Consider the following 144,179-nt stretch of genomic DNA (forward strand, 5'->3'; position numbering starts at 1 on the left):
AATTTCTAATTTGTTTATTTTCTGTTGTTTATTTGATAAGGATAATTACCTAAACATTTTCAAGGCACTGAAACACTTTATTTGCAATTGTCACCAATCTTTTGCTGATTACCTTAAAATTTAATTTTTTTTCAGAAAGTACCATGTGTGCTATTGTATGCAGGCTGTTGCTAAACAGTTGGAAATCACACTTTTGCTAACCTGTTCCAATCATGTGGTAAATTGCTGTTCTCTTTAACCTTGGTCTCAAAAATGAAGGTGAATGAATTACAGTGAGGGGGAAAATTATTTGATGCCCTGCTGATTTTGTACATTTGCCCACTGACAAAGAAATGATCAGTCTATAATTTTAATGGTAGATTTATTTTAAGTGAGAGACAGAGTAACAACAAAAAAAATCCAGACAAACGCATTTCAAAAAAGTTACAAATTGATTTGCATTTTAATGAATGATCCCCTATCAGTCAGCAAGATTTCTGCCTCCCAGGTGTCTTTTATACAGTTAACAAGATGCGATTAGGAGCACTCTCTTAAAGAGAGTGCTCCTAATCTCAGCTGGTTACTGTATAAAAGACACCTGTCCATAGAAGCAATCAACCAGATTCCAAACTCTTCACCATGGCCAAGACCAAAGAGCTGTCCAAGGATGTCAGGGACAAGATTGTAGACCTACACAAGGCTGGAATGGGTTACAAGACTATTGCCAAGCAGTGTGGTGAGAATGGTGTGATTATTCGCAAATGGAAGAAACACAAAATAACTGTCAATCTCCCTCAGTCCGAGGCTCCATGCAAGATATCACCTTGTGGAGTTTCAGTGATCATGAGAATGGTGAGGAATCGGCCCAGAATTACACAGGAGGATCTTGTCAATGATCTCAAGTCAGCTAGGACCATAGTCATCAAGAAAACAATTGGTAACACACTATGCCTTGAAGGACTAAAATCCTGCAGTGCCTGCAAGGTCCCCTTGCTCAAGAAAGCACATGTACACAGGCCCGTCTGAAATTTGCCAATGAACATCTGAATGATTCAGAGAACTGAATGAAAGTGTTGTGGTCATATGAGACCAAAATCAAGCCAAATGTCAGCCTTGAAACCTTAATGACTTGGAGAGGATCTGCAAAGACTAGTGGGACAAAATCCCTCCTGAGATGTGTGCAAACCTGGTGGCCAACTACAAGGGTTTTGCCAACAAGAGTTTTGCCACCAAGTACTGAGTCATGTTTTGCAAAGGGTCAAATACTTATTTCACTCAGTAAAATGCAAATCAATTTATAACTTTTGAAATGCGGTTTTCTGGATTTTTTTGTTCTTATTCCGTCTCTCATTGTTAAAATAAGCCTACCATTAAAATTATAGACTGATCATTTCTTTGTCAATGAGCAAACGTACAAAAACAGCAGATCAAATATTTTTTCTCTCACTATAGTTATATGTAAACATACTTGAGGTATGTAGGTGAAATAAATCTGGGTGTTATGGCTATGCAGAGATTAGCTTTGTGCTGAACGGCAATACACATGCACGCACACTTATTATACTATATTATTTTATATCATATTTTGAAAAATGTTTCTCTTAACTTATTAAATCACTTCTGTTTGGATCTTTAGGTGATTCTTCTCTAATCATGAATAAATTGAAGTGTCCACACTGTAACTATGTAGCCAAATATAGAAGAACACTAAAGAGACATTTGCTCATTCATACAGGAGTGAGATCTTTCAGCTGTGATATTTGTGGAAAACTGTTTACTCGTAGAGAACATGTAAAAAGACATTCCTTGGTATGTAACATCTATAGTTTGCTACAATAAAACTAAGATTTCTTATGTATTGAATTTAGTTTGGTATATCATGTTTCATATAGAATTAAGCTAACTGACATCACATTTGTGCAGTTTACAATTAAAGTGTTTAAATTAGTAACCTGCTTCAAACTATAGCATTCTCTGGGTAATGTTTGGAATTATATTGTCCTACTGGTCAAACAAACATCTATAATTGGATAATGGTGAAAAGTTCCTTGAGGATGGGCTGCAGCATGAGTCCGAAAGCTAGGAAGACTAAACCTCTGGTCCTGATGACCGACCCAGATTGGATCCTGTAAAATATGTTTAAACATTTAAATTAATAAATTGGATAATTAATAAAAATCTGCCCTAGTTTTTTTCTAAATACTAATATATACATTATTATTATAAAATAGCTAAGGTAATGATAGGAATTGGCAATTATTGGATGAATTCAATAACTAAACAAAATGGTTTTGCTGGTTTTTATGCTATATTTCAGAAACATAATGCAAAAATAGAAATAATTCCCTGGTTCATTATTCAGGAAGACTACTATTGTAGATAAACTAAATGTATGAATGTAGGTCTGATTTTGTTCTGGTTTAACCAGTAATCAGATTTAGATGAATATGTACAATCTTGGTCTGCTTTTGTTTCAGTAAGCATAAATACAAACCTGCTTCTCAGCTATTCCCTCATGCTCGGATTAGGTAATGAGAATACAGCGTGGGATTTTTGCACCTTACAATGTGTACTTGGTAATTAAAAAGCCAAGAAATTTGGTGTCAGAATTTATTGCCTTTTAATACCAAAAGCTGAAGGAAACTTAAGATTAGTGTTCCTTGTTAAAGGCTGGCTGAATATATGCTTTAAGAAGTAATATTATTGAGACATATCAGTAATATTTAATTTTGATACTGGGTTTTAAATTGCATTCTACAATAATTTATAATTCAACTTACTAAGGAACTAGAGCAGAAATAGGAGCTTAAAAATATAACAAGAACAAAGTAACAAGCTTATATATTTTCATTTTCAAGTGAAAATTTTGATATGGGTGCAGTAAATCCCATTTTTGGCTTTCAAGTATATTAAAATTTTAGTTTTGGATTAATTACAAAATGTAAATCAATTTTAATAAATCTCTATTAAACCTGTTGATGTAATAATTCTATCCTTTATGTAGGTTCACAAAAAGGATAAGAAGTACAAATGTATGGTGTGCAAGAAGATTTTCATGCTAGCAGCCAGCGTTGGAATAAGACATGGATCTCGGCGTTACGGTGTTTGTGTTGACTGTGCAGACAAATCTCAGCCAGGAGCGCAAGAGGGAGTAGACCAGGTACAAGACACCGATTTTCCTAGAGATGAAGAGTTTGAAGAAAATGAAGTAGGGGAAGCTGATGAAGAGCTACCTGATGATATAGAAGAACAGAATGACCAGACTCGGTGGGATGAATCTGGGGAAGTCTGTGTGCCTTTAGAAGACTGAGGGGATTTGATCTTATAGATGCTTTATTTTGACGTCATACAGACTGACCATGTTGAATTTTTGGACTGAAGGATTGGAAAAAATATGGTACAGGCTGGATGAAAGTTATGTTGCTGTGAAAATTATAGGGTTAAAGCCTTATAGCAAAAAAGAAAGGATTATTAATTTTTTAAAAGATATTTGCACAGGACTGTACAGCATGCAGTCATTTGGTTGAATTATATAGAGTCCTCACACAGTCAATTATCAAAGTAAAAGTGTATTTTTATTATTTATAGGATATTACTATTTGGGTCCTAATCTGGCATAGTACTAACTATGCCTGTGTTAATCATTCATGTGTCTTAACATGAATGAAATAAATTGCAATTTTTGGAGATGGCTCCCTTGATTCCAATCATAGTTTGTGAACAAAAGTGGCTAGTCTGGCATAGTGGCTCGCGTTTCCTAAAAGGAGGCTTTACCTCACCTCTCTTGCCATTGCCCTTCCCCTGATAAGTTTCAATATCCAACTTCTGGATGACATGAATCTGTGTCACTTAATTTTGTCAGGATATGGTAGCTGACAAGTCCTGGAAACCTAATCACTGATATTTAATTTCCTGACTTACTAGGTTTCAGTACTTTGAGTTTTCAAAATGCTACAGCTCTTTCACCAAATGTTAATAATGACTTAAAACTGCAAGGAAGATTGTGATTGGAGTGAAAGAAATGTTCTCCTTGTCACTTAAAGAACTTTATGTTAAGACACTTTTTGGCGTGGCTGCCCATATTTTAATTTATGTTTTTATTAGCACTATTCTATTGGCTATTACTTTTATTCACTACTGTATACCTCAATCCATCACAAAGCTTAGAGTCCTAGAATCTGAAAAGGCGTGTAATTGATATTTTTGATTTTAATAGTCCAGCCCAATTTGTCTGCTTTTGTCTAGTTTTTGTTATGTGAAAAATTAGACATAAGGCTGTCTCTTTTTTTGTGCCCCTTTGCTTTTCATTAAAGTAAACACAAACTGAATCTTTGCTTCTCTCCTATTTGGGGGGTTCTTTTATATACCAAACAAACTACGTTTAACTTGGCAGCTTAATTTGCTGGAACTTCTTTTTTAAAAAAAGAAAATTGTTAGTATAATTGCTGGAGCTATTTATCCCCAATGCTCTTTGCTTCTGTTTTTGGATGAGACATTGAAACTTGAATTTTTGTAGCCATAAATCTTTTCTAAACTTGTTATATTGTACCAATGATTTCAGGCCTTTTTTTTCTGAGGGAAGGGAGGGTATTGCACCTTTTTTATGCTTAGTATTCTCAGCTTCATCTAGCCTGAATGCACGTGAGCTACCTGAAGTTTAGACACTGCATTCAATATATTACTATGTCACAGTGAATAAATATGCACAGCATTTATCATAATACATAGCTAGGCCAGTGTGATAGTACTGTATTATAAATTGAGGGTCACCATATTTGAGTTTATTAACTTTAAAATGAGTATATTTTCCTATTTTATATCTGCAAACTAAATTATGGTAGTTGTGTGGTAAACTTAATTGCTTTGACGGATAGAATCTTAATGGTGCTCCATCTGTTCAAAGTTTATATATATATATATAAAAATATATAAAATATATTTAAAGAGACAGCTTTATTATCCCTTATTTCAATACAACAATGGATTAATGTTAGACACTGTTTCTGCTGGATGAAACAGACTGAATCATATGGGTATTGTATAATCTTTTCTATCCAAATACATCATTGGTAGATTCCACATCACTGTAAACCTGACAGATAAGTAGTTCTTGGGTTTTCTTTTAAGAACTGAATACATCTTATTCTCTTCTAGACTGAAATGAGTAATGTGTAATTCTGTTGGGGTCCAAAGTAGAAAATAGGGGGAAACATAATATGAATGGGAAGTATTTTAAACGTTAAGTAAATGTTCTGCTCTGTGAATATGTAAGTTATAGTATAAAGATTTCTTCCATCCCATTTATTCCCCATAAAATAGTTTACAATTGATCTACCTATCTTGTCCGAAAATCACCTAAATCTGCTTTATTATAACATACTATTCACTTAATGCTTAAACTGGACCTGGCTTTACATTCTTAATGTATTTTACTTATTCTCTTGAAACCGAATCTCCTTTTGCTACTTAAATCATTTGTGTATATCTGGTAAATTATGACCAAATCTGTTGTTAGATTAAATACAGTAAATTGAAATATACACTTGGTACACTACAGAATTGTTGTGATTTGTTCGAGTTACTTTTTTAAAAGAAAAAACTAGACATGTTCAGGATTTGTTGCTGGCTTTGGATAAATTATGTATTTTGCATCTAGTCAGGCCTTTGTTTTTGTTTTTAACTATTATCTTAAGTGTGGCATTTTGGCTATTCCTTTAACAAAACACAAGCATTATCAAGATTATTTTATCAAGGAAAACTGTTGACTTCAAACAACTGATACCCCATGGTAGTTGCCTCTAGACCGAACTTTTTATTGGTTATAACTAATTGGAAGAAAAATGTTGTTAATTTATATTTTGGGAAAAAGTTTTTTATAAACCAGAGATTAAGAATCGGTTGGGTTAGGACGGTGAGCTTGTCAGTCAGAAGGTCGGCAGTTTGGCAGGTCGAATCCCAAGTGTCAAATAACAGAGTGAGCGCCTGTTACTTGTCCCAGCTTCTGCCAACCTAGCAGTTCGAAAGCACGTAAAAAAATGCAAGTAGAAAAATAGGGACCACTACGGTGGGAAGGTAACAGCGTTCCGTGCGCCTTTGGCGTCTAGTCATGCCGGCCACATGACCACGGAGACGTCTTCGGCTTTGAAACGGAGATGAGCACCGGCCCCTAGAGTCGGAATCGACTAGCATGCATGTGCGGGGGAACCTTTACCTTTTCATTTCCATATCAGTCCTCAAACTGGCTTAGATTTCTCTGGGATACATTCTGCACTGCTATTAAAAACCTATCTAGTACCTTTGTTTAAGCTGGATTTGGACGGTTAGCTATACTACTATTAAGCAATTTTCCAAAATAGCTTCAGGAAAGAAGCATGTTTATTTAAGCAGGCTTTATTTCCTAAATACACTGTTAAGGTGTGAAAACGTACATAATTAAAGCAAAATATAGTAATTTAAAAAGTTACGTGTAAATATGTAAAGCATGATAAAAAGAATAAAGTCCATAGTTTAAAATGTATTTAAATATTTTAAGCTACTGCATACCACTTAAGAAACTGCAAGAAAAAATGTAGATGGGTATCTCTTCAGTCTCCCTCTCCTAAAGGGGTATGTGCCTTAGTTTAGCTCTGGACTTTGTTTATAGCTTTACAAGAATTATGGCGTTACAGTAATGTATTTGCTTTGTTTAGACTGGCTACTAGCCTTAAAATCACAAATTTGCTTACCTACCTATTTTTTCAGTCAAATTAATTTATATAAGCCCCTTTGAATTTCAGTTTCCCTTTATATATATGTCTGCAGGGTTTTATAACATTTTAAAATATATTTTAAAAATATACTTTTTGTTTTAACACCCAGTAGAGCATGGTACATGTGCTTCTATTTATGCAGAAGTGTATGACAGAAATCCACCAGCTCGATCTAACTGGATGTGCACGCTGCTAAGTTTTGTTAGATTGAACATGCTGAATCATCTTTTCTTGCAATAGTGTTTTGTCAGCCAGAAAACCTGGGAACTCTTAATATGCACCCCCACAGCAGTCTTAATTTCTTGACTCTTGACTAGATTTTGACATATTCATAATTCATATATGTTTTGTTCATTAGCAGATAGACCAAGTAGAACTGCTAAAAGGAGTAGTAGGGCTAGGAAATTAATTGGGGTTGGGGCAAGGAAAGATTCAATCATAGAAATTTACCAAGTAAACAGAAATGTAAAAAACCCAGTGATTCAATATAAACCTTTTCTGAGCTTGACAGTTCATGCATTTGTATACACAAAAGATCTGCTGAAACCGCCTGTGAAGAAAAACAGGAAATATGGGAAGATCTTTGAAGCAGTCAAACGGAATCTTCAGAACGATATCCTGGTTGTAAAGTGGGAATTGAAGTGCCCTTTCAAATTATTTGCATAGCTATACTAAGTAGTAGCCAGAGCAAATCTGAAAAGTGCCATAAAAGGTGCAAAGAAAGCCCATTGCCAGAAAATTCAGAACTTTTTTCAGGACCCAACAAACACCAGGCGAATCTGGCAAGCGATCCAGGCCATTTTGGATTACAAGGTGACTCCCATCGAGATGCAAGGACGAGACGGACTTCCTAAACAAACTGAATACATTTTTTGGTAGATTTGAGGCATCAAATAGCTCTCCTGCTAGGAAAGCTGTGCCCCATCCTGACGAGCAAGTGCTAAGCTTTGATGTCACCACTGTCCAGAAAACACTGCAGAAAGTTAACATTCGGAAAGCAGCAGGCCTGGATAACATCCCTGGACATGTCCTTAGGGAATGCGCAGATGAGCTGGTTTGTGTTCTCACAGATATTTTCAATCTCCCATTACAGCAAGCAATGGTCCCATCATGCTTTAAGACGGCCATCATCTTGCCAGTGCCAAAAAAGTCCACAATTACAGGCCTCAATGATTACCGCCCAGTTGCACTGACATCCACCATTATGAAATGCTTTGAGAAGCTGATAAAGGACATTATTGTATCCAGCCTCCCGCCGGCATTTGACCCGCTTCAGTTTGCCTACCAACCAAATCGCTCTATGGAGGATGCTATTTCTTCCGTTCTCCATCTCAGTTTGAAGCACTTAGAAGAAAGAAATACTCATGTGCGTTTGTTGTTTGTCGACTTAAGTTCGGGGTTTAACAATCATTCCCCAGCATCTAGTAGACAAACTGGGCCTTTTAAGCTTAAACACCCCTTTGTGCAACTGGATTCTGGATTTTCTTACCAACAGGCCCCAATATGTGCGAGTTGGAACAAATACCTCTAATACCATTTTCTTGAGCACAGGTTCTCCTTAGGGCTGCGTTCTAAGTCCGCTGCTGTTCACCCTGTTGACTCATGACTGTTGTGCTAGGTTTGCCACCAACCATATTTGTGAAGTTTGCAGATGATACAACAGTAGTGGGCCTTATTCATGATGACAAGGTGGAAGCTTACTGCAAGGAGGTTGAGGGGTTGGTGAACTGGTGTACAGAAAACAGCCTAGTTTTAAATACCAGAAAAACCAAAGAGATCATTGTCGATTTCAGAAAAGGCAGGCACAGCCACACTTCTCTGTGCATTAATGATTCACCTGTGGAGACGGTTACCAGCATCAAATTCCTGGGCGTGCAGCTAAGGAGTAGGCTGGCCTGGTCGCTCAACAGTGAGAAACTGGTGAGACGGGCATAGCAGCACCTGCACTTTCTGCGTCACATGAGAAAAGCTCATCTTCCTTCCCCTGTCCTGACCACCCTCTACAGGGGGACCAATTGAGAGCATCGTCATACAGCATCACAGTCTGGTTTGGAAGCATCACTGCTTCACACAGGAAGGTGGTGCAGAGAGTGGTGAGGATGACCAAAAAGTTCATTGGCAGCTCCCTCCCTCCCATCCAGGACATAGCACAGAAGCATTGCTTGAGCAGAGTCCGTAAGATTATCTGGAACACTACACATCCTCTTCACAACCTGTTTTCCTTGTTATCTTCTGGGAAAGTAACAAGTTTCATTACATACAGCATTATATTAACCTTGTGAACTCTCAAGCTTCCTCCTTCTGTTATATATTCAAGATGGACAGTATTTAATATTTATTTGTTATGTAATGTAGGGGTGTGGGTCTATACATATGTTGTATATAGTATGTTTAGGTGTGTGTCGTGTATGTGTTTCACTTTGAGAGCGGGCAACTAAATTTCATTTTTGGTGTGTGCCGTTGTGCCCACAGTAAAAAAATGACAATAAAGGTTATCTAGTAGATTCTCTACTGAATTGTTTCTGTAGAGAGAATTGTGTAGAACATGTACAACAGCAACCTGGCAATAAAATCTCTTGGTACTGCTGTAAGTTTGTACATTCTGTGTACAAAATGCTTAGATTTCCCCTCTTTGTTTTTCTAGAAAATAAATGGGGTAATTGGACTCAATGTCTGCAGAATGGGGTGGTTCAGGTGGCACTAACCATTAGACATATTGTGAAGAGTTAATGAATCTGATCCTTTATAGCAGACATGTCAAACACAAGGCCCGGGGGCCGGATGCGGTCCGCAAAGTGGTTTCATGTGGCCCGCGAAGCCATCCTGGAAACAGTGAGGGAACGGCCCCCACTGCCTTGGCCCTGGCCCAGAGACCCTCCTTCTGCCAGAGACCCTCAGATCTGTCCCACTCCTGCCCAGGCCCCCATAGGCACCCTTGATGCGAACGATGTAGAGCTGGCCACGCCCACCCAGTAGGCCATACGCACTCTAGCCACGCCCACCCAGTAGGCCACACCCACCCAGTAGGCCACACCCACCTGGCCCCTTGAGGGCAACCGCAATGCTGATGCGGCCCTCAATGAAATTGAGTTTGACACCCCTGCTTTATAGGAAGCAGAGTAGGGAAGGAATTCTGACTTTTAAAAAAGGTAATTTATTTTCTGTCATGAAAACATTGCAGTTTTGCTGTGTGCTAAATATAATCATGTCAATAAGAATACCATGCAAGTCCTATTTTTTCACTAGTACTGATTTGTGACAATTTCTTTTCAGATAGTGAATTCCTGATTTAAAGAAACTTCAAAGAATGATACTTATATAATGGAAAATTAACTACTTTTCATCTTAGTTCACTGAACTACAATTTGTTAATATATTGGAGATCATGTTCCCTTTTCCTTCTGAGGAATAGATGCCATATTGACTTCAGATTTCAAGTTGTTGAGATCACACGACAAGCTATAAACGTGGCTATGCAGAAAACTGATGTCCTGGTTTTCAGCAATCTGTGTAATAGGAAAAAAATGTTAATTCTGAATATTGCAATAATTGTACTAACATTAATCTTCATATTTAATTATACATATAATTATGAGATTTGACACGGTGATCTGGTTTCAGCAAAATACAAAATATTCAGTAATACCTGAAGAAATCAGCATTTTGAAGAAAATTTTAAAAGCAAATTTCTAGCTGCATAATTTTCTCATATCTAACGCTAAAGTCCATAGGTAGTGATAGAAACATGAAAAAGTTCTAGAAGATCATACATTGAACAGAAATTAATAGGTATGGCTGCTAAAAACAGGAAATGCTATTTTTCTGTGTGTAACAGCATAGAATTCAGATTCTGCTCTTGTTCCACTCTGCCTTGGTCAGGTCCATTTGGAATACTGCATCCAGTTCTGGATACCACATTCTGAACTGATAGGCAAATTCACAGGAGGGCTACCAAAATGTTGCATGGCTTGGAATTAAGTCTTAACAAGGAACAGCTAAAGAACCTGGATATGTTTAACTTGCAAAATAGAACACTGCAACAAGACAGAATAATCTTCACATATTAAAGAGTTGTTACATAGAGAAGGGGGTGGGCTTGTTCTCATCTACCAGATCCAATTACTTGGACACATTTAGATTAGACTTTATATATTAGCTTAAGATGCCACTTTACGAACTCTTTATGCTATGAGTTGTCAGCCAATGGTCTGAAGTACATTTCCTTCAGTGCAAGTCTTCAAACAGGCTGAATAGCCAATTTGAAATGGATCTAGTACAGAGCAAGGAGTTGGACTAGATTATTCCTGACCTCTTCTAAAGTTGGTTGGACCTTTAAACAATTTTTATGATACAGGCTTTTGGAGATTCTAGTACTATCAACTAAATTTTATGGACCAAAAAATTGTCACAATACTTAACTGCGGCAAAGGTTTTTGAAGCCAACTCCTAGAATTTGCTGCTATAGTTGTTAGAGGCTTAGAAAGTTGGAAAAAAGGAGATGAACTTTCCTATTGTGAAATGGAATCATGTATTCTTTCAAAACATTTAATAAAAGCATCTCTAAGAATACTGGGGGGAAAACCCTACGTAAGCATCATAGTTCATGTACCCTTCCTATATCAGGAAGGGTACATGAAAACTGATTTGGCAACTATTTTCCATTCCTCATTTGCCTAATCCTTAAACTATTTGTAAGCTTCTCAGCATAATCAGGAATCGGAAGCTTTAATTAATGAATGTAAAACAGTCATAATTGCAGTGATGATCATCTGTGGTGATTTTAATCTCACAGAGACCTTCATTGGTCAGTGGTTTGGGATTAACTCCAGGTCTGGCTTTCATGTTCTAAAGTCATACATACTATCCAGCAGTTTGAGAACTGGACAAAGGTAACAAGTTATTAAATATGCAGAAAGGGCTCTTTTGAGGGAATTTTTGTGGAACTGTTAAGTATGCATGGAAGACCATCTTTAATCTGGTTTATTGAACTGCTAGCCATGACTTAAACATTAAACATTTTTATATTTTACCATTTCTGTTATATGCTGCCATATTGCAATAAAAGCTCTACTTTTTAGCCATAATCATGATAGTTTTCTAGAAATGCCTGACAAATGGAAGCTTTTAAATTTTGTATCAAGGTAAGCTAAGTTCTGTGTTGTGTATGAAGAAGGGAAGAAAAGAAACATTTTCTTACTCTGCTAACCTTCGAAAAGGACAAAATTATGTCGAGTCACTAAAATGCATGTTTTTGATCACTGCAAATCCAATTCTTTGATTTTCTGAATGTTTTGCCTACTAATCACATTTTATTACAAAAGTAGATCATTGGATGATAGACATCTTTGGCATCATGCAGGACTATGTTTCATAAAATTAGGCAAAATCTTAAAATTGTTTTAATAATGAATAGGAGAAGTTAACATTTTTATAATTGATTTATTTCCCCTTCCCTTCAGCAGCTCAAAAGGACACACACACACACACAAGCTTCGAATTTAGTTTAGGCTGAGAATGACTGATCTAAAATGTCCCAGTGAGCTTCCATGACTGACTTTAATCCCTACGCTCGTGGGTCAAGCAAACAAACAACTCCTTCTACTGGTGCTAGGAAAAGCAGGTTTAATGATCTGCTTGTTATAGCAACAACGTAATCAGAATTTTAGTTAAGCTTCCATTAATAAAGAGATTAACAAAGACAGTGTATTGTGTCATGTCTTTATTGAATGTATTAAGCCAACATTCACTGACTGTTGGAAAAAGTATATAAGGCCCTGGGGCAAGCAGCTTTTCAACTGATAATTCCAATTAAATTGCAAATCAGAGCTGTGTTTGGAAGACTCCAACAAAAGATGGTACACATGTCTTGATCCAGAGATCTTTATAGACCTCAAAAAAGGATTGTTGATGCTCATACTAGAAAATCTTGATCATCTATCATCCTTGATCATGCAGTTAATGATAATTGCATCTTTATTGTATATATGCTGCTACTCTCTTCACAAATGGCTGTTCAATAAGTCACTTCAAGATCAAGAGGCTGCCTCTGGATGATAGGATTAGCTTTTAGACATAGAGTTCCATTACCTGCATATTATCAAATTCTACAAGAGACATCACTGTATCTGTGAGCCAGATCTAAGTCATGCAGCACAAAGATGATCCAAAACAAACAAATCTACAACAAAGACGGATGCAGAAGAATGTTTGCATTTTGGAATTGTTTTTCTAACCCAACTGAAATGTTGCAGTAGGACTTGAAGTGAGCAGTTCACACAGCTTCAAAACATCAATGAGCTGAAGTAGTTTTGTAAAAAAGGAGTGGGCCAAAATATCTCCCCACCCCCAAAGTGAGTTTATTAACAGTACTTGAATAAATTTCAGATCACGCTGTAGGTCAGGTACTATAGGATTATGTATGGTTCAAGAGTTGATAAATTTGTTATTGAAAGTTATATAACTAAAAGCCTCAGGTCATTTTGTAAAGCACTGATTTCAACTTGATATATACTGTAATCCAGCATCCTTTCCCCCAACTATATGCCTCTGAAGGAAATCCAGCAGAACACAAAAGACTTTGATCTTCCCTTATCCCAGCATCTCCTATTTAGTGGTATGTTATTCCTGAACATGAATATCCCAATAGCTGCCATGACTAATAATAATCACTGATGATCTTCCTTTAAAGCAGTTTAACCCTGATTAATGAATTTTCTAATCTTAATTCACTTAACTGTTTAAACTGCCAGCAAGAATCCATAAGTTGTTTTTAGTTCTTCACCTGAATGTTCACAGATTTGTACCTTGCTCTCTAACTGCAGTTTTCATAAATAGTTTGAGTCATAACCAGTCATTTGCTGTATTTTATACTAGACATAATTAAATATGGGGAACCAATTACAGAGATTATTTTTTCAAAATGTCAAAAGCATAGAACGTAAATAAAAAGGTATGTTGCTTAAGATACCTGTTTGTGCATTTGAGAAATATGTTCCACCCAATGATTTTTCTCTGTTCTTAGTTTAGAATTTTCCAGTTGCACTTTGGTGTGTTGATTTTCTAAATCAATTAGTTGTGCATGAAGATGTTGCCTTTTGTGATCCATAGATTTTCTTTCTTGTAGATGAAGTAACTATTTGCATGATTTTGAAATATATTAGTGTCTAAACTTCAATTTCATTTAAAAATGTGTAGTTAATTAACATGCTTGCGTGATAGGCTTCCTTGATTTTAATGGGATATGGAAGATTGTTCAGAAAGGATACATACATGTCACATTTACTGGCAATTCTTACAACAACATTGTTGTAAACAAGGATTCAAAGAACGTCTTAATTTTATCCTTAATTATGCTTGTAAAATTACATACAAACTTAAGCACACTTCATGTATGTGTGAATTGATATGCCAAATGAAAATAATCTTTTTCAGGTGAGGACAATTCTGTCAAATAGCATACTGGAAATCACTGCACAAAGTGAGATCAGGATAAAAACTAAACTTGTTTTAATTTAAACTTAATTTTGACTGTCTGCATAATCCAAGGTATATTACTAAAATTTCCTAGTACAGAAAAGGAATGTATATTGGCTCTTGTGTTTCAGTTTATTTGTCAACTTTATATAGCTGCCCATCTCACAACAAGTGACTAAGCAATGTACAACAAAGTTAAAAGAGGTAATTAATAAATACAAAAACAATATTATAAGTATTATTAAAAACAACTATAAAAGCTGAAAAGGAAATATGATAGTAATAATGTAGCCACCTTACTAATTCACCAGTCACCTGCAGGTCTCCAAGCCTGTTGGCAGAACCAGGTTTTAAGGGATCTTCAGAAAGTAAAAAGTGATAAAACCAGTCTCACTTTGGGGGAAAGAATATTCCATACAGTAGTTGCCACAGCAGAGATATCCTGTTGCCTAGGGTCTACCAAATAGGGCTCATAGCATGCCCTCTGTTGGATCTGGACAGATGTAATCAGTTCCAAGTCAACTCCATGAATTTGACTTGGAAACAAACTGGCAGCCAATGTAGCTCACAGAGCAGAGGTTTAACCTGTGTTCTACTAGAAACACACATAACTAACATTGTATTTCACACCAGTTGAAACTTTTAGCTACTCTTCAATGACAGCACCATGTAGACTGCATTAGACTAATCCACATAGTAAGTTGACTAGTGACTGTGAGGAGAGGCCCTCAATATAGGAACAGGTGCAACTGGCACACAACGTGATGTTGTGCAAAGGCCCTCCTAGCTACAACTGTTACCTGCTCTTCAAGCAGGAGTCATGATTCTAGGAGGACCTCCATATTGTCAAGCTGTCTGGGACAATATATCCCCATCCAGCACCAAAGATGTCACAGTTGTAGAGCCAGCAGGTCCTAAAAATCAGAACCACTCATTCTTAACCATAGTTCAGTTGAAGCCTAATTTTTCCCATCCAGATGCTCAGAGCCTTCAGACATTGAGATAGGCCATCAGCATAGCTTAATTCCCCAGGTACACCTATATTCTACCAATGGAATTTGATTTACATAAAATATGGTTACAACCTTTTCCTGGGCTTTAAGAACTTTCTGTCTTATGTTTTGTAACAGAGTCTTAAAGTGGGTGAGTTTCAGCTTAAATTGCCATGTTTTCTCTCTTCCTGATGCTAGCTCAGACACTCTTCTTGAATAGGAAGAAGTCTCCTCCGCTCTCAGCTGCCTTTCCTATAGCATATATATATATATATGAGTTAGTATATTAGTAAAGCAAATCATAGTATCTCTGATGTACTACTGGTAGTTCCGCTCTTCACTTCACGTAATTGTTATAACACATGCAAATAATTATATATCTACCATTTGTTTTTTAAAAATGAGCATGTTGTACATGCAGTCTCTAGTTCTAAGACTTAAGTAAAATGTATCAACTGTTTCTTGGCCACTTTGGGGCACTTGCCATAGAATGTATGTATTGATTTAACTTCCAGCTTGCACTAGTTGGAAATGGAAAAACAGATCATTTTCAAACATAGTACAGCTTTAGCACTGCAAACCACTCTTCCATTGTGGAGTGATTCCTATGCAGAGAGTAAAGACTATTTCTTAAGTCTCAAAAACTCAAAATGCTTTGAATGCATCTACCAATCTGGAATTACTTATGCTCTATTTTAGGGAATTATAGATTCTGCAATTGCACCATAGCTGATACTGATATTCTAATAAGAACACTGAATTCAAAGGAATGACCAAATGCAATGGCTTTGTACTTTGGCAGATTGAACCCGTTACATTTAATTGCTGCTTTAAAAAAACAATTTGATTTATGGCAATAACAGAAACATATTACCAAGTTTCAGCTTATTTACACACCTTGTCTTAAGAAAGGGGTGAACAACTAGGAATACAACTGATTTCATTTAGGCCAAAATTAATTTCAGTCTTCTCATGCAAGAGATCAACTCAGAATTTGATAAGAATTATTTCATTCACTGCTGCATGGAAGACAGAGTTGAGAGACAGAGGATATCAGAGTCCCCACTTTTGGCCTCACTGAATCCTGGGATTCCTTCCTCAGAAATGAAAATATGAAGAAATAATTTGAAAAATAGCAGTAATAGTATGCTGCTGATTTCAACTCATAAGCCATAAAATTCCTATTGCTATTTTTCCAGTCATAAGACATAATAGAATTCCCTTGAAGTTCCCCTGTTGTTTTGGCCTTTATGGCTATTATTATAGTAAAAATTTTCAATTTTATAATGTCTATTATGTATTTGTGCATGGATCTTTCAATGTTATGAAAATTCATAATTTACAAAGAACAACAAATCTTGGAATGAAATTTCTTTGTGGTTTCTTTTAATCTTTTCGAGGCTGGAATTTGAGGAACAAATGAGGCCTACCTGGTTTAGATGCTTGGTAACTTTCTGTATTTGAGCATGTAAAAAACTATTCTCCTTTGTCAGATGTCCACAATCTTCTGCCATCTTGTTGAGCAAATATTTATCTTCATCAGCTGAAAGCTCATTTTCCTTGAGGATCTGCCTTAATTTTTCAGCTTCCTCACTAAGTATAAATCATTTTAAATAGTAACTGCCATGGATCATTCAAAAATAAGGTTCTTTTTTATTTCTATGCTACTATTATCTCTCTTAATTTTATTATTGTACTACAGATGATTGTCCAGAAATGCTTAGCTATCCAGTATGAACAAGAGATACCAAATAGCTCTGAAAATATTAAAAGGTGGATAACAGAAATGTCTTTACCTAAGTTCCTTGACAATAGTCTCTTGTGGAGATTGGGAGCTTGTTGATAATTTCTCTTCTAAGCGGTAGAGCAATGCTTGTAGTTGTGTGCACTGCGATCTGAGTTCTGAAAGGTTTTTTTCCATGTCCTGGTACTGCCAAATCTTCTGCTGACACTAAATAAAACATACAGTAAAATGAATGCTAAACATTCCCTTCCCTCAGGCTTTGCTGCTATTGCTGTAAGTATCATTAAGGATTCTTCTAGTGAGAGTATAGGGTGATCCATTTCTATAGCATAAGGAATTTACACTTATTATCTGTTGCTTATATAGCGGTAAGGCACTCACCTTCCAGATTGCTCATGTTATGAGATATTGCTTTTGTCATAACTCTAGAATCTATGCATCTTGTTTCTTGTGTTTAAACCAAACTTCACCAGATTTTAATTCCAGTTTTACTAAAAAGGGGACTCACTGATGGAGGTGGCTGATGGATAAGAAAACCTCACCCCTGTCCATAATTCTGGAAGCAATATTCATTTTAATACTAGAGCTAGCTCTAAATAATATCAATTTTAATCAATTTTCATTAGAGCAGACATGAACATGAGTTTTAATGCTCAAAGCTTCCCATTAAAATTATGAAGGTTGTTGTTTCATAACAAGACTGAAGGCTTAATTGACGGAGATCACAGGCCATTTCATAGAACTAAAGTTCCAAAATCAATTTTCAGTAAGTAAAGAATAATAACATAAGTTTGATCTTCTTCAAATAATCCAAGTCATAAATTTTTACTTTAGGTATGAGTAGGTCTACATAATGACTAAAGTTTTCAGAACTATATATATTTTAAAGTTTGTATTTAAGTAAATTGAATTATATTCTTCTTCAGAAATATAATCTATTTGGATTAGCAAAAGCAGATCGAAGACACAGTTTAGATAAATTATAGTTTAGGTAATAAATATATATTATTTTCACTTTTAAGAAAGAAGTGTCTATTCATCACAAGTCTCTCATTTTAAATTAAAATTAATTCAGCCATCTATGCCTCTAACATAGCACAACTATCTCACAGATGCATTTTGGTAAATGTCTTAACTGCAATAGCTTACTTTTGATTTCAAAAGACAGACAGCATGTTCTTTTTCTTTCACTGAATTCACAGTCTCTTGCATTTCTCTCTGAATTTTTAGCAGTTCTGCTTCTTTGTGTGAAATAGCCTGGGTAGAGTGTTCAACCATTTTCTTCAGTTTTGTAACCTCCTCCATTAATAGCAGCTTTTCTTTAGCACTTGCATCTGCAGGAAATCATCAGGATCGCTCCACACATTTAAAATACGCATTATCTTCCTGTAAACATCTATTTCCTTTCTTGCGTGACTGCTTAGTTGAATTATGACACTAAGCCTCCAGATGTTTCTGAGGCTGGAATTCTAAAAGTACTTATTAGGGAAGATAACCTACTGAAACAAAGCAGGGCTTACGTCCAGATAAAACATGCTTACAGTATGCAAAGAATGGGAACAAACAAAATTTGAGTTGCTGCAGCACCTTATGTGCTACTTCTTCAAATTCACTTCTCGTGCAAATGCATAAACAATATGTACAGAGTTATGTGTTTGTATTTTAGTGTTCCTTAATCCAGGAAGATAGCTAGACAAGCTTTGCACTCAAAATCTTGGTGCGCTTTTTCCTTTTCCTTTTGCTGGGGTTACTTTTTCCAACAGCAATGCAGATTGGAATGCTGGCCCTAGCAATCAGAGTCTCAGCGCCCTCCATTATTGTGGTTTTAGTGGGGAGGGAAATAACAAATTGTGATAGTTTTTTTATAATAGAGGTTGAGGGACACTAGTAAATTCAGCCATGAATGGAGAATTCTAGAGCAGCAAGAGACTGTACTATGGAACTCTCCCCTCTCATGGAAGAAGTATTGTTTGAAAAGTTTTTAAAAAGAATCTTTGGTGCTTTAATCCTGTTAGCTACCTAGGAAAGTTGTACTAGAAGTGAATGGTTTCATATATTGTTTGAGCAATGATAATCTTAAGCAAGGCTTACAGACTGGCCCAATTGTAGTTTATAAACCATGATTTGGGATTATAATGCAATATGGATAGATAGCATCTGCTCCAACATGGGTATTCTAATAAATATCAAACAAATACTCATATTTCCGAATCTAGCAAACATTGGGAAAGACTTGATTTCCTACACCGCTTAGAGCAGGGGTCTTCAAACCTGGCCCTTTTATGACTTGTGGACTTCAACTCCCAGAATTCCTCAACCAGGCACACTGGCTGAGGAATTCTGGGAGACCACAAGTCATAAAAGGGCCAAGTTTGAAGACCCCTGGCTTAGAATAACATCCTTCTTTCTCCTTTTCTTCTAGACGTCCAAATATATTCATCTAAAAAAAAAAGACAGCTTTGCTTGGTATTACAAGTGTGATTGTAACACAAAGCTCGCATGTCTTGTAAAGCCAGATTTTCCCGATTTCTGATAATTCATTATCAGAATATAGAATATAGTCAAATATAGTCAAATATGACTACATTTTAGATAGACATTTAGAGATATAGAAATTCAACAGTGATCCAGTTCATATTCTTAAATTTAGCTTAATAGCAAGAATGACAGCCCATGAGAAGAAAAGTTTTTCATTACCAGACAGTATTTGAAGACGTTTGTGTATTGCTTGAGTTTCAGCTTCATAGAGCATGGTGCTATTTTCTTTCTTTGCTATATCTATTTCTGTTCTGTTTATGGTAGCTTCCAGTTCCTTTGAAAATATGCACTAGATTAATTTCATGCAAATGCATTTATTTTAATTAAAAGACTAGGATTAAAGGTGACTAGTAAATCAGTTAAAATACAGGTGAGATCCTCCTCAAATTATTGCCATCTAGAGAATTAAGATTTTATTTTCCACCATTCAGAATCAGCATAGCTAACAGTTGAAGTCAAGCGCCCCAAATGGCATCTCATTGTGGAAGCCTAGGCTATGATCCACACTGATTCTTAACAATGCCAAGAAACTCACATCCACATTACTTTCTGTACCCTTCTGTATTTCTATTTCTTTTCTCATCGATCTCCTGAATAAGTGCTATCCTTTTTGTATTGGGGCAAATATGTTACCTATAAAATAAATTATAACACGTGGAATATTGGAATGTTTAAGTTTGGAACAAGAAACATCAATAATCCACACTATGCTGATGGTGCTAAACTGATAGCTGAAAAAGCATTGACTTGCAAACTACAGTACTAACATAAGTCAAGGAGTGCAATGAAAAAATAAATGGAACAAAGATTAAATTAAAGATGGCCAAATTAATGACAACGGATACAACAACCAGACTAAACCTAACAGTGAAGATATTGAAATAGTGAGTAGCTTTGCCTTTCAGAATCAACAATAAAGTAAAAGAACCAGAAATAGTCAGCAGAGTAGCAATGAAGGTTTTGGAGAAATACTCAGCTGCTGGGAAGAAAAGTTGGACTTTCAACAGGATAGAATGAGTATTAATGTTTTTTGAATAATGGAGAACACTACTGAGAATACCACAGGCAGCCAAGAAAACAAATACCGTATATACTTGAGTATAAGCCGACTCGAGTATAAGCCGAGACCCCCAATTTCACCCCCAAAAACTGGAAAAAGTTGGTGACTTGAGTATAAGCCGATCCGCCGTTCTGCAAGCCTCCGCCGCCGGCTGCTTCGTTCCGCAGCGGAAAGAAGCAGGCAGGCTGCTTCGTTCCGCAGCGGAAAGAAGCAGGCAGGCTGCTTCTTTCCGCTGTGGAAAGAAGGCTGCTTCTTTCCGCAGTGGAAAGAAGCAGCCTGCTTCGTTCAGGCTGCTTCGTTCCGCAGCGGAAAGAAGCAGGCAGGCTGCTTCGTTCCGCAGCGGAAAGAAGCAGGCAGGCTGCTTCTTTCCGCTGCGGAAAGAAGGCTGCTTCTTTCCGCAGCGGAAAGAAGCAGCCTGCTTCGTTCAGGCTGCTTCGTTCCGCAGCGGAAAGAAGCAGGCAGGCTGCTTCGTTCCGCAGCGGAAAGAAGGCTGCTTCTTTCCGCAGTGGAAAGAAGCAGCCTGCTTCGTTCAGGCTGCTTCGTTCCGCAGCGGAAAGAAGCAGGCAGGCAAGGCACGGAGATCCGGAGACCTGCCGACGTTTGGGGAGGTTTGGGGAGGTGCGCGCGCACCTCCCCAAACCTCCCCAAACTTCGGCAGGTCTCTGGACGGCGGCTGCTTGGGAGAGGTGCGCGCAATCCCGGAAGCACCAAAGCCTCGGCCGCGCACAAGTCCTCGGTAAGTTTTTTTTGTTGACTGGAGTATAAGCCGAAGTGGAATTTTTCAGCCCAAAAAGTGGGCTGAAAAATTCGGCTTATACTCAAGTATATACGGTAGATTATCAAATGAATCCAGAGTTTTCATTTGAGACACAAATGAATGGGTTCAAATTATCATACTTTGGATTCATCATTGAAGACCTAGCTCCTAGAAAGATGGAATGAAACAGAAGAAAGGGAAGGAAGGAAAACCCAGTAGCAAAGTAGATGTTACTGCAATGATGAGTGCATTGCAAGAAGACTTGAAGGACCAGACTGGAACAGATCATCATGGAGAAAATTTACCTATGTGGTCACTAAGAATTGACACTTATTGATGCCACTGAATCCCCAAGCAGTTATAAAGCTCGGTGTCATATTAGATTAGCTTGTTTACATATACACTACTCAGTTTAACTGAACCACAGTTTACTAACTTGATTATCTCAATTTGCACAATAAGCAAAATTAACTAAACTGGCTGCACATCAATCCATAAACAAGTGAAGAAAAGGCATCAAATTAAGGAATAAATAAATACTATGGGATCATCTACTTAAGGATTGCTCTATAAGTAATTACAAGAATGGGTTATTTCTACAAGCAGGTAATTATGTGAAGTTATAGTATAATCAATATTTATAATTTAAATAAAATGGAAAGACTACACTATAAAGTCTCAGCGCAATCACACATAGAGTGGTCCTGTAGATGCAAAGATATCCTTGACAATTTTGCTTTCAAAATTTGCTTTCAAATGAACATCAGGCCAGCAACATGAAGGTGCTGTGGAAAGAGCATCTCGATATGGCCACAGAAGCCTGTATTGATCATTGAAAATACTGACATTGGAATGGCAATGCAAGAGAACCAAATAAGCCCTTAACAGAAGTTACCTTCATTGCCTGCAATAGCGTTTCGGCTTTTTTAGTAACTTTAGGTGGGATGTGTGTAGCATTCTTAGCCTTCTCTCTAGTTCATGGTGCATGATTAAGGAACAAGGTATATAATGTGTGAAAGATCAATTCCTTGTTTCAGAAATATGTTAACATCAGAAATACGATAATAATCTTGAGTAATCATATGAATTTTCTATTATCTTCATAAAAGTATGATCTCAAAAAAAAATTCAACCTCAAAAATGCTAAATTTCTGATAGCAGCATGAGTGATTTTGGCACTCCTTTGGAGTGCTAAATATACATGGTGTACACTTTTTCAGGTGGGACATAATGTACGTTTTCTTTAATTGTCCTAGAAATAATATATTACTTTTCAGAGTTTTTTTAAACAGTATAAAAGAAAAGTATCCATATACAATATAAAGGAGGATATAAAGGTACTATCTGGTCTCCAAGCTTGCATTGTTCTCTTATATTATTGAAAACAGTTCTTATGTATAGACAGGCATTGGTCATTTCATTTGAATATTAAGTACAATAAGGGAATTAAATGCTTTTTCTTCCCTCCCAAAGAACAATTTTGTATATAGCTGAGAAATGCAGTGGAGATGAAAGACAGGGTGTGTGTGTGTTTAATTTTAGATTTGTTCCATTGAAGTTCTCTGCGCCCTCTACCCACCACAGGAAAGATTTATTAGATTGGCGCATCATGGGTGCTAGATGGACTCTATTGGGATCCAGAGGAAACTTGGGGCTATTCCTAAGTGTCTAATGCATGGTTTGAGTGAGGTTGCAGTCATTGTCTGGAATAAGGGGGTGACAACAGCCTGTGATCAGATTGCACATGTGTGAACTCTCAGCTCATGATACTTCTCTACTCCTTCCTGAGATGAAGCAGCAGAAGAGATGCCCCAAATGCCACCTGAAGAAAATAAAGAGTGAATCCAATAAAGCACAGATTACAGCTGTGGTATTTTTGAGGGTTGAGAATAGGGGCAGAGTGTTGCAGCAACTCTCCTCCTTTCTTCAATAGATGTTCCAGGTGATGTTGATGGAGAAAAGAGATCTAGCCATAGACTGCAGGTTTGCAGGATTTCTCAAGGTTCTTCTTTCTCTGCTCCTATTTAATATACATGAAACCAGTAGGCAAATCCAGCCATCAATATGAGGTTAAGTACCGTCAGCTTTGGATCTCTTCCCCACCTGACTAAATAATAGCATCACATTTATTTTCCAATATCTGGATGTTATAGATATCTGGATGGAGAGAAACACATTTTGCTTAATCTAAACAAGACTAGCTCTGGGTTTTGGATCTGAATTTGGAGATTTTTCTCTGTTTAGTTCTTGATGGGATTGTATTCCCTCCAGACAGGTGTGCAATCTGGAGGTAATTTTGTGTTGTGGCTCCTGCTTAAAAGAAGAGGTGGCAGTAGTGGTCAAAAGGACCTTTCTACAACTACATATTGTATGCAATGGAATCTCTTCCATGATCAGGAGGCTTTGCTAATGGTTACCCATATCTTCATTACCTTCCACTTGGGCTATTGCAACACTCTGTACATGGGCTACCTTTGAATACCATCCAGAAGTTACAATTGGTCAAGAAGATACTGATATGTATAATTAAAAGTGCCAGCATCAAGTTCCCTTCGTCCAGTACGCTCCCACAGGGAGGGTCTTCTCAGGGTGCTGCCGGTAAAAGATTGCCGGCGGATAACACCCAGGGGGAGGGCCTTCTCTGTGGGTGCGCCTGCCCTCTGGAACCAGCTGCCTGCGGAGCTTAGGACTGCCCCCGACCTTTGCTCATTTCGCCGGGACCTGAAGACCTGGCTCTTTGAGCCTTCCGGCCCAGGCTGAGAATTTTAATTGGGGTTTTTATTTTTTAGGGATTTGATTTAATCTTTTAAAATTGTTTTTAACTTTTGTATCGATCTTTGTTTTAAATACCCTGTAAACCGCCCTGAGTCCTTCGGGAAAGGGCGGTATATAAATCCAATAAAATAAATAAAAATAAAATAAATAAATGTACATTACTATTGCACTAGCTTTCTACAGGCTCTGGGTGCAATTCAAGGTACATATTAACTACAAAACCCTTTATAGCACATGTTGTTCATGAGACCATCTACATCAAATTATGTCTGCCCATCGCATGAGGTCTGACAAACTGGGCATGCTTCAGGTCCCCTCCATGGCACAGTGGCATCTAATGGGACCCAGAAGACATTTATTTTTAATTTTTATTTTAATTCCATTTATATCCCGCCCTTCTCCGAAGACTCAGGGCGGCTTACAAGCTAAGCAGTAGCCTTCATTCTATGTATATGTCTGCTTATTAGGGCTTTCACACACACCCCAACCGGCATTATTACAAAGTCAGCTTAATTGCCCCCAACAATCTGGGTCCTCATTTTACCTACCTCGGAAGGATGGAAGGCTGAGTCAACCTTGAGCCTGGTGGGATGCGAACCTGCACTAATTGCAGGCAGCTGGTGTTACTTAAGGAGGTATTAGCCCACTGCTCCACCAAGATTTCTCTGTCATGGTGCCTGTCCTTTGGAACACGTACTCCTCAAGATTCAGATGGCCTAACGCTGCTGGCCTTCCACAAGGTGTTAAAAACTTTGTATTTCTTCTGGGAACTGAGTTAAGACATCTGGAAAACTAACTTGGTTTAGGATTTTGAAGATGTTTCATTTTTAATCTCTACCATTCATATTGTATTGTTATGGTTCTTTGATGGTTTTTTGTTAATCTTTTATTCCTTTTAATCCTATGTTAGCTGCCTTGTGTCACATTTTGTGAGTTACGTGGTCTTACAAATTTATAAATAAATACTGTAAGTGTCATTCCAATTTTAGTGTTGGAAACAGAGAAAGTACATGACATACTGTTAACAAAAGGTGTGACTTAATTTTGTCCTAAATAAAGAAACTGAATATTGGGGAAAGGAAAAAGAAACCTATCACATTGTGTTTTTAGAACAAATTAATCCAATAAATTGTAATCCTTCATAACAAATATGGATCCTTGGTATTCAAAATACAGAACATTTTAAAATTAAGAAATAAAGCTAATTTGAAACCTCCATAAATACTTGTAATAAAATCCCATTATTTTAAAAGGATATAGATAAGTTGTCTCATATTCTAGTAAGCAGATTTGTTTTTGCAAATTCTTTATGTACTCAGCTTCAAATGAATTGACAAAGTTCATCTCACTAAAAAAAGGAAGCGCAAACCATACATGAATGTGTTAGTAGCTACAGGGGGGGAGGGGGGGAGGGAAATGCCATTTTCATCTCTTTTGTATCAGGAATCTAATGAAGGTTTTTAAAAGCTTCCAAATGAATATTGTATTTCTTTCCTTATCTACATAACATTTTATGCATTTGTGCAACTTATAGACCACTTTTAATTATAAAAAGTAAAAATGAAAAGCTGTTTGGTTTAGTAGTTAAGACATCAGGCTAGAAAACAGGAGTTCTAGTTCTGCCTTAGGCACAAAGTTGCTGGGTAACCTTGAGCCAGTCACTCTCTCTCAGTCCGAGGAAGCAGGGAATGGCAATCCGCTTGTCAAGAAAAATGCAGAGACTTGTCTAGATACTCCCTGAAAATTGAACACGATTAAACAGAAGTGTGTGGGGGGGGGAGTAAAAACAGACAAATAACAAAAAGATCATGAGTGGCAGATAGATCAATAGATCAACAAATGTTTATGACAGACAGACAGACAGACAGACAGACAGACAAAGATATAAAGTAACCAACCCAATTTTTTCACATTCAATAGGGGTTCAACTTTTATCCTGTCCCTAGTCTGGGAGAATAAACAGGTCTTTAATAGCTTCAATCAACATCCTCAAGGTGGGAGTCATTCAGATCTCTGCAGTGAGGGAATATTATTCTGGAGGGAAGACACCTAACAGAGAAGGCATGCTTCCCTCCTCACTAGATTTACCTGCTTGATGGGGCCTAAGCAAGGCCACTCCTCTGAACAGATATGCAGAGGACTAAAGTGTATATGCTGCTTAAGTTTAAAATTGCATCTGCCCAAGGGTTTAATTATGAACAAACAGCTTGAACTGACATCTTTCCCATGATTTGTCTTAAACATTAAGTTTGTACAAGGTTGATGTTCTTTTGCTATTTTCATTTTGTATTTCATAGAATTTCATGATGTGTGTCTGCTACATTCATTAATATTTGGTTGATGACTAAGCCCTTGTTTGGAGAGGTACTGTATGTTTGGAGAAGATTATTGGTATTTTAAGGGTGTATACAGTTGCAGTTTTGAACTCAGTTGAATTTCTACCTGAATAAATCTGCCCAGACATATGGTTTCAAAATGTATAATATTGTTTGTGGGGTTCCACTGGTAGCATTTTACTTGCTCAGCAGTAGGAATCTATTGTTCTACTCTGCCTTTCATGCCTGAGACTCATGAATGCACCTGATTAGTTGTTATGCGACACTGAATACTGGATTAGATACACATGATCCTGCAGGGCCCCTCTTATAATCTTAAAAGGACTTCCAGCTGGTTTGAAGAGACATGGAATGGATCAGGCTGTCAATCATCTCTCCGGCAATCCAGTGTTAATGTTCTATACCTCAGTCATTCATTTTTGCCTCAGTGTTAGAAAATCAATTATTCAGTTACATAAAAAGCAATCACAGCAATGGCAGCTCATAAAGAATCCAAAACTAAAATTTGCTAAAAACTTTAATGGGACCAGATAAAATGACTGGGCAAGATTTCAAATTCTCCAGGATTTTTCTCAAACTATTACAAAAAGAGAGCAAGGGGAAGAAGGAAATCAGTCTAAGAAACAGATGTGCTGGCTCAGCTCCGGAGCAGCAGACTAGAGTCATTCTCAGAGTGGAGACTGGAGAGCCAATGGATGGGTAAGTACAGTAAGTGCATCTTGGTACAGCTATTAACAGAGGAGAAAGGACAGTGATATCCAGTTTGGAGCTTGATAAACCACCCACATTCCTACAGAGTCTACCCATTTTCCCTCCTGGTGCTTCCCACTCCTGAGCTTGTGTCCTGAACTGATTCAGGAGGACAAATGGGCTCCCCAGCCTTGCCGAGGTCGCAATGCTAGCATGAGGACAAGAATAATGGTCCTTCCTTTCTGGTTTTGGAAGCCCAAAGCCCAGTAATTCCTTCTCCGTTTGAGAAACTCAGGTAAATGACACTTCCTCATAGCTGGACTGCAATGTGAACCTCTCGATCACCGAGGTGTTTCAGCATCGCCGCCAGAAACACATCTTGTCTCCTGATGCCACTTCCTAACCCAGGGGTAGGCAACCTCGGCTCTTTTATGACTCGTGGACTTCAACTCCCAGAATTCCTGAGTCAGCTACGCTGACTCAGGAATTCTGGGAGTTGAAGTCCACGAGTCATAAAAGAGCCGAGGTTGCCTACCCCTGTCCTAACCTAAACGCTAAAGGGAAAAAAAAAACCGATGCTCGAAGGAACCTGAGCAGATCTTTTGAGGTTTGCTTTTCAGGCTGCCTCCTTTGAAAACGCCCGGCAGCCATCAACTCACCCACCTACATCACCGAAACCTCTTTCTGGAAGAGAACCTGCAGCTCCGACTCGGTAGGAAAAAAGAACGCCCGGGCTGGATCGGCTCCTGTTTGTTGGCTGGTGCCATAGAAACCCTTTCCTTCCCCCGCCCCTCATCATGCGCAGACTCCTAGGAAGATGCCGGAAGGGTGAGTGTTTTAAGCAGCGTTTCCCAACCTTAGGAACTTGAAGATGCGTGGACTTCAACTCCCAGAATTCCCCAGCCAGCATAGCTGGCTGGGGAATTCTGGGAGTTGAAGTCCACGCATCTTCAAGTTCCTAAGGTTGGGAAACGCTGTTTTAAAGAGTTCGCGGAGTGAGGCAGTAGGCTTCTGTGTTTAGCACGCGGCTCGTGGAAGATCCCGACTTTCATGGCAATCCTGCTGCTGTTAGTAGAGTTTTCCTCTGCTTGAGAATCGCCGAACAGTCCACCTGGGCTGGGAACCCAGAGAAGGGTGGTCAGCAGGCTGGTGAGGTTAAACTTTAAGCAACTTAGCAAGCCAAGCTTTCGCTTCCCCGGCGTTTTCTGAAAATATCTTATCGGGGTGGGTGGGTGGGGAAAGTAACGTTTCCATACGATCAGCAAGTGGGATAAATAGTAATACGATCAGCAAGCGGGATAAATAGTAATGCCTTTAAATGTTGCATTTCAACCCAAGCTTTAACGTGAAGGTTTTTTGTTGTCAAATCACGTTTTACACTAAACCTAATAACAACAGATGCCCCCTTGGGAATTTCTTTTTTTGGTTCTGTGCCTGGTCTTTTTAAATAAAACTCCAAAGTGTTGTGAAAAAAATACCCCATTACAGAATGTGTTTGGTTAAAAGTTGACTGAAAACGAGCCATTTATTGTATGAATGTATTTATGGTGATGACAATTCTACCACATTTTTTTTCTCTATCAAGCACTTGCTGGCTGCTAAACAGAAAGCATACTTAAGACATTTCTGTGTATTTCAGAGAGATTTCTTGCTTTGCTGTCCTTGGAGCCTGCTGATCTAACTCAACTGTTAAGTCACATCCACGAGGAATGTTGAAGCAAGACTTATAGTTTACAATGAGATGTGTGTGTGTGTGTGTGTGTGTGTGTGTAAAAAAGAGAGAGATGAGAGTGAAGGGTCAAGATTAGCCGGGAGATTAAAATGTGGCTGATTAATTGTGCTGCACATTTGTGAACCAGTCACATTAGTTCATGGTTCAAATCAGGTAAGAGGATTAAGAAACTTTATTTTAAAACAATGGGTCATCATTGAACTTGAGTAGTATTTATGAATGTAAGATTTTTCTTAGAGGCTAAAATTTCGTTAGAATGTATCATTGAGTATATAGTATGTGCTCTTTTTGAGTAAACACAGGGGAGCTTTATTTTCATGGCTGTAATTCTGTCTGCATAACATCTGGGTCAAGTAGCTAGATGAAAAAAATGTGCAACTGCATTTTTAGTAGTTGTCCTGATGTGGGAATTTGTCTAAGAAGTTGCAACCATTGAAATTCCCTCTTCACAACAGAATGTGATCTCAGAATTGAAATGAAATACGGATTGAGCAAGTATTGCTGATTATTTAAGGTATCAGAATTCTGCAGAAGGGATATCTTTAGTTTGTAGTGAGTTGCAGCACTATCAGAGAAAGACAATCACAACTCTACACACACTCACAGCATCTCAGCTAAACAGTACTCGGTGGTTGATCCATAATTGGGTGCATGTTTACATGAAAAGTAAAGTCTTCCCATTCACCATAAAAATAAATTATTTCCTATATACCAGTGCCCCCATCCCCGGGCATATCTTGGTGGCATATCTTCTGATACCAGGAGCCCGGTGGTGCTTGCAGGTTGGGAGGAACTATAGTGACAGCACGAGGCACTGTTGTAAAATTGTGACATTCCAGTAAAGTTGCAACAGGTACACCAGCTGAAGCTGGGCAACCCTCCCCCCCCAGCTAAAGCCTTCATCTGCCGTCTAGCAGGAGCCATGAGCCCAGGGTCATAAACCTGCTCTTTCAGTGGTAGTGTCAGTCCATCAAGAAACAATACTGGAGACATCAGAAACCCATAATGGACAGACAGTCTAGAACAGGGGTGTCAAACTCAATTTCATTGAGGGCCGCATCAGCATTGCGGTTGCCCTCAGGGGGCTGGGTGGGTATGGCCAGGGTGGCCATGGCCTACTGGGTGGGCATGGCTAGAATGCATATGGCCTACTGGGTGGGTGTGGCCAGCTCTACATCGTTCACATCAAGGGTACCTATGGGGGCCTGGGCAGGAGTGGGACAGATCTGAGGGTCTCTGGCAGAAGGAGGGTCTCTGGGCCAAGGCCAAGGCAGTGGGGGCCGTTCCCTCACTCTTTCCAGGATGGCTTTGTGGGCCACATGAAACCACTTTGTGGGCCGGATCCGGCCCCTGGGCCTTGTGTTTGACATGTCTGGTCTAGAAGGATACCATGTTCAGTGGTATTGAAGGCCACTAAGAGGTCAAGGACAGATATACTATGCCCATGCTGCTCTTGCCAGAGATGATCCAAGAATGTAGTCAATGCCGTCTGAGTCCCATCCCAGGGAGGGCCAGAATTTGACTAAAAGAAGTTCAGACAATTCACTTCTTTTAGAATTCTTTGAAGCCTCTGCACAGCCACATTTTCCACAGCGTTCTGCAAAAGGGGAAGGTTGAACACTGGACAAAATAATGGCCTCTTGAAGAGGGATAGACCATCACTGCCTTAAGAGATGGTGGAACCAATCTGTCTTAAAAAGTATTTAACTTCCATCAAAACACAACCATAAGTCACCTCTCGGGAGGCTTTAGCCAATCAGGTGGCTGAGCCAACAGCCTTCAGAGCCCTGCCCACTTCATCAGGTCCGACAGAATGAATTTCTTTCCAGATAACTGAATCAGGCCTCACCTCAGTCACATCTGCAAGACCTAATACAGACAAAATTCAACATGGCACCAGATCAAATTTATCTGTCAGATGCCTTGTGAATTCTTCAATGTGACCTTATGGGTCACATAAGGTCCACGAAGATTCAGAACCCCACAAATAAGGCATCAATGGATGCAATAATGGCAGCAAAAAATTGCTATCCTTTCCACCATAAGGTGGGCCGTAATAGCTCTAGCTCGTGTTTGGTTAAATTAGCGTCGCTTTTGTCCACCTGCTTTATTTCTTTCAACTATTTTGTAAACCAAAGAGGGTTCTAGATCTTGGGGTGGGGAGAGGCTTCTTCGGCACAATCTGATAAGATAATAAGATAACCTTTATTGTCATTTTTTACTGTGGACACATAGGCACACATTAAAAATGAAATTCTGTTGCCTGCTCTCCAAAGTGTACACATAGATAACACATGTATAAACATGCTATATACCTGTACAACATATGTATATACCTACACCCTTATATATAAATATTAATCACTGTCCACCTTGAAAACATAGCGGAAAGAGGAAGCTTGAGAGTTCACAAGGTTAATACTGTATGGAAGAAAACTGTGACTGAAACTCTATGTTCTGCTTCGGATACCAAGAAGCCTCCTCCCAGAAGGTAACAAGGAAAACAGGTTGTGAAGAGGATGTGTAGTGTCCCAGACAATCCTGCGGATCAAGAAGTCTCACCATCCTTTCATTGATCAGATTGTGCAGCAGCCTCTCAGGAACAACCCTAAAGTTTCCTTTAAGACAAACTGTGTCGGTCAGTTGCCTGAAGTTGACCAATCTAATAGGACAAGTTTCCCTGAGGTGGAGGGCAATGGAGCAGTGCCAGAGAACTGCAGAATGATCATTTAGAATGATCTAACCATGATGGGTGAAACAAACCTTTCCCAATTCCACATCATGCTGCCAGTTCTCCAACACAAACAACAGAACATGTGAATGACCACCATGATGCTAAAATGGTCTGAAAGTCCAACAAATTTGGAGGCTGAATATTTCTAAACACAGCAATAGCATTGATATTGCACACCATAATTTCTTATTTTGAAAATATTTTGGAATCCCCATATCCAGGTTTGCTAAGGCTTCAATTAGCAGAATTCTTAAATGTGTTTGGAATTCTGAAAATTGTAACATCAACAGATGGGAGGTGTCATAAGATTGAAGAAAGAACATGTTCAGGGATTAGCTTTAGCTTTCTATCTGCCACCCTTGTAAAATTTGAGCCACAATGAGATTGTGTCTTTGTTAATGCAAAATAGTTTTTCATTACATTTACAAAGTGCAAAATATAAATACACGCTTTATTTCAGATGCCTACACGTCTATGTTGTTTCTTTGCAATGATGCAGAAGTGGTTTGCCATTCTGCTTTTTCACAATATTTTTTATTAATGGGGGAAAGCCTTAGTTCAGCCCTCATTCCTGAGATTTTTCTGGTAGTCTCCTACACAAATATTAATGAGGTCTGACATCTGCTTAGTAAAGTCATCTACATGCCATTCTATAAGGCTTTGGTTGCTTAAATTAATCCAATCTTAGGGCGTCTCATGAACCATAAATTGACCACATGAATTGGGTTCATAAAATCTGGTTAGCTAGTCTAAAATTCAATGCATTCTATAGATGCAGGCTTAGCTTCAAACAAGAATTTTCAATAGATTTTTAAAAAGAAATGTAGAATTCCTATGTTTCAAATCAATCCTCTTTATCCAAAGTATTTGACTTTGCCTTTTGCAAGTCAATGTTTGTTAAATGAAATTAACCTGTGATCCTGTTTTCAAAGTATACATTTAATTATTATTTCTATATGTGTGTATCTCAGGTTGGTAACCAAACACCAGTAACTATTCATGCTTATTAAGATGAAAAGAAATCCAGACAATAGTAATGTAATATTTGGAAAGAATAGCAAGGCAAAATTCTCCAAAGTTACCACCTAAGGAGCTGTTCAAATAAGGCTGACAGAGTAAGGATCCAAAGATGACAGGAATTAACTTTCTGTCTCTAGGCTGCCTTCTAGTAATTGTCTGGAAGTTTGCAACCCAAAAGTGCAATGTATCCCAAGTTATGGACCTTGAATTGCAAAGATGTACAACAAAGACTTTGTATGGGACCTTATGTAGGGCCATCAAGCTATTTCCTGCTTATCACAATACAGTGTTAACTTTTATATTTTGACTCTTCTTGCTACGTTATCCTCTTTTATTTCACTCTGAACCAAGAGTTGCTGTTTCCATTTTCCATCTGCAAAAATGGTGATATTCACAACTGACTTGCTCCACAAAAGGGATACATCAAGAGAGGTTTTTTTGAGGACGCTATATAATTCTTATAGTATAGCTGTATACCATAAAGACCAAAAGAACAATGCAAAAAAAAAACTGTTTTCTTTTCCCTCCCATTAAGAAGTTAGGAATAAATAAAACTTACTCTGTCAAGCATTCATTAAGGTTGAAATGAACAAATGGTGCTGAGGTCCAACTTCCATCAATTTATGGCCAATGATAAGGAATGACAGCAGTTGTGGCTTAACAGTATCTAGAAGGCCACATGCTTGCCATTTTTGCTTTAGGTGGATTTTGTTGGCATCTAGAAAGCTTCCTTGTTCTGTCAGCTTAATTGTGTTTACTTTGATTGGCAAAGGTTATCCACGGATTCAGGCAGGACTGTTCAAGCCAGATTTCTAAATCCCAGGGATCGCATACATAATGCATCTGCTATAGCACTGAACACTGACCTTGTATTAATGTTTTACCCTCTTTTGGTTATATTGAAGGGACACATCATGGTAAACAAAGAAGTGGCTCCTGAAATCACTTTTAGCACATATATACACTAGAGCTCCTTCTGATCATGGTGCTAAATTTTGATTAAACAATTGCCATGACTTGATAAAGTGGGTTCCAGACCAGCTCATTATTAATGAGCCTCACTCAATATCTCTCATAACTCTCCCTTTGATGGCCCTTAACTCTTCCAAAGCATCAGTCGGCCTCCTCAGAGTTCCGTCGGTTAAGCAATACGGCTGGTGACCCCTAGGGGGAGAGCCTTCTCTGTGGGTGCGCCGACCCTCTGGAATGAGCTGCCTCCGGAGGACCTTTGGTCCTTTCGCCGTGACCTGAAGACATGGATGTTTCAACAATTGGGCCTGGACTGACTATGGTTTTAAATTTGGTTTTATGGGGTTAAATTACTATGTATTGAACATATCTACTTTTAATTCTTTTTAAAATTTTGTATTTTCATGTTCTTTTATAGTTTTTATTGTTTGTGAGCCGCCCTGAGCCCTTAGGGAGAAGGGCGGCATATAAATATAATCAATCAATCAATCAATCAATCAATCAATCAGTCACACACACACCCCGCACCAACCAAAATAATCTCTATTTTTGCATAAAGTTTTACTGTGCTTTGTTTGGCTTTGGTCAAGCATTGGGTTTAGTTGTCTAAAGGATCATCTATCTTCTGCAATTTCTACCCATCCCATATGATGCAACAAAGTTGGAATGCTCTGGGTCCCTTAATTAAACAGTGACATCTGTTGTGACTCATGAATCAAAACCTTGCTCTTCCCCCAGGTCTTGGGTGGAGTGAATGGTGGCCCCCTTAGAGAAGATGGGTTTATTAGTCTTGTGCTATGTTTACTGGATATTTGTTTTCTGTATTATTTTATACTTCATTGTTTTAAATTGTATTATACCTGCCTAGAGTTGTAATGGAGTTAGATGGCCTACAAATACAGTGAAGGTAGTTAAAATGTGATTAAACATATAGAGATATTGATTTGAGCAACTGGTAAAATTCCTTCTATGGAGAATAAATTGGAAAGTAATGTTGTGTATCCCTTCTATGCATATCTGGATTAACATGCCATGTAATGTACCCATTTGCTATCATCCCACTCCAGGTTAAAGAACTTGTGTATGTGAATGTTGTGTCTGTTCAAAGATTCCAGGCCTGCATGTGGCTCCAATAATTCAAGTTGTGGACCCAAAAAGTAGAAAAAAGTAGCATTTAATGTTATAGAAGAGAAAAATGATAAATATTTTTTTCTTCCATTCTGTCCAATCCAGGAACTTGGCCAGGCAGTTTCCGGGAATAAAAAGCATAGGTGGATAATTATATTAATTGTATTTGATATTGATTAAATCTTGATGAAAATAAAATCATACCACTTTTGTCCTGTTTTTAACTAATATTTTTGGGGAGAGCAGCTCCTGGTAAACCCATCAAGAGCCAAAAATAACCTTTGCAGTGGGAAAAGCACAATCAGAACCCAGCTCATCCACCATCAAACAGCCTGTGCAGGTTTATGACTTTTAAAAGACTGTGGCCATACTTGTCACCATAGGAGGGCACACTATGATAAACATTGCCCAACTTATTTAAATAATTGACTTTTAGAAAATCTTGCAATTTCAACCTGGAGCTGAAACAATTGAAATAATAATGATGCCTTCACTGACACGTGCAACTTGCTTTCTTATTTGGATTACTGAGAAATGCAATTCCAACTAGATATGGCACAATGCAAATGAATGGTAACATTGCAGTAATGTTGAAAGACTTCAGTGGTAGCACCAAGTTTTTGTCTTTAGCTATAAAAACATCTCTCTGTCTATATTAAAATATCTCATAATGAAAGGATCTTACCTCAAAATATGCTGGAATTTTAAACATTCTGATAAGTAATTATTTCCATTACTTCCAGTGTTGGATTACTTAATGCAGTACAGTAGACATAACTATTTTCTCTTCTTAAACACTGGTGCAGTTTAGTTTCACTACAATAAAAGCAAAAGCTAACATAAACAAGCCACACATGAAAACACTTACGCAAAGGCTTTTATTAAATGAAATAATTCAGCACACTCCATGGTAGCAAATCAATTGTAAGTGCATTTAAATTGCATTTATGGACATCATAACAGTCTGAATAAGGTCTTCCAACTAGGTTCAAGCAAATGCAACAAAAGAAATAACCATTAATAGTAAAACAGTTTTATGACAAGTAAAGAAAAGGCATATTTGTTACAGCCAAGAATTACAAAGCACAGCTCACTTACTGAGACTATCACTACAATGGATTTTAACAGATGGACTAATCTATTCCTAATGATAGATCTTATGTCCTATTACTTCAGTAGCTCATTGTTTTTTTTTCCATCCTCTCCACCCAAAAGATTAAAGATTTCAAGTTCTGCAACTTTTGTTAGGCAGGGAAGAAAACAGGACACACATACACAGAAATGTAAACGTGTTGTGGTCACTAGGTTGGAAAGCTCATTCAGAGAAAATAGACTGCATGCCATGAGAAAGTGCATTTTACCTGGTACTATTCAGAAGGACCAGCTTAAAACCTAAAATTCTGCTTTCAAAAACAATGGAGAGATTTACATCAGAGCAGAACTGCCCATTTCTGGGATAAAATAGCTGTAAAATATTTTAGTCGTCTCATAAAACCTTTTAAATCAGTTCATAAAGCAATACAAAACACTTTGTTTCCTTGAAGAACAGTGAAAAAACACTAAACATTTAACCATATGAATCTATTTATATTATTTATAATTTACATATATTATATACACACACAAAATGCACAATATACCAAAAGCTGGCAAAGCACTTCAAATGGTTGGTTCCCCCACCCCTAACTCAAGATTCTGAGACCTGAACTAGTTTTATTTTTGCACGTACAGCCTGATAGGAAACCAAGACGTAGTAATCAGAATATTTGTATTTGATTAAAAATTATATAAAAAGACAGAACATTTCTTTTCAAATAACCTTCTAAATATATATGAAAAGTATCCAGTATTTCCATTAGTGCCAAAGTTGGAAGCTCTTTCAAATATTTATAAAGTGAATTTTTTCATATTAAACAGATAAGAAAAGAAACACTCCTGAAAGATAACTCACTTTCCTTATATTCTTTGGATTCCAATGAAAGGGAAACCCCAGAGATATGATACAGCTTTGCAAGCTTTGAAACATACCACAATTTTGCAGCATTCATACCAAGGGTAGTTGCCATCTGTCCCCATGTCGTACTGGAGGTAGGCTGCTGTTATCCCAAGACAGATTTTTACTTAACACTACTTAATCACTTCCAGTCATTGCTTCGAGGTAGGCTTGAATCTAATCCGAGGCCAACCTAGAAATTACTCCCCTGGCACAGGGGTAAAATATATTATGAAAGAGCCCTCTAGTGATGGTGATGTCTGTATGCTATCTCAACATCCAGTCCTGCAACACCATATGTGCAATGAGATTCCTCTCAATTGTCAGAAAGAAATGAATTATGATGTGGAATTAGAGACATAGTAGAATGAGAGAGATGTTTCTTCCTGTGTTGGACTATTCCTAGGTTTCTTAAAGAGTATTTCTCAAAATATGGATAATTGTATATAAAATAAAGCAGCATGGTAGGATTGTTGCTTAATCAAAATAATTACATCAGGAAAATCATTATCTCCAGCTCCACTCTTCAAATGATTGCATTTCAACTCTCAAGCTTATCTAGATAGAAAGCATTGACTATACATAAATTGGCTTGAGGCATTTGAAAAGTTTAATTCGACTGAGTTTAAGGAGTAGCTCAGAGAGTTGAAGTTACGTAATCACTTTCAATTTGACAGCCATTGCAATTGGATGCACTTAAGCAGCTGACAATTCATTACAAATATTAGACAAAATCTAAACAAAATATAGAGTGCCTGGTGTTTAGAGGAATGATTTCAGCATATATGTAAAGAAGCCAATCCATGCCTCCTGTGAGGCAGGCTAAGCAGCTTAAAGAACACTAAATCTTTGCAAGATCTTCTCTTAGGGGGTCCTCTGGGATAGGCTGGAACAGGCTGCCTATCAAGATTTTTTCCTGGCAGTTCTTGACGAGGGGAGTCTAGGGAACATCAGGGGTAATGCAAATGGCTGTATATTTCTCCAACCAGAGTCTCAAGTACATCCACAAAAAATAGTCCAATACTTGTCTAGGAATTTGCAATTCTATTATAGTCAATGGGAGGAAGGAATAAAATATAGAACCATCTAGTATGTTAGCTGTGGTGAAACAGCAAGGATACATAGCAGTGGAAAAGTTTTGTCACATTCCTATCATAAACAGTGGGTCTTTTAAAGCAAAGTGCACGGAGATTTGTATGTATTTAATTATCCTCAGTTGTATCATCTAAAAACAAAATGTCAAACCTATGCCATTTCTGCTTGGAAGCTAATTTCGGGTAAGTATCTCCTTAAATAGATTCTTAGAAAAATGCAGAGTTGGTGCAAAACAAGTGTGTTAAAAATGAAAATATGTGATGTGCAGTTCCAGATACATTCATTCACAAAATCCAGCACTTACTATGTAACATATTTGTAGAACTGCATTTTGAAACCTCTGCAAAAAGAGTAACTGAATCATATTGTGATTTTAATTTTTTGCGGCTAGACTTAATTTAATTTTATTTTAATTTTATATTGTATTGTTTTTAAATTTTGCCTTGTAAACCGCCCTGAGTCCTTTGGGAGTAGGGCGGTATATAAACCGAATTAATAAATAATAATAAATATTGGCAACACTTAACTTCTTAGTATAACATGTGGAAATAACCTAAATGCTTCTATTTTCAGAATGTAATAATTAACATAAAATCATGGGGAAATTAAGTGCCGCCATGTGTTTGTTGGACCTGTGTCCCTCCTGGCTGGTCTATGCATCTCGGGAGGTTACACGAGGCTGGATCCTAGCAGTTATCAATGCCTCACTAAGTGAAGGGTACTTCCCTGCCGCCTTGAAAGAGGCGGTGGTAAGGCCCCTCCTTAAGAAACCTGCATTGGATCGAGCTATTTTAAATAACTTCCGTCCTGTCTCCAACCTTCGCTTTCTTGCGAAGGTCATTGAGAGCGTGGTGGCACGGCAGCTCCCTTTGGTTCTGGAGGAAACTGAGTATCTGGATCCGTACCAATCGGGTTTCAGGCCCGGGTATAGCACGGAGACGGCATTGGTCGCGCTAGTGAATGATCTCTGGCGGGCCCGAGATAGGGGTTATTCCTCTGTCCTGGTCCTATTAGATCTCTCAGCGGCTTTTGATACCATCGACCATGGTATCTTGCTGCGTCGTCTTGAGGAGTTGGGAGTGGGAGGCACCGTTCTGCGGTGGTTCTCCTCCTACCTCTCGGGCCGTTCGCAGATGGTGTTGGCAGGGGGGCAGAGGTCAACCCCTAGGCCCCTTGTGGGGTGCCTCAGGGGTCGGTACTCTCGCCCCTCCTGTTCAACATCTATATGAAGCCGCTGGGAGAGATCATCCGTGGCTTCGGGGTGAAGTATCATCAATATGCTGATGATACCCAGCTTTTCATCTCCACCCTGAACCAACCTAGTGATGCCCTCGATGTGATGTCCCATTGCCTGGAAGCGGTACAGATTTGGATGGGAAAGAACAGGCTCCGGCTCAACCCGGCCAAGACTGAGTGGCTTTATGTACCGACATCTCGTTTAGTCCAAGAGGTTCCATCTTTGATTATAGGAGGAGAGATGTTACCTCCCGTTGATAGAGCACGCAATCTAGGCGTCCTCCTGGATTCACGACTCAGTTTTGAAGATCATATTGGAGTCGTGGCTAGGGGGGCATTTGCCCAGATTCGCCTGGTACGCCAGTTGCGCCCCTTTCTGGAGCGAGATGCCCTACGCACAGTCACCCACGCACTCATTACCTCCCATATAGATTACTGCAATGCTCTCTACATGGGGCTGCCCTTAAAGACCACCCGGAGGCTTCAGCTGGTGCAGAGTGCGGCTGCACGGGGAGTGATGGGAGCACCCCGATACTCCCATATTACACCCCTCCTGCGTGAGCTGCATTGGTTACCGGTTGCCCTCCGGGTGAGATTTAAGGTGCTGGTACTTACCTTTAAAGCCCTATATGGTTTAGGCCCAGGATACTTGCAGGACCATCTGCTGCCAGGAACGAATTCCCATCGCCCAGTACGCTCACACAGAGAAGGCCTCCTCAGGGTACCGTCGGCTAGACAATGTCGGCTGACGACCCCCAGGGGGAGGGCCTTCTCTGTGGGAGCGCCAGCCCTGTGGAACCAGCTCCCCCCTGAGCTTCGGATGGCCCCAGATCTCCAGTCCTTTCGCCGCGGCCTCAAAACACTCCTTTTCCACCTGGCTGACCTGGACTGACAGGGATTTTAATTATGTTTTTAATTGTTTAACTCTAATTTTTAATTTATTTTAATTTTAATTTATTGTACAGAGGCCTTTAATTTTAATTTTATCTTAACTTCTGTATTTATTGTATGTTATTGTTGTTAGCCGCCCTGAGTCCTTCGGGAGATAGGGCGGCATATAAGTCCCAATAATAAATAAATAAATAAATAAAATCTCCAAACCAATTTATGTAGGATATTTGGTGAGTCTTTTAGGCATGACTCTGTGATGCTCCACCCTTTTCATGTCCGTCACATGTGTACCATAAAAAGGGGCAGCATTTTGCACTGTTGCCATTTTGCCTTTTTTTACCTCTCTGTACACGTTCACTATGCCTCTGTAATATTCATTAACACTGTGCCAATTTTAAATAAATAGCAGTTTCAGTAGGAAAGGTTTCACAAATATCAGATAGATCTGATTTGACAAAAACCTCTTCATTAGAATACACTTTTTCAACAGTAGGCCAAGAATAGTTTCTAACTTCATAAAATTATCAAAACCTTTGCAAAACAAGCCATGCATGAAATATAAAGAAGATACATGAATAGAATTAGTCTTCCGCGTATAGAATTATTTTTTCTATTCTACGTAACTCCACTATATGGTCCATTGATCTTATCTGAGGCCCAACCAGATGTGTGTGCAGAATCCAAAATTTTCAACAAATGGACAAAAGCAGCATCATACTCTTACAACATAAGCTCTGCCTCATTCAAATGTGCATTAAAGTCAAAATGTAAGTACAGAAGGAGCCAAGCTTAAATTTCAACAGTGCCATAAGGCTTTCATCATCTGTAAACCTTTGATCACTTTGCAGATACCTCTGGGTTCAACCTTGGTCCATGTTTATGAATCTGCCATGTCTTTCAAAAACAAAAAAGCAACTGAACTCAGGTCAGGTGTTCTGGATGTGAATTACTTTTATAAATAACTCAAGGCAATAAATATACCTAATACTGCTTCCTCCTCCTATAACTTCCCCACAGCAATAACCCTATGAGGTGGGTTTTAACACTAGCAAAGAATAATTACTAAAAAGTTCTCTATTTTGTATGTAATAAGGACCATTAATTTTAAATTAGTCAGGAATGAAGCCAATATGATCCAATAGTCCTTCCTGGCTTCAGAAACAAGCATGTACGAAGTGGGATGTAGCTTAGAGAAGTCCTCCAAAAGTAGGCTACATAGGAGAAATTATTAATTACATAAGGAATGATCATGTGAACTTTAAACTATTTAATAATTTGATCTACATTAAATGTAACTAAATTTCAATATAAATTAAAATCAGGGAGAATTTAATTTTCAGTTCGATCTGCTGACGTATTTGTTTTGGCTCTACCTTTTTTATTAGACTAGCGCCCCATTATGCCAACTGATCTTTGGCCTAGAAAAACGCATACCCTTATTGAAACTTAATGCAAAATATCATGATTTGTTATATGTATGTAATAAGAACTAATAATAATTCTTATTCATGCTAGCTCCAGACATGTATTCTAAAAATAAACATTAACAAAGATGACATATTAGTAATGGTTTTAGTGAAAAAATGTTGCCGATTAGATAAAAAGATGTTCTTCCCTTTCTAAATTCCATAGAAGCTGCTAATAACATGATCATCCATGTCTACTAAGTTCCACAAGATTGACTGGTGCTAATGTTGAAACTTGATCTGAGGAAACATTCTCTTTTAAACTGACAGAAATATCTCAGAGAAACTATTTCAAGAAATAACATTTTGATATTGTCCTTCATTACAATTATTCATCAATTTACTGTACTTAATTAAATCCTAGAATAATGTTTGGCTTAAAGGACAGTGAATAGAAGAAAGAAATGCAATGACTCAATACATTTTAGATTATAATAGTATACCAAACTATAGTACACTATACCCAACTATAACATAAAATAACATAAAAATACTTTTAATAGAAGACATAGGAGAGGGCAGGGGACTAGCTTGCCACTTTTTGCTATCATCTGCAAATTAACAGTGTGTGCAGTTATGCTTTGCTAGTTCATAAATAGAGACTTTTGAATCTCTTGCAGAAACACTAACTTTTGTGTTTTGTCACTGCCAGACTAGTAGTCTACTTAAAGTTCTGCCATCTTCATCACACCACAGAAAATTTTAATTTCACAGCTTACTCAAAGTTTATGAATATATACACTGAAAGTGCTTAAGGGCTACAAAGAAGCAGCATAATCAAAGCTTACAAAGGGAATCCAAAATGGAAGCCAAATAACTTAAGTGATTTGATAATTTTTTAAAAAATATCTATCATAGGTACAAGCAATTAATTGACCAAACTGGTTGGTGATGATGGAAGTTGTTCCAAAACATTTGAAGGGTATTTATTAGCCCCACACTAATAAATCTTGCTGCACCTAAACCAGTCCCAGGTTTATTCCCTTTTTAATTCTTTTACACTGATCTTCCTCCAAATTAATTCTAAGACAATAATCATGGTTAAAAGAAAATAAAAATCATAAAATCCTATAATCTTTAGTTAATTTATGGGTTTTGTAGACAAAACTTTTTTTGTTGTTTCTTTCTTCAGAAAAATCCAGATGTAAATTCCCAAATTCAGATTAATTCACAGTGCTGATTAAACTCTAACAATGATTTTCTAGGTATAAGATTCATTTTCTGATGTACATTTAGAAAAAAAATAAAGGAAAGTTTAAACAAATTTCACATTGCCTAAACAGCAGAACTGAACCAAAGCAATTTCTAAAAAATAGTATAAGAATATCTGCCTATTTTAAGAATAATAGAATTTCTAGCTAATGTCCCTTTGTGCCATATGCACATGCAAGAAAAATTTGCTGGGAATTAATTAAAATTTGAAAGTAAAGCTCTGTCTTGAAAAAAGATTTGCAAATTGCATTTATATTCAAAAGTTAGTCACGTGTTTTATATTTTGGAAAGCTTATTACACTGATTTAAAATCATTTGTTGAAGTATTCCTGTCTATACAGACTTTCTAATATACACTGAATTAATATTCTTCACAGTAGCTTAAATTCTATTTCAAAAAGTTAGCCCTTTTTAGAGTAAAAAGCAATATTGCACCATTCAATAAGGCAGTTGTCTCTTTTTCCTTTTGACTAAACTACTGCATATTAAAATCTTCAACAGCCACAAATTAAAGCAATTAAAATATCTAATCAATTAGACCTAAGTTTAAATATTTTATTTAAAAAGTCAACTCCAAGTACTATTCTTGGTTCGTCTAAATTACTTTTTTAATATTTTAACTGAGGGAGAAAAATAGTATTCTGTGTCTAGAGGGCATAGTCTGACATCTAAAACAACCCAGATTGTCATGCAATATAAATCCAGAAAGATTAGAAGTGCAACTTGTGCATTCTAATACTCTTATAGGGGAGTTGGTTGAACTCATTGTTAAGTAAGAAGACCCAATTAAAGATAAACACAAGGAAGTGTTGGTTGAATCAGAGCCTAGTAGATAAGAAGTTATTTCTTCCCTCATAAATTCATAATCCCTTAATTTGTCTGCCAATAAAATTTGGTTTTTGGAAAATATGTCTGCAATCTAACAATGCTGAAGCACTAGCTAAACATAGCTGGCAAGTTGCGCACAACATGGAAAGACGAACAAAAGCAAAAACTAATTCTGCCATTTCATCAGCTTGATGGTTATTATTGTTATGCACACCAGGACCTTAAAAAGACACTTTTGGAATACAGGACTTACAACCATTTGTTTAGTGACTGTTCAAAGTTACTACAGCACTGAATAAAGTGACTTACAACTGATCCTCACACTTACAGTTGTTGTAGCATCTCCATGGTCAGGTGATGAAAGTATAGGTGCTTGGCAACCAACATGCAATTACTATAGTTGCAGCATTCTGGGATCAGGTGATGGCTGCTTGCCACTTTCCTAGCCAGCTTCCAAGAAACAAACTCAGCGGGGAAAGTTGGATTCACTTAATAACCACATGATTCACTTAACAACTGCAGTGATTAGTTAACGGTGGCCAAAAAAAGTCATAAAAACAGGCACAACTCACATACATCCACTTTGCTTAACAATGGAATTCTGGTTCCAATTGTGGTCATAAGTTGAGGACTACATGACTGAGATTTATTTTAGCTAAATCTTATCAGTGGAAAGAAATTTTGAAATTCAGAAAAATAAATAAAAGCTAAAGGGAGCTGCACAAGCATGTTGTATATTGTATATTCCAGGGGTGTCAAACTGACAACCCGTGGGGCGAATGTGTCATGGCAAAACAGCGCCCACCCCATTGCCGGCAATGGAAAAAAAGTTCCGATACGTCACATCACGTGACATTGTGAGTTTGACACCCCTGGTATATTCCTTTGATTGGGAGGTCAATTAAAATAATGATGCAAACAGGTGATAATCTGACGACACTGGGCATAATCTAAACACATTTATATGAACACACAAACCTGAATAAAGGGAAAAAATGGCAGCTTTTCATGTTTGATTTTAACATGATAATTATTTATACATAAAGCTCAAGTAGTAACAGCTGTTCAAAATTATTCTGACTTACCAGAAAGTAGTCTTGGTTTGGGCATGGAAGATGTTTAACAACAGTATTCATACAAGATTTGGAAATGTCCAAATAGACACAGCAAGAGCTTTTCAAAGTAGCCCTGAGTTAAAGTTATTAACTCTTTTCTAACAAGCAATCAGAGACAATAATTTCTGCCCTCATTCTGAAGCTACTATGCAACATCATAGTTTAGTCAAATCTGATATAGCTTTAAAATATTTATGAATACATCTTAAGAAAAATATCAGGGAGAGTTGGGAAAACATTTTGGACTTCTCAACCCTCAGTGATATCCTATAAATCATTATGAAAGAATGTTTAAGTGAGCAGTAAAATAGTTTTTTTAAAAGTCCTATGAAATGCTAACAGCAACCCCTTTGCTTACCATGTCTCTAATTCTAAGCTACAGTTCTGATTAGCACCTATTTCCTGTGTTTTTGGTGTGTTTAAAGCCCTATTGAAATTCTCCAGCAATAAAAAGGATTTATTGTGTTGCAATCAATGTTATGAGGAACACTTACTACGTAGAACAAGGCAAATTCCAGCAGTTTCATTGCCAAATTATGTTTGTCTCTTTAGACAGCAGATCCAACAGAATTATCTGGCAGTAATTTCAATTAAAGTATAAGCAAGCAAATACTACCTTAGGTCTGTTGCCTTTAATCTACCTATGGGAAAAAGTTTTTCAAATATCGCTATAAAGATAAAAATGTTTTCACTGTCAAAGTTGAACATGCTCAGTGAAAATCTGCAGAACCAAAAACTGAGGATACTATAAACAATAGATGAACTTACAAAAGCTATATTGCACAGAGATTGGCAAATGGTTATTATCCTATGATTATTTTTCAATCTTTAAAAATTTCTAGCCCTCAAGAGTGCAGAGTTAATTAGAAAAATATGCAGTAAAAATACTGAACGACCAGGTTTAAAATTCCTGTGAATGTGGAGTCTGATTATAACATGCATGTACTTCTGCTTTGAACATTTGAGAACATAACATAAAGTAGGAATAATAAATTTACCAATATTATTTGGCATATATTATAATCTCTATCTCAATTTGAAAACATATGCAATAAATCACTTATTTCCAACAATGACAAACCCATACATCTTAGAATATTTTTCCCCCACTTTTGTCTTGGTATTTCCAAGGCATGTGATCACAATTTACACCAACAGCTGATTCAACTAAGTTATAATTTTTTAAAAACTGTATGCCATATCATCCTGTAAAAGGAAATACCTAACAGAACAAAATAGGATGATGCAAATAAAGTCCAATGTACAGAAAATCAATACACTGTTCTCTGAACTTTTATTAAGATCAATGCATAAATACTTTCAATGTATGTAAAATTTAGTAATTCATTATAGCACTCTTAGCTTTCCAGGTGATTTTGAGTTTGTTTTTTTCTATATCAAGAATGTTAACTTAATTTTATTAAGCTGTCTGGTTACCTCAAACCATTAGTCTACTAATTTTGACTACAGTGGAAGTTTATGCTTTCAAGCAGACCCCTGCCTATAGCTCTATCATTTAGAAACTTTTAAATGGGAATGCCAGAAAGTGGACCTGAAAATATAAACTCTATTACTTTTTTGTATGTGAAATTAGGAAAAAAAATACATAAAGCCATACTTGGTATTTCCTCCAGGATGTATAGTGGCCAAGAAACACCCAGTCAGAACAATTTATTAGTGAATTTTGGACAGACTGTGCATGCAGCCAGAGATATATTTCAACACAAATATAGGACTGCAATATAACACATTCAAGTTAGAATGCAGATGTGATTATTACATCATGTAGTTTTACACATTTAGTTGTCAGCTGCCTGGTTGGGTAAATATATGATCTGAAGAAATCCCTGACAAACACAATTTGCTGTTAAATAAATAGATAAGAACATAAAACCTCAGATTTTCCTAAATCTTACTTTTGCTAGACACAGGTAGTTAAGTGGGCCAGTTGAAGACCAAACCATAAAGGAAAAAAAATAATTTGTGTTGAATTCATCCCTTTTTCTTACTTTCCTACAAAATCTCAAGAAAGAAATTTTCTATTTCTAGTTATGAGTGGAATAACATGCTACAAAATTGCGCTTTTTGAAGACAATGAGAAAACTGGATGAATATCTGATGAAAATGCTTATTTCAAGAAGACTCTTATTGGTACAGTAGAAGTGTTTTCAGCCAGATAGCCTTATTTTGGAAGACAGTTCCAGGCCTACCTGAATTGTTTTAATATTATCATAGCATTAAAGCTAACTTAATCCTTCTGAAATTTACATAAGAGTCATCCCTACCTTAATATTCTGTTTTTTAATTAAAATTTGTGCTTCTTTATATTTATTATAGGCAGCTACTCTAGATAATAGTGATTTATAATATATTCCATCAGCGATTCCTCTACCCCCCTTCCCCGATAAAATTTATTTCTGACTTGTCATCATACAACAGCATCAAGGGCTCCCATTCTTGCTCTTGTTTTCCCAACTTGGGATACCTATCTCATCCCACTGGAGTTAATATCAAAGGACAAAATCCACCAGGAAGGTCTTGAGCACAAGCCGTATTTATATTAATATGCAATAGTGCTCTTATAGGAATTCCTTTCTTTCAATAGGCAATCCATAGACATTGTTTCAGTAACCGATGTCCAAACTTTCTACTGATTCTCAAGCATCAGTTCAATTTACACCACAGCTACAACAGTCTATCTCATGGGCCAAATGAAGATTAAATTACACTAAAGCACAAAAACCTATGAAAGTGCAAGCCAGCGTGAAGGCTTTTATTTCTGATATTGAAAGAACTTTATAATCAATGGAATTTTTTATATACAGACATCTGCTTTGCTGCACTCGTATTTTACATGTCGGGAAGTGGGAAACCAGTATGTCCTTCTAGTTTCTATCTCCTGACGTGATAATTTGCTGTTTGAACTAAAATGTTAACCTAGTAATGGCATAAAAAGCAGGGAAAAGCTGATGGGTTGATCACATCCCTGATTAATGTTGATGAAGTCCACTGGGCTGCCCATTAGTCTGAGCAGAGCCTTTAGCACTGTGAGATGTACATTTTCCAGTACTTGCTTCTAAGAAAATATCCTGGAACCCAAATTTTGTTGGTAAGTATGCTGACTTCAATCCAAGTTCATTTAAAATCAGACTCCTTTCCCATGTGTGGGTTTTTGTTTTTTGCTTAGGACTGCTGGTGATTGTACCCCAACTAGCCTTCTTTGGGACAGATACAAGAAGTGCTCAACCTTCAGGTCTGAGTTTGAGATTACTCTTAAATTTCTTGCCCCTTTTGCAAAGCATCTTTCCATTATCCTTAAAGGACAAGCACCAGACGCTGAATCAAGTCTGTTCACAATAGAATTATTTACCACTTCTGGGAGAGCTGCTCTTGAGAAAAACACAGCTTATTTCTAAAGTTTACTGTATCTGTGTATGTATGTGTATTTGTGTTTTATTTACTTCATTCTAAGAAAAGTAGCATCACTCAATCTTGGCTTTAAGTGATTCCAAAGGTGAAATACTGATCATGATGTAGTATTGAAAGACAAATGTCCTGACAGGCGAGTTGTTCAAGGTATTAAAAACAGATTTTGTTCCTGTTCTTTTAAAGAAAGATGCATATAGCTGCTCCTGATTCAAAACTTGGTAAAGATTTTGTTAGTTTTTCCTATATTGCTGCATATAGGTTTTTGAGAAGTCCTTCCCCTTGAAATAAATGTGTTTGCTTTAGAGTGCCAGTCTTCTATAGACGTTAGCGCTCAATGAGGTGGGAAGAGTCACACTGCACAGTTGCAGCAAGAGAACCCTATTATACACAACTCCGTATTTTTTTCTGGGATTCAATCAATAAACCTTTGGCAGGCCTTCTTCCAACGACAAGCTGTACACCACATATCTCTATTCTCCATCCCGTACACTTTGCGACATTTCTTGCCCTCTCCTCTAGGTTTTCTGCCAGAAAGTTGAAAGAAAAACTTATTAAGGTAAAATGATGAGGTTGAAGATTGTACACACATATACACACACATATATAAAAAGAGGTATAATAGCAACTCAAACAATATTTAATTTTAATAAAATTATCCATAACTAAAAAGGGCAAGCAGAAAAATAAGCTCTTTACTCCCGTTGTAACTGTGAATAGTGAAAGCAGATGAATGGTGTTTTGCAGGACTTCATACATGAAGATCAATATGACTTTCTGCTTAAAAGACAGTTGAGAGATAATACAAGAAATATTCTTAATGTACTGTACTAGAATATTTGAAACAACGTAATGAAAAATCAGCTACACTGACATTTCTTGATGCAGAGAAAGCAATTAACAATTTGAACCTTTTTTATTTAAAATGTTGGGAAAATGGATTTTGGAGGTTAATTGTATTAAATGGATAAAACTGATATTGTATATACATCATGAACAGTACAAACTGTGGTTAATGATGATTTCACTAATCCTTGTGAGATTCAAAAAGGGACAAGAGAAGATTGATGGTACCACTGCTGCTTACTTTGGCTTTGGAAGTTCTTAATAGAGACAGAAAACAAGATGAGAGAATAACCGGCATGGAGATGAAAAAAGTATATAAATTAAGGCCATCTGCAGATTATTTGCTTTTAATAGTTGAAAATTCCTTGGAAGGAGTAGAATATTAATGGAAAAGCTGAAGAAATTTGGCGCAGTAGCTGAATTTAAAATGAATAAAGACTAAAATGTTAACAAAAAATATGAGGAGGATGAAAAAGAACTGTTTGGAAAAACTCGTTTTCAGATTTGAGAAAAAGGCAAACATCCAGATATTATTGCAACTAATAAAATTCTACTGTATATTATTTCAGATTATGTTAAGATATGGAATGAAATTAAAAAACAATCTAGCAAAATGGGAAAAATTGCAACTTCCACTGTTTGGAAGATTTTCTTTGATAAAAATGACTATACCTACAATGATGTTTTATTTCTTGGTGGAGCAGTGGGCTAATGCCTCCTTAAGTAACACCAGCTGCCTGCAATTAGTGCAGGTTCGAGTCCCACCAGGCTCAAGGTTGACTCAGCCTTCCATCCTTCCGAGGTAGGTAAAATGAGGACCCAGATTTTGGGGGCAATTAAGCTGACTTTGTAATAATGCCGCTTGGGGGTGTGTGAAAGCCCTAATAAGCAGGCATATACATAGAATGAAGGCTACTGCTAAGCTTGTAAGCCGCCCTGAGTCTTCGGAGAAGGGCAGGATATAAATGGAATTAAAATAAATAAAATAAAATAAATTTCAAACAATGTCAGTTTTGAAAAATGATGTACCTTTTAAACAAAGGCAAAAATATATAATATACATTTGTATGGCAGGGTAAGAAACCAATGGTCAAATATAAAATTCTGCAGGATACAAAGACAGAGGAGGACTGGGATTATCTGGTTTTAAACTATAATTTTCAGGCTATTTGTTTTTTTGTAAAAGAATAAATCTTGTTAAGAAACCTGAGGTTTGATTGGCATAGGTTTTTATGTATAATAAAGTTAAAATTCCAATAGGAAAGAAAATACATAGTTCAGATTGAACTGTGAAGTTCCTGATGCTTTCTAAGCTTGGCCGTTTGCTTGCAAATGTTTCATTACCAGTCTAGGTTTCATTATCAATATGACTTGAGTGTAGAGATTGCTTCCTGTTTATATACAGTAGCAAGCACTTCCAGTGTTGGTGGGGATTTTGTTTTTCTTCTTGATAGTTCCTTGATTAGGGTATTGTTTTCTGCTTCATTGCTTGTCTGGTGTTAATTCCTGCTTATCTGGGTGTTGGTTGGTGGAGAGGATATTTGTTTTAGCTTTTTATTGTCTCTTCTGAAATATATATATATATATATATATATATATATATATATATATATATATATATATATATATATATATATATATATATATATATATATAATGTGTGTGTGTGTGTGTGCGTGTGTGTGTGTGTGTGTGTGTGTGTGTATAATGGTCAATTTACAGGAATTCCATAGCGTCCCAAAGGTACTTTTTCAAAAGGCAACGGGACTTTCATTTTTTCCTTGAAGACATTTCACTTCTCACCCAAGAAGCTTGGGAAAAGTATATTTATTTATTTATTTATTTATTTTATTGCATTTATATACCACCCTTTCCCTGAGGACTCAGGGCGGTTTACAGGGAGTTAAAAATCAACCATACAAAAGTTAAAACCCAATTTAAAAAATATTAAATCAACCCTGTACTATTAAAAACCCCAATTAAAATGAATGTCTCCTCAGCCTGGGCCCGAGAGCTCAAAGAGCCAGGTCTTCAGGCCACGGCGGAATGATCGGAGGTCGGGGGCAGTCCTCAGCTCCACCGGCAGCTGGTTCCAGAGGGCAGGCGCCCCCACTGAGAAGGCCCTATCCCTGGGTGTCACCCGCCGGCAATCTCTTACCGGCGGGACCCTGAGCAGACCCTCCCTGTGGGAGCGCACTGGGTGAAGGGCGTTTGATGCCGGCAGCAGGTGTTCCCTCAAATACCCTGGACCCAGGCCATGTAGGGCTTTATAGGTGATAACCAGCACCTTGAATTTCACCCGGAGGGCAACCGGAAGCCAATGGAGCTCGCGGAGTAGAGGTGTTACATGGGAGTATCGGGAGACCCCCGATTATTTGGGACAACCATGACTGAGGCCCTCCATAGAATTCTCTAGTGGTTTTGGATTTAGCTTGGTTTTAGGATACTCACAGTTTCCCACTTGTAACTATGGTTAAGTATGTGTTGTTAGATTAAGGAGTTTTCATCATGTTTTCTGACTGATGAGCTCTGCTAATTGTCTGGCTGTCTGTCCTACATAATTACAGCTTTTACACTGTTTTTTTCTCCTTCTTGGGCTCTTTTGCTTGTTTTACTTAAGATGTTTGGAGAGCTCTAGTTGGTTTGAGTGCTACAGTGATGTTATGTGGTTGTAATAATCTGTGGATAGTTTATAAGATGTTTTTAATATATGGCAGTGTTGTCCTGTTCATAACTTGATTTTGATTGTGCTATAGTGGGTTGAATGGTCAGACATATTTTGATAAAGTTGTGTGGGTACTTACTTTGTTGGAAGATGTTGTATAGGTGGTTTGTTTCCTTTTTCTAGTGTTCTGGGCGATACGGTTGTACTTGTCAGAATAACATTGTTACCAAACTCCTCCTCTTGGAAGTTTGGTCATTACTCTGGTTAGTGAAGTTGTTTTTTTTTTGATAAACACTGGCATTTTGCCATTGTTTCTTGTGCTGATGAGAATATCCAGGAAGGATAGTGTGTTGTTGTTTTCTTTATCCCTTGTGAATTTGATTACTTGGAAGAATTTGCAATAGTGGCAAATATCTGTAGCTTGGGTGTAGGATGAGAGTGAAGGTTCATTCTCTGAGCTTGTGGCTTGGTTTCTGAAAGTTTCGTTACAGGGTAAGTAACATCTTTAGTGGAGTTTAGGGGATGTTACCTAGCTTGGTAACAAAACATTCAGAAATCAACCCACAAGCTTGGAGAACAAACCTTCACCCCCAGATATTCTTGATTGTTTCATGTGACCTTTTCTAGTTGTTCCTTTTTTATTATGATGGTGTTGTTCACATACTGAATCCACACTCTTTTATTTGTTCATTTTCCCTTTTTAATTTGTCTTTTGTTCCATAAAAAAATCTTAATAAATATGAGTAAATGTTGATAGTGTAAGAATTAAGCACTACACCACAATGCATGGCTTCCATAACTGAGGTAGCAAAGGAGAAACCTTCTTTCATCTGACTGAAAATGAAACTAGGTGCATCTTTAACAGGCACCGATATTCTGCAGATTTTGGTATCTGGAAAAAAAATTATACTGAAATCTCTATTCAAAACTCTGGCCAAGCAAAATCATTGTAAGTGTCACTAGAAATCTAGGGATTATTCATGAGACCAAAGATCACAAGTACTCAATGAAAAATACATAGAAAGATATGCAAGAATACATAATGAAAACATGCTTCAAGGTATGAAGAGCCTTGGTGGAGCAGTGGGCTAATGCCTCCTTAAGTAACACTGGCTGCCTGCAATTAGTGCAGGTTCGAGTCCCACCAGGCTCAAGGTTGACTCAGCCTTCCATCCTTCCGAGGTAGGTAAAATGAGGACCCAGATTGTTGGGGGCAATAAGCTGACTTTGTAATAATGCCGCTTGGGTGTGTGTGTGTGAAAGCCCTAACAAGCAGGCATATACATAGAATGAAGGCTACTGCTAAGCTTGTAAGCCGCCCTGAGTCTTCGGAGAAGGGCGGGATATAAATGGAATTAAAAAATTTAAAAAAAAGAATGTTGGAGGGTACTGCCAAGGAAAATTCTAGTTTTCTGGTAGGTTGTAGTTAAAATATGTAATAAGAAGATGGAGTACGAGAAACCTGTTACATCTTTAGAATAATATTTCTTCAAAATTTACTGTTTTTACAAAGAAAACATTCTTTTCTGCAATATCTTCTGCAATGCTTTGACAAGAAAATGCCACACTTTCAATACGACAACATCCTTTCTATTCATTTTTTATCTACTCCTATAGCCTTCTCCAAATTTCACAAAACACTTATACTGTATATTTGTCTGATTTTTTTTAACTCTTCCTATCTGCATACTCTAGTTAGGCCTTCCTTACTAATTTTTCTTCTTTTTTAATTTTAAAAGAGGTTGAATGTGGCTTGTTTTGTGATGAACTGAAAAAAAGTAATTGCCACTTGAGGATAAATTGCATTGTTAAAAGTAATTCATCTGTATTTATGTTGAGAAGAAATTCAGATTAAAAACAGGTTGACCAGAGAAACCCTCCACTCATTAATTAATTCACTTTATTCTGAAGTAAAGACCCTCCTACCTGAGGCCCACTGATGCTCTAGGTGGTGATGAAAGAACAGCATGGACCTGGTTCTTTTGTTCTCCGATCCCCACATGCCGTGTGTGAGTTGGTGAAACCTAGCAAGAGAAACAAAGATGGAGTTCTGATTGCAGAATTAAAAGATACAGTATGGATAATAAAACTAAATTACCTTGTATTGAGCTTTAATCTGTGGATTCATCACCTTAATTTCAGAGGGACTGGCCGTCGAGTCGCCAGTCGGAAGATCCGACCAGGAGAGGTACCGCGGCCCCGGGACAGCACAGTGTGGGTTTCTGCTCTAGCCACAGAAGCATTTGTTGTACAGGGGCTCGCCGCCCGATTAGGCCCAAGTATAGACTTCAGGTGGAGCTGCAAGGGGTCCCCTGCAAGTTGGAGCTGGGCACAGGCTCCATTGTTTCTATTATTTCCCTTGAAACATTTAATTTCGTTTGTAGTCGCAGTAAGAGATGGGCCAAGCTGAAGCCTTCTGATATTGTACTAACTGATTTTCAGAACGCCAGAGTCGCAGTCAGAGGTGAAGCCACACTAACTGTTAAATTTAAGGAGTTTTCAGGGCACCTGGATATTGTCGTAGTAGGGGGCCAGAGAACGAGCCTAATTGGGATCAACTGGTTTGATGTGCTAGGCATCCAAGTAACTGGAATCAACCGGACACAAGTTGTGAGTCTAGCAACAGTATGCGAGGAATTTGCAGATGTATTTGATTCAGCTCTGGGAACATACGCAGGCCCACCAATAGCATTCAAACTAGACCCAAACGTAGTGCCAGTCAGGATGAAGCCTCGTAGGGTCTCATTTGCCCTCAAACACAAAATAGACACTGAATTAGATAAACTTGTTGAACAGGGCGTTTTGCAACCAGTAGATGGGGGTGAGTTAGAAACTCCAATTGTAACACCACTAAAAGTCAACGGGGAGGTCAGAATCTGTGCACATTATAAATGCACAATTAACCGGGCACTCAAACAACACGCATACCCAGTACCAGTAGTAAGCCACATCCTGGCATCCTTGCAGGGTGGCACCATTTTTGCAAAATTAAATTTGGCTCAGGCCTATCAGTAACTTCCTGTTGATAAGGCCACGGCCGCGGCTCAGACAATTGTAACCCACAGGGGGGCGTTTAAAGTAAAGCGCCTGCAATTTGGGGTCAGTGTAGCCCTGGGCATTTTTCAGGGCATCATGGAATGTACACTCAAGGGCATTCCGGGGGTTTGCCCCTATTTTGATGACGTGTTCATCGCAGGAAAATCTACTGAGGTGCTAGCAAGGAGGCTCAGAGCTATCCTGCAAAGTCTGCGAGAAGCAGGCCTCAAGCTTAAAAAGAATAAGTGCAGTATTGGAGTCCCTTCAACTGAATTCTTGGGGTTTCGCATTCATGCTGATGGCATCCACCCTGCTGAGTCTAAAGTAAAAGCCATTCAGATGGCACCTAGCCCCAAAACAAAAGGAGAGCTGCAGGCATTCCTGGGCCTCCTCAATTTTTACCATGCGTTCCTTCCTAACAAGGCCGCAGTGGCGGAGCCATTTCACAGGCTCTTAGATAAAAATGCTTCATAGAAGTGGACTAGTGTTCACGAAAAGAGTTTCCAGGAATTGAAAACACTTCTGTCAGTCAGTTCCACTATCACTCATTTCAAAGAGTCTAAACCAGACTGCACCCATACGGGGTGGGTGCAGTCTTAAGTCACTTAGAGAAAGATGGAACTCAAGTTCCAATTGTTTTTTATTCAAGGACATTGTCCTCTGCTGAGCGTAATTACGCTCAAATTGACCAAGAGGCATTGGCCATAGTAGCTGGAGTTAAAAAATTCCACGACTACTTATATGGCAGGGACTTCACGGTCTTAACAGACCATAAACTGCTATTGGGGTTATTCACTACAGACAAGCAGACACCCCACATATTATCCCCTAGAATGCTTAGATGGTCCATTTTTTTATTGGCTTATACGTTTACGCTCATTCACAAACCCGGCAAAGATATGGGCCATGCAGATGGCCTGAGCAGGCTTCCACTGCCACAAATTGAACCAGATCCGGCCCCAGTGGCCCGTGTTTTGTCCATTCAGGACTTGCCGCAGTTTCCCTTCCATGCAGGGGACATAGCTGCAGAAATGGCAGCAGACAAGACACTAAGTAGAATACTATCGTGGGTACACACAGGGTGGCTGGATAAAAGCCCAGGTCCTGAGTTTCAGAGCTATTTTACAAGGGGACATGAGCTATCAGCTCACAAGGGTTGTATTCTTTGGGGGAACAGGGTCATAGCTCCTACTTCACTAAAAGACAGGGTTTTGCAATCACTGCATGAAGGCCATCTGGGCATGAAAGCTTTGGCTAGAAGCTATTTATGGTGGCCAGGATTAGATAAAGCCACTGAGGCCCAGGTGCATGTGTGTTATACATGCCAGCAATCAAGGCCTGAAATGCCACACGCTCCAGTTCACAGGTGGGAGGAGACTCACACTCCCTGGTCTAGGATTCACATAGACTTTGCTGGGCCCTTTCAGGGACAGTTCTTTCTTATAGTGGTCGACAGCCACTCTAAATGGCTAGAAGTTATACCAATTGCAAGCATGATTACTGCTAGGACCATCCAGATGCTTAGGAAACTCTTTGCCACGCACAGGCTGCCGGACGTCGTAGTGTCCGATAATGGGGCACAATTTACTGAGGCAGAATTTCAGGTGTTCCTGAGAGCAAACCTCATTAGGCATGCGACATCAGCCCATCTACTAATGGTCAAGCCGAATGTATGGTTCGCACCACAAAAGAGTCACTGAGGCGTATAGTGACTGGGAACTGGCACCACAGACTGGCCGACTTTTTGCTTTGCCAACATTCCACGCCATGCATGGCTACAGGGAAAAGCCCAGCAGAGCTGCACTGGGGGAGGCGACTAATCATGAAACTGGACAGGTTGCACCCAGACCGGGTGGCAGCAGAGGCCTCTCGCCCAAAACCCCCGAGGGGGCTGCAAGTGGGCGATGGGGTATGGGCCAGGAACTACGGGCATGGGAACTTGTGGGTGCCAGGAAAAATCACTAAAATGTCAGTCCCTCTCTCATACGAAGTGGGCCTAGATGGCGGGCGAATTGTCCGTCACCATATCGATCAGCTTAGGAAGCGTTTTCCAGAACGGCCACAGAACAAGGACTTCGTCACAGGTCCTTGCCTCGGGCTGCAAACCGGTAGCCAGGCCGGTCCATGCATAGACTCTGAGTGCCAAAACAGCCAGAGCAATGGGGAGATGGCAGTAGGGGAGGAAAGCCTGGAAGTGCAACATGGGTCCCCTGATGGAGAAAGCCAACCTGAGTACTACAGCCGCTGTGCTAACTCTGCAGAACAAACTGACTCTGGGGTGGGCCAACCTGGAAGGGCCAGCCAGAGATTGCCGAGCCAACCTGAATCACTTGAACTGAGAGACACTGGCCTACTCAGCCCGGCAGGCAAGCTGGTAGGCCAGGAAGTGCCTGGGTCCCCCAAGTGTTCCACAAGGACTTGCAAACCTCTTGCTTATCTTCAAGATTTTGTCCTGAAATAATGAAACTATAATGTATGTACCTTTACTGTGCTGCTAGCTAGGAATCACCTGTATTAGCTAGAATGGAAACGTGTTAACTCACACTATTGTTATACCTTTTGTAAACTGTATTGCTGTAATTACTTTCCTTTTGTTGCTATAATGTTTGTTCATTCCAGGGGGGAGGGGTGTAATGTATTGGGCTTGTTTTGTTAAGGGAACACCATGTGGGAAGGTTGCTTGAGCAGGGAAGCTGGCTAACGGCTCCCTGCTCCTCAGACAACCCGTCTCCAGCGCCGCTATTGGTTGCCTCTAGGGCAGCAATAGGTTGCTTTAAACCTATTGGCCGCCGCCTAGAGGCCAGGGTATAAATTGCTGCATTCGCAGCCCTGTTTCTCAGTTCAGATCCTGCAAGCAATAAACAATCTTTGCTGAACTCACTCACCTCGTCTTCGTCATTAAGCAACAAACCCAGTACATAACAGGTTCTCTCATATTGCATCTTTATGACTATGTATGCGTGCCCTGGGAAAGGATGAGTGCAAATGTGCTGCTTGGGGCCCTATGACCAGGAGGGAGGGGACATAGATTGGAGGAAGTGGTAGCATTATCTTGCTCATTGACAGACAAAGTCCCAGGTTCCTTTACATAATTTCCCACATTTCAACTAGAAATGGCTAAAATCTGTCCAAGTTGTCCCATGAAACCTCATGAGGCTTCAGGTGTGCTGATCTGGTTTAATTTTAAAAATAATTACAATTATTTAAGAATGTGCTCACATGTGAATATGTAAAGCTTATAACATTAAACAAATCAAGTAATAGTACGCCTTCCTGGAAAATTTTTCTGGTTTTCAGAATTTTATATGATTATGCTCTCTCATTTAATCCTCTGTTTTCTCTTATGTTTTGGCATGGATATTTAAGTGGATATCTGATCGTATACTTGTATCTCTGGCCAGTGGTGGGATTCAAATATGTGAACAACCGGTTCTCTGTGTGGATGCCACTTCTGGAAGTCCGTTCTGGGTCTGGGCAACAAATAATTAGCTACCGGTTCTGCTGAACTGGTGCGAACCAGCTGAATCCCACTACTGTCTCTGACACGTGTGTTTACCTAGCATATTCTCATCTGTGAGATGACAAAAGCAAAATATTCAATACAATACAAGGTGTTGTTGCTACTGAGGTGATAGACGGCTAATGAGCCTGTTCAGAGAAGAGCTTCAACAGGTTCATCAATATTTTACATGTTCCTGCCACCTCATTAGTTTATGCAGTAAATGATGGCAACATCAGAATAACTAATTGTAGCACACACTATACAAAATTGTATGGAGCTCAACTGCTGCTACTGGCAAAATCAGCAAAAGGGCTTTTCAAAATGAGACTAATAATAAGAGTTTTGTTCTCCAGCTATTTGTTAGCTTCTGAACTGCTTATACATAAATTTGTTGAGAAAACAGCAGTGAAATTGAAAAATGCTTTAAACAGTGACATTTCTAATAGCTCTTTGTAATCTGGATCTGAGGCCCAGTAAGTGGAGTTGGTTTGCTTTGTTGAAGCTTGCAATGAAATTTCCAAAATATAGCTCTGTGTGATTTTGAAGGTAATCTTGGAGCCTAGGGGCCAGAACTGAACTGGAAAGAAGAGATTATAGGTAATTATCTTATGATATATAACAGTTGTGTTCCCAACTGTGTGGGAATAATTAATCTTTGTGAAAAAAGGATCAGTGGTACTGAATACCTATAACTATCTATAGTCCATATTGGAATTATAATTCCCAGAAGCTATAGGCAGCATATTGGTTGATCATGTTGACTGAGAATTATGGAAGTTGTAGTCTCAACATATCCAGATCCAGGTTTTAGAAATTATTACTTATTTTGTGATAATGAGACCTTTGGCTTTCTTGCAATAGTTGTGTCAATTTATCCCAATGCCACAGAGAGCAACTCCCCTTTTAAAATTATTCCAGTTCTACCATATTGTCATGAAATCAAATTTTGGGGTATTTCATGCACAGCATGTTCTGTTAAGAGTCTCTTGTTCAAATTACAACCAGCAGGATGCCTTGCACTGCTAGCTATTCCTTGATGAAATTTAATAAATATTCATTGGCAGAATGCAATGTAATTGATTCAGTTACTTTCATTTTTATCAGCTCAGCAGGAGACCACAGATTCTACAGAAAGCCTCCAAGAAATTCTAAAGGTTGACAATAAGAGGCTCTTGTGATTCACGTTGTGAAATGAGAAATAGTTGGCAGTACCTTATCAATGTCTAATTCGCCCTGTCAAAAATCAGAGTTTTTAAACAGTCTTGCATATTTGAGAAAATTTGGAACATACAGCCTCAGGTAAAGTGCTAAGACATAAGACATGATATCTGCTCTGATAATGATCATTCAAAAGTTAGAGAAATTATCTGAATAAAAAATGAAATATTGTTTACTTACAGTAGTTAATCATATTAAGTGAAATTAAAAGTATATTATGGATATGGAAGGTATAAGCAGCTAAGCAGCATTATGGGATCATAATAGATCATTCAGCATATTCATTTGAACACTTTTTCAAATGGGAGCTGTGGTGGCACAATGGTTAGAATGCAATAATGTAGGCTAATTCTGCCGACTGCTAGCAGTTTGATTCTGACCAGCTCAAGGTTGACCCAGCCTTACATCCTTCCGAGGTCAGTAAAATGAGGACCCAGATTGTTGGGGGCAATATGCTGACTCTGTAAACCTCTTAGAGAGGACTGTAAAGCACTGTGAAGCGGTATATAAGTCTATTGTTGTTGCTATTTTGTTCAAAATATGCTTGAATTGCCTCTACTGAATCCTGTGATGCAGGCCTACAGAAGGGTAAAGAGCAAAGGATCCCACTGATACATTAAAAATCACTGCAGGCCACAAAGGAATGCCTAGCAAATCAGTTAGTAGTTTGGAGGCTACAGGAGCAGCAGTACTCTGGAGCTGGTGGTGACAGAGAGGCTTGGAGCACTCACAGTATGGTTTTGGAGATGGGGTGGTGATTTATTATTTTTTAAAAAATGCCAATGGGCTGCTTGGCATCTGCAGCCCATGAACTACATAACGCAGGCCTGCTGCAATGCATCTATGAATGCAATGGGACAGGCAAGGGAGAAGGAAATCCATCCCCTCTATGGATCTTGCCTCACATGTGCCATCCTATGTAGTAAACAAACCTCCCCCTCCTAATTTGCTAGTTTTCTACTTACTGGAAGGCCAGTGAAGGTAACAGGGGGTGTCTGCCAAGAGATGCTAAAGCTTTTTCCATTGGGAGTGAACTTGGCTGACCCTGGAATGTTCACAGGAGCTGTGGCCTGTTTCAAGAAATAGGAAATCAGTAAAAAGGAACATCTCCATGTTGCCCAATTAAGTGTTTGATTATCTCCTATGGTTGCAATATTTTGATTCTATTTTTCAGTTCTCTCGAGGACAATAGGGTGAATAATAAATGATACCACTGAAAAAAGAAGTCTATAGCAATCACTAAAACAAATGAGAGATAAAGAATTCATAATATATGCAGATCTAATAAAATTATTTTAAAGTTTAAATCTTAAAAAAGAAGCATTTTAGAGCAACTTTTCATTTCCCCAATGTGGCTTCTTTCAGATATTTTGAACTATAGCATCTTTTGTAACATTTCCAACCTGCAAAAGACTATTACTGGTAACAATGGACAGGTCACAAAACAACTAATCTGGAATTTACCGACTTGAGAAGATAAGTTGAGAGCTTAACTGTGGAATCCTTGGTGCTCTCTGAACTTGGTTGTTTGCTTGCAGACATTTCTCTACCTGACTAGGTAACATAATCAGTGCCCATGGATGAGGTTATTAATGTAGTGATGATATTACCTCATCAGGTCAATATCTTCAAGCAAACAACCAAGTTCAGACACCACCAAGGACTTAAAACTCGCTTATGTCTTTTCTACCTTAAGATTATGGAAGTTTGCAGATTCCTTCTTGCAGACAAATCTTTTTTGTTTTTCCTCCTTTATTTCTTGCTTATTTATCACTTTTCTTTTTTGTATTTGTATTTTTTGTGCTGTGTAAAAAATTCTATAATAATAATATTAATATTATTAATAATAATAGTAATAATAATAATTTGCAGAGAGATGTGGAGAAATTGTATTTGCTGCCATCAGTCTTTCCCTCTATGAGAGACTGCATGAGAGTCATGCAGTTTGGACACGTGCCTGTTTTGGGTACCTTTACAAGCTCAAAAAGTTTGTAAAGATACCCCAAACATGAAAGCCTAAGACCAGATTAAAAACACGTTACATCAATAACAAGATAAAAACAAGATCAGAATAAATTAAAGGTTAAAAGGCAGCAGGAGGGCTATCAAGGCACCTGGGAGCCTTGTGTGAATTGGAAGAGCCAAATCTTCAACTTTCTTCAAAAGTCCAAGAGAGTGGGGGCCTGTCTTGGGGCATGGGGGAGAGGATAGGCCAGAGGGGAGGGGCAATGGCAGAGAAGTCCCTCTTCCTGGGACCACCAGTCAAAAATTCATCAACTGGCATTATCAGCAATAGCTTTTGTTGTTTTATATTGACATATTCTGCTCCTTTTCTCTGTATATGTTTTTGCTGTTATAATTTCATATGCAGTGAATAGAGATTCAATTCACTTTTCCTACTCAGTAATCATTTTACTAAGAATTTTTTTTTTACTAAATGCAATTCAAATGCAGACTTGAATTAATGGGAGAAAGATATGGGAAATGGCGGCACAGTTCAGTGAGTTTATTTTTAATCTCTGAGGGAGACAGGTAATTTAGAAATTGGAAATATAAATAAATAAATAATAAAATAAGATTATATAAATTAAAATACTCAAAACCTTTATAAGTAGCTTTCAGCTCATTTATAAGAGATAATTAAAATATTTTATTCCATTTTTTAAAAATATGAAGATCACCATTTCAATTTATGCAACAAATGATCAGGTATGGTGTTGACTCCAACTTACTCTTTATACTAGCAGGTGTTTTAGAATATAGGTTGCTATAAGGAATCAATTATCTGATTAACGCTTGCAAATACCCATGGATTATGAGGGCCTGTTCAGCCACCACATGCTATATCATGTTAATTTCTCCCACACTTGAAAGTTAATATAAATTTTGTATCTCTGTAAAAAAAGAAACACAGATCTAAACCGATTTTCAAAAGATTTTCCAAAGCTTCAATGATAAACAAATCCAATTGATACTCAAACTAGCACCAAAGCATAATTGCTAGTTTAAAGTTAACAAGAGAGCCAGTTTGATCTAGCGGTTAAGGCACACGGCTAGAAACCCAGAGACTTGAGTTTTAGTCCTGCCTTAGCCACGAAAACCAGCAGACTGACTCTGCGCCAGTCATTCTCTTTTAGCCCAACTTGCCTCACAGGTTTGTTCTTAAGTAAATTTTCTACCTTGTATTATTTATAAAAATAATAAAGGTAAGTAATAAATAAATAAATGAAACAATTTTGTCAGAGAGGTATTATGTGCTTCCATTTTGCCTCTCCTCTTTTTCATGAAAGCTTTTGACTTTGACTAAGACATTCATATGTTATTTCAACACCAGAACTTTTATTATTCTCAAACAAGGGTTTGAAAGTAACACGGCCTGCTCTCATAGCATAATCTCATTAATCATAGTGTAAAAAAGTTTAACAATTTCATATACCTACTTTAAACGATTTCCCAAGAACTTTGCAGCAAGAAAGAGAAACAAGAGGGTGGGATGCAAAAAACAAAAAACAAAACACCAAACCCTAAATGTAACCACAAGTCAGGCACAGCTCAATTCCACTTCATTACTACTGAATCTAGCTACTGTAATTTTTGGATAAAATAAATAAAATAAAATAAAATAAAATAAAATAATAAAATAAAATAAAATAATAAAATAAAATAAATAAAATAATAAAATAAAATAAAATAAAATAAATCAAGTGCAATAAAATAAAATATGTACCTGGTAAGCATGGTCAGAGTGAATGAGGTAGAGGTTGGTAGGAGCTGAACGGCTTAGAGGCATCATCCCTTTAGCATCTGTTTTGGCACATGACAGTTCACTTCTGTTCACATCTTGGGATGGAAAAGAAGGAAGAAATGCTAGAGAAGGTGAAACTGGAGATAAACTATTTAATCCATCCGCTACTGAGTCAGTGTTGAGACGTATCTCTGTGTAGTAAAAATCTTCCTCTCCATCACTGTAGTCAGATTCTCCTACACGTCTAAAAAACGACAGTCAGAAATTATTAATACTATATCAAAGTCAGTACAATAAGAAATTCCAATGTATTAATATATGAGTATACACAAACAAATTGAATTGTTCAATATTCTTACAACTACAACCAATAATATATATTTTAATTAATATATTCATGTGCATATTGGGGAAGGAAAGAACAAAATAAAGAAATATTTGCATACAGAGACACGCACACAGTTACACAGAAAACACTTTATCTCTTCAGAAGAGATCCACTCATCAGTTAACATACTTATTTTTCATGTGCATAGAATATTACCATCAAGAATATTGGAATAAAAAAGAGTTAACTTTATTCATCAGTTACCGGTTGAGCTCCGGACGGCGCCCGATCTGCGCTCCTTTCGCCGCGATCTGAAAACATATTTGTTCGAGCAAGCCGGCCTGGCCTGAGGGGGGATTGGTGGGGTTTTTATTATTTTTATCGGGGTTTTTTACTATGTATCAATTGTATTTTAATCGGGCATGCATTTAATTATCTTTTAGTTTTTGTAAATTTCTGTGTTTTAGTCTTGCCCTGTACACCGCCCTGAGTCTTCCGGGAGAAGGGCGGTATAGAAATATTAATAAATTAAATTAAATTAAAATTTATCACATTCTATAAATCAAGACTGGTGGAAACAGTATATTTAAAGTAGGCAAAGACTGTTTAATTCATTTATTCCTCATATTTGTATCTCACTTGTTTCAAAACCTTCAGCACATTTTCCCCTTTATTCTCATAGCAATTTGGTGAGGCAAAAGAGAAAATTTGGGAGAAAGAAAAAGTACATAATTGTACATAGATTATGCAATAAATGAGATTCAATTCTCTTTCCCCACCCACTAATCATTTAATTTAAAAAATGCAGGTTTGAATTGATGGGAAAAAGATATCATGAGAAATGACAGCACAGTTCAGTGAGTTTAATTTTTAATTATTTCTATTGTGACTCATAGGAGAGTTTTTAAATATTGAAAATCCTTTGGGTTCACATTAGTTCTTGCTTTTCTTTCTATTGATGTTGCTACAAAGAGGAAAATGATTTTGTTCTATTGTTTAAAAAAGAATATTGTCCATTATCAGAATTATCCAAATATATCCAAAACATATATGTCACTGAAGCAAATTGAATTCATCTCAAGGACGGAAATTGGCTTAAGAAATTACAGTTAGGATTTACCACAATTGGTTGGGTCTAACTGAAAAAAAACTGCTGTAAATCTAAAAGTGAAGCAAAATTGTCTAAGTTTATCATGGCCACACAGAAGGAGAGATAAGGGGAAATTCATTAACCAAAGATCTGCAGTAGCTTGTTGCAGTCATAAGTCATACTTCTTCAGATGTTATTTCCACAAATAACAGGAATCCTTTTTCAAAGAAACTATCTATCTCTTTTTACAAAAAGAATTCCCCAAACGTTCCTAAAACTTTTTATTTTATCAAATTTGTGGTATTGATTCAATAGCTTCATTTATAATAATTACCAACTTAATATATTAAGCTTAGTTCATTGGCACACAAAAAAAATGAACCCCAAATGGCTGGTTTGTATTTTTTGACCTTTCCCTCTTTGAAGTGGCCAAAAAAGGAAAATAAATCAGCACTCTGTTTCATGTTAGGAAAGGTATTGTTTTGATTCTTATGCATGCATTGGAAACAGTGGCTTAAAATAAATGCTACTTTCTTTAGCAAATCAAGAAAACAATCTAAGATTTGTCACCGGCTTGTATGTCTACTCATTGTATGTCTACTCATTCACCGCCCTGAGTCCTTCGGGAGAAGGGCGGTATATAAATAAAATTATTATTATTATTATTATTATTATTATTATTATTATTATTATTATTATTATTATTATTATTAATGGAAACAAATTTATACATAATAAAAAGCTAGGATACTGCTTATGAGACTGAATTCTGGCTGATTCATTCACCTAGCTCAAAGCACTCATAAAACAGACTTTAATGTTAGACACAAACCCCCGTATAAATATTGGAAAAGAAATAAGGGAATTATCACCAGTAATACCTCAATTATAAACATGCTCATTTGGTTATAAATCTTAGTGAACTTGCTTCAAAGTAATGCTAACATTGGGATAAAATTTGTTTCACAAATAAAAAGAACTGTAGTCTTCTCACCCAAGATGAATAGTCCGGATGTGTTTCTGAATGCCAACAGTAGTGCTTAGTACCTTTCCACAGTTTTTCCAAAGGCATTTAAACATTACTTTCATGGAGTTCTGAGAAGTTAAACAGGGAGCACAATCTGTATACAGTACATTCATTTAACAAGCATGGATTTCAAATTATTCTATTTTCATTGATACTAAAGTAAATTAAAATTAATGTTTCAAGGACACATACATTTAAGGAGATAGGCCTACTGAACCTAGGGGCATTTACTTTTAAATAACATGCACCTGAGTGTAATTTAAGTTCACTGCTTATAAACCGAACTATACAGTACTGATCTTTTGATCATTAATCTTGCAAAGCTAATTTGGAACACTGAAATGAGTGCATATTTTCATATTAGAATGACAAGCAGTAGCTGACTTGAGTACAGTACAGTAATATACGCAGGAATTTCCTAATATTTCATCTACTAGCAATTTCTTTGTAACAACTCCAGGGCTTTTCAGACAAATATTTCTTTTAAGAGGACTAAAACAATTGACATATATTTTTAAAAATGAAGAGTAAATAAAGACAAAGTGAAACAAACAACATCTGGTTTTAGATAAAAATAATATATGATGGAGTCTTTCATAAATAAACACAGGTATTTGTTAATCAAGGTTCATATAATATCACAATATACATGTTGGCTGGAGTATTCTGGGAACTGAAGTCCACCCATCTTAAAGCTGCCAAAGATGAGAAACACAGGTATAACATTATAGGAGAATATTGACAAATTCAATATCATACTCACCTTTCTTTTCCTAGGAATGGGTTCATCAAAAAGAAGACTGCTAGTTTCAGCTTCGTCAATGCCATCGTCAGTTTGGGATGGTAATCGAAATGGTTTGAAGCTGTCAGCAGAAAGGGGAGGTGATGGAGTGGATGGGTTTGATTGGTCACTTGGAGCACTCCAGCTCCAATACCCACTGCTGCTGGTACTGGAAGGCACAAATCCTCCTTCTTTCCAGGATCCATTTAAGGATTCTATAAATTAACAACAGCATTAAAAAATAACTACAATGTTGGATATTAATGCTTTTAATGCTGTAAGTCGCCCAGAGTCACTTTGAAACAAGATGGGAGGCAAATACATTTAATAAATACTATAAATAAACTATTTTTAGTAAGGGGATTAGGACAATAGAACTAAAACATGTATTTATGAAGAATGCTGGATCATCTAGATTACACACAATCAGTGCTTTTTTTGTAAAAGGAAAAGGTGCCGGAACTCACACATGTCATACAACCCGCCTTGCCTACCATACAAGGTTCCATCCAAAAAAGGTGCCGGAACTCCGCTCTGAGCGTTCTATGACAAAAAAAGCCCTGCATACAATTAACTGAAAAGAAAATTATTGTCTACTAAGATATAAGAAGTACATATGCCCACACTCACACCCAAGACACAGATGGAAAGCATACAGATTTTCCAGGAATATATATGATTCTATATCTACTGAGGCTTCCAAACTGCATAAATAAACTATACTTGATATAAACAAAGAAAGACTTACACATATTTTTCTACCGTGCCATGCCCAAAGAAGGCTACAGCCAGGTACCCAATGCTTTCTAGACAACCTATCTACTTAAGAAGCCACTAAGGTTGCAACTGGACAGCTGACTAGGCCAAAGTTCTTCCTCTTTGAATGGATGAATATGTCCAGAATTTTGGGAAAGTATCACGGGTTCCTCTGTAACATAACTGTTGTGGGAGGAAATGTTCATGTATAAAACTGCCGCTATTGTGGGTTTCTGAAATACAATTTCACAAAAAGCATCTGGCTGAAACTAACTGAAATCTTATCCCAAATTATGTATCTATGGCAGCCCATTCAGCAATATCTCCTAAATCAGACATGTCAAACACAAGGCCCGGGGCCCGGATCTGGCCCGCGAAGTGGTTTCATGTGGCCCACGAAGCCATCCTGGAAACAGTGAGGGAACGGCCCCCACTGCCTTGGCCCTGGCCCAGAGACCCTCCTTCTGCCAGAGACCGTGAGATCTGTCCCACTCCTGCCCAGGCCCCCATAGGCACCCTTGATGCAAACAATGTAGAGCTGGCCACGCCCACCCAGAAAGCCATACACACTCTAGCCATGCCCACCCAGTAGGCCATGCCCACCCTGGCCATACCCACCCGGCCCCCTGAGGGCAACCGCAATGCTGATGCGGCCCTCAATGAAATTGAGTTTGACACCCCTGTCCTAAATTTTCTGTATTAAGACTAAAGGTTTGCTCATTCTAGACCTAAATTCTGTTCAGACATCTATTTCTAAATCCTTCCTTCCTTCCTTCCTTCCTTCCTTCCTTCCTTCCTTCCTTCCTTCCTTCCTTCCTTCCTTCCTTCCATCCCTCCTCCCTCCCTCCTTCTCTCTCAGTTAATGGAGGCTGCCTTTCATAGCACTTTTGGCTTTGGTTGTAAGAAAGATCAATGTACAACTTCCATAGAAGTATCTGTTCATAAAATGCCTGATGATCTTTTCTAATGCACTTCTTGGGTTTGTGCTGGCTGCTTACAAAGAGCAGGTCTTTTAACATGTCTTCCAAAGATGGGTTTAGTGTTCTTTTGAAAGTAAGCACTAGTTCTAAATAGCACAAAAAGCCAATTCAAAACAGAAAACAACCAAATTAAATCAGCTGTGTGTTTACAGGTTCTCTACTGCTTCTGCTTAACAAGGAGTTTCACATGGCTGTATCTTGGCCACTGGAGGTCAGAGCTAGATTTCTTAAGTCACTCCTTGCCAGCATTGTCACTGTCTTGCAGAAGCAATAAATGAGCATTGTTATTGTCTCCTATTCAATCAGTGCCTGCAATCTGTCAGCCAGTCTATATCTCAAAACACGTTCTATCGTAAGAAGTAAAACCTATGATCAGAAATAACCTAATTGACAAGTCAAAAGCAGGAAGAAGGGGTTGTGCTGAGTAGAACTGCACAAGAAGGCACTGACTTCTGCTTCACACTATGAAACTCTCCACATCTCCATTGTTAGTTGGACAATTAAGCAAGTGGATACATCCTCTAGTGTAAACATCTGTTTATAATCACTAACTCCACTTCACCCCACATTAGGGAGAACTACTGGTGGCTGGTCTTCCTACCAGCAGGCAGAAGGGAAAATGAAGCTAATCTTTTCCCCAATCTTTTCTTTCACAATCTTTCCTGAAAACGTGCTCACCATTAGGACGGATTGGGGGGCTGCGAACCAAAGGGCTGGTGGATAAAGTAGTTAGAACCATAGCTGCCGTGACTTTATCCATATCCACTTCTTCTGAAGATTTTCTGAAACAAAATGATTAGAAATCAGGAACAAATGAAAAAGGGGTTAGGAACAATGTGTCATTAATATTCCAAATTCTAGTCTATATATTACAGGTAGTCCTCAACTTATATCCACAACTGAGCCCAAACTTTCTATAGCTAAGTGAAACATGTGTTTTTTTTATTGAAAAGTTTTACAGTACATTTTAAACATATACTCCTTCCCTCCCCCTCCCCCCCACACCCCCTTCCTCCCCACCCCGACTTCCCAGAGCTGAATACAGGGTATTGCCTCTAACAAACTTAAGCTAAAATATGCTAACCAACTATAAATACGCTTTAAATCCTATCGCACTTTAACTCCCCTTAAACATAAGTAAATAATAATACATCTTATAATTCTAATATTCATTCATATGCTAGGTGAAATTTTTTAGTCCCATATTTATTCTGAATATAATCAATCCATCTTCTCCATTCCGAAATATATCTCTGTTGCGATTGTTCTTTCAAATATGCCAAAATTTTTGCCATTTCTACCAAGTTTGAAACTTTTAGAGTCCACTCTTCTATAGTAGGCAGTTCCTCCTTCTTCCAATATTACGAAACCAAAAGTCTTGCTGCCGTTATTAAATTCAACATCAATTTAGTTTCTATAACAGTACAATCAGTAATAATACCCAGTAGAAATAACTGTGGAGTAAACCTTATCTTTTTCTTAAATATCTTCTGCATGTTCCACCAAATTTTAATCCAGAAAGCTTTAACTTTTTTACAAGTCCACCACATATGATAATACGTTGCGTCCTCACAATCACACCTCCAACATTTAGGCTGATAATCTGAATACATACATGCTAATTTTTTAGGATCTAAGTGCCATCTATAAAACATTATAAAAATTCTCTCTTAAGTTTTGTGCCTGGGTAAATTTTACGTTTCTGACCCAAATTTTCCCCCAAACATCCATCGTTATTGGCTCTTGAATATTCTGGGCCCATTTTATCATACAATCTTTAACAAGTTCCGTTTCTGAATCTATTTCTATCAATATATCCTTCTTATATATGTGCTTGACTTTGATCTCTAATTTGTTTTACCAGATTTTCATCTGTTGTTGAAATGCCAATTTTCTGATCTTCTTTCCATCTAGCTTGTATCTGGCCATACTGAAACCAAGTTTGTACTATTTTCTCTTCTTTTAAAGTATTAAATGGCTTTAATTGCCATACATTCCTTTCCAGTCTGAGAATATCTTTATATGTGGTCACATCATGTTTAAATCCCAGACTTATATTTTCTATCGCATGTTTAGGTATTGCCCAAATTGGTATTTTATAATTTAACTTGTATCGGTATTTTTTCCAAACTCGCAACAGAGCATACCTTAATATATGTGTCTTAAAAATATTATCCACCTTTTTATCATACAATAAATATGCATGCCAACCATATAATAAATCACATCCCTCAACATTCAATAATCTTCCTTCTGTTAAATTAAACCAATTACTAATTGACGATAAAGCCGCAGCCTCATAATATAATTTAAAATTAGGCATTTTAAGACCACCTCTTTCATGTATATCTTGTATTATCTTAACCCTAACCCTAAGTGAAACATGTGTTAAGTGAGTTTTGCCCCATTTTATGATCTTTCATTTGTTAAGTGAATCGCTGCAGTTGTTAAGTTAGTAACACAACTGTTAAGTAAATCTGGCTTCCCCATTGACTTTGCTTGTTCGAAGGTTGCAAAAGGTAATAACATTACTCCACGACTGGGCAATTGTCATAAATATGAATCAGCTGTCAACCGTCTGAATTTTGATCACGTGACCATGGGGATGTTGCAATGGTCATAAGAGTGAAAAATGGTTATAAGTCATGTTTTTCACTGCCACTGTAACTTTGAACAGTCCCTAAACAAACTGTTGTAAGTTGAGGAATACCTGTACTAAAATTCTCATTGTCATGACCTTTTAACTGGGTGAAACAGTGCATCATAGGGCAACATTTTGAATTGAGCTACCTCAAATGGACTAACTTACAGAATGTGTCCAAAATCTGGGACCACGACTCCCAAGGGAATGAAATCTGGGAAAGTTATGGCTGCTTCAGTATTGCTGCCCGCCTCTACATTGCTGTGGTTACATGATATTAATTTAAAAGGTTCTCAATTTCCCAGCCAGTCTTGCAATCTCTCAGTCCTTCCCCTATTCAGCAACACCCACTTACCTGCTTCCTGGGGAAGGGATGGGAAGGAAAGGGAATTTCCGTTTCCTGCCACATTCCCACAAGGTAACTCAACGAAGAAGTTAGCAGAAAATAAAAGTCACTCCTGCTCCCACTGTTTTTTGCCCATCGTTGGTCATTCTATTTCTCTATTTAGGTAAAGAAATATCTCTGAAATGACCCAATGGGGCACCGGTTGTATAGCTGCTCTCTAAAAGCTTCAAGCAACAGAACAAGTTTGGACCAGTTTCTGTTCAATGGATAGTACTTGTTCACTGTACTGACTTTCAACATATGCCTCAAAACTTAGTTAACATTAAGGCAGGTAAAGTCTACCAGGTAGTCATGCCAGAACATGGCAGTCCAAAATCGGCAGCTTAGCAATACCTCCCAAAGATTCTCTGTTTCAAACTGTGACATATATTTGGCAACGTCTACTATTGTGGGCAGGAGAACTGTGAATTACATGGATTACAGGAGCTATATTTTACTTTTTTAAAAATTTTATTTTAATTCCATTTATATCCCGCCCTTCTCCGAAGACTCAGGGCGGCTTACAAGCTTAGCAGTAGCCTTCATTCTATGTATATGCCTACTTATTAGGGCTTTCACACACACCCGAAGCGGCACTTTTTACAAAGTCAGCTTATTGCCCCCAACAATCTGGGTCCTCATTTTACCTACCTTGGAAGGATGGAAGGCTGAGTCAACCTTGAGCCTGGTGGGACTCAAACCTGCACTAATTGCAGGCAGCTGGTGTTACTTAAGGAGGCATTAGCCCACTGCTCCACCAAGGCTCTACATAGCCATAGAGAGGAATAACCAGTTCCTGAAACTAAGCAGTGTACACTGGAGGGGCAAAACGCTATACATGTTGTATTTTCTTTTCTTTGCTAAAGCATTGTAACATGTCATAGATTTTTTTACTTTTTTTTTCAAAAACCCATCTTTATATGAATTGCTTATGAAATTAAATGAAGTATGCTCAAGGCAAAACCTGTGTCTCATTTAAAGTACACTATCTATGGTGCCACCTTTGTTTCTAGCACTGCTCTGCTGGTATTAATCACATTAATGAATACAGTAAAATCTACTATGTTTATAATTCAACCACATGGCATCGCAACTGACGGAAAAACAAGTAAGGAAAATAAGCCTCATCATTTCTCTTTGCAACAAAGACCTCTCATCTCATGCATAGGGCTATCTCTGGGAGATGTATTGGGGTTCTGTGAAAATAACCTAGATAATATAGATATGCTAAAGTCCTTTTAAAAATGGATGTGCAAATGCAGAGGTTTTTTGAAACAAAAATCCTGTATTTAATATTTAACTATATAATTTTAAATAAAAGAAACAAGTTAAAATTTCTTCCCCACAGGTGATAAGCTCAGGAGGAGGAAAAGGAGGAGGAGGAGGAGGAGGAGGAGGGGAGACTGGATTACTGGCTGGAAAAAGTTAGTTTGTCCCTGATTTATGATGTGTATGACACATTTGATTGATTTGGATTCTCATTCTATATACTCTTGCTTGAAGATACAGATTTGCCAATCTTTACTTCTAGTTCTCAGCGATCTTCCTTCTTGTCTTCTGACTTCTGTTCCCACTTCCATTTTTCAATTCTTGTGGAATTTTTTAAGTACAAATTGTTTTTCACAGTTTTGTACCCTACAAAAGATCTTTCAATAGTAAGCAATTTGGGAATTATCAATCACAACACACACTATGGCACAGATGCACTGGTTAATGGCCACATTTTTCCAGTTATACAATAGGGTAAATATATATGCTTTTCCTCTTTAAAAAAAATTAAGAAGTCTTTAAATGGGGATCATAGAATGGTAAAGGAGGGGTGGCAAGGGAAAAGTTGATAAGGACTGGGGGAAAAAAAATCAACCTGAGTGTTCTGATTTCTTCTTCTCTGAGATAAAATCCCTCTGTCTGGAGCAACAGAAAAAGGAGCAACTGAATCACGTTCCTGTTATTGTCAATCCAGCATTCCAGCATTTGTTCTTTAAAAACTCTCCGGATTTTCAATAATTTACAATGCCATTTCTTCTTCTTTTCCCCGTTCATTCTGTTCTGCTGGCAAGCACAGTGAATGCTGATCATCACATGGGCTGAAATAGCAGAGCTGTAAATTGCAGCAACCCCTCCTTCATGAGATCATCCCATACTAGTGCAAATGAGAATGACATAATGCTTCTCTGAAGCCCAGCATGCGTAGAGCTCATTCTCCAGCCATAGCTACTTTTCTTTTTCAAAATGGTTTTTTCCCCCTCGTAAGATATTTCATTATTTCATTACACGCTGGGGGATTGAGGAAGCAGATTACATACAGAGATGCTGCAGCAGGAAATATATCGGTCTCCTATCTCTTCCATTCTCCTCTCCCCATCTTCCTTTTTTAGGTCAACATCAACAATAATGTATTTCTGTATTTGAAGAAAACTGAGATTACGTAAGTCTTCGGATAGGGAAGGAGGGAAAAGGGAACCAAAGTACAAATATGGAGCTTTTGCACAACATGTACAAAGGAAGACTGGAAGCTTCCTGACTTGTCTATGGAATTTTCTTGGCAACAATACAGTACAGAAATGATTTCTTCTTCTGGAGCGTATTCAACTTCCCAGCTTAGTCCATCTCCTGGTATTCCCAGGTACTCTTTCATTCCAACGTTAACCAAGCCCAACTTTTATTATCTTTTAAGCTTAATCCAGTTCAGTCCAGCCACTGCTATCTCCCGAGTCTTGTAGAACATGTACTGTACCGTTCACTAAAGTCAAGTGCTTCTCAGTTAAGGATTTCAAACTTACACTGGTATAGGCATTCGCAGCCGGTATCTGTTGGGCAGTTTTGGGCTTCAAGATCACAGAGGCAACTGTGATGAGCAGGAACTGAATAAGTCCCTGCTCAGTTACTTGTGCCACAGTCACAAAACCCATGCTGCCCAACAATTTCAGTCTTGTTTGACTTCCTGTAATAATTTTATTAGGATTAACACCATGAAAATGCAAAATTCTCGCAAGTCCTTTAATGTAGAATCATCTAAATAAGCATCACTAGAATAAAGATCACATGGAAATCAGGAAATTACTATACTGTACATTTTGGGCTTGGAAGCCATTCAAATCAAGGAAGACAGTTTCTGTACAGTATTTCTGCCATGTTATAAGTTGCCAATATCATCACCATGCAAGGCATTTCAAAGATGTGCAGCACCAAAAACATGTAGCTAAAGCTGTAAGTGATACTTAGGAATCTGTGCTCCATTATAAGTAGAAGTGAAAATTCAGAATTAGTGCTACTCCTTGCAGAGAGAGCAATTAATGGAAACTTCCCACTTGAGCTAATAAGAATTTTGGAGGGGTTATGGTTGCATCCATGAGAAATTGGATGAAAGAATTGGGTTAAATCTTCATCACATTTATTATAATTTTGAAAGTGGATGAAGAAAGAAAGAAAGAAAGAAAGAAAGAAAGAAAGAAAGAAAGAAAGAAAGAAAGAAAGAAAGTTTGGACTCATAAATAGAAAACAGCCTCACTCATATGTTCTCTTTCTTGAATACAGGCATATGGACACACAAACCAGAAGCACAATATTACAGAATCCTGGGTAAGAGGTATGTCAACAACCCTCCCCTTTGCCCGCTTACTTTCTGAAGAACAGATAGTATTTACTTTCTGTACTATTTACTTTCATGATGCTACTGTTTAATTTTCTCTCACTGGCACAGTCTCGTTCCTTGTTCCCCATAAAAGGAAATCACGAACGAGAAAAATCCAAAGGTAATTGGCATCCAACATCTCTCTACCCAACCCAGCCTGTTAATGGCAAGGATGAAGAGACTGTAATTTAAAACCTGCAAGTCTTCAAGTGAATTGATTAAATGGATCCAGTCTGAGTCAGAAGGAAACATAATTCCCAAACTGTATTAGCAACAGTGTGGATGGAAGCAGTGGGGTGTGAAAGAGACAAGGGTTGTGCAGCCATTAAGTTTCTCACAGGCTGATGCTGGGACATTTGTACACTGTCATGATACACACATATTAAACATACACATGACATTTTTTTTTGCCCTTTCAGGTTTCACCAGCACAGGTGTCTGACTCTTCACCAAGGGTATTCATGCATATAATGAATGGCCCAGAACATAATTTTATTGATGTTGCTGCCTGCTTTTGAATCCATTTCTTCAAACCTCATGTTTGAAAATGAAATATAACTTCTCTTTTTACACAACGACTATGGAGTACATTTGTCCAAATAAAACAACTTGGCAGAATTATCTCCTTAACATATTACACTGCTTGGTGGTGTGATCACAGTATTGCTGGCAATATAAATATAAATAAGAACATTAATCTTTCCAAACTTACTCCCACAATGAAAGAATGGATAAAGAGAGACTGCATGCGAGCAGCCACATTACCTGAATTGTTTTTAACAAATACATCAAAGCATTGTAATAGTAACACCATAAAAATCAAAAGAGCCATTTTTTAAGGAAAGCTTGTCACTATGCCTAGATTTCATACTTTATAGTTGTGATCCTAGATTAGGGAACACAGAAGATGACAATATGAGAATCTTGCCAAGATCTTCACTCGGATATCACATTTAGACACAGTAGCCATGTGAGACTGTCCAGTTCTCCTCATAAACAAAACTGCCCCCTTAAAATGTTACTATGTAGTACAGGGGTCTTCAAACTTGCCCCTTTTATGACTTGTGGACTTCAACTCCCAGAATTCCTCAGCCAGCGTGCCTGGCTGAGGAATTCTAGGAGTTGAAGTCCACAAGTCATAAAAGGGCCAAGTTTGAAGATCCCTGAATACAAAGCTATAAATCACTACTTTATATATCTTAAATTTGGTTAATAAAAATAACATCTCATGAACATATTATTAACCATTTTCCACTGGCATACCCAGTCTGCAAAAGTTTTTATAATACTTATCTGTCTTTGCCTTTAGAAAAAGAGACGTTAATGCAAGCATTCATTTATATACAATGAGTCAAGAAAACACTGAAATTAATCATCCTATGAACTGAAAATTACAATTCCAGCAACTATTGCAAGGCTCTGGAGCATAAGTACCCCTTAGAACTAGATGCTGTGTACTTAGCATACTTCAGTGGTATTTATAAAAATATGTTTAATTTTTAATATTTTTAAGAAATTAAAAAAGGTGCCTGTACTAGAATTTATGCATACAGTATCATGGAACGCCGAAGATTATCTATTTTTTCAACAGGAGTAAATATAATCCTGCATACTACAAATATATGTAACGTTTTTTGCTGTTTTAATGCTTTTGTTGTTTTAAAATGTTTTTTTAAAATTTTAACTGTAATATGTGTTTTGAACTGTTAGCTGCTCAGAGTCATTTGTTGAGATAGGCAGCTATGGAAATCAAATCAAATCAATCAATAAATCTTGCATACTAATCACCAAACTCGAGTGAATTTAATGAAACTTTCTCTCAGCCTAAGGTGTTTAGGATTTTGATAATTTTTAATATAAACACTTCTAAAGAGCCTTGGTGGAGCAGTGGGCTAATGCCTCCTTAAGTAACACCAGCTGCCTGCAATTAGTGCAGGTTCGAGTCCCACCAGGCTCAAGGTTGACTCAGCCTTCCATCCTTCCGAGGTAGGTAAAATGAGGACCCAGATTGTTGGGGGCAATTAAGCTGACTTTGTAATAATGCCACTTGGGGGTGTGTGAAAGCCCTAATAAGCAGGCATATACATAGAATGAAGGCTACTGCTAAGCTTGTAAGCCGCCCTGAGTCTTCGGAGAAGGGCGGGATATAAATGGAATTAAAATAAAAATAAATAAAATAACGCTGCAAATGGAACAATAATCTTAAAGGAGGGAATTTATATTTTTTTCTGTCACAATGTAGGACAGCCATCTCTAAGCCTGAGGCTTAGATACTGGAATGAGCCCTTAACAGAACATTTCTGAATGTTCTGTCTCCTCCCTCCCTGAAAATGTAGTGGTATAAACAGACAACAACTACAGTAGTTTGAATTTCTTCACAGGTGGTTGTTCTTATTTCCATATCAATAATCAGTGTTTACAAAGGAAGGTTACTAAATCTGTCTAAGAGAATGAGATAAGTCCAGTCACAATTCAAATCACAATTATTGATTACGTTGTATAGAGAATTGGAGCCAATTATTTGAAAAATAAACTGAACAGGAGTTCTGTCTTCTAAATGCAGAGTTCACATAATAACCACAAGGGCTAGTTCAATGAACATGATTAAAACGAGTCACAGCATAATGTAATGTGAATGCAGCCCTGGTATGATAGACACTGGCTACCAGATGTCACAGTTTTTAATCTAGCAAATAGTATTATGCTTTTTGGCAGGCATCTTTAACAGCATCTGCCTTTTCAAACCTGATTACTGTTATTCAGAGACAATTCTGAAACACCACCAGTAAAATATGCAACATTTGTTGATATGGATGCCATGGACTGTAGTTAATTAAGTACCATACCTGCAAGTCCATTCCATTTGAAGAAGTATTTTAGTGTAATTCATCAGGACAGAAACTATACTAATAGCAATTATAAAAAAACACTACATTCTTCCCTTTCTTTGAACAGAATAATGGAGCTGTTTGTGCCCCTTGATAGCATTATAATTCTGAGATAATATATGAACGTACTATATTTACTAATCTATAGTTTTCTTTTGATGCCCAGTTAGCACAGCTCATTTAAACCAATGTATTAATTAATGAAATTAATTTCTTTCCTAATTTACACTATTGGTGATTTATATTGCACACGCCCAAACTGAACTGAATTAGCTCTAAGTACATTCAAGCTGGATTCTTTGCACTGTCACTTCTCTTCTTTTACACATCTTAGTTGGTGGAGACTTTCAAACATTGATTCAATGTTGCTATGTGACAAAACTACTAAACAAGTAGAAGTTGCTCAGATGGAACTTGAGCATTTAGTAAGAGAAATGATACACTCAAACTTTATTCTGGCAGGTTCTACATTCAAAAATTCATGAGTGTTGAATTATGAGTGCTCTTTAAAAAGCCAAAGGTTGACATAAGCAATTAACAGAATTCAGGAAGAAATTGTGATCTATATTTAATTTAGACTAAATTCCTTGGCTGATCTTGAAATAACTAATCAGAGTTCAATCTGATTGGAACTTGAATGGGAAACCACTAGGACAGGGGTAGGCAACCTTGGCTCTTTTATGACTCGTGGACTTCAACTCCCAGACTTCTTGAGCCAGCCGGCTCAGGAATTCTGGGAGTTGAAGTCCACGAGTCATAAAAGAGCCAAGTTTGCCTACTCCTGCACTAGGAAATCCTAATGTTGATTTAGATTGCATAGTTTGTTTAAAAAATCCAGTAAGAAAGTAGTGGAAAACCATTTCAGTGTTATAATTTCAGCGTTAACTTCATTTATTCATTTAGAACCATTTACATTCTGCCCCATTATGAGACTACATGGACACATCTATTTGATCACCAGTAACTACCGTAAGTATTATCTGAAGGATTCTTTAAACTTTGAATAAAACAGAATTGGTGGTCTGATATTTCAGATATTTTGCTGCTGCAAAGCTACCTAATCTTGCACAATAAAACAGGTGCTAGAGAATAAGGACAGGAATGGCAATAGCAAAAGCTAACTTTACAATCATAATTTCCTTTACTAGGGTTTCTATGGCTGGTTTACCCTACAATGTGAACTTCTTGGATATGCCTTAAATAAATCTCTGCTTTTGATTACAAAGCTTATCCTAAAGGTAAAAAAATATTACAGACCTAAATTTATATATAAAAAAAGAAATAGCAAAACTTCAGTAGGGCATCTTGAACAATTTAGGACATCTTGAACAATGAGTTCACTACTTTCCATCCTGATAAAGGACTATAATCTATTTACAATGGGGATAGTCAATCTACTGGCTGTATGGGTCTGTTAAAATCCACAGACTAACCTGCAAAATTTGGCAACAAAATGGCTGGATTTTGGCATTTCCATTTCTTTTCCTTAAAATTTGTGGGAATAGGAATGGGACATAATTCATCCTGATTGAAATTGAACTCTAAAATTTGACCATTTTTTCCAGCTGAATTCCAAGGACATAATTTGGGGATTTTTTGGAAAACTAAAGGGTTTATGATTCGAAATGGAGGGGTTGATCTTTTGCTCCAATGCCTATCTTCAAATGACAAAATTGGACAAAATGGAAAAGTCTGACCTCTTCTGGTGGCATTGCTAGAAACACACTCCAACCTTCCAGTTGATTAAAGCAAGGGTCTCCAAACCCCAGGCCACAGATCTGTTCCAGTCCGTGGCCTGTTAGGAACTAGTCCAGACAGTAAGAGGTGTGTAGTGAGCAAGCAAGTGAAAGCGAAACCACCAGCCGCCCCCCCCCCCCAGTTCATGAAAAAAATGATCTTCCATGAAACAGTCCCCAATGCCAAAAAGGACTGCTGGATTAGAGGACTGCACTGTAGCCATAGGCAATCCTGATTTACAAAGGCTCCCTTTTCAATAGCTCTGGTGAGAACTTTCCAAGTGTCTTCCCTAGCTTAATTACAACAAAATCAAACAGCATCTAGCCAGAGGTGGCTATCTTTAGAACATAGAATAATAGAGTTGGAGGGGACTTTGGAGGTCTTCTAGTCCAGTCTCCTGTTCGAACAGGAGACCCTATACCATTTCAGACAAATGGCTGCCAGTCTCTTCTTAAAAACCTTCAGTGATGGGAGACCCAGAACAACTTTGACAAGACTATGCTTCTAACATACATTAATTGTTACAACACGAAGCTTCTAGCACCAATAAAACTTCTGCCCATGCATTTTTTAAAACTATGAATAAATGAGGAAAATTTTAAATGTTGTTGTAAATAGTTCCAGATCTTGTATCGCTATCTCCAACAAATCACAAATTACTTCCAGGACACTGAACGTTTTGCCTTGACTAGTAGAATTTTTTTTAAAGAACATTATGTACAATTCTCTTTATTGCTGCCAAAAACAAATTCACTCTTATAGAAGTAAACACGCAACATATATACATGCATATTTTCAAAATGTTTGCATTATTCAGGGGTACTTGAAAAAACTGAGGACTTCAGTTGTATAGAACGTCACTCTTACTCATGGAAAAAATGTTGCAGGTCTGGAAGAATATTATCTATTTTCATTTTGCTAATTATTTTCAAGCTCAGTGTATGAAACTGAATAAATTCAACTAAGTAGATTGTATGTGATAAAATATGTACTTCCTCTTTTTATGAAATAATCCCTTAATCTCTTTTGTATGTTAAAGTTGTAAACGCTCTCTAGTGCCCTCCGGTGGATCTGATATAAACCTCCTATTTAGTAATCAACATAGGACAGTTTTTCACTGTGGTACTCTTAAACTGGACTTTGAAGAAGCAGGATAGGAAGAGTACAGATGCTTTGGAATGAGATGTCATCTGTCTATCTCAAGGATTGAAATATTAAGGATTTCCAGTTTGAAGACCTATTAATTCCAGTATGATTCTTGTTAGCCATGTATGAAGTTGCACTGCCCCAAACAGAATGGTTCACAACTTGAGGGTCCACTAGCAGACACAGCTTTTGCTCAAGTAGTACTTGGGAATTCTGGTCAAGAAAGTTTTGGCACAGCTCCGTCTTGTGTGAGAACTGTGATCTTTTCCTGGACAGAAAATGTTATTTACTTTCATTCATACCTTAGTCACTCTTTCACTGAACTATTGCAATATGTTTTATATATAGCTGCCATTGAAGAGCTGCCATTATAAGCCACAATTGGCCCAGAATTGAGTGACTCAAATAGTTATGAGTGTATTATGTGATATTCACATAACACTTATACTGCATTTGTTGACTTTTGGCTTTCAGGTAGAAATCAAGGTGCTGTTGTCACTTTTAAAGCAGTGCATGGTACAGACCAGGCTTTCTTATAGGACTGCCTTTACCTACGAACATCTGTCCACTCAATACAATCTAGCAGGGAAGGGTCCTTATATGTCCCTTTGATCAACTGCCATGGAATTATGTCTTCTAGCTGCTGCTGTCTCCTATAGAACAGTATTGGCCCTGACACTGAAATGCCCCCTTCGTACCTGGCCTTCGGGAAATATGGAAATTTGGCTATTTTATCAATAAAAGAGAATATTTGTAGCTCAGGGTTGGTGCTCTCTGAACTTGGTTGTTTTCTTGCAGATGTTTCATTAACCAAACTAGGTTTGGTTCATTAACCAAACTATGTGCTGATGATGCTACCTAGTTTGGGTAATAAAATGTCTGCAAGAAAACAACCAAGCTCAGGGAGCACCAAGGACTGCTTCACTGGCTGTTTCACCAAAGCATGTAGACTGCCTCACTCTCCTGATGCCTCCTGTTCATTTCTGATGAGCAATATGACCCCTTTCAATGGTATGTCATTATCAATCACTGACAGATTTCACATCTCTGTTAATGGTGAAATATCAAGGCTTCAAATCACTCAAGTCTTTTTAGCAGTGAGTAGATGAGTGAGTGAGAAAATCAGCTTCAAAAATGCTACTGTTTGCTTTTACACCAACTTCATAGGTGACAACCAACACAAATTCTCAGAAATGAGTCTGCAGTCTATGCATACTACAGAAAGTGCCTCCATCAGAGAATAATACACAAAATATCTTCAGTAGCAACATATATACAATTATGTTTAGCATACGCTCACAATCTTTTGTGAATGCCCCAATGCAAGTACACATAATCCTCAATTTACAACTGGTCACTTAGTGACCTTTTGAAGTTCTGACAGACTCCCAAGAGACTTATGACCCAATTTCAAAGTTCTGACCTCTATCCCTGTGGTCACATGACTGCAATTTATGAGGGTTTTTCCAGAAACCAGCATATTCTTTCAGTTTTTGGCAAAACTAGCCCATAGAGAACTATGGGTTTGCTTAATGATGTACAATTAATGGCCACATTTAAAAAAATTGTAAAATTGGTTCTGGTCTTATGGTGAACTCCTTTATGACCATTACAACTTGTAATCATAATTACTGGCTCAATTACCATCATAGCTTATGGACTACCTGTACTATGCCAAGGAAGGAAAGGGGAAAAAAGTTGTTAGTTGTTGTTGTACTAATTAGCTTCAATACATGCTGATTCAGTTATTATATTTTGGTCTAATAAACTATGGCTTTAAAAATGAGCTGTCTTTTCACGTTGCCCATTCCTGATATGCTCAGCTTAGATTTTTTTAAAAAGGTGTCCTACTTCACCCAAATAGGAAAGCCAGTTTATAAATAACATAGGAAACCAAAATCAGATCAGGGAAATTGTGACTTTATACGATATATTAAGTTATACGATTAAAATGGACCTTGGATTAGTGGCTTTTCCCAATCCCTTGTTCTGTTTGTGCACCAGAATGCAGAATGAAGGATCTGCAGTTGAGACATCTGGAGGACAACTTGAAAAACATGAGTCTAGGGAATTACCCTGCCTGCTATGCATGTAGAAGGCCGTTGCTTAATGTGCTAGGTGGTGTCATAACTGCAGCTATTTTTATTCATGATTTCCCATTATTTATTCCTCACAAAATGTAAGATTAGACTGAACTAAAAAAAATTACAACATTTATTCCTGTTTGAGAGAGACCAGATGCACTAAAGGTTGCCCAATAGATCCGTATCTCTTATTGGAATTCCAGATTCCACTAAACGACCCCGTAACAGTCACTCATCTGGCATCTGGCCTCAAAGCAGCTTCCTTTTAGGAACCCTGACCCCCTCCTTATTAGCGCCAAGCATGCCCTGTGTCTTCCACCTGTGACCAGAGAACATCTCCTACATTTCCCGGATTGTCTCTGTCCCTTCTCCACCCTGGTCCTACTGATGCAAAGCAGAAGGGGAAAAAGGTTCTAGGCCTTGGGCAATTCTTAGATCAGATAGCATAGGGTCTCCTGCCTTGAGCAGGGGGTTGAATCAGAAGACCTCCAAGGTCCCTTCCAACCCTAGAATTCTATGTTCTATGGTCCACTTGCATCAAAAGCATTATAGTTAGTTCTCAACTTACAGCTATTTCATTAATGACTATTCAAAGTTACAAAAGTACTGAAAAAAGTGACTTATGACCAGTTCACACATTTACAACTGTTGTAGCATTTCCAGTCACAGGATCAAACTTGGCAACCGGCGTGTATTTACAATGGTTGCAGCACCCCAGGGTCCAGGGACTGTCATTTGCCACCTTCCTAGGGAGTTTCTGACAAGCAAAGTCATAGGTTGAAGCAGATTTACTTAACGACTGCGTGATTCATTTAACAACTGTAACAATTAACTTAACAACCATGGCAAAAAAAGGTTGCAAAATGGGGCAGGACTCACTTTAACAACTGCCTTGCTTAGCAATGTTGGGCTCAGTTGTGGTAATAAATTGAGAATGACGAAAGAACAGAAAGACCACCACAAAATAAACTCAGATTTTATCAATTTTCTTTCCTTTTCTACTTTTTAAATTTCTGTACCTTGTAGGAGGCACATCAATGTTTGAAGAAACAACTTTGCGCTTCTGTTCAAGAAGACAGATAGAACGAGTATTTTCTTTTTCATGATCATGAATTCTGCCAAGTTTTTTGGTGTCTGTTTTTGAATCTTCTTCCTTCATAGCCAACACAAAAAATTGCTGATCTGAGAGTTTTTGATTTAGATCACTTTTTAGGTCTTCCTTTTGAAATGCTGCAAAGGTCATTTCATGCTTTATGCTGGTTACCTGAAAAATAAAATACATATATTATTAGATTTCTTACAATTCATTTTAAAAGAGCGAGCAGATAATGCCTCCAGGTATTGAATTCTATTTAGCAGTTCAGGCTTTCATTACAACCATATTTGCTTTATAACCATCTGAAAACCTTTTCAATTTCTTTCCTAAAACTATTTGCAGTTCTCAAGCATCTTCTTAACAGTTTTCACCTCTATTCTGACAAAGAGAAACAAAGGCATTAAATCTGGAACTTCTCTGTGCCTCAGACATGTCTTCAAACATGTATTATATTAGACTGTTGTTGGTTTATAAAAAAAATAGCAACTCTGCCTAGAAGGCAGGTTTTTGGCATGATGTCATCATGCAAATTGTTTCTATCTGTCCCACCTGGTCAAAGGTGCACCAGCTGCAAAGCCCGTGATATTTTTCTGTCATGGAACCCTCCTTATGGAACATCATTCCACCTGAGAATAGGTTAGCCCTGACCTTGCTGATCTGGGCCACAGGGGACTTTGTTGATGGTTATTTTGTGATGCTCAGCTGCTCTGTGTTTTTATTTTATATTATGTATTTTATTTGTTTTATTTATTGTACTGTAACCCGCCCAGAGTCATATATGTGAGATGGGTGGCCACATAAAGCAAATAAATAAATGCTATTGCAAATCTGGGAGGGGGGGAAACATGTTACTCAATTTACAAAATTAGGGTGTGTAATTTATTATAGGTCTTGTAAAAATTAATGCTGTTGGCCAAAGTTATGGCCAGCATATTTTGATACCAGATACTATAGCATATTTTTGCTATAGTAAAAATATCTCTGTAATGAAGCTTGAACTGGATACTGTGCCACTAAAAGCAACTTTTTAGCAAAAAAAGAAACTTGTCTAATTTTCTATTTATATTTCATTTATGATGTAACTGTGGAGTCATTAGACTGATAGGAGAAGCTTCTAAACAATTCTGATTAGCTTTCTATATTTTTCTTATATCAGAACTGGTGCTATCTTCCTACTGGATAAAGCAGGCACTGTCTTATCCAAAATGATCCTGCCTGACCTGTTGGGACATTAAGGTCTTTTACTACCTCTACCATCACCACTACCATCCCTTACACTTGAAAGTTATAGGAATGTGGATCAGAAGGCAGGACTTTCTGGAGGTAACACCATTTGTGGAATATGTTGCACTTGAAGGTACCATCAGCCTTCATTCCTAATTTTTAGGAACCTACCCACAAAACCTTTCTTATAAACAAGATAGCGGTTTCATGCTGAACTGTAGAGGTTGAGAATTCCATCTTAATTTATTATTTTACTTTTAAACATTATTATGCACTGTATTTAAAGAGATCATTTGGCATTGTTACGTATGATGCAGAGCCATAGGATTTTTTGTAAGCAAATCTGGGCCAAGATTTATGGACTGCGGGGTGGGAGAAGCATCATTTATTATCCTTCTTAAGCAGCAAAATCATTTGGGATTATTTTGCCACTTTTTATAATGCAGATGCACATTTTCCTACATGCTGGGATAGTGCACCCAATTTCTTATTCACATTAAGAAGATTACCATAAGAGATATTAGATTAAAAAAAAGTCATCTTGATTTGGGTTAAAATAGTTAAGTGCAGTGTTTTTCCAAATTTGGCAATTTTATGATGTGTGGATTTCAACTCCTACTGGCCAGGAAATACTGGGAGTTGAAGTCCACCATCTTAAAAGTTATACTATTAGTTCTTGGTCCAACCCTAGTATCATAATTGCAAGAATATTCTCAGTCTTTGCAATTTATGCGTCTTTGCCTTCCTGGTTCAATTCACTACAAGAGAAAAAAATGTTCTGAGACCTGAAATTGCACACAGCTCTTGGAGGCCGATCAGACCAGGAATGCTGTAAACTGTAAGCATAATTTCCAATCACTTTGAGGAGGGGAACAAATGAAGAGCTAGTATTGAATTAGGCACACTGTCAAGCCCTTTGGGCTCGACATCACAGAAGGGACCGGGGAGCACAAACGGCAATACCCGCCCTGCCCAGCCGCGCCCAAACTCACCAGCTGTCCGGCGGGCGAACGCCGAACCCGTAGCTGTGCCAGCAGCTGAGAGGCGGCCGGAATTCACTAAAAACAGCCGAGAGGAGCCCGCGCCGGCAAGAAGAGCTGAGAGGCGGCCGGAGAGCACTAAAAACGGCCGAGAGGAGCCCGCGCCGGCAAGAACAGCTGAGAGGCGGCCGGAGAGCACTGAATGAAGCCGCGAGGAGCCCGCGCCGACAAAACCAGCTGAGAGGCGGCCGGGAATGACTACGCGCAGCCGCGGGGAGCCCGTGCCGGCACGAAGAGCTGGGAGGCGGCCGGAGATGACTGTTGACGGTCGCGCGGCTCCATCGGCTGCGGGACGGCCAAGGACACCTGCGGCTAGAAACAGCTACAGGTCTTCACAGCGGTCAGCCGTGCGGCGGCTGGGATCGAGCGTCGGTGACCATGCGGGGCTTGCGAAGCCTCAGCCGCCTCCACCGGCGGTAGCGCAGGGTGCTCTACAATTACGCTCACACGGCGGGGCCTGGCAAGGGGCTGCGGGAACAACACGGGACGCTGAGATGGTGGAGGGGAGCACAACGAGGACTTTCGGTTATGGGGGAGGGGGGTGCTGGGATTGTACCTTCCTTCGAGTTATGTGGTCCACAATAGCAGGGGAAGAGGTAGGGCGTGGGGTGACGGGATTGGGGCGGGGTATTTACGCAGCTCAGGCGGATGCTGGCCTGCGCGGGGAGAGGGTGGGGTTAATGGGTGGAGCTGTTGCCCAATTATCGGCAAAGTGTAAAAGGCGCGTTGGGGGTGAGTAACTCCCAACGCTGACTTTGTTATTGCTTGGAGATCCTGCTATTAAAGGTATTCTCGCAGTCATCCGTACTACGTCGTGGTTTTTCCTGTGTGCTTGCCTTTCCCGGCGTAGACGAGGGTTTGACAGTAAGTCAGCGTTCAAACAGCACAGCGCTCTTTTTGCTGGGCTCGGGTTTTTGCCTGCCACCATGGCTGAGGGGACCCAGGGCGGTGTGCCCGTGGCAGGAGGGGAGGAACCAGCTGGGGTTGCTGTGCCCCTTGAGTGGGGGAATTGGCAGAGGCCCCACCAGTGGTTCGGCCTAAGGTCCGGGACCTTGGACCAGCACCAAAGGGAGCTGAGGCTTCGGAACCGGCTGTCCAGGAGAAGCCTGGGGAATGGTGGCTCAGCCCTGTCTTGAGCCAGCCAGTGGCTGGACAAAACCAACCATCTAGAGGGAAGGGGTCCCTCTGGGAGTGGAGAGAGCGTCGTGCCACCGATGAGGGCGGAGAGGAGTGGAGCTACACCACGGCTCCTGGCAGTTATACTATGGACGTCCTGAGGGACCATTTTGGAGAACCCCGGCCGTGGACCCCTACTGATGCCGACCTGGAGACTGGTAGATGGACACAAACCAGGACCGACCCGGAGCGTAGGAGTCAAACCCGGTTCCGTTTGGCCCCTTCCCTCTAACAAGGCAGCTTGCTAAAACCAGCTCCCGTTCCTGTCCGGGGGAAGTCAGTGGGACCAGGGCCCGTGGGTGATGACCGATATGAGATACAGGAGATTCTAGATTCCAGAATACGGAGAGGGCGACTGCAATACCTGGTGCTTTGGAAGGGATACCCGGTTACTGAGGCATCCTGGGTGGCGGAACCGAATGTCCAGGCCCCTAGGTTAGTTACGGCATTTCACCGAAGGCATCCCGGCAAGCCCTCGGGAGGGAGCCGGAGTGAAACTACTGCTCTCGTTAGTGCATGTCTAACTCCTATGTCTTGCTTTCCAGGAGGAGCCTTGGTATGAGGGGCCGACTGTCAAGCCCTTTGGGCTCGACATCACAGAAGGGACCGGGGGAGCACAAACGGCAATACCCGCCCTGCCCAGACGTGCCCAAACTCACCAGCTGTCCGGCGGGCGAACGCCGAACCCGTAGCCGCGCCAGCAGCTGAGAGGCGGCTGGAATTCACTAAAAACGGCCGAGAGGAGCCCGCGCCGGCAAGAACAGCTGAGAGGCGGCCGGAGAGCACTAAAAACGGCCGAGAGGAGCCCGCGCCGGCAAGAACAGCTGAGAGGCGGCCGGAGAGCACTGAACGAAGCCGCGAGGAGCCCGCGCCGACAAAACCAGCTGAGAGGCGGCCGGGAATGACTACGCGCAGCCGCGGGGAGCCCGTGCCGGCACGAAGAGCTGGGAGGCGGCCGGAGATGACTGTTGACGGTCGCGCGGCTCCATCGGCTGCGGGACGGCCAAGGACACCTGCGGCTAGAAACAGCTACAGGTCTTCACAGCGGTCAGCTGTGCGGCGGCTGGGATCGAGCGTCGGTGACCATGCGGGGCTTGCGAAGCCTCAGCCGCCTCCACCGGCGGTAGCGCAGGGTGCTCTACAATTACGCTCAGACGGCGGGGCCTGGCAAGGGGCTGCGGGAACAACACGGGACGCTGAGATGGTGGAGGGGAGCACAACGAGGACTTTCGGTTATGTGTTTAACACCACAGTTAAACATTAAAGAAAATTTCTCAATCTTCAAATCCTGCCATCCTCATACTTGTGATTTGGGTCCACCCACTCTGTAGCTTCAGGCCTGCTCTAGATATTAAATACAGATATTGTCCTTCAAGAAGTGACCAAACTCAACACATAGATCATTAAACACTACAAGAGACAGATTACAGGAGACAGAATCCACAAGTTAAAGTACATTTGAGAATTCTTAAAAGACCCACTTTTGGACTGTAAGTCCCAAGCATTCCACCATATACCACTGGAGGAGAGCCATGTTAATTGATGCCACAAAAAAAAACCAACACAGAAGAAAACTGAACAAAACCAACAAATTTTGTTTATGCATGTTACTAAAATTTGTTAGTATATGACATATGGCAAAATCCCTACCATATGTTAGAATGAGAAATATGATTGAATGCATCTTGAGTAATTTTGCTAGTTTGGGGAACTTTCTATCAAGTTTACAAAATAATTCCCAGTGAAACAATCAAGAATGGCAAATAAAGTATGCAAAAAAAATTGTCTACAACTTCTGATGGGCCTTGAGACCTGAGGACTTGGTTTTATGAAATTGAAGGTTATGAATCTTTCTTCATAACCAAGCACCATTCTTCTGTACATGCATATGAGTTACAGTGTTTTAGGAAGTAAGTAAATTAAAAGCCAGACATTAAAGAGTGTTGTACTCACTGAAAGTGACATATGATTGTATATACCTAAGCACAAGTTGTTCAGAAACATGTCAAGATGTACCAGGCTATGAAGGGATAGAAGTTTCCTGAATTGATCATCCTGACATGTTTCTTACATTTCCTGAGGGCTTGGTACTGCCAAGTTTGGGCACAACCAGGAACATCCCCATGACCACCACAAAGATTCATGATTTCTGCAGATTAATGAACAACAAAGAGCCTTGGTGGAGCAGTGGGCTAATGCCTCCTTAAGTAACACCAGCTGCCTGCAATTAGTGCAGGTTCGCATCCCACCAGGCTCAAGGTTGACTCAGCCTTCCATCCTTCCGAGGTAGGTAAAATGAGGACCCAGATTGTTGGGGGCAATTAAGCTGACTTTGTAATAATGCCACTTGGGGGTGTGTGAAAGCCCTAATAAGCAGGCATATACATAGAATGAAGGCTACTGCTAAGCTTGTAAGCCGCCCTGAGTCTTTGGAGAAGGGCGGGATATAAATGGAATTAAAATAAATAAAAAAATTATCAATCAATTACACCCCAAGCTACAACACTGAAGTAATCCAACACTGCCTATAAAAAGAGAGATGAAAAAAGAAGTTTCCTTCCATCAAAGATACTTTTAAAAAGCTTTCCTGAAATTCCCAAGCCTGTTTTATTACTTGGTCAATAATAAATACAGTAGGTTTCTTTTTTTTTTATTGAAAAGTTTTAAAATACAGTTTTCCTTTAAAAAACCCCCCTTCCCCCTCCCTGCTCCCCCCCCTACCTCCCCCCAACCTCCCCCCCTCCCCCCTCCCTCCCCCCCCCTCCCCCCCGACTTCCCAGAGCTAAATACAAGGTATATATATATAAAAAGGCAATCATAAACAACCATATACTAACAACTATAAATTCTAAAATCCATCACTCTCTAGCTTATATAGGATAAAACACACCTTAGCAATATTAAATATATATAAAAAACTAGAATAGAAAAAGAAAAAAAACGAAAGAAGACTTATTCGAATGCTACATAAAACTTCTTAACCCTATACTTGTTCTGGATAAACTCAATCCATTTTCTCCATTCCATAATATAACGTTCTTGCGAATGATCTTTCAAATAGGCCGAAATCTTCGCCATCTCTGCCAGGTCGGAAACCTTTAAAGTCCACTCTTCTATGGTCGGCAGTTCCTCTTTCTTCCAATATTGACCTATCAAAAGTCTTGCCGCCGTAATTAAGTTCAACATCAGCTTGGTGTCCACAACTGTAGCGTCTGCAATTATTCCCAACAAAAAAAGTTGCGGACAAAACTTTATCCTCTGTTTAAAAATCTTCTGCATATTCCACCAGACTTTTATCCAAAAAGCCTTAACCTTCTTACATGTCCACCATATGTGAAAATATGTTGCATCTTCATCACCACACCTCCAACATTTAGGCTGGTAATTCGGATACATACTTGCAAGCTTTTTAGGATCTAAATGCCATCTATAAAACATTTTGTAAAAATTCTCTCTTAGATTTTGAGCTTGAGTAAATTTTACGTTCCTCACCCAAATCTTTTCCCACGTGTCCATTGTAATAACTTCCTGAATGTTTTGGGCCCATTTTATCATACAATCCTTAACAAGCTCTGTTTCTGAGTCAATCTCTATCAATGCAAGATATATCCGTTTAATATGTGCTGGTCCCTGATTTCTAATCTGCTTTATCAAATTTTCATCAGTCATTGTAAATCCATTTTTCTGGTCTTCTTTCCACCTGGCCCGTAATTGAATATATTGAAACCAAATTTGAACAACCTTCTCTTCTCGCAAGAGGCTATATGATTTCAAACACCAAACATTCCTTTCCAGGCTTAAAATTTCCTTGTACGTAGTCACATCATGTTTGAAACCAGCATGTATATTTTCTATTGCGTGTTTTGGAATTGCCCACAATGGTATCTTGCTGCTTAACTTATGTCTATACTTCTTCCAAACTCTCAGCAATGCCTGTCTTAAAATATGCATCCTAAACACAGTATCTACCTTCTTATCATACAACAAATATGCATGCCAGCCAAACAACAAATAATGGCCCTCAAGATTTAATAACCTCAGTTGCGTCAAATTAATCCAATCGCTTATTCCTACTAATGCAGCAGCTTCATAATATAATTTAAAATTAGGCAATTTAAGGCCACCTCTCTCACGAGTATCCTGCATAATCTTAAGTTTAACTCGTGGCTTTTTCCCTGCCCACACAAATTTATTGATACCACGCTGCCATTCCTCCAAGTTAGAATCTTTCTTAAGAATCGGTATCATTTGAAATAAAAATAAAAATTTGGGCAGGACATTCATTTTCACTGCTGCAATCCGTCCCAACAAAGACAATTGCAATTTTTGCCAACTCTCCAATTCTTTTTGAATTTTCCCCCATAGTTTTTCATAATTATTTTTATATAGCTTTGTATTAGAGGGCGACAAAATCACCCCCAGATATTTAACCCTTTTAACAATCTCAAATCCAGTTAATCCTTCTAACAGAGCCTTCTGTGAAACTGTCATATTTCTAGCCAAAATTTTAGTTTTCTGTGTATTTACTTTAAATCCAGAAACCTTCCCATATTGTGTTATTATCTCCATCAGGTCCACAACAGAGTTCTCTGGCTGGGTCACTGTAACAACCAGATCATCTGCAAATGCTCTCAATCTATAGTCCTGATCTCCAACTTGTATCCTCTTAATTTTTTCCGAGTTCCGAATCTTAACCAATAGTATCTCTAATGTTAACACAAATAACAAGGGCGATAACGGACACCCTTGCCTTGTGCCCTTCTCAATATTACATGCTGCTGTCAGGCTATTGTTAACTATGATTCGGGCAGTTTGTTTTTGATATAATGCCCTAATCGGTTGTAAAAAATTTTCCCCAAAATCCATTTTATCTAAAACTTTCAACAAAAATTGCCAATTCAATTGATCAAAGGCCTTTTCAGCATCTAAAAAGATTAGCGCTGCAGAGATCTGGTTGTGCCTTTCCAAAAACTCTAACACATCAACTATATGTCTCACATTATTTTTCATTTGCCTACCACTAATAAACCCCGTTTGATCCCCATGAATCACCTGTTGCAGAACCCTCATCAGTCTATTAGCCAAAACCTTAGCAAATATCTTATAATCTGTATTTAAAAGCGATATCGGTCTGTAATTTTTAACTTGAGTAGCATCCTGGTCTTCCTTCGGAATCAAAGAGATAAAAGCTGTTCTCCAAGACGGTGGCACCTTTCCCCCCCTCTGAATTGTCTGAAACAGTTCCTTTAACGGCTTTATCATCTCTAATTGTAAATTTTTATAATAGGCCGCAGTCAAGCCATCCGTGCCTGGCGCTTTATCCACCTTCAGTTCCTTAATTGCTGTAAAAATTTCTTCTAATCAGTTGATTAATCCCCTCTTTTTGTACTTGTGTAAGAACCGGGATGCTAGCATTCTCCAAATATATATCAATATCTTTTACATTAATTTCCTCTTTAGTATATAATTTCGAATAAAAATCCACAAAAGCATCCTTAATAAGATTCTGTTGAAACACAACCCTTCCTTTATACTCAATCTTATCTATATTAGAGGCCCTTTGTTTTTTCCTCAGTCTATAAGCTAACCATCTGCCTGGTTTATTAGCGTTGCAAAAAGTATTGTGCCTAGCAAACCGCAGATTGGTTGCCACTTGATCTGCCATTAATTTATCAAATTGTCCTCTTAGCAGTCTAATAGCCTCCTTGATCTTCACATCCTCTGGGTTCAAAATCAAAGCCTTTTCTTTTTCCTTTATTTCATTCTCCAGTTCTTTCCTTCTAGTTTCCACTGCATGTCTATGTCTATTATTCATATATATCAACACCCCTCTCATATAGGCCTTGCTAGCATCCCAAACCATGTCCATAGAGGTACCCTTATTCATATTAATCTCAAAAAAATCCTTCATCCGCTGTTTGCATTCTTCCACATTTCTCTGATTTCTAAACAAATTCTCATTTACGCGCCACAAGCGCCTATCTCTTTTCTCCTTATCAATCTCCAACCAAACTGGACTGTGGTCAGAGATAGTTCTTGGACAAATCTTCACCTTTTTAGTTCTCAAAAAAAAAAATCATTAGTCAACAAAATAAAATCAATCCTCGAAAAAGATTGGTGTCTGTCAGAATAAAAAGTATAATCCTTCTCCTGCAAGTGTCTCTCACGCCAAATATCTCGCAATTCCAGGTCATCCTTCATTTCAAAAAAAGATTTAGGCAGTCTAGCATGACTTGGAATGCGCTTAAAAGCTCCAGCCTTATCCAACTGTACATCCAAAACACCATTCCAGTCTCCCATAAAAATAAAAGATTTATAATCCAACTGGGTAAGCTTTGTGTGGAGTAAGCTAAAAAAATCAGCTTGTTGTTGGTTAGGTGCATATAATCCAACTAGAAGCGTCTTTTTACCTTCTAACAACAGCTCAATCATAACATATCTTCCATGCTTATCTGCTTCAATTAAGTCTGCTGTTAAGGCACTTTTAACATAAACAACCACTCCATTTTTCTTATTCTCTGCAGAGGCAACAAATTGCGTACCCAGTCTCGAGTTCAGTAAATGCTTTTGATCCAAAACTCTAATATGCGTTTCTTGCAAACATATAACATCTATCTTAAATTGTTTTAAATATTGAAAAACTTTCTTCCTCTTCTGCGGTGAATTTAGTCCATTAACATTCCAGGTTAGAAATTTAGTTGCCATGCATATCCTCCAAAAGCTCTTGGACCACAGCTTTGATAGGACTAACTTCTTTAGGCCGTGCTCCTCCCACAGCTTGACTATATGTACGTTGTGAAGAATCTGAAGACTTTTGCTGATCTTGTTCTTTTATTTTCTTTGCTCGTTTTAAAGCAGCACGCGTTACTCTTTGCTCTCTAGGATCATCCAAAGAAATTGTAGCTTGATCTCCTCCAGCACCACTTTCCTCTGTTTCATCCTCTTGATATTCTCCTTCTCCAGATCCCTTTCCAGCTTCCAGAAGTGTTAATGGGGTTGCTTTTAAGACATTATTGTAGAAATCACGCGCTTGCTTCACAGTAATCAGCCGATACCTTTTACCTTCATGCATCACCATCAGCCCATCTGGAATCTCCCATCTGAACCTTATATCTCTTTGCTTAAGCTCATGCACAAGAAATGTATAGTCCTTCCTTCCCCTTAAAATCCTTGGAGGGATTTCTTTTAAGACCAAGACTTCTTGTTCAGCAATCACCACTTTAGCATCATAGGCAGCTTGTATAACTTGATCTCTAATTTCTCTTTTTGCAAAATAAACCACCACATCTCTAGGCAACTTTCTCTGTCTGGCAATCCATGAATTCACCCGAAACACTTTATCCATAGCTGCTCTTATTTCAGATGCTGGCTGGTTTAATACCACTTCAAGAGCCTCAGAGATCAGCTGCTTTAAATCTTCTTTAATATTCTCTTTTAAACCTCTGATTCTGACAGCAAACTGCATCTGGTAATATTGGGCTAGGCTTAACTCCCTTTCCACTTTGTCTCTTGCATTTTCATTCTCCTGTGCTTTTACTTCTAATATAGCATTCCTTTGAGCCAGATCATCCATTTTTTCATCTAATTCTTCCACACATTCCGCCACTTTATGCACTGAAGACAAAATGTCTACCTTCATCACGCTGAACTTCTGTTCCATCCTCTCTTCCATCCTCTCCTCCAATTTCTCCAATTTCTCCTCCATCTGTGCAAATTTATCAGCAATTGATTGATTAATTGATTCCAAAAGTACCTGGGCATGTTTATCCAAAGCATCTCGCAAATCCTTCGATGTCAGCGCTTCAGGAGGGTGCAACGCCTGTAATGATGATTGTTGCACCGGCGAGGATCCACCACTCCGAAGAGTTTTAGGGGGAGGTTTCGCCGCCATCTTTTAGTCCTCAATTATGACGCACTTTCACTTAAAGTTTAAAAAGTCCAACAAGCTAGAGAGTATAGTAAAATAATCCTCTTCACCTTTGCCTCTTGTACCGCTCTGCCTGCTCCTTTAAATCATAATCCTTTCTTCAGGCAGGGATGGTTCGCAGACGCCTGGCTCTGCTCCAAGAAGTTCGGAGCAGAGACGCCGGCCAGCTGGGAGCAACCCAGGCTTCGGGGGAGTTCAATCCTTCAGCCGCCCAAGCTCCAAGCTCAGGCGGCCCCGGAGAACTCTACCCCTACCTGGGGCCTCACCCCCTCCTCTTCCCCCGAGGAGGGGGCTTCAATTTTGCCCGAACAGCTGATCGGCGCTGTTTCGGGCGAAAAAACAAACAGCTGAGCCGCGGGCAGCCCGGGAAGGCTGTCTTCGGCGCCGCGCCGCCACCGGAAGTTCCAATACAGTAGGTTTCTTGATTAGTAAGATTTGTATGACTAAAAGACTGAATGTGTGATTCTTGTACAGCTTAAATAAGCTTTTAAAATCTACCAATAATCTTTGGTACTACTGGACAGAGTTCACTGACTTTGCTATTGTGCTGCATAAAGATTCCTAATTCTATGGGAGAGGCAAATCTAGACCCGTACCAATCGGGTTTCAGGCCGGGCTACAGCACGGAGACGGCATTGGTCGCTCTGATGAATGATCTCTGGAGAGCCCGGGACAGGGGCCATTCCTCTGTCCTAGTCTTATTAGACCTTTCGGCGGCTTTCGATACCATCGACCATGGTATCTTGCTGCGACGCCTCAGGGGACTGAGAGTGGGAGGCACGGTTCTGCGTTGGTTCTCCTCCTTTCTCCAGGGTCGCTCGCAGTCGGTGCTGACAGGGGGACAGAGGTCGACCCCGAGGCCTCTCGCTTGCGGAGTCCCTCAGGGGTCGGTCCTCTCACCTCTCCTGTTCAACATCTACATGAAACCGCTGGGTGAGATCATTTGCAGTTTTGGAGTAGGGTACCATCAGTATGCTGATGACACCCAGCTTTTTATCTCTACTCCAAACAATATCAGTGATGCCCTAGACGTGATGTCCCGCTGCCTGAAAGCGGTCCGGGAATGGATGGGGAGAAACAGGCTTCAACTGAACCCGGACAAGACTGAATGGCTGTACGTACCGGCAAGCCAGGATATTCAGAACGTCCCATTGCTTAACATCGGGGACAAGTTACTACCCCCTGTTGATAGGGCCCGCAACCTGGGTGTCCTCCTAGACTCGCAGCTCTCCCTGGAAGACCACATAGGAGCTGTGACCAAGGGGGCCTTCTCCCGGGTTCGACTAGTTCGCCAACTACGGCCTTATCTGGACCTGGATTCCTTACGTTCAGTCACCCATGCCCTTGTGACCTCTCGCCTAGACTATTGTAACGCTCTCTACATGGGGCTGCCCTTGAGATCCACTCGGAAGCTTCAACTGGTGCAAAGTGCAGCAGCACGGACACTCTTGGGAGCCTCCCGATACTCCCATATCACACCTCTCCTCCGTGCGCTGCACTGGCTTCCGGTTGCCTTCCGTGTGAAGTTCAAGGTGCTAACAATGACATACAAAGCCCTACATGGCATGGGTCCGGACTACCTGCGGGAGCACCTTCTGCCAATGTCAACAGCCCACCGCCCTGTGCGCTCCCACAGAGAGGGCCTCCTCAGGGTGCCACCGCTCAAGGAATGTCGGCTTGTGGCGCCCAGGGGGAGGGCATTCTCAGTGGGTGCGCCAGCCCTCTGGAACTGCTTACCAACTGAAATCCGGATGGCCCCCGACCTCCGCACCTTCCGGCGCGACTTAAAGACTTACCTGTTCCAGCAGTCCGGCTTGGCCTGATAGCTCTGATAGCTCTAATTGGGGTCCCAGTTTGTTTTGTTTTGATTATTGTTTTCAATACTGTTTCACTTTGTTGCCTATCTTACTCTGTACACCGCCCCGAGTCCCTCGGGAGAAGGGCGGTTTATAAAAACAAACAAATAAATAAATAAATAATAAATAAATCTCTTGTTATATTTGTAACAACAGCAAAAGTAATTTGAAGATGGAATAGCAGTGTATGCAATATGATAGCTAATAAAACAAATGGGCAAAAATAATGAATCAAACTTAGAACAAAATCTTTAAGTTTTAAAAGACAAAACTTCTAAACTCTTTAAATGATCAGCAACTCAAATATCATTGTGATGCTCATCACAATGGACAACTCAGATACAGCACAGCCCTCCTATCTATGCTTCTATGCTTTACTACTGTAGTGTTTTGTCACTAATTTCAACATCATGAAGTATAGTGCCACTATTTTCCAGAGTGCTAAAAACAAAAATACAAAACAAAATTGGCATGCAAATATCAATAGCCTTAATATAATTTCTTTCCCCCCCCAGTTTAGGACAGAAGTTCACATTTATTACTCTGGTCTTAGACTGAATTTGGCCATCCCCTGTCCTATATGACCGTCATAATTGATAAGCAACTCAGCAGTTGAGAAAGAACAGAAATGAAATGCCTTCAATTTAATAAATATTTTGTCTTTAGTGTCACTGTTTTAAATCAGGCATGTTCAACCTGTGACCCATGGGCTGCATGCAGCTTTGGACAGCTAGTAATGCAACCCCACAAGACATAAACTTTTAACATTCTTATATGATTTATATACATTAATTACATTATACATATTTTATGTGGCCTAAGACAGAGCAGCACAGTGATCTAGAGGTGAAGACAGTTGCTTCCCACTCAGAAAGTTGAGAGTTCAATCCTACGCAGCAACAGATGTTTCTCTATCAGGGCACAAAGAGAAAATACCTGCTGCAAATTCCATGTAGGTTTCAGGAAGGGCATCTAGCCAGTAAACGGTCAGCTCCATTCAGTCACCCCAACCCATCCTGATAAAAAGGGATTGTTGTTGTTAGTTGCGAAGTCGTGTCCGACCCATCGCGACCCTATGGACAATGTTCCTCCAGGCCTTCCTGTCCTCTACCATCTTCTGGAGTCCATTTAAGCTCACACCTACTGCTTCAGTGACTCCATCCAGCCACCTCATTCTCTGTCGTCCCCTTCTTCTATTGCCCTCAACCTTTCCCTGCATTAGGCTCTTCTCCAGTGAATCCTTCCTTCTCATTAGGTGGCCAAAGTATTTGAGTTTTAGCTTCAGGATCTGGCCTTCTAAAGAGCAGTCAGGGTTGATCTCCTCTAGGACTGACCGGTTTGATCGCCTTGCAGTCCAAGGAACTCGCAGGAGTCTTCTCCAGCACCATAGTTCAAAGGCTTCAATTCTTTGGCGCTCAGCCTTTCTTATGGTCCAACTTTCACTGCCATACATTACAACTGGGAAGACCATAGCCTTGACTATACGCACTTTTGTTGACAGGGTGATGTCTCTGCTTTTAGTGTGCTGTCTAGATTTGCCATGGCTTTCCTCCCAAGGAGCAAGCGTCTTTTAATTTCTTGGCTACAGTCCCCATCTGCAGTGATCTTGGAGCCCAGGAAAATAAAATCTGTCACTATCTCCATTTCTTCCCCATCTATTTGCCAGGAATTGAGAGGGCCGGATGCCATGATCTTGGTTTTCTTAATGTTTAGTTTCAACCCAAGTTTTGCACTCTCCTTCTTCACTCGCAACAAGAGGCTCTTTAGTTCCTCTTCACTTTCTGCCATTAGAGTGGTATCATCTGCATATCTTAGGTTGATGTTTCTTCCGGCAATCTTAATTCCAACTTTTGATTCATCTAGCCCTACCTTTCTCATGATGTGCTCTGCATATAAGTTAAATAGGCAAGGCGACAGTATACAGCCTTGCCGGACTCCTTTCCCAATTTTGAACCAATCAGTGGTTCCGTGTCCAGTTCTCACTGTTGCTTCTTGGCCCGCATATAGGTTTTTCAAGAGACAAATAAGATGGTCTGGTATGCCCATCTCTTTAAGGACTTGCCACAGTTTGTTATGATCCACACAATCAAAGGCTTTAGCATAGTCAATGAAGCAGAAGTAGATGTTTTTCTGGAACTCTCTAGCTTTCTCCATGATCCAGCGTATGTTAGCAATTTGATCTCTTGTTCCTCTGCCTCTTCGAAATCCTGCCTGTAATTCTGGTAGTACAGGGATTACAGGGTCGTAAAAAGAAAACAAATATGCAGCCCAAGACAATTCCTTTTCACTCAGCGCAGCCCAAGCAAGTCAAAAGTTTGGACACCCATGTTCTAGAATCTAGATGGAGTATCTTACGTAAAAAATGAAATTTTTCTACATTTCCTCATCAACCAATACTTCAAATAAGAAGTCTTGGACTCTGCAGGTCGCTTACAGTACAAAAATGATAGTAATAAAAAGTATGCTCTCTGTAACCTATGATATCTAGTCTCTACTTATTTGCTTTGCTGTAGCTACATAGTCCATTCTAAGAACTAATAATTTTAGCTGACAACTATTTTTCCCGAGGCTTGAATAATCAAACCATATTCATTGCCTGCCTGTCTTTGATATTTTACCTTATCTCTACAGGTTTCAGAATACAGAATTTTGGTCAGTATTCCATAATTTGGGATAAGGGAAATCATACCCCCCAAAAAAGCTGCAGCGTTCAAAGCAAAGCTTCAGTGAAGCACAAACTCACAAAGTTGAGAAAAACTGCTGGATTTATTTCCTTATTGCTAAACCAATTGGAAGAAATGGCTTATGCTGCTAACAGACTATAAATAGAACAAAGTATTTGAGACAAAACCAAGCCTTTATCTAATAAAGGTAATCAACTGGTAGCAGACAACGAGAATGCAGCTCATAAGATGCAGTTCAGTTGAATGCAAAAGCATTACAAAGTCAATTTAAAATACAGGACTGGTGGTAAATGACAGTTTTGAAGAATGGACATGAATGAAATTTGTTTGTAAGGATTTAACATAAAATGACTCTTTCAGAAATGCTTATATCACAAGACTTTCCTGAGATGTTTTACTAGCACTAATAAACTCTTCCTGCAATTGTGCAATATACCGGTACTTCACAGTGAAACTTTACTAACAGCAATGGTAACTGTACAAATACTCTATTCTATTAAAGCAAATACCTAAGAGATTATCTTAAACCAAAATAATTTCTGTACATATTTCTTAAAATGTTTCTTCAACATCAATCACTTCTAATATTATTTCATTTCTTATGCCAGTCTGAGGACGAAGCAGTTTGAAACAGAAGAAATACGTCAAAAAATCTTCTCATCCGGAAATCTCTACAGTATTCATGAAAAGAGCCACAATGTGGTCGTTATGCTATAAAAAGTGGTATTCTGAGTTTTCATGTATTACTATATTAGGGGCAACTCAACTTAATTTATATTTAATTTTTTGCATTATTAATAATTTCTTATTAAATATATTAATTAAATATGATCAAAGCATCTGAAAAGGGTTGTATCTAAATGTAGTACCTAAGGTAATGAATTAGGAGAATCACTGTAAATTTTCTACACAAACTGTTTGTTATATTGTATTTGTGCAATATATATCCATACAAAATAAGGAGGACATCTACATATCTACTACTGTATCTACTTTCAGAATTAACAGTTCAGGGAAGATATCAAATAAGTACCTGAAAACTAGCCCTCAGCTGTGGTTGCTTCATAAAATAACTAAGCAAAATCACACCTGGTTAGTGCTTGGCAGGGACACTATAGGAAATATCTAGACCAGGGGTGTCAAAATGCTGGCCCACGGGCCGGATGCATCATCTGGAAGCCATGCCCACCCCATTGATCATTTGAAGTTACAATGGCACTGAAAAAAATGATTTATGGCTGTTTTTCACACTTACGATGGTTGCAGCATCACCATGTGAACAAAATTCAAATGCTTGTCAATTGACTCATATTTATGACAGTTGCAGTGTCCTGGAGTCATGTGATCACCTTTTGTGACAAGCAGAGTCAATGGGGAAGCCAGATTCACTTAACAACCATGTTACAACTGCACTGATTCACTTAACAACTGTGACAAGAAAGGTTGTTAAAATGGGACAAAAATCATTTAACAATGTCTTACATAGCAACAGAAATTTTGGGCTCAATTGTGGTCCTAAGTCGAGAAATACCAGTATCTCTTCATGTTACTTGAAACTAAGATTTAGATCCTAAATGTAAGATGGTGGTAAAAGTTACTATTATAAACAATTTATTTTTAAAATAATAAACCTACAGAAATAATTTAAGTGCAACACACTATTGCAAGGGATTCATACATCCTTTGCCACTACTACCCATAGTAGTAAAAGGAAATTTCTTTTATTTGTATAACTGCATATTTGTCTACTGAGGAAGCAATACTATTCATTGTACAACCTTCATGCTGAATAATTACTAAAAAAACAATTTTGCTATAGAACATCAAAAACAAAACAGGAACATCTGCAAAGATAATGAAGAGGTAAAAAGTTAAGATAGTAGTTGTAATTGTGCAGCTGAAGCCCTATCACTTTGTGTATGTGTATTAATTCATAAACAAAAGGGTGGTGTTTCAGTCATGCATTTGTGATTACCATTTGAACTTTTTTGATATCTCCATGGATGCCCCTGGAAAGCACCATGGAGATAAAATCACACACACACACACACTTTTTTTTCCTAGTTTTAATTCACATGATCAGAAAATAGTATCTGAACTAGTTCAGTCACCAGAAGTTAAAAACTGACTCAGAGGCACGCGCGCACACACACACACACACACACACACACAGAGTTCTTCAACATAATTTTTAGATAACAAATCCCTTCTTCAGCTTTCTCTAAGTAGCCTGCTTGTTTACTCAGAATAACCACTTAATTTTTTAAAAAAATGTCCTGATTGTATATAAATATATTGAGGAAACTCTGCTGTAAGCAGTTTAGGACAAAACAGCATTTCCACTGGGTAGTAAGTTTGCTGAACAACTTCCTTTCTTACACCATAAAAATTTGATCCTTTTCTATATGCTGCGTAGCTTAGCACAAAAATGTTTTTGTACACAAAAACTTGGTACTTCTTGTTTTGGTTAAGCTTACTGTTGATATCAAAACGTTTTGACTCCACAAGCAACTACTATGTGTCAGGAAGTATTTAGCAACCTGCATAAAAATATGCCATATTGATCACCAATATAGTTCTTTGAGAAAAGTCTATGGAGAAGCCAAATACAGGTTGCGTTTTTTCTCAACTTGTCCCTTTACAGTTTTAACAACATGGCTATGCTTAGCCTTAGACCACTCTTTTAACACAGTAGCTCAATTTCACACTCTGCCAAATCATTATTAGTTATTAATATTAGCTTCTGATAGCTTACAGTAGGGGTCTTCAAACTTGGCCCTTTTATGACTTGTGGACTTCAATTCCCAGAATTTCTCAGCCAGCTTCCCTAGTTGAAGAATTCTGGGAGTTGAAGTCCACAAGTCATAAAAGGGCCAAGTTTGAAGACCCCTGGCTTACAGCAACAAAGACTGATAATTTATTACTCACAATGGAGGCCAAAAACAAACAAGGTATATCTTCTTAAATGCAATATATAAACTTATTATATGTAAAAAAGTTCCACTGAGTGAAAAAAAATCACATTAGGAGCAAATATATAGCTATTTACCAACTTGTAACAATAGGCCATCTTTCCACTTTTAATTAAGTTGGCCTGTTTCTGCAAAACTCACTGACATGGAATCTTCTAATTAATGCTAACGTAAGGATATGAGCAAACAGAGTTAATTACTTTAATCATCTACCGTATCTGATTTTTTTTAGTATTGGTTAAATAATACAAGAGAAAAACCTGTAAAGTGAAATGCCAGCAACATATATGATCTATTCCAATTTTTATTTTACAATAAAATTCAAATAGCTAGAATACACGTTGAAAAACATTTTTTCTGAAAATACACAACAAAATGCAAGAAAACAAAAAACTAAATTAAAAAAAATATACAACAGGGTCACCTACTTCTGAAAGCTTCTTTTTCTTAAGCATATTTCTAAACAGGAAAATTTTAACCAGTGCTGTAGCCAAAGATGCTTTCTGAATAACAACTTGTTCTGGAAATTGTTGAAATAATTAAAGATACTACTTTTGTTCATTATCTGTACAGAACCTCAAGGGTTAACCAAAACACATAGGAAATGTATCTACATAAATCAAGGATGTTTACCTTTTTAAAAGCCAAAAATCAAAATCTTCAATTTAATTGAGCTTCAGATCCACAAGATTAAGAGATAACCTTTTATCTGTCAAGAGTTATTTGGGACCAAATTTAGTCCATGATCCTGATTCAAGAGCCATTTTGCTTGTTCAAAATACTATAAACATTTATCCTTATTAATATTTCAAGTTATAAAATATATAACAATGTTTTACTGATCTTTCAGTATCTAGTTATATTGAAGATTTTAAAATGCTGCATGGAAATTTTGACTATAGATCCAGCTAGAAAATCACAGGTTTGCGTCAGAAATTGCAAAGATTTGTTTCTCTGATGGACACACACACACACACACACACTAAGTTTCAGTGCAATAACCAAGCTTTAATTTCTTTTGCTTTTCTAATATATCTTTTATTTTAATGTCATAGAATATATTAGGTTTCTTTGCATCTTCCCTGTAACCTGTATTTATCTGAGAGTAAGATTTATTGAACTTAGTGTGTTACCTTTTCGGTGCTGTAATACACAAACTATTCCTAAGCATGTATTAGAACTGCAGGGTTTATATACAGTTGGTTTTCCTGCACTACAGCAGTTCTACCAGCTGATGTCATTTTTACCTTCTTCCCTTTTTGGCATTCCCCTTGGCCTTTTAAAGCTTTACTATTGTTTCTGTAACATAGGCTTTAGCTGCATGTATTTCAAAGCTGTGTGTGCCCACATCCCAGTTATTTTTAATCATTCTCTCCAATGGTCATTCCAATCTTGCCCTCTTTCATCAGCCAGCCTTTTTATTTCCATTAAAAGAGTTGATTCTGGATATCTACTTTGGTCTAATCATAGCAATCATCCAACGATAAATTATCCGATCAGGCACAACAGACTTTGTTAAAGGGTTGATTTTTAAAATACTGTAAACAACAGCCATCTTTATTTGCACTACACGAGTTATTTGAGTTGGGGAACAAAACAGACGAATGCCAACCCTGCAGGGCTGTTAAGCCAGCATTTTATTCCATCTCTTTCCTTCTTGAAATTCAACTGACCATGCATTTTAGATATATAAAATTAAAAACGGGAACACCCCGCTCGTGCCTTTCAGAACATTTCTTCTCAAAATAAGATGAATGCTGAATATGAAGTCTATTGTTACACAACCTGACACGCACAGAAATCCCTTCTCCGGACCTAGACATTTTAGTTGAATGAAAATCAGCGGAGGATACACCAGGGCAGAACAAGAACTCTGCCCTTGTTACAAAGGAGGGGTGGAAACGGCTCTTATTCTTCCGGACAGCAAAGACACTCTATGTATGCTCAGACGCCTTCTGCTCTTTGCACTCTCATCCTCTTGCTAACCTTGACTACAACTTGGGGCTGACTTAGCCCTTCGACTTCAAGCGGCTGCTCGAGGAAGGACGCGGCTGTCATCAATCACGAAGGTCCCTTGCCGAAATTCAACCCGCCCCCCCATAACCTGCCGCACTGACCCACCCAGCGCCCCCCCCTCCCGCCAGTCGAGCCAGGCGGAGCCTCTGACGGCGGGGACGCTTTCCTCGCGACGGCGACGCACCTTTAGGCTTACCCGGGCGGCCGCGTGGCCCTTGACTGACCCCGGCAGCTCCTCCGCCTCGTCGGCGTCGTCGTCCTCCTCGACGTCCACCACCACGTCCTCTTCTTCGTCCTCCTCCTCGAGGGCGGCCGCCGATCCCTCGCGCCGAGGCGGCCTCCAGGAGTTTTCGGTCTTCGCTACGCCGCGGCCGCCCGATTCCGGGAAAGGCTGCGCGGCCGAGGGCGGCCCCGCCGCGTTCAAGCGCCGGTTCCCCAGACTGGAGCGCTTGGCCAGACGCCGCGCTTGCATGGCCGCGCCCAGCACCGCTTAGCGCGCCGCACCGAGGAGGAGTGGGCTCGGCTCGGCTCGGCTCGGTTAGGCGGTGGGCAAGGCTGAGCGAGGGGGCGGGAGCGGCAGCGCCGGCGGCTATTGCCGCTGTAGCCGAGGCGCTCGCGGCAAGGCAGCAGAGGCGGTGCAGCCGCCGTTTACAGCGGATGCGCTGGGCTGGGCAGGAAGGCCGGGCGCGCCGCTGCAGCCATCGAGCGCTTTGCTCCGGCGAGGACTTAGGGACCCTGCTGGGATAGCTCCCCTCTGCGGATCAGCGGCGCTTCCCAGATGTTGGCGAAAGGGCGGGCGAGCTGGGTGGACGGACCGAGCTAGCCTTTGCTAGCCTTTCCCTGCGGCTCGTTAGTCCTCAGCCCCAAAACCCGGACTGGACTCGCCTGCCTCTGAAATGCTAGTCGGCGGCAGTTTCGCCTGCCCGCCGCCGCTGCCGCTCTAGTCACACGCCTCGGCTGAGGGGATTGCTGGTCTGGGAGCGCCGGCTATGGCCTTCCTCGCCTCCAAGTGCCCTGAGGCGCCCAGCAACAAGTGGTGACAACAACACAACGTGCCGTGGAATAGGACGCGCGGATTTCAAAGGCGTGTTTGGGCTGGGCCAGGATAGGTCTTCCGTAATTGCGGACAAAACCACATGCAGGCACCAACCAGATTAGGGTAGTGATGAGAGTTTCTAGGACAGATTGGCGGAGACCAGGCGAGCATGATGGCACTGATCGACTAACGACTTTTTAGGTTCTTTTTTAGCGCTAGCCCGCAACCTAGTAAGATACGCCGAGACATTCCGATGCCTTGCAGTCTTGCTCCCATGAAACGTTTTTGGCTTGGGGGGTGGCGGGGGTGCCTTCGAGTCAGTCAGGGACTTTTGGCAACTTCCTGCAGAAGTCCCCGCTGTTTTCTTGGCAGCATTTCTTTTTTTTATATAAATTTTTTATTAAGTTTATTGTTTAAAAACATTGGACACAGTACCAGAGGGCTGACAAGCCTTCTTGTCTACAATGTTCAAATATATATATATATATACATGTATATATGTACATCAAAAATACACTTAAATACACTTAAATTACAAATCAGTGAAATAACACAATATTTAAAACAATAAGCTAGTCTGTAAAACCTAATAGAGACCTTTCTTTTTATCCCTCCAAAGATACAATTTGTTCCAAATTCTATAATAATCTGACTGATCTTTATTCTTTAGTTCCAAAGTTAGTTTGTCCATTTCTGCGCAATCCCAAATTTTCCTAATAACCTCTTTTTCTCCTGGGATCTCATTCTTTTTCCATTTTTGCGCAAATGACATTCTAGCTGCTGTGATAATATGGATCATCAAATATAGCACATCTTTAGGATATTTCTCTTTCGTAATTCCCAACAAGAAAAGTTCTGGACTAAACTCAATATCTTGTTTTAGTATTTCTTTCAGCCAAATCCAAATCATTTTCCAAAATTTTTGTGTTTTACTGCAAGACCACCATGTATGGAAATATGTGCCTATCTCTTCAGAGCACTTCCAACATTTGGGAGATGCTGTTGTATACATTTTTGCTAAACGGGCTGGGGGAAGATGCCATCGATAAAACATTTTAAATAAATTTTCTTTATAAGATGAGGCCAGTGTTATCCTTTTATTTCTGTCCCAAATTGTTTGCCAAGTACCTAAATCAATGTTATGTCCTAAATTGTTAGCCCAAATCAACATGGGATCCTTCACTTGCTCTTCAAACAGCTTATATCCCAAAAGCAATTTATATAATTTCTTTATCTGTTTGGAGTCTGGGCCCAATAATATTTTATCCAATGCTGTTTCAGAGGCAGCATTTCTGAAGTGATTTGCCATTGCTGGCTTCTTAGGATTCAGAGAGTGACTGGCCCAAGGTACACAACTGGCTTTGTGCCCAAGGCAGGACAGTCTGTTTCTAATCTGATGCCTTAACCATTCTTAATCGGCTGAAAACAGTGCCTGCATTGTTTAGGGGTAGGGTTTTTAAAAATTTGATACTTAACCTTTTGACTCATTTCAAAATTCTATGTGCCTCTGGTGAAACTCTTTCCTTGTGAATAAAAACGATTATATTACAGTCAGTTGAATCAAGTAATTTATCCTATTGTCCAGCCATCAAATATGAAAAATTAGAATAATTATGACTCTGAAGTTCTTCCCCAAAGAAAAGCGCTTAGCAGTTGAAGCCACACAACAAAACACAATAAACTCTACATTTCAGACACATCATTATGATAATGGGATTCTCAACCTCTTTTGGTGTTGCTATGGTTAATGGGCTGGAGAATCCTTCATTTGTTTTTAAATCCCAGGGAGAAATGCGAAAAAAACATATTCCCATTGCTATATGATCATACATACATCCAGGGCTTTTTTCTCATAGAACGCTCAGAACGGAGTTCCGGCACCTTTTTTGGATGGAACCTTGTAGGGTAGGCAAGGCGGATTGTATGACGTGTGAGTTCCGGCACCTTTTTTTTTTTTTTCAAAAAGCACTGCATACATCGTACCAATACATTCATTTTGAAGTGTTGCTTTGTTAAGTATTTTTATCCCAATGCAACCAAGTGAAATAGCGCTAAGTGTCCAAGCCTGTGCTCTTTCCCTACTTTTAACCCAAATATTTGTCAAATAGACAATGACCAGATGCTATATTTTATACTAGTTGAATCTTGTAGCCATTTTAAAAAGTTTGCAGATAGGAGAAACTGCTGTACCTACTATGACATGGTCATAATTGCAGGATTGATTATAGGATCCAAACCATTTTAAAAGTCTTTTTAGAGGGCCTAGAATAGAGGATTTCCTGGAGACAAAAGCTACATTGACATCCTTAAAAATCTCAGTCCTTTAAAACAACCTCAAAACATCCCTGAATTGTTATTTTAGACCCAATGTTTTGTTTTTGTGGTAATTAAAAATAGGGAAAGGGACGTGGTGGCTCAGTGGGTTAGGACGCTGAGCTTGTCGATCAAATGGTCGGCAGTTTGGCGGGTCGAATCCCGAGTGCCGCGTAACAGTGAGCACCTGTTACTCGTCTCAGCTTCTGCCAACCTAGCAGTTCGAAAGCACGTAAAAATGCAAGTAGAAAAATAGGGACCACTACGGTGGGAAGGTAACAGCGTTCTGTGCGCCTTTGGCGTCTAGTCATGCCGGCCACATGACCACGGAGACGTCCTCGGACAAGTGCCGGCTTTGAAATGGAGATGAGCACCGGCTCCTAGAGTCAGAAACGACTAGCACGCATGTGCAGGGGAACCTTTACCTTTACCTTTTAAAAACAGGGATGGCAATAGTTACTTGCCATCCTTAAACTTCTTTAGAGAGATGAAACGTGAAATGTGTTTTGCCATATTTGCCTCACATCACACTAGCTTCCTGGAAGCTGAGGAGGCTGAGTTGCAGCCCCCAGCCCTTAAATGTTCCACATCTCATTCCAGTATAGGCCTTCTCTTGAGTGATGGAACATTTTTTCAAATAAACGTTCCTCTTTTGGATTTTTAAAAAATATTTTTATCTCTCCTTTTTTTCACATGCATCTCAAGACTGCAAACATACTAAATACTCCTTCATCTTCCTGTTTTCCCAACAATAATATCCCTGTGAGATGAGTTGGGCTAAGAGAGTGACTGGCCAAAGTTACCCAGTCAAATTTGGACCAGTGGTTTTCTGTTATTTCTAAAGTCCATAGGTTTTTGTTTAAAGCAAGGGAGATTTTTCTGCTCATAGAGCAAGGCAGGTTTCTCTCATACATTCATATATACGTGCAAATACATTCTACATTAGCTCATCAAAAGACTTATTACACTTGTTTGGATGCTGATCAATGAACTGTTTTCTTCAAGTTCAAACAAGAATAGATTCTTCTTAGGTTTAAAATCATAATACTGTCATTCATCTGTCATATTTGGGAAATCCACCAAATGAACAGCATTCCTACTATTAATATTGGCAGAGTCAAAAAAAATTCTTAAAATGAAGGTACAGGTAAACCTGAGACCATAATTGTATTACCTTTCAATAAACAAGCTACTGATTGAGATACCATGTGCTGCATCCTTGGAGACATATTTTATGATCCTTCATACAGTCTTTCATAGGAGACTTCCATGAAAGTAATGCTCATATGCTTCACCCCAAAGACACAGTAGCTATAAATAAAAATTAATTTCCTAGTCACTGGCCAGCCTTCCATCTGCCATTATTTTAGCCAACATGACCATATAGACTTGATAGAAATTGGATTATGATACATCTGGAGGTTACAGGTTCAGGACATATGGTGCACCATTAGTTAGCTGTAATTTGATAAAGGCACACTGTGAGAATATTTTCCAATTTATGAACAACACTGACTGTTTTTTAATTTTTATATAGGCAGTCAAGAAGTAATCAATATCTTGATAGTTGTGAGAATAATATAAATGTTTCTATGACATACAGGCTGTAATTCATGCGATATGTTCCAAAATATTATTCTCACAGACAATTACTGGCTTTTTTATCTGATAATTCAAAAAAGTATATGAATATGAATTTTGACATTTTTGTCTTAAAAAAAATCTCTTTCATAATTTCCTCTGCATTTCCATGGCATATCAGTCAGGTTCAGGATTTCATTCAAATGAGACTTTATTTTGATTAACAAGACTATTTCACTGTTTTGTACTGTAGCTCTATAAAGAGAAATTGGATTGCTCAATATTTGAAAAAATTAATCCCAATTCCTGTTATGAATCCATTACGGCTTTTCAGTTAGACCGTTCCTCCTACCGGCAGAATGCAGACTGTAAACATGTGTGGCTCTGTGAAAAAGCTAGCTTCTCATTGGTTTAACTTCTCCAGGCCTCCACTAAGCTACACATCTGAGCTGTCAGTTACTTTTATAGAGTGCACTAGTTTTTGGCGCCACATCTGGGACTGAGGTTACAATAACAGGAGCCTGAACAGCAGTGCCTAGAAGACGAAAAGCATTAGCTGAGACTGTTAGAATGTCGGCAGCCGGGAGATTTCAGAGAAAATGTTCAAAATAATGCAACATGTTTGCATCCTCAGCCACAAAACTCTTTATGGTGATTTATATGATTTCTTTAAAGTATTAATAAAATTAGAGTGATAAAAATAGAATGATCACCAGACTAGGAAGTACACTCAGCAGTGCTTAGAAGTAAATTCCATTGTGGTCAATGAAGCTTCTTGGAGGTCTTCTAGTCCAACCCCCTGCTCAATCAGGAGACCCTATGCCATTTCAGCTAGGTGGCTGTCCAGTCTTTTCTTAAAAACCTCCAGCGTTGCAGCACCTATAACGTCCGGTGGCAAGCTGTTCCACTGGTTAATTGTCCACACTATTAGGAAGCTTCTCCTTAATTCCAGGTTGCTCCTCTCCTTAATTAGTTTCCATCCATTGTTTCTTGTCTTGCCTTTTGGTGCTTTAGAAAATAAGTTGACCCCCTCTTCTTTGTATCAGCCCCTCAAATGCTGGAATACTATTAGTCCTTCTTTTCTCTAGATTGGCCATATCCAGTTCCTGCAACTGTTCTTCATATGTTTTTGTCTCCAGGCCTTTAATCATCTTACTTGTTCTTCTTTGCACTTTTTTCCCCTAAAGTCTCAACATCTTTTTTTGTAATGTGGTGACCAAAACTAGATGTAGTATTCCATGTGTGGTCTTACTAAGGATTTATAAAATGGTACTAATACTTCACAGGATTTTGATTCTATGCCTCTGTTTATACAACCAGGGATTGTATTAGCTGTTTTGGCTGCTGCCACACACTGCTGGCTCGTGTTTAAGTGATCATCCTCTAAGGATTCCAAGGTCCCTCTCACAGTTACTGGTTTTGAGCCAAGTTTCACCTAAACTGTACTTGTACCTTTGGTTTTTCCTATCTAGGTGTAAAACCTTACTTTTCTCTACATTAAATTGGCTGGCACTGAGCATCATGTAACTTGTTTTCGGAGGAAACTAGATAGATGCGAGAAGGAGAAGAGAAGTGCCATAGAAACATGCAATAGAAAAGGTGTTCTATTTCTAGGAGAGAATGTCAAGAAATGCTTGGGCTTTATTCGGATATGGATTGAATTTTGATATTTAGACTAATAGCTATTTAACTCTTTGAAATATTTCTGTGCTAAAAATTATTATTATTATTATTATTATTATTATTATTATTATTATTATTATTATTATTATTATTATTAAAATTTATATGCCGCCCTTCTCCCTAAGGACTCAGGACTGCTCACAACAATAAAAAATTAAAAAAACATAGAATACAAAGATTAAAAAAGAATTAATAAAGAAAGAAATAAAGGACAATTTAAGCCAATAAAAACCAAATTTAAAAAACCATGATCAGTCCAGGCCTGCTTGTTGGAACAACCTTGTCTTCAGGTCGCGGCGGAAGGATCGAAGGTCAGGGGCCGTCCGCAGCTCCGGAGGCAGTTCATTCCAGAGGGTTGGCGTGCCCATAGAGAAGGCTCTCCCCCTGGGGTTCGCCAGCTGGCATTGCCTGGCCGATGGCACCCTGAGGAGGCTGACACTGTGGGAGCGAACGGGGCGATGGGAGGTTGACATTGGCAGCAGGTGGTCTCGCAAGTACCCCGAGCCTAAGCCATGTAGGGCTTTAAAGGTAATTACCAGCACCTTGAATCGCACCCGGAGGGCAACCAGAAGCCAATGCAGCTCGCGCAGGAGTGGTGTAACATGGCAGTATCGAGATACTCCCATAAGCACCCGCGCGGCCGCATTTTGCACTAGTTGAAGCCTCCGGGTGCACCTCAAGGGCAGCCCCATGTAGAGAGCATTGCAGTAATCCAGGCAAGAAGTGACAAGGGCATGGGTGACCGTGCATAGGGCATCTCGGTCCAAATAAGTTGTAAAATGTTTTATTGAAAAGTATGGGCAGAAACCAAGAAAGTAACTTTAGATCAGTGATCGTGTAATGATAATCGTAAGGATTTTTATTGGCTTTAAACTGAATTTGGTTTCCCTAATTCACAGCAGGGGCTGAATTTTCAACTTGAGCATGCTTTGACCACTTAATGTGGACAAGATGCCTTGGCCACTTCAGAGGAATCTGTGGTGCTTATCAGATGGCATCAGTGTGATGGAACTTCAAACTTCAGTGTATTTTTATCAAAAATTAAAGAATATTTTAAAAGTTGTATTAGTTTATCAATTATGATCTAAAGAATTGGAATCTCCACATCATGCCATGCCAAATTCTTTTAAAAAATGAAGTGGTATTGATGGATTTGAAGCTAAAAATAATTCATCAGAACTTGTATTTTGATGTATTGCATTCCCCAAATGTATTTAAAAGGATGGACATCATAATTTCTTTATTAAAGATATAAAACTCTGAAGAATCACTGATCTGTATGATCTGATATTGTGAACTGATAAAGTTCCAAGATAGCTTTAATGGCAAATATTCTTTAAACATATTTAAAAGTGCTGCTTAAAAGATGAGGATTCACCATATAAATAATACTTGTTACCTCTGGAGAAAAGACACAATTATATTTAATAATGTGCCATTAATTTTATATAATACAAATTCAGTTTAGCTCAATTGTTAACTGCTGAAATTATAATAACAGATGTCTTCTAATACTCTAGGGAAACTCAGGAAATCCATTTAACAGATCAGTTTTTCTCAAGGATTTAATAGTGAAATTTGGGTACATATATTCACAATTTTTTATTCTTGGTCTCTAACTTACAAGGTTTCAAAACTCCAAACACTGATACAGTGTATGGGCATTGGCTTCAGAATTTACAGTTTTTAAATCCAAAGCTTATATTCTGACTTTCAAATCCAACTGCTTTTAAAATTTGGTATCTGTTTCCAAGGATTTGGAACATGGCCAGCTTAATTTTGGGGGTTTCTTTTTAGAAAAATTGTTGTGGATATCTTAATAAATATATTTGCTAGATTATCTTAATGCCCCTTCCAGATAATTGGCAGGAAGTAATGGTCAACCCCTTCCAAAAATACTTTACCAAGAAAACTGCAGGAACTAGTCCAGGCAGACACAAACACAATTAAAGATTGTATAAACACACTTATTAAAGAAAACAGAGAAAAGAATGACCTTGCTGAAAAAACAGCATGGCTTCTGCCAAAGTTATGTTTTGTCTTAGTAATTTTCTAATTTTTTTCATTGATGTTCACAAGTATATATACAGGACCATTCAACTGATGTTGACAAAGTCAGCAAAGTCTCCCAAGGAAATTCCACAGCCATAAAATAAGAAGCTAGAGATTCTCATGGTAACTGATTAAAGAACAGGAAACAGTGGAAATAAATTGCTATGTTTTAAACTGAGAAGATATTCAACCCCAGAATTGCTATAATTTGAAGGAGCCATGGCTAAAGGAAGGAGCTATGGTTAAGAGAAATCGATCTTCAAAGTGGAATAACTGTTCTGTACCAGCCTACTACCAGCCCTGCAGAAAAGGCAGGGACAACCCCTTTACAAAAAGGCAAGAGGCTGGAACTAAGCCTGCCAAATTTATTGACATAAAACAGAGCAAACAGAGCCAAACAAAAACACGAACCATGAAACAGGAGCTATTCAAACAGTTGCCTTCAGCAAACCAGCCCTCCCACACATTCCCCTTTTAAACAGTTCAAGGTGTGGCTTCTCTCTGCCTCCTTCCGAGGTGCCCCATTGCCTTCTTCTGTTTACTCCTGATTGACTGCCTCCTGTGTCGGGCGTCCTTGAACAGGGCCAGCTGTGGGTCATCTTCATCCACGCTGTCAGGCTCACACAGCTGGGTCTGCGTAGTGACCAGATGGGAAGGGCCTGGCTGAGGGCTCTGCAAAGCCTACGGGCTGTTCTCTGTAAGCTCTCCAACATCCCCCTCCTACTCCTCTGAATCGTCCGACCCAACTGCCGAACCCATAGGCTGACCCTGAATCACAACACTATCTTCTTGTAGGCAGATGTTTGCTCATCTACCTATCACATAACAACCTGTCTATATACATGTGCACGCACATGCACATGTGCACACACACACACAAATTCATTTTTTCTGGAATAATTTACCTTCAGGTTATCTGTTCAAACCAAAGGTGAGAAGAGTCAACAAACCGAACATAATTCATAAGAGAATCAGCATGGGGTAACTGTTGCAGCAGCTAACTGGCTGACTTTGGGAAGTACCGTATTTTCCGGCGTATAAGACAACTTTTTAACCCATGAAAATCTTCTCAAAAGTCGGGGGTCGTCTTATACGCCGGGTGTTAGGGTTAGGGGCGGTTTTATTGTCCGATGTTACAGGAAAAACCAGAGGCAACACCCCTCCACACATACACACATGCAGGCAACCTCGGCAGCTCATTGATAAGGGGGGAGGAAGGGAGAGGGAATCACAAAATTGCTGTCTGTTGTCGAGCCCTGCGGGCCCGACACTACGCAGGGGGTCTCATTCCAAAAACAAGCCCTGCTTCACCTACTCACCCACCCACTGCACATGGCTCGCTCCATGACCCGGCGCTCCGACAAACAAGGGAGGAGGTTGCCCGTAATCAGTAAGCCTGACTATCAGCTGATCGTCAGTTCCTGGCTCTGCAAACCCGACGACCAGCTGCTTCACGGCGTTTGCACGCGCCTGCATCGCAGGGCTTTGCTGAGGACCCCGCAGGCACTCAGGTGGACAGCCCAGTCTGCCTTGCCGTACAGGGAGCCTGGGCACTACAAAACATGCTAGCTGTTCTCTTGCCTGCCGATGGACCTGTGCCGGGACTGCATGCTATAGCCTGCGCGCTGGAGGCAAGGGCCGGCTGTTTTCCGTTGGTGTCAGATGGACCGGAGCTGGGGACTGCTGGAGGGCGGCCCTGGGATGTGTGGACGAGCCCACTGGAGCCAGATACGGATGAGGGGGGGCAGTTGGTTGGAGAGGGATAGGCACACACTGGGAGCACGTTAGCGTTTTCACCCGGGTTGGGGTAGAGGGGGTTTGGAGAAGAGTCACCCAGGATACTAACAGCAGCAAGGTTTACAACGCTGAAGTTGTTGAGAGTCGGAAGCATGTGGAGGTTAAAGAAACGCAGGCAGGCTCTGGATGTACTTTGTACATTGCTAAGCACATTGATTTGTGCTTTATATTGTAAGCTGCCCTGAGTCTTCGGAGAAGGGCAGGATATAAATGGGATTTTTTTTAAAAAAATTGCGTACTACCACTCGGATCATCTTGGAGACAGTGATGGCTGGGCAGGCAGGGAGGGAGAGCTGACCCACCCAGTCCAAGCAGACTTTGTATGCAGTGGGGTAGTCTTATACGGCGAGTATAGCCCAAACTCTATAATTTAACAGGAAAAGTAGGGGGTCGTCTTATACGCCCAGTCGTCTTATACACCGGAAAATACGGTAGTTGTGGGAAAAAATAGGAAGAAGGATTCCTAATCATTCCTACCAATCGCATCAGATCTCGCAGGAGAGGCGGGCTAAACACTGCCTGATATATATAATCAGCCCAGGTTCGAATCTCAGATAAAGGGTATGACTAACTGATGAGTTAATTAGAAAGGAAAGAGTTAATTAGCAAGGTCCATTCAAAAAGCCTTGACAAATACTTAAACATACATTTGCCTTGCCTTCCAGCTAATATAAGAGAGAAGGAACCCGTGGCTCAGGAGGTTAAAACACTGCCTGATATATAATCAGCCCGGGTTCGAATCTCAGATAAAGGGTATGACTAACTGACGAGAACATAAAGAGTTCGAAATGATCATCTTAGCCTCCCAAATTCTTTATTAGCAATTTGAATAATTTGCACAAATAATGAGCCGTCATAAGTTCACTAGTTCCTGTGGATAAGCCCTGAGCCGGGCCAAAACAGGAATGAAAGAGTTAATTAGCAAGGTCCATTCAAAAAGCCTTGACAAATACTTAAACATACATTTGCCTTGCCTTCCAGCTAATATAAGAGAGAAGGAACCCGTGGCTCAGGAGGTTAAAACACTGCCTGATATATAATCAGCCCGGGTTCGAATCTCAGATAAAGGGTATGACTAACTGACGAGAACATAAAGAGTTCGAAATGATCATCTTAGCCTCCCAAATTCTTTATTAGCAATTTGAATAATTTGCACAAATAATGAGCTGTCATAAGTTGACTAGTTCCTGTGGATAAGAAATACTTAAACATATATATATATATATATATATATATATATATATATATATATATATATATATATATATATATATATATATATATATATATATTTGTTTTCGTAGATTCTCGCGGGTGTCTGTATGTGTAGATCTAGAGTCTCGGGTTTCTTCCCGCGTTCCTTTCATCTTCAGAAAGTTGTGGCGACGTTTCGACGAAATCCCATCCGTCATCATCAGGCCGGAGTGTTCCTCCTGCTGCTTCCAGGAGCAATGCGTGGTCTGGCTGTTCCTTTCCTTCCAACTGCCGGTGGGGCTGTGTTCTGACTGGGTGGAGGCGTGGCTGCTTTCTGATTGGGTGGGGGTGTCCTCCGATTGGGTGGAGGCGTGGTTGTCTTCTGATTGAGTGGAGGCGTGGCTGTCTTCTGATTGGGTGGATGCGTGGTTGTCTTCTGATTGGTTGGAGGCGTGGCTGTCTTCTGATTGGGTGGGGTGTGTTCTGAATGGGTGGGGTTTTTTGTTGTGTTGTAATATCCTGAGTGTTGTGATTTGGTGTCCTGAGGAGTGGGCTGTGTAGTGGCCTCCAGAGCTTTGGCTTGGCTCCGAGTTCGAGGACCTGCTATGTATCTCTGGTATGGGTCAGTCAGGTTCGTGTGTGCGTTCTTCTGCTTGGGTGATGGCACTTTTGCTTGACTTGTTCTGTCTTCTGTGTGGGGGAGTTTTTGTTCTGGGTGTGGATGAGTCTTGCTGGGGCTGGTGGCATTTGGGGTTGTTTGTTGTTTTTTTAAATCCTTGTTTGCTGAAATTCGTTTCTCTATCAATGCTGGTTTCCAAATGTCATGTAGGCGGGAGGTGTCGTCTCGCTTGTTCATACTGTCTGGGTGTTTTTCTATTTCAATGGCTTCTCTGATTATTCTGCTATTGAGATGTTCTATTTTGGCGATTGTTTTTGTACCTTCAAAATTGATGTTGTGTCCCGTAGTGTTTATGTGTTGTACTAGTGAAGATGTGTGATCTTTCTTCTGTACTGAGTTCTTATGTTCTTCTACACGTACCTCTATTCTTCTGTTAGTCTGTCCGATGTATGTTGCTGGACAGGAGGCGCATGGGATTTGGTATATGCCCTGGTTTTCCAGTTCTATTTTGTCTTTGGGATTTCTCAGGATGGTTGATATCTTTCTGTCAGTGTTAAATACGGTTTTGATGTTATGTTTGCGTAGTACTTTACTGATTTTGTCGGTTGTTCCTTTTATGTAGGGCAAGATGGCTCGTCCGTTGTTCTGTTCTTCTTCTTGGATGTTTTTCTGTTTCGGAGTCCCCTGCTGAATCATATTGGTGATTTTGTTTTTTTGGAACTTGTTTGCTGTCAATATGTCTGTCAGGGTGTGTAGTTCTGTTTGTATATGTGTTTTATCTGCAAGGCATCTGGTTCTTGTTATTAGTGTTTTGGCTACTGAATTTATTTGTGCTGGGTGATGATGTGATTGCGCATTGAGGTAACGGTTGGTGTGCGTTTTCTTTCGGTAGACTGTGTGTCCTAGGGTGCCGTTTTGTTTTTTGTATATAAGTACATCCAGGAAAGGTAACTGGTTGTTTGTTTCAATCTCCATGGTGAATTTTATTTTGGGATGTAGGCTGTTCAGGTGTGTTAGGAAGTTTTCTAGCTCCTTTCTTCCATGGGGCCAGATCACGAAGGTGTCATCCACATATCTGAGCCACAGTTTTGGTTTGTTTGTAGTCTTTTCCAGAGCGTTAGTTTCAAATTCTTCCATGAAAAGGTTGGCGATAACTGGTGATAGAGGGGATCCCATTGGTGCGCCTTCTATTTGTTTGTATCTCTGGCCTCTGTGTATGAAGTATGTGTTTGATAAGCAGTGTTCTGCTAGTTCTATAATATGGTTTGGTGGTTGGTATTTGCTTCTTATTGTTGATAGAGCTTCTTGGACTGGCACCTGGGTGAATAGTGATACCACATCGAAGCTGACTAGCAAGTCTTTTTGGTCTATCTGTAGATTTTTCACTAATTCTATAAAGTGGTATGAGTTTTGGACATATGAAGCTGCCATTTCTGCTTGAGGTTGTAGTTGTTTTGCTAGGTATTTAGCTAAGTTTTGTAGTGGTGAGCCTATAGAACTTACTATGGGTCTTAGTGGGATTCCATCTTTGTGTATTTTGGGGAGGCCATATAGTTTTGGGCATCTGGATGACTTCTCCCTGGGAATGATTGTTTGTTGGATTTCTTGGCTTATAGAAGTTGATTTTATCTTTTTCTTGGTGGTCTTTTCTAGATAGGTTGTGGGATCTGTATATATAGGTTTGTATGTAGTTTCTTTGAGTAAGTTGGACAGTTTCTCTTCATAGTCTGATGTGTCCATTACCACTGTAGCATTGCCTTTATCTGCTGGTAGTATGATTATGCTGTTGTCTTTTCTTAGGTTTTGCAATGCTACTTGTTCTTCTTTTGTTAGGTTGCTTTTGGGTGGTTTGCTTGTGCATAGGATGTGGGTGACTTCATGTCTGACTTGGTCTGCTTCATCTGCATTGAGTTTAGTTAAGCTGGTTTCAACTCCACATATGATGGTTTCTGTGGGAATTTTCTTTGGTGCAACAGCGAAGTTGAAACCTTTTGCTAGGACGTTTGTTTCTGCTGTTGTTAGTCTTCTGTGGGAGATGTTATGCACTACTTGTTGTAGATGTTGTTGTGATGTGGTTGTTTGGTTGTTGTAGTTCTCTAATTGTTTGAGTTTCTTTGAATGTCTGTTGTTTTTATAGATGGTCTCTGTTTCTGCTCTCCAAACCGCCAGTTGTTTCACTTTGTCCCATAGTATCGGGTGAATAATGTTGCTGAGTTTGAGATGTAATGTTAGTAGGTCCTTGTTTGTTTGGTCTAATTGAAATCTTTTATTGTGGAGTTCATTTCTTAGTAATGCCATTTCTGTTCTTCTTAGAATGCGTTTGGTTGAAGTGGTATTGATGTGGAATTTCAATTTGAAACAATTTGGTCTTATATTTTGGTCTCGACATTGGCATAGGAAAGGTATGTCACTTAGTATTCTTGCTCTTCGTACTTCTGACTTTTCGTAAGTCCTGGTTAGTTGGTAGATGTCCTCCCCGTAGAGGTATGATATTTGTTTTCGTAGATTCTCGCGGGTGTCTGTATGTGTAGATCTAGAGTCTCGGGTTTCTTCCCGCGTTCCTTTCATCTTCAGAAAGTTGTGGCGACGTTTCGACGAAATCCCATCCGTCATCATCCGGCATTACTAAGAAATGAACTCCACAATAAAAGATTTCAATTAGACCAAACAAACAAGGACCTACTAACATTACATCTCAAACTCAGCAACATTATTCACCCGATACTATGGGACAAAGTGAAACAACTGGCGGTTTGGAGAGCAGAAACAGAGACCATCTATAAAAACAACAGACATTCAAAGAAACTCAAACAATTAGAGAACTACAACAACCAAACAACCACATCACAACAACATCTACAACAAGTAGTGCATAACATCTCCCACAGAAGACTAACAACAGCAGAAACAAACGTCCTAGCAAAAGGTTTCAACTTCGCTGTTGCACCAAAGAAAATTCCCACAGAAACCATCATATGTGGAGTTGAAACCAGCTTAACTAAACTCAATGCAGATGAAGCAGACCAAGTCAGACATGAAGTCACCCACATCCTATGCACAAGCAAACCACCCAAAAGCAACCTAACAAAAGAAGAACAAGTAGCATTGCAAAACCTAAGAAAAGACAACAGCATAATCATACTACCAGCAGATAAAGGCAATGCTACAGTGGTAATGGACACATCAGACTATGAAGAGAAACTGTCCAACTTACTCAAAGAAACTACATACAAACCTATATATACAGATCCCACAACCTATCTAGAAAAGACCACCAAGAAAAAGATAAAATCAACTTCTATAAGCCAAGAAATCCAACAAACAATCATTCCCAGGGAGAAGTCATCCAGATGCCCAAAACTATATGGCCTCCCCAAAATACACAAAGATGGAATCCCACTAAGACCCATAGTAAGTTCTATAGGCTCACCACTACAAAACTTAGCTAAATACCTAGCAAAACAACTACAACCTCAAGCAGAAATGGCAGCTTCATATGTCCAAAACTCATACCACTTTATAGAATTAGTGAAAAATCTACAGATAGACCAAAAAGACTTGCTAGTCAGCTTCGATGTGGTATCACTATTCACCCAGGTGCCAGTCCAAGAAGCTCTATCAACAATAAGAAGCAAATACCAACCACCAAACCATATTATAGAACTAGCAGAACACTGCTTATCAAACACATACTTCATACACAGAGGCCAGAGATACAAACAAATAGAAGGCGCACCAATGGGATCCCCTCTATCACCAGTTATCGCCAACCTTTTCATGGAAGAATTTGAAACTAACGCTCTGGAAAAGACTACAAACAAACCAAAACTGTGGCTCAGATATGTGGATGACACCTTCGTGATCTGGCCCCATGGAAGAAAGGAGCTAGAAAACTTCCTAACACACCTGAACAGCCTACATCCCAAAATAAAATTCACCATGGAGATTGAAACAAACAACCAGTTACCTTTCCTGGATGTACTTATATACAAAAAACAAAACGGCACCCTAGGACACACAGTCTACCGAAAGAAAACGCACACCAACCGTTACCTCAATGCGCAATCACATCATCACCCAGCACAAATAAATTCAGTAGCCAAAACACTAATAACAAGAACCAGATGCCTTGCAGATAAAACACATATACAAACAGAACTACACACCCTGACAGACATATTGACAGCAAACAAGTTCCAAAAAAACAAAATCACCAATATGATTCAGCAGGGGACTCCGAAACAGAAAAACATCCAAGAAGAAGAACAGAACAACGGACGAGCCATCTTGCCCTACATAAAAGGAACAACCGACAAAATCAGTAAAGTACTACGCAAACATAACATCAAAACCGCATTTAACACTGACAGAAAGATATCAACCATCCTGAGAAATCCCAAAGACAAAATAGAACTGGAAAACCAGGGCATATACCAAATCCCATGCGCCTCCTGTCCAGCAACATACATCGGACAGACTAACAGAAGAATAGAGGTACGTGTAGAAGAACATAAGAACTCAGTACAGAAGAAAGATCACACATCTTCACTAGTACAACACATAAACACTACGGGACACAACATCAATTTTGAAGGTACAAAAACAATCGCCAAAATAGAACATCTCAATAGCAGAATAATCAGAGAAGCCATTGAAATAGAAAAACACCCAGACAGTATGAACAAGCGAGACGACACCTCCCGCCTACATGACATTTGGAAACCAGCATTGATAGAGAAACGAATTTCAGCAAACAAGGATTTAAAAAAACAACAAACAACCCCAAATGCCACCAGCCCCAGCAAGACTCATCCACACCCAGAACAAAAACTCCCCCACACAGAAGACAGAACAAGTCAAGCAAAAGTGCCATCACCCAAGCAGAAGAACGCACACACGAACCTGACTGACCCATACCAGAGATACATAGCAGGTCCTCGAACTCGGAGCCAAGCCAAAGCTCTGGAGGCCACTACACAGCCCACTCCTCAGGACACCAAATCACAACACTCAGGATATTACAACACAACAAAAAACCCCACCCATTCAGAACACACCCCACCCAATCAGAAGACAGCCACGCCTCCAACCAATCAGAAGACAACCACGCATCCACCCAATCAGAAGACAGCCACGCCTCCACTCAATCAGAAGACAACCACGCCTCCACCCAATCGGAGGACACCCCCACCCAATCAGAAAGCAGCCACGCCTCCACCCAGTCAGAACACAGCCCCACCGGCAGTTGGAAGGAAAGGAACAGCCAGACCACGCATTGCTCCTGGAAGCAGCAGGAGGAACACTCCGGCCTGATGATGACGGATGGGATTTCGTCGAAACGTCGCCACAACTTTCTGAAGATGAAAGGAACGCGGGAAGAAACCCGAGACTCTAGATCTACATATATATATATATATATATAGTTGGCTGGCTCTTCGGCTTTAAAACAGAGATGAGCACTGGCCCCTAGAGTTGGAAACGAGTACCACGCATGTGCAGGGAAACCTTTACATTTACCTTTTACATATACATATATACATATATACATAACATACATACATATACATACAGAGAGAGAGAGAGAGAGAGAGAGAGAGAGAGAGAGAATATGGATGGATGGATGGACGGACATATTTCCAACCTGAGTCCCTGAAAGTATATGAGTCAATTAAATAATTACATTTGTCCTGTTCTATAACAATTGCCTTTTGTCTGATAAGATAGATGCAGTGAAAAAGTTATATAAATACCTACAATATCTCTTGCTATAGTCTTCTTCAGTAGAAATTTGTAAGTACCAATGAGAATTTCATTGAACAAGAACATTAATTTTACTCAAGATATCATACTTAAAGAACATTGGTTTAAGTTGTTTTGCAAGGACTGATTACTAAAATGAGCAATTCATTTTCTAAAATTTCTGGAGCTGTAGCAATCAGGTTATATCAGTTTTTCATATCAGGTGGCAATGTAACACTGTACAACAATTCTGAAAATGATCCATACCAGATGAAATAAATTTTGAAATTTCAACCTGCAATATTCTTATTAAACTTTACTAAAGCATATATCCCTTCGGAGTGTACTGAATTGGCTTTATATTGTACATGCTAACTGTAGCAAGGATATTATAATGTATGTTTTTAGTAGAAAGGTTGTTTGATCCCCTCTGAGGACAAATGCTGAGTTGTAGGAATATAGTTGGATGTCTTAAATAAATCTTAAAAATAAGTCAGATACAGAATTCAGTTTAAATTTTAATACACAGATTAATACCACACCCAACATTTGGGTTTCTCTCTGTATAGTGTAAATATGTTAGTTTTACAAAATATTTAAAATATTTTAATAATATGCATTGAATTTACCATAAACTACAATTTTGCTTGGTGACTTGTACCATGGCTCTCAATATTCATTCTTAGTTTAAATAGTGACTTTTGGTCTGTTGATGCAATATAATTTATTAAGATATTGACTAATTGTTATACTGAAGAATTACAACTTCATTACATTTTAAATCCTTACTGATTCATTTATATTTTGCTTATTAATCTAATGTATTTATAAAAATGCAAAAAACCCAGTAAGTACTAAGAAGCTGTGTAAATGCATCTCCATTCCAAAGTAATCCCATTCTTAAATATTCATCAGTGTGGCTCAAATATGTACTTTTCTTTTGGTTTGCTTGTGCAAGCAATATTCCCTTAGCATTTTTTTATTTTTATTATCCCTTGACCTTTTCAGTGCACAATTATCCCCTTTTCATGAGCCAGTTGATTAGGGTGAGATGGGAAGTAACTCAGACCTGGGCAGATGACAGTCACTGGAGACAGGAGAGGGGTGGTATAGTAAGTGATTGGTTTCTAGTTACGAGGCTGGCGGTTTATGTGAAGAGGCCGGACTGAGGGATAAGCTTAGTGTAGCTCTGCAAACCATATGGAAAAGTAGCAAGTGAACATGGTGACTGAAGTTTGAGAATCATGATGTTAGAGACTACTGACAATCCATGAACCATTGGGTCATCATCTCACTGTTATTTCCTTACCTAAATAGGGAAATTACCATCGGTGGACAAAAAAGCAGTCAGTGACTTTCAACTTCCTGATGGCTTTCCTCATTGAGTTTCTGTGTAGGAAGCTGGCAGACCATTTTGTAAATGATGATCACATGACTGTATCTGATTCCAGCAGCACTGAAGAGGCCACATCTATGTCAAATTTCAATCTCGTGTGAGTCTTGGGTCCTAGATTTTGGATGCATTCTGTAAGTTAGTCTATTTGAGGTACATTAATTCAAAAATTGTTGCTTTTTGATGTACCATTTTTCCCAATTGAAGGTTACAAACAATCAGTCAGGGATAAGAATTTTAGTAATATAGACATTAGAATGGTATATATGGTCCATCTCCCCTTTTGTTTTCAGAGAAGAGAGATACATATATCAGGCTCCCATGCTCTCCGTGTAAAAATGGAGAAATTTATCTTTCCTTTCAAAGAGAGTGAGTTATGTTTTACATGACTTATACTCACTCTCTTGGAAAGGGGAGAGAAATTTCTCCATTTTGTATAACATATATCCCGCATGGTATTTTTAGCTGCATTGGCGATTGTTTCCAATTACATTTGGTTCTCTGCCAAACTGGCCTGACTTAATCCTCCCTAATTTTTTTGACTCAGGCCAAAAGAGAGTCTGACAGATTATCAGTGTCCTTCTTATATAGTTTGTTCCTGAAGATCAAGATAATAACGAAGCAAGGTATATGTGAAAAGGAAGGAGTCAGGACAATCTTTTTTGTCAGCCCTTCCCCCCACTCCAATTTTACTTAGTGCAACATGAAAAAATTGGTTTCTTGCCCAGTTCCTTTTATTGTGCAAACTCCAAAAATATTGCTTTTTTCCATTAAGTGCCAAGTTAATTTGTAAAAAGGGACTAAGAGTTCAGAGCTTTCCCCATACAATAAAACTTTTATTTAGAAAAGTGAAACAGATGGCTAATACTTTGCTCCAGTCAAAATGAACATAGTGCAAGACTCTTGAGCTGCCTGTTTATACGAGCACCTATCTGTGAAGGAGACATAGATGAAAGTAGAAAAGAGATGAATGTAGAATAATTCTCAGGGTAGAAGATATTTATAGATGTGGCTTGGAAAGCTTTTTTTAAAAACTTATTTCAAAGTGTTGTCTAACTTATGTCAGTATCAGCATTCTCATACATCATTATCCAATCTCTTGTTTATTTTTAGATATTGAAATATAACTTCATTTTGACTCACATATTTTTTCATAGAACAGAGAAAATAGCTAAGTTCCACAAAGCTTAGGATAACCTACTAGGAAGACACTGTGTCCATAAACTCAGCATAAATCTAACATAGCTGAGGGCTCTCTTCTGAAATTGAAGGATGATGGCAGTGTTTTAGATGATTTTCCTTCCATTTGTTTAAGCTTCTTACATTTCTGGCTGCCTGATTAGTATTTATACTCTGTAGTCTACAAGATGGCAATATGGCACATATGAGTAAATTACCAAGCAGAGACAATACTCTGAGCCAATGTTCGTTGTTCTGTTCATTTTGGAAAGCAGACTCCTCCTTCACTAATACATGTTCATCATGGGGCATGTTCTTTTTGTCCTAGGAATTTCTCTCTCTCTCTCTCTCTCTCTCTCTCTCTGTGTGTTTGTTACCAAATTCTCAGATTTGAAATGTCTGTGGGTTCGCTTGTCATGGTAGCTCGTAGAGACAATTCTGCCTCTGTCTCTTCATAATCAATAGTTGACATATAATGAACTTTCATGCATTTTTGGCTCACTCTTCTTTTTCCAGACTGAGACATGTGAGGCACTTCATTGACAAGACTAGAAGTTATTTACTGTAAACTCTCTGTTAGTTGGAGTTTCTCAGGGGTTGAGAAAAGAATTTTCAATAGTTTTTCATTATGTGGGCTAGGAATTGCACTTCACTGAAAATGTATTTTAAATCAACCCTTTGATGACTATTGTTTCAAGTTAACTTCTGTCTTCTACCAACTAGTCAGGCTGAGTTAGTCCTCCCTAAATGTTTTGATTTAAGCCAAAATTAAAGGTGCTTATGGAGAACAAGCTTGAGCATATGTGCTTGCAAACTTCTACTATGACTAAGATCAACATAGGGACAATGGTCTGAAGTTCCTTGATATTCTGGGTCACTTTTGGAGGAAATGTTCTCACATTCAGGATTGTCAAAGCAAGGAAATGAAAAGACAGTAGTAAGCATAATAGAAATTCAGCTGATAATGGTGGCTGCAGGTAGCTTCACCTGTGGATTAGGGTGGACCTGGAGACATTATTACCTTTTTGCTCTACCATGTTGAGTATGGCTGGGCTACCTTGCCTGATGGGTGGTTCAGTCTTGTCTAACTAGTTAATCTAAAACTAATGTTTAATTTGTGCATTAGTTAAAGCTAGATATGGTTTTGATAGATATTTTATAAAGTCATTGCACTCAAATGTGTATTTTTTTCTTTTTCACACACATAGACATACACAAGTGTGGAAAGTTGTTTTAAGCTTTTTAAAATGACTTTTTCAGTTATCCAAAAACATAGTATGATTGTGGAACAGCAACAATTACTTGCTGGTTTTAGCCCTAGTTTTATTTTATGTATGCACAGAAAGGGCAAATAAGTCTATAACAGTTGATTTTAGCATTAAGGCAAATCAACATTGCAACACTCATTATGTACAACTACTTTTAAGTGAAAATAGTGTTGATTAGTGTTGGAAATCACTTAACATGTACTTTATTAGTCTATATCAGCATAATGGATCTTGAAATTATTTTTGAAATTTTATAAACAATTAACAATATGTGAGATCACTCTGTACATACCATATTTTCTGGCGTATAAGACGACTTTTTAACCCATGAAAATCTTCTCAAAAGTTGGGGGGTCGTCTTATACGCCTAGTCGTCTTATACACCGGAAAATAGTACATAAATCAATCGAGCGTCCCCGTTCGTGCAAAACAACTTCAAGCCTCCTTAGTCCAGTCCCCCCTCCAACATGACTCTCCCTTCCCACCCCCAAGAGCCTCTAAGCCCCTTCCCCTCCCCCTTGCAAACACCAGATCCCAGGAGTGGCAGGAAGCCCCTCCCCCTCACCCAAGTGGCATCTGAGCACAAGCAGAGTACACCCTGCTACCCACTATCTCTCCCGGCAGTTGTCTTCTACCCCTGCAGGAGGACCCTGGGTAGAGGGGGTGGCATGTCAGCCCGGCAGGCCCGACATTCAGCGGGGCCTCGAGACCACTCACCGGTGATCCGGCAGATGCCCGCATCCGGCCTCGCAACCAGCTGCAGAAGCCCGTGCCCGGCTTTCCTTCCCCCCGCCCGCACCCGGCTACTGGTTCCTGGGCCCCGGCCCCAGCCGCAGGCCAGCTCGCCAAAGACCAGGCCCACGGACTCCCGGCCGCCAGACACTGTGCTTTGGGAGACGCTCCCCGGCGGGTCGGGGAGGGAGCACCCGCCCACCGCCAGGCTGTTCCAGGAACTTCCGGGGACTTCTGGCAGGCCTGGCGCCCCTCTCGCCCACAGACCACGCAGCGGCCCTCGCCAGCCGGCCTCGGCATGGCCGCCCCAAGCCCAGCTCTCCAGCGTGTCTTCCAAGCCCACCTGGCTGACTGCCTCCTGGGCGGGGCTTGGCTCCAGACGCGCGGCTGCTCCGTCTGCAAATGTGCTCTCAAATGGGTGGGTGGAAGGAAAAGCCCCTTTGGGCTTCAAAAGGGAGGCTTTGCACCATCTGCATCAGACAGGGCTGAATCGGGCTTGTGTCGGACACTTGGCAACTGGCATGTAAGTATTTTCCGGCGTATAAGACGAAAAATCTTGAAAATCTTCTCAAAAGTCAGGGGTCATCTTATACGCCGAGTCATCTTATACGCCGGAAAATACGGTACTTTAGAATTTGTTAAAATTGGAAAACCAATCTACTTTTAGCCTGTGAATTTTGATTTTACTAAATATGTAATTAGCTTTTATATCACACACTATATTTTTTTATCCTGTGCATTGCACTTTTAAACTTTCAGTTATACTCTTCAGAGAGCAATTTATTTTTCTCTCTGAACCTCTTGGTACTTCATCTGAAAATAGGCAAATATAAGACAACATGTTAAGTAATTTATGAATCTTTGTAACCAATATCACCGTCCTGTGAAATGAGGTGTAAGACAGAATTGCAATGATACTATAGCTGCATGCCAGATCCAAAACCTTGTTTCACATGCATTTTCTCTTGCTATAAGTGATGTGTTGTCTTGTGTTGGTTAAAAGATTACATTATGTCAATATGAGAGAAGAGTATTGAATGATTCCTTGGCCACAACTGGGCTGATGGGAAATTCCAGAATCAGGTCACCACTAGCAATGTTATCCAAATAATATAGTGTGTATTAATTCCACTGAACTTTGATTAAAATTTAAACTGCTTCCTTTTATTAGCATTTAAAGATAAAGAAGACAATCAGTTGGGTCTAATAGTTCATGGTGCTGGCCTAGAAACCAGGAGACCATGAGTTCTAGTCCTGCTTTAGGCATGAAAAATCTGCTCAATGACTTTGGGTCAATCACTGTCTCTCAGTCCAACCCACATCACAGAGTTGTTGTTGTGGGCAAAATAAGAGGAGGAAAGAGTATTATGTATCGTCTAGCCAACACTCCAGAAGATAGGCTTAAGATATAGAAGGATCTTGACAGACTTGAACATTGGGCGCTATCTAACAAAATGAAATTCAAGTAAGGTTCTACATTTAGGCAACAAAAACAAATGCACAGGTATAGTATAGGTGGTACCTTGCTCAATAGTAGAATCTGAGAGGGATCTTGGAGTGCTAATGGACAATCACTTAAATATGAGCCAGTAGTATGCTGCAGCTGCCAAAAAAGCCAACACAGTTCTGGATTGCATAAACAGAGAGATAGAATCAAGATCATGTGAAGTGTTAATACCACTTTATAATGCCTTGATAAGGCCACACTTGGAATACCGCATCCAGGTTTGGTCACCACGATGTAAAAAAGATGTTGAGACACTAGAAAGAGTGCAGAAAGAGCAACAAAGATGATCAGGGGACTGGAGGCTAAAACATATAAAGAATTGTTGCTGGAATTGGGCATGTCTAGAGACTGGACAGCCATTTGTCTGAAATGGTATAGACTTTCCTGCCTAAGCAGGGGTTGGACTAGAAGATCTCCAAGGTCCCTTGCAACTCTGTTATTCTAGATTCTATTCTAGATACGAGACAGTATGTTTGTTGCCTTGAATTATTTATAAAATCAATAATAAAGGTGGAATAAAAATCAAATAATTTTACTATAAAGGAAGGCTCTACCAAAGTGATTTTTCTGATTCTTATTGTCAGATGTTTGAAAAATTGTAAATTTAAGAAAATAACAATACATTTTGATAAGCTGCTTATTGTATTGAGGCCATACCATTAGGCTTTTAATATGTGTTTATTTCTAAAATAATATTCAAAGATCTTTGATAAAGAATATGAATAAGTCTGCTGCTAAGGTAGGGAGAGAAACTTTCAGTAAAAAGTGAATCTTTTATTTTCTATCACTAAAATTTAGTTCTTGAACAAGACCTCTGTGCTCCAATGTATTTACATAAGAATTTGATTTATTTACAGTCAATAAATGCAAGAGCCTATTGTGCTTTCAGCAGCCAACTGTTGAATTGGCTACAACTATTTGATGAAAAACATTGGGAAACAGGTTTGCTAAACTTGATCACAACAGACATATATTACAAGAAATATTGAAGTTACTTTCTTTGCATTTGTCTCCAATAATAACTATCAGTCAACAATTCTTAGTTACTCAATAGAGGGAGCTAGAATTGTAGCAAAAGTACAATTATTTGCACGGGATTTCTGAAAATGACACTAACTTACTGCCCATTAGACTGGCGTATTAAACTCTCAAAATGTAACCAGATGAGGTAATCAATCAATCAATCAATCAATCAGAATACAGCTGGAGGAGGAATTCTAGTCCAACCCCGTGCTGAAGCAGAAGACCCTATACCATTTCAGACAAGTGACTGTCCAGTCTCTTCTTAAAAACCTTTAGTGATGAAGCACCCACAACTTCTGACGGCAAGCTATTCCACTGGTTAATTGTCCTCATTGTTAGAAAGTTTCTCCTTAATTCCAGGTTGCTTCTCTCTTTGATTAAGTTTTCATTCATTGTTTCTTGTCCTGCCCTCTGGTGCTTTGGAAAATAAGTTGACCCTTTCCTCTTTCTGGTAACATTTCAAATACTGGAATACTGCTATCATGTCCCCCCCTAGTCCTTCTTTTATCTAAATTAGCCCAACCCAAATCCAGCAACTGTTCTTCATGTGTTTTAGTCTCCAGGCCTTTAATCATCTTAGTTGCTCTTCTTTGCACTTTTTCTAAAGTCTCAACATCTTTTTTGAAATGTGGTGACCAAAGCTGGATGCAATATTCCAGCTGTGGCCTTACTAAGGCTTTATAGAATGGTACTAATATTTCACATGATTTTGTATATATGAAGTATATTAAATACTTCATAAATTAATATGAGCATTTGGGTATCCATAGGAGAAAAGTGTAAGGCAAAAAGAAATTTTGATAATGTTCAAAATTGTGACAACTAAACTTAGAGCCACACTTTAAGGACCAATCTGGAACCATCTGTTATAAAAATAAATAATAGAAGATCATTTCAAAAATTTAAGCAACAAATATATAGAGAATGACTTGGTATAGACAGTTTCATGATGCAAGGTAGTATCTTGTCAAGAATTCTGATTCCAAAGCATAATTTACATGAAACACTCCATTATCTTTTCTCTTGATTTGTCATGCCTCTAATGCTTAAAACCTCCAAAAATCAGTAATTTTTTCTAATTTCCCAGAATGCATCTTTTAATCTCTTCTATTAAAATTTAAGTTTTATTTTCTGGACTAAAATTTTGCCTTTAAGACAAACAATTCAAGTACAGTAAGCTGGAATAACTGTTCCTCTCTTTGAACGTATTGACAATATTTATGGATTGACCCATGACTATCTGCTGCCTGTAGTGGCCAATTAGATAAAGGGCATTTAAAGAGCAAGCTTTGTCATCGCACCTGATATTCAGAGATATATTTTTTCTAAGCATGAAAGTGCCTTATAATTACTGTCACTAGAGGAACCGTCTTCGATAATAGTGCAAACCCGAAGGCAATCAAATATCAAATCAAACTACAACTGGGCAAACAAATGCAGAAACCTGTTTCTTATTCTTTGATAATTCACTCCACTCTTTTCGCAAATGAAAGCACTGCTAGATTTCAAAAACAAATTAGATTTCAAAAGTATCAAGGCAAGGTCATTCCTAACTTTTTGAGGTTGGTGAGATTTGACAATATTGTGAGCATTACCAGTCCTAAAAGGAAACTACTGAGATTAAAGAAAAAGTTACTTGGTCAAGAACCTCCATACAATATACTGACATCTATTACCTTTCGGCTTTAATATCCTTTTGCAGAAATAGATTGACAGATACCAGATACAAGGCAGAAGTACAAAACATCAAATCAAATATTTTTCTTTTGTTAAGAAAAACAAATGCGCACATATAAAAAACAAAACATCCAGGTAAAACACACATCACATATATAACACAAGGCCAGCAAACATGTATCTGCAATACAATTAACTTTCCTTGCTTCTTATTACTGCCATTAGATGCTTACTACTACCTTCTTAGGTCCCACTGGAATACCCCTTTCTTCTCTTTTTGTGGGTAGTTAACTGTGCTTTACAAAAATTCACCCATTTTAACACTTCCTAAGTATGCCTGTGGTGCTCCTTGTAGTGCATAAAGCATTGCTTGAAATTTAGTATCCCAAACTATGCAATATAGATAATTTAGTAGAAAAAAGTCTCCCTTTTAAAAAAACAAAAGCAAAACAAAACGCAGTACAAACAAGCTATCAGAAACACATACAATGAAATATTTTTAAAGAATTTTGTACAGCACCATAGTACAGTTCTAAGAGAATGCACCAAGTTTTCTATTGTCAGAAGTGGTCCAGACTTTTTATGGAAGGTACATTTGTAAAGGCACAGTATTTTATGCTGAAAGGAACAAGATACCTATCATCATATTATACCCTAGGGGACTATTTATTCTGAAAGATGAATTCACAAATACTTTCTGCTACATATTTTAAAATAAGATGTTCCTCATACAGATCGCTGTGGTGAAGACTCCTCACAGGAGGAAGGCTGATGGGATCCAGCGTTTCTCCACAGAATTATGCATTTTTATTAGTATACATGTTTCCTGAAAGCTTAGTACAAGGTGGTTATTTCAAATGTAGCCCACCAAATAATTTTTTTTAACTTAGCAGGGATGAAATGTTCATGTGAAACAGCATATTGAAATGTAAGCCAACATCTTAGGACATTTATTATATGCAGAACTCCCATGAAAAGCTTTGGAAAATAAATTTCCTAAATGCTAAATATATGAGCAGTCCTCTCTCTTCCTCTCACCCTCTCTCTCTCTCTCAACCCACTTATGATCAGTATTTTCACCGGTGCAGAAGATGGGAATTAATATTCATACAACTACTTTAATATTGTAGGCTCACATATGAACTTTATGTTCAATAATGGTATTTGATTTGATCTGATTTGATTCAGTCTGATAGAACAGATTCAGTAAATTAATATGCATTTTTTTCTTTCAAAAAGCTGCATTATTCCCAATAAAGCTCCTTATAGGATATATCACTGATTGTTGGAGACATGCAATTCTATTTTACATAAAGTGATATTTAGTTCTATTCAGGAAATTTTTGAATGTCACATCCTTTCAAAATTGTATGGATCAGTTTCTAGAGTCAGCCATATTTATTGCTTTTAAGCAACAGATTAAACATCTTGTGGTGCCTAACAAAGGTTGAATAAAGTGACAATCTAATTCAAAATCTTAAGCTGTAATAAACGTATTTATCTTTCAATGCTGCAAGATATTTTTATGCAAATCAACTGAATAAACCTGAGTAGAAGAAAGGGAGTGGAGACAGGAAAGCAAGGTACAATTTTACACATGCTATTTTGGTAAAATGGATCGGAGGAAAGTCACATGCTAAGTATTGGCAGCACTATCCTTTATAAAAACCAAACACAGTATCGCTTTTTTGGTAATACTGTGGAATTTACAATCTCTGCAACAAAGGTCTGTTGTTTTGTGTTTCTATGGTTGCTGGTTCAAAACTTTCTGAAATCTTGCCTAGCTATAAAAGAAACGATTCAGTGGCAGTAGCTAACTTGAGTTGGCTGCAAATCCAGATTGAACAAGTGAACATGAATATTGTCAAGAGTGATTTTGAGAACATCTAAAATTGTAGGTTACTAAGAATAACATTATTTTCCTTTATTTGTATTAATTTTCACTTTAATTAAATAATTTTATCTTTACAACTTTTTTAGACTCAAGTATCCTGGATACTTCATTAAATAACTCCAGAGTCTATAACATGTCTTAACTTTTATTTACATTTTTATATAAAAAGATACTTCTTAAAGATGCATTTTTGTTTCGGAGGGAATTATAACCTCTGCAAAATGTTGCAGTCTCTTATCATTAGTAAGAAAAAATGAAGCTTTAAATGTAAATCATTCCTAGCATAATATTACATTGGAAGAAAATGGGTATTGAAAAACTAAAAATAGTCAGCAATTATATAGCCAGTCTGTAAACCAGCCATGAAGCAAATAACCACATCTGCTGCAGTTCCTCAGAAAGAGGAACTTTCCTAATTCCCACAAATGCCAGTGTTTCACTCACTGCTCTTGTGTTGCTTTAGAGGAAGATCGAAGATGAAGCATGAACCTGAGAATAGGCCAGCACATTCACTCACAACATCTCATCGCTGCATTAAATATATTAGGGAAGCTTTCCTCATCCTTAACAACTCTAAGCTGTGTGGATGTCAACTCCCAGAATTTCCTATTGCTAACTGGGAATTTTGGGAGTTGGAATCCACACAACTTAAAGTTCCCATGGTTGAGAAACAACATATTAAGGCAAATTAGCCCACTAAATGTATCTATTCTTTACGGCAAGCTGTGCCTATGTTTAAAAACAACCTAAATGAATGTATAATTTGGAAATATATTTTAATAAAATGGTTGAAGTAACTGAAAGTAAAGATCTTTTTAAAAGGCCCTTATTTAACAGTACCACTTTTTATATACTAGCATATTAGTATGCGTCTGAGCATGTGCTTCAGACATATCACTCTTGGTTCAACATGTCTGTTCTACAGAAGCCTTTCCAAGACCCTCATCTTTGATTCCAATTTTATCTACTGTATTTGTTGTTGTGATAACATCACCTATGGGAGTTGAAAAATCACTGTATACATTGATAAAACAGAAGCAATTATGTTCTTTGTGTGTGTGTGTGTGTGTGTGTGTGTGTGTGTGTGTGTGTGTTTCCATCCATGTGATCTTAGTTCTTCAAAAGGAGCACTTGCCTGTTTCCTGCTTGTTAGGGTAAGTTCCTATCTGTATGATAGTTTGATGGATTTGAAGCAGAAATCATTGATCAAACATCCCAGGCTAAGCTTTCATGTTACCTGATATCATTTCAAGCAAAATACATTTTGGCCATTTTAGATTTCCAACTGTGTGTTAAGTTTGCAAGTGATAAGTCATGGAATAAAGCCATCTTGAAAGATCCACTGAACAGCATATTGCAAAGTCTTGCATCTGAATCAGTTAAAGCCTGGTGACATCTTTATTTTGCTGCAAATCGCCAATACTCTCATAGTCATTTTCTTGTGGGAGGATGGATTGAATGGTGCCAGACATCAAAACATTTCTTTCCTCCTCTCGACTTAGAGTCTGAATGGCTTCATAGTCTGGTTCCAAGTCACCATTCAGAAGTATTGTTGACTGAGGCAAATCAGTAAGGTTTGGATTGGTTTCCAAGTCCTTCACACTGGCATAGAGACCACTGCAAATAGATGGAGACTTCTGAGGTACAACTTCAGGAATACAGGTATATGTAGATTCCAAGTCTCTAGAGGGTTGCCCTGTTTTATTTATAGAAGAATACATTGCTGAAATCTATGAAGGGAAGAAATATAGTAATTGCATTGAAACATAACAAATATTTTATAAGGTATTATTTTCATATTCAGTGAATAATATAGCAGCACACGTAATTTATTTCAATATAAGTTATTTGATATAACAAAACATGGCCTATTAAAGTGAAAATGAGCATGATATCGGTTTATGTAGTATCCCTGGAAAGATCATGTTTTTACAGCTCATATGCAATCACAAAAGGTTTCCATTATGGTATATGAAAAAAGGGAAGGGAGTATTGCTCAGAAGGCAAGTTCTTGATACATCTCTGTTGGGCTGACATCAGGATATATGAATAGGACTTAGAGAAATAGAACTATTCTCCATTGTGAAAAAGCCACCTAGTAAAATGTTTCTAATGTTTGCCATTGAAAACTGCAAGGCATGATAAATTTACCACATTGTTGAAAAGCAATAGTGGTAAGCATTCAGTGTTGCTTGCCTTTAAAAGGTGTGCGTGTCATAAAATGTTCACAGAGTGGAGTTCAGTCCAATATACAATGCTCTGGTTGACAATTTGGAAAAATGTATTTATTACTTTGACTGAATTGACTGAGGCATATATGCTCCACTCTACATTAGACTTAAATAGTCCTAAGCAACCAATAAAGGATAATATTTGTAGCTCAGGGTCGAAATGAGGGGTCCTTAGTGCTCTCTGAGCTTGCTTGTTTTCTTGCAGCTGTTTCATTGCTCAAACTAGGTAACATCATCAGTGCTAGTAAGAAGTGCATTTTGTCGTCAGTTTATATTCTAGTGGATTGCCTGTCAATATTGGTGGGAGGGTTCTTAGAGATTCTTTGGTTGGGCTGTTTGCTGTTGGCTTCATTGGTAGTTTCTTGATTGGGGTATAGTTTACATGATTGTTGGTCTGATGTTAACCTTGGAGTTAATCTATCCTGATCTGGGTGCTGATTGCTGGTGGAGAGGTGCTTAGTCTTTTTGTCCCCTTTTGGGCTTGGTGACAGTCTCTTTTGCATAGTCTACACATGTTGTTAATATCTATGTATCTATTGATGGCTGATTTGTCAAGCTTCTAGAAATTCCCTGATCACCTTTTCCCAAATGAAACTGTGGTTAAATCTACGTATATGTTGTGAAATTAAAGAGTTTTCATTTCCTGCAATAAGGATGTTTTCTGGTTCAGATACAAATCCTTTTGTCACATTATACTCCATTTTAAAAGTTCTTCTCAGCCCTGACAGTTTACAATTTAATGTGTGCGGTCTTCAGATATTTATATGGGCTTACATCTATATCAATGTTGACACTTCTTAAATAGCCAAGAAGAGAGCTCCAAAAAATAGTCAGTGACCCAAAACAGTTCCACTGTGAAAGGTTGAAACTGATATAAAGGCATTTGGCAAAAATAATCATGTAACCCAGTTTGCATTTGAACCATTATTTCCAGGTCTTCTTAATCAAAGAACACTTAATACTACTTTATTCAAGTAATATTTTCTGAATATATTTCATACAAGACAGACCCACCTCATCTTCTGTAAGAGATGGGTCATCTTCTCGAGATTTATAAATCAATGAACTAAGCCTCTGAAAAAGATAGAAAATAACATCTTATTAAAAAGCTAACACTTTCCTCAATACAAAAATAAAAGAATAAATTAATATTTTTTCCTTTCATGTTACAACTGTCCATTTTTCAGTAGCTGAAATTAATAGCTCAGTTTTGAAGGTAAGCAGACTGAAACAGAATTTTTATATGTGGCAAAAATAACGGCACTAATATCTGTTCTACTGAATTCTTTTTTTATTGAAAAGTTTTAACATACATTTTATCTTTAACAGTCCCCCCTCCCCCTCCCTCCCTACCCCTCTCCCCCTCCCCCCCCCGACTTCCCAGAGCTAAGTACAAGGTATAAGAACAAAAAAAAAACAATCATAAACATCCATATGCTAACAACCATAAACTCTAAAATCTATCACTCTCTAGCTCATATAGGATAACTACAAACACTATTAATATGAAATATATATAAAAAAAGAAAAAAGAAAAAAGAAAGGAAGACTTATTCAAATGCTACATGAAACTTTTTAGTCCCATATTTGTTCTGGATATACTCAATCCATTTTCTCCATTCCATAATATAACGTTCTTGCGAGTGGTCTTTCAAATAAGCCGAGATCTTTGCCATCTCTGCCAGGTCAGAAACCTTTAAAGTCCATTCTTCTATAGTCGGCAGTTCCTCCTTCTTCCAATACTGACCTATTAAGAGTCTTGCTGCCGTAATTAAATTCAACATCAGCTTAGTGTCCACAACCGTAACATCTGTAATTATTCCCAATAAAAAAAGTTGCGGACAAAACTTTATCCTTTGCTTGAAAATCTTCTGCATGTTCCACCAAATTTTTATCCAAAAGGCCTTAACCTTTTTACAAGTCCACCATATGTGAAAATATGTTGCATCTTCATCGCCACACCTCCAGCATTTGGGCTGATAATTTGGATACATACTTGCAAGCTTTTTAGGATCTAGATGCCATCTATAAAACATTTTGTAAAAGTTCTCTCTTAAGTTTTGAGCTTGTGTAAATTTTACGTTCCTCACCCAGATCCTTCCCACGTGTCCATTGTAATAACTTCTTGGATGTTCTGGGCCCATTTTTTCATACAATCTTTAACAAGTTCTGTTTCTGAGTCAATTTCTATCAATGCAAGATATATCCGTTTAATATGTGCTGGACCCTGATTTCTAATTTGCTTTATCAGATTTTCATCAGTCATTGTAAAACCAGTTTTCTGATCTTCTTTCCACCTGGCCCGTAGCTGAATATATTGAAACCAAGTTTGAACAATCTTCTCATCTCGCAAGAGGCTGTATGGTTTCAGACACCAAACATTTCTTTCCAAACTTAAAATCTCCTTGTACGTAATCACATCATGTTTAAAACCAACATTTATATTTTCTATTGCGTGTTTTGGGATTGCCCACAATGGTATCTTACAGTCTAACTTATGTCTATACTTCTTCCAAACTCTCAACAATGCCTGTCTTAAAATATGCACTCTAAACACATTATCTACCTTCTTATCATACAACAAATATGCATGCCAGCCAAACAACAAGTCGTGGCCCTCAAGATTTAATAATCTCTCTTGTGTCAAATTAATTCAATCACTTATTCCTGCTAACGCAGCAGCTTCATAATATAATTTAAGATTGGGCATTTTAAGACCACCTCTTTCACGAGTATCCTGCATAATCTTAAGTTTAACTCATGGCCTTTTCCCTGCCCAAACAAATTTATTGATACCTCGCTGCCATTCCTCCAAATTAGAATCTTTCTTAAGAACCGGTATCATTTGAAATAAGAATAAAAATTTAGGCAGGACATTCATTTTCACTGCTGCGATTCACCCCAACAAAGACAATTGCAATTTTTCCCAGCTCTCCATTTCTTTTTGAATTTTTCCCCATAATTTTTTATAGTTATTTTTATATAACTTTGTATTAGAGGGCAACAGAAGCACCCCCAAATATTTGACCCTTTTAACAATCTCAAATCCAGTTAATCCTTCTAAAAGAGCCTTTTGCGATACTGTCATATTTTTGGCCAGAATTTTAGTTTTTTGTGCATTAACTTTAAATCCAGAAACCTTCCCATATTGCATTATTATCTCCATCAGGTCCACAACAGAGTTCTCCGGCTGAGTCACTGTAACAACCAGATCGTCTGCGAACGCTCTCAATCTATAATCCTGATCTCTAATTTGTATACCCTTAATTCTTTCCGAGTTCCGTATTTTTACCAATAATACCTCCAATGTTAACACAAATAACAAAGGCGATAACGGACACCCTTGCCTTGTGCCCTTCTCAATATTACATGCTTCTGTCAAGCTATTGTTAACTATTATTCGGGCAGTTTGTTTTTGATATAATGCCCTAATTGGTTGCAAAAATTTATCCCCAAAATTCATTTTATCTAAAACTTTCATCAAAAATTGCCAGTTCAATTGATCAAAGGCTTTTTCAGCATCTAAAAAAATTAGCGCTGCAGAGGGGCGGAGCCAACTGTCAGAGCGGGCGGCTGTGTGAACGGAGCTCTCTCCTCGCACAACCTCTCACCCAGTGTTCGCGGGGGCTTTTCGGAGCTTCAGGAGGTCCTGTAGGGACATCCGAAGTTGCAGGCAGCCCGGAGAACCTTCATGAGCGGCAGTTCGTGTTGAAGATCCGGAGAAAGTCTGATGCGAGCGAACCGGGGAGAAGGAGGCCAGTAATGGCCGACATGAAGATCTGACAGAGGGACGGAGCTAGCACGTAAGCAGCGGGACAACGGTAGAGCGGAGCTGACGGAGAGTGTATCCGAATATTAAATAGGAAGCGCTTGTGAAAGAGGTACTGGTTCGAAGTGGGAGCCTCACGGAGAGGGAATAAGCGGCGATAGAAGTCTTGAGGGAGGCGTTTGGCAAAAACAGCAAGGGAAAGAAAGCCGAAGACCATATGACTGTATTCTAGCTGGAAAAAAGCTACAACAAGTCAAAGTCTGAGCTTTGGAGCCTTAGAGACTGAACTCTGGATTGTCGGGCGTGGAAAGCGATCAGCTTGGTCTAGTCTGGTCTATCCTGGTAAATTTTGAATTTGTGAACTTTTGAAACTTTTGAAATTCTACTCTACTTGTCACGGGCGGCCATTTGATATAGCAATTTAGTAACTGGAGGTTTGTTTAGTGGGACACCTACTGGTCTTTGACAGCAGAGGAAGACGGAAAAGGTGCCAATTTCTGCGCCGGAAACGGGGGGGGGGGGAAAGAAGAAGAACGTGACTTTGATTATATTCATACTATAGAATTTTATTATATAAATTGCTTAGTTGGTAATAAGTATCTGGTGGTAACTGTTTTATATATCTTTTGTCATAGAGTTAAAAGGTTTATATAAGACTCAGGGTATTATACATTGATAAAACGCTGTTAAAATTGGGGAAACATGACAAGTATCTCGGGAGCAACTAAGCCTAGCGCTGGCAAAAAGGCAGCAGCACAGGGACAGGGGATGGCCTCAAGTCCCTCCAATCAGAAATCTATAGAGGATATGCTGCAAAGGGAAAGATCTAACTCGAATTCCTTTAAAGATTTACATGCCCTTTTGCAAAACCTACACGAGGCAATGGCCAAAAACCACGAGGAGATGAAGAGAGAAATAGGCCAAATAAGAAACGACACTGGTGAATTAAAGGGGAAAATCCAAGCGATAGATGATAAATTTGAAGGGATTCAACAGCAATTAGTCAAAAATGAACAAAGACTTCAAGATATGGAAGCTAGAATGGAAAAAGAGGAAAAGAGAGTAGATGATTTAAATGAAACACTCCTTCAGGCTAATAAGGAATTAGAAACAACAGTCATTTTTCTGGAAGCAGAAAAGGCTGCTCATTATCTACGCTTCCAGAACGTTCAAGAAAAAAGAGGGGAAGATCTGTTGGTCATGATGGCAGAACTGATGGCAAAGGCACTCGGTGTAGGGAAGGAGGAAATGCTGGCGGAAATTGATGAAACATACAGGGTCCAAACTAATTATGCGAGAAGGCACAACCTCCCAAAAGAAGTACATGTAAGGTTAGTTAAAAAATCAATTCGGGATGAGCTTCTGCATAGATCTAGAGAGGAACCATTAGAATTTCGGGGCCAACCAATCACCATCCTTAAACAGATACCTAAAAGGATGAGGGATCTGAGACGCGGCTATCAATTCTTAACATCCAAACTAATAAGAGAAAATGTAAACTTTAGATGGCTAACTCCAGAGGGTATTCTTGTTACGTGGCAGGATAGAAGGCATAGACTGGACACGATAGAGAAGGCAGAAGATTTTTACAAACGCCACTTCCATAGCCAAGAGGAAGTAGATTTAGAAGATCAAGATGGAAGGGAGGTAAGAGAAAGAGATACAATACGTGTGGCAATGGATGGGAAGATCTTAGCTACAGAGGATAGAAGGAACAAATCCGGTGAGTTAACAGAGAAACATGGAACTAGAGACAAGGAAGAGAGAGAGCCCCGAATCACGAGATCCACAAAAACCAGAAATAAGTAAGATGAAGGGAGGTGAGTGTAGTATTATGTCTGTGAATATTAATGGATTGAATTCGCCAGTGAAAAGGCGGAAATTTTTTAATAGGCTTATTCACCAACAATTGGATATCGTGGCAATACAAGAAGTCCATATAAAGGAACAACAAAAATATTTGTTAGTACAACCAAGAATAGGGAACCTATTCGTTTCCTTAGACCGACACAAGAAAAAGAGAGGAGTGGCACTATATGTAAACCCAAAATTGACTGCAAAACTAATTTATAACGATAAAGAGGGTAGAATACTGATAGTCGAGGTTATAATAAATCACAGGAAGGTCATGATGGTAGAGATATATGCCCCAAACCATAACCAAGAACAATTTTTCAAAACACTTCACAATAAGATATGTAGCATTGATTATGAGGAGATTTGTTTAATAGGAGATTTTAATGCTATCCTAGATATAAATTTGGATTATATGGGAAAGACGCTTAGGAAAAAGAAGAGAAGAACTCTACCGAGATCTTTTCTTAACTTGGCTGAGGAACTAAATATCCAAGATGTCTGGAGGGAAAGAAATCGTAAGGCTAGACAATATACATATTACTCCAACCGACATAACTCATGGTCTAGAATAGACATGGTGTGGATGACGAAAGAAATTAGTTCAGAAATAGATGAGGTACATATAGCGACAGGTACTTGGGCAGATCACAATCCTATTAAACTTATCTGGAAAGGTTCCAAAAAAATATCCAGATGGACGCTTCAAAGAGCAATTTTAAAAGAAGACGAATTCAAATCTAAGATGGAGAGAGAACTAAGTTTTTTCTTTAAGGAAAATAAAGCTATAGACACCTCAGTACAAAACAATTGGGATACAGCTAAGGCTGTGATGAGAGGGGTAGCGAGGGCATATATGGTATATAAAAATAAGGGGAAAAGACAACAACGGGAAAGATTAGAAGAGGAATATAAGAGCTTAGAAGTTACACTCCAACAAGATCCACAAAAAGAGAATATCAAGCAATCTATGGATCTGATTAAACACAAACTTAACATTCTAGACAAAGAGAAATTGGCACAACAATTGAGAAACACGAAACAAAATTTTTTTGAAAATGCAAATAAACCGGGCCGGTGGCTCGCATACAAATTGGGAAAACAAAAGGGGAAAAACTGGATTCACGAACTACGAGATGAGGAAGGGAGAATATTCCACCAGGAGGAAAAAAAAATTATAGCCCAGGAATTTTATGAACGTTTATATAAAGAAGATAGCCAGGCAAGTGTGGAGAAAATGGAGGAATATTTTCAAAGAGCCAAACTACCTAAGGTCACAGAAGATACCAGAAATATGTTAAACGAGGAAATTCGACTATCTGAGGTGATAAAAGCTATTAATGCACAAAAGAATAATAAAGCATCGGGACCCGACGGTCTTCCATCAGAGATTTATAAAGAATTACAAAATATCCTAGCTCAACCCCTAGTGGAGGTATTTAACGCAGTATTAGAAGGCGCAAGGACGCCTAAATCTTGGCTAGAGGCAAACATAACCCTTATTCCGAAAGATAACACAGACCATACATTAATCCAAAATTACAGACCCATATCACTTCTTAACTCGGACTACAAGATATTTACATCAATTATAGCGGAACGATTGAAACGATTTCTGAATGATTTCATACACGCAGATCAAAATGGTTTTCTCGCTAAGAGACACACTAAGCACAACATTAGAATAATATTAGATACATTGGAGTACTATGAATTACATAGCGAACAACAGATGGCATTACTTTTCTTAGACGCCCAAAAGGCATTTGACAATGTTAAATGGTCTTTTTTGTGCCAACAGCTTAGCTTTATGAATATGGGTGAAAAATTTATAAATATAATTAGGGCAATTTATGACAATCAGGAAGCAAAAATAATTATTAATGGGGAAGCATCTAGCAAGTTTCAAATTCAAAAGGGAACACGGCAAGGCTGCCCCTTATCACCGTTGCTGTTTATATTGACTCTTGAAGTATTAACGAGAACTATAAGAAACGACCCAAAGATAAAAGGATTAACCATTAAAAAGGAAACCTTTAAATTGCAAGCTTTCGCGGACGATCTAGTTTTTATTATGGAGGATCCATGTCAGACGGGACCAAAGCTATTGGAAGAATTATCTAAATATGGTGAGGTTGCCGGACTGCGAATAAATAGAAATAAGACCAAGATGATTGTTAAAAATATGACCAATAAACAAAAAGGTAATCTGGCCGAAATCACGGATATAGAAATAGTCAAGAAAATAAAATATTTAGGGATTAACATTACGGCTAGATGCACTTCACTCAAAAAGGATAATTATGATAGTGTAGTGAATCAAATAAAAGGTGACCTGGAAAGATGGGGAAACCTAAAACTCTCATTATTGGGAAGAATCGCTGTCATTAAGATGAATATTCTGCCTAAAATCCTGTTTCTGTTTCAGAATATCCCAATTCAACTCGACTCTAAATTTTTTCGAAATTTGGATAAATTATCACTAAATTTTATTTGGCAGGGGAAAAAACCAAGAATTAAATTGAAATATTTACAAGACACGAAGGAAAATGGGGGTTTTGGATTGCCAGACTGGGAATTATATTACCACGCCGCGGCCCTGAGCTGGATTAGAGAATGGGTAATCTTGAGAAATAGAAGACTATTAACTTTAGAGGGTCACGATTTGCAATATGGCTGGCATGCTTTCCTATGGACGGAGAAACAAGGTCTTTTCTCGCATTTTCAAAGACACCGGATCAGGCAAGCGCTACTCAATACTTGGAAAAAAATTAGATCTCACAATTACACCAAAATACCGGTCTGGCTATCCACCCTTGAAGCGATAGTTTACCCAAATCTGTTTGATTTGGGTAACATAATCTCATACAAGGATATTCTGAATGAGGAGGGGGAATTGAAACTTAGGAATGAACTAGAATTACAAGGTATAAAACTCGATTGGTGGGCCTACTTACAAATCCAATCGAGATTTAGGAAGGATAAAAATGAATGGGGGATATATACCTCTGAAACAGCATTGGACAAAATATTATTGGGACCGGACTCTAAACAAATAAGGAATTTTTATAAATTACTTTTGGGATATAAGCTGTTTGAAGAGCAAGTGAAAGACCCCATGTTGATCTGGGCTAACAATTTAGGACATAACATCGACCTAGATACTTGGCAAACAATTTGGGATAGGAATAAAAGGATAACACTGGCCTCATCGTATAAA

At 38.8% G+C, this 144,179-nt stretch overlaps 4 protein-coding genes across 6 annotated transcripts in view; 1 reads left to right on the forward strand and 3 right to left on the reverse strand.

Moving 5' to 3' along the window:
- The window catches only part of ZBTB10 (zinc finger and BTB domain containing 10), a 23,276-nt gene extending 17,750 nt beyond the window's left edge, over positions 1–5,526 (forward strand). The window contains exons 4-5 of one of the 2 annotated variants that reach the window (XM_083359537.1): positions 1,616–1,788; positions 2,984–5,526. In XM_083359537.1, coding sequence (XP_083215663.1) covers positions 1,616–1,788; positions 2,984–3,289 — 479 coding nt within the window. In that variant the 3' untranslated portion in view covers positions 3,290–5,526. Of the gene's footprint in view, positions 1–135; positions 291–1,615; positions 1,789–2,983 lie in introns of those variants that run through there. The other variant, XM_083359538.1, reaches the window with a different exon arrangement.
- A 4,399-nt stretch (positions 5,527–9,925) lies between these two features.
- Positions 9,926–38,848, reverse strand: LOC310637597 (uncharacterized protein). The gene is made up of 9 exons (XM_083358099.1): positions 36,038–38,848; positions 35,362–35,492; positions 19,635–19,749; positions 18,087–18,271; positions 16,990–17,144; positions 16,624–16,786; positions 15,287–15,445; positions 13,696–13,860; positions 9,926–10,234 (listed from the first exon to the last, which is right to left on the reverse strand). Exons 2-9 carry the CDS (start codon positions 35,386–35,388, stop codon positions 10,112–10,114), a joined length of 1,092 nt encoding a protein of 363 aa, XP_083214225.1. The 5' UTR covers positions 35,389–35,492; positions 36,038–38,848; the 3' UTR covers positions 9,926–10,111.
- Positions 38,849–45,756: 6,908 nt separating this feature from the next.
- Positions 45,757–105,331, reverse strand: ZNF704 (zinc finger protein 704). 2 transcript variants are annotated; one of them, XM_083358757.1, is made up of 9 exons: positions 104,615–105,331; positions 83,447–83,691; positions 68,591–68,694; positions 66,159–66,391; positions 65,363–65,463; positions 62,933–63,194; positions 60,171–60,275; positions 53,376–53,473; positions 45,757–48,465 (listed from the first exon to the last, which is right to left on the reverse strand). In XM_083358757.1, exons 1-9 carry the CDS (start codon positions 104,888–104,890, stop codon positions 48,354–48,356), a joined length of 1,536 nt encoding a protein of 511 aa, XP_083214883.1. In that variant the 5' UTR covers positions 104,891–105,331; the 3' UTR covers positions 45,757–48,353. The 2 variants fall into 2 exon arrangements, with proteins under 2 accessions (XP_083214883.1, XP_083214882.1); XM_083358756.1 differs by having other exon boundaries at positions 104,603–105,331.
- Positions 105,332–134,484: 29,153 nt separating this feature from the next.
- The window catches only part of PAG1 (phosphoprotein membrane anchor with glycosphingolipid microdomains 1), a gene marked incomplete at its 3' end in the record, with an annotated part of 25,842 nt that continues 16,147 nt past the window's right edge, over positions 134,485–144,179 (reverse strand). Inside the window, exons 6-7 of the mRNA XM_083360185.1 lie at positions 136,351–136,410; positions 134,485–134,835 (exon numbers count right to left, since the gene is read on the reverse strand). Coding sequence (XP_083216311.1) covers positions 134,485–134,835; positions 136,351–136,410 — 411 coding nt within the window. The remainder of the gene's footprint in view (positions 134,836–136,350; positions 136,411–144,179) is intronic.

Source organism: Vipera ursinii, assembly GCF_947247035.1.
Source record: "Vipera ursinii genome assembly, chromosome: 3".
Taxonomy (NCBI): Eukaryota; Metazoa; Chordata; class Lepidosauria; order Squamata; family Viperidae; genus Vipera; species Vipera ursinii.

Bases quoted from the DNA above. Each gene is read 5' to 3' on its own strand.
- LOC310637597 (XM_083358099.1), bottom strand. From the start codon at position 35,388: ATGTTTAAAATTCCAGCATATTTTGAG. The intron at 17,145-18,086 runs GTAAGCTATTGC...TGTTTTATTTAG, and splicing joins TCTGTCTTTTGAAATCAAAA to TGTCAGCAGAAGATTTGGCA. The intron at 10,235-13,695 runs GTATCTTAAGCA...CCTATTACACAG, and splicing joins TTTCTCAAATGCACAAACAG to ATTGCTGAAAACCAGGACAT.
- ZNF704 (XM_083358756.1), bottom strand. From the start codon at position 104,890: ATGCAAGCGCGGCGTCTGGCCAAGCGCTCCAGTCTGGGGAACCGGCGC. The intron at 68,695-83,446 runs GTACAGAAATTT...ATTTTGTTTCAG, and splicing joins ATTGATGTGCCTCCTACAAG to AAAATCTTCAGAAGAAGTGG. The intron at 48,466-53,375 runs GTAGGAGGGTCT...ACTTTCTGGCAG, and splicing joins AGAGCATCAGTGGGCCTCAG to AAAACCTAGAGGAGAGGGCA.